At 51.1% G+C, this 121896-nt stretch overlaps 1 protein-coding gene across 2 annotated transcripts; it reads left to right on the forward strand.

Annotated features, from left to right (window-relative positions):
* The first annotated feature begins 19508 nt into the window (after positions 1 to 19508).
* RALY (RALY heterogeneous nuclear ribonucleoprotein) lies at positions 19509 to 121420 on the forward strand. Of its 2 annotated transcripts, XM_056507867.1 has the most exons (10): positions 19564 to 19651; positions 52685 to 52768; positions 103928 to 104192; positions 106645 to 106717; positions 113680 to 113727; positions 114192 to 114349; positions 115005 to 115118; positions 115849 to 115991; positions 119521 to 119569; positions 119795 to 121420. In XM_056507867.1, exons 3-9 carry the CDS (start codon positions 103937 to 103939, stop codon positions 119563 to 119565), a joined length of 837 nt encoding a protein of 278 aa, XP_056363842.1. In that variant the 5' UTR covers positions 19564 to 19651; positions 52685 to 52768; positions 103928 to 103936; the 3' UTR covers positions 119566 to 119569; positions 119795 to 121420. The 2 variants fall into 2 exon arrangements, with proteins under 2 accessions (XP_056363843.1, XP_056363842.1); XM_056507868.1 differs by lacking the exon at positions 52685 to 52768 and having other exon boundaries at positions 19509 to 19651.
* The last annotated feature ends 476 nt before the right edge of the window (positions 121421 to 121896 follow it).

Raw genomic sequence — 121896 nt, forward strand, 5'->3', positions numbered from 1 at the left:
GGGATCTTTGTTTAGGATCTGTGCTTATTTGAGGGGTGTGTTTGGGATCTGTGTTTGGGGATGTGTTTTTGGGATCTGTGTTTATTTGAGGAGTTGTGTTTAGGGATGTGTGTTTGGAGTATCAGTGTTTGGGGATGTGTGTTTGGGGATCTGTGTTTGGGGATCTGTGTTTATTTGGGGGCTGTGTTTGTTTGGGGGCTGTGTTTGTTTGGGGATCTGGGTTTGTTTGGGGATCTGGGTTTATTTGGGGGCTGTGTTTATTTGGGGGCTGTGTTTCTTTTGGGATCTGGGTTTATTTGGGGGCTGTGTTTGTTTGGGGGCTGTGTTTGTTTGGGGATCTGGGTTTGTTTGGGGATCTGTGTTTATTTGGGGGCTGTGTTTGTTTGGGGGCTGTGTTTGTTTGGGGATCTGGGTTTGTTTGGGGATCTGGGTTTATTTGGGGGCTGTGTTTATTTGGGGGCTGTGTTTCTTTTGGGATCTGGGTTTATTTGGGGGCTGTGCTTGCACCTGAGCCCAGCAGGGAATTGCCCCACTCCCCTGGAAGCTGTGGGCAGTGAGTGGCAGTGGAAAGCCCTCTCTGCCCAGCTGAGCCTCTGTGGAGCTCAGGCAGGGCTGGAGAGCTCAGCACACCCCGAGGGAGCCTTTCCCCAGCTGGGGCTGTGTGCAGACATCCTCACTCTGCATCCCTGCCCTGCTCCTCCCCAGCCTGCCAGGTGAAGGCACATGGAAGGGGCTCCTCATTCCCTGACAAAGCTCATCCCACAGACTTTCAACCTAACTGCTCTCTTTGCTCCTTTCATGTCTCCTCTTTGTTTGGTGAGTGCACTAATGCAAGCCCCAAATAAGCATCTGCACTCATAAGACATGAACAAATAGGGAAAGGATAATAACATCCAAAGGTTTTACAGGAGAGGTTAAAAAGGGAGCCAGACTGCAGAGACTGCTCAGTAGTGGTTTGCTTGACTGATGTTCCAAAGGCAAAAGACAAAAAAATCCTTAGAAAATACCTCTGAGCAGTGATTGCTTTCTCAGAAAGCCTCACAATTAGGCATGAAAGGAGTCCTTCCAGGCTTCTCAGATGCATTAAAGATGTTATTATGAAATAATTAGGCTGCATGGAATAATCTGAGATCCACTCTGTCCCTTGCCTCCCCATCTGCTGAGGTGTCTGTGCAGAGCTGATGTAAAAGGCCTTGGCAGCCCTCAGGCCATCCAGATGATCCTGGCTCTGGCTAAACTGCTCAGGGAAGGTGAAATGAGCCTTAACAACACAGGGTAAGGCACAGTGCAGCCCTGCCAGGGTCTGTCTGACCCCTCAGGGCACCAGAGCTGCCCCTTGCCCCAGGGACTCTCACTGCAGTGCCAGGTGAGTGCTGGCCAGCATCCCTGAGCTTCTGCAGGGCCATGTGGGGGTTACTGTGGGTGGATGGTTGTCAGGACAGACTCAGCAGCTTTCTATATTTTGGTTTTGAAGTTTGTAGTTTATTATTAGGGCATGGGTGTATGAGGGAGAGAGTGTAAGAGAGAGAGCAGAGCATGGAGAGTAAAGAGGAAGAGAGAATATAAGAGAGAAATTTCCTGTTTACAATACAATAAGTATTCTTCCATGATGAATATTCTAATTTCCAATAACCAGTCTAATACAATATACTAATTTCCTAATATTTGCATGCAACTTATAGGAATCACTAAATTACCATGTTTTATGGCTTTCTTATCTATAACTCTTATATTCAGACCTTTCCTGCCATACTTGGAACTGGATGTCTGTTGGTTCTTTGGTATTTGTGGCATTTGGCATAATCTAAATGAAGGAAGAGGCCCTAAACTTTCACATGGCTGTTTTCAGCCTCAAAGTTGAAAATTGCTAACATCTCTATTTCACTTACAGTTTCAGAACTTTTTGCTAGGCACTCATATTCATCAGATTTTTCTATTTCCTTCCCAACAGAGCAAGGCTGATTTCACTCTGAAATCCATCCAGCAGCTGACTGGATTCTTCTCCAATTCATCTTTGCCACATTTACTCTGCTGCTGAGAATGGGAAGCCAGTGTTTCCTCAAGCAAATGTTGGGTGTGACTGTGTGTTCCTGGGAAGCTAAAAAAGAAAGATTTAGCAGCTCAAAACCCCACAGTGGTGTCAGTGCTGGATTGGAGGAGTTTATCAGAGCAAGTCTTTGCTTTTCCTTCCTTGCTGGAAGCTCCATGGACCTCCTGCCTGTGTCTTCATGAAGAGGCACAGCCTGTGCAATCCTTCCTCCTGTCCCCATGTCTGCTCAGCTTGTAAATCCCACACAGCCCAGCCACAGCTCTGTAAATGTTCATTGGCCAAAGCTGCCCTTCACAGCTGTCAAAATTACTGAACTTACAGAAGCCCCATAAAACCATTAATTATGATTTTGGAACTAACAATTAATGTAATTTGACTGCCTGAGAAAGATCCAGGTAGGGCACAGTCCTGCTTGGTCCAGAAGGTGAGGGGCAGCTCTGTTGATCCCATGGAGTCTGAGCTCTGGAATTACAATTTTTCTTAAACCACCAGCCTGTGACAACCTCACTTTCTTCTCTCTCCTCCCAGCCCAATGTCAGTTTGCTCCCAGGATGTTTTTATTCTTATCCATATGCTGCTATCCCAAGATTTAGCCTAAATTTCCCCCTTTCAGTCAAAATCCAAGGAAGCACTGAGGGATCTGGCAGATGGAGTTCCTAATCCACTATCCATCACCTTTGAGAAATTGTGGCAGCCAGGTTCAGTTCCTGATGACTGGGGGGAAAAAAATAAATTTTAAAAAACCAGAAAGTGGAAGATCTGGAGAGCTGCAAACAAGGCAGGCTCCTCAGGTACCAGTGAGGTATCCAAGCACAACTTCTGTGTGCTTGAGGAAGAAATTCTGAGTTGCTTCCTCTGCTCTCCAATGTTCTGCAGCTCCAGCTGCAGGGGATGATCCTCCCCCAGTGCATTCCCATTAAGAGCAGTGGTGCAGAACTGGGGTCCCTGCACGGGGTTTTCACCCTCACAAGCTCAGTGGGCTGAGTTAAAAACAGGCTTTGACACGAAGGGTTTGGCTTGAGGGGAAAAGCAGAGAGGTTTCTTGCTGGGATTTGCTGCTGTCACAGACCAAAGGAGATGTGCAGGTTCCCTGATCTGATATTTTCTTTCATTCCCTGAACTCGGCTGAACTCTGTGTATTGTCAAGCATTTCTTTTGTAAATGTGTGGATTAATTAGCTGCAGGACTTAATAGATGTCCTGAGACAAACACTCCCTGCCTTCTGATGCTGCCTTTACTGTGAAGTCTGTTTGGCAGGAGGTTTCAGGAACACTTGCCTGGTGACTCTGATGCACAGCCTGAATTCCCATTTACCCCTCTGGAAAATGATCCCACCCTGGCAGGGTGTGGGCTGTGTGTGAGCTCCTTTGAAAGGAAACTTCATCCCCTGAGAAGATCTTCAGTCTTTGGGGCAGGCCTGGGGGATCTAAACGAGGTCCAGCCTCCTCAAGGCAGTGGGGATGCTCCCAAGCCTTGGGATGGGAGCTCCAGGGAGCTGCTCAGAGCTGCAGGGCTCTGGGTGGTGGTAACTCCTCTGGGGCTGATCTGGGCACCTGCTGCACCATCCTGTCTGACAAACCAGGTCCTGGAGGGACATCACCCTTTGTCTTCTCTTTAACCCTGCAGAGGTCCAAGCACAGGGCAGAGAAGCAGCTCAAAGCCCTTCCCATGCTGGAATGGGGTGGGACTGAGGACCAGGCACCCCCTGGCAGACCCTGCTGGGTTCCTTGGGACAGAGACAGTGGTGAGGGGCTCTCACTGCTCCATTTGGGTTCTCCTGCTCCCTGTGGGAAGTGTCACAAGGCCTGGGAGGGTGGCAGGATGTCACTGGAGCCCCAGCTGCAGGGACTGATGTCCAGCCTCTGCCACTCCTCATCCCAAGGTCCCAGATCACCAAGGGACCATTTCAGCATCAGTCATTCAAGAAAGCCTGCTGTTAGTTTGGATGAGGAGAATTAGTTTCATCATCAAAAAGGCAAGAAACCTTCCTCTTTTTCCTCTCTCTGCTTTTTTTCTCTTTTTTAATTTTTTTTTTTTAATGAAAGCTGCAAGTCTGAAACAAAGAATAAAATCCACAGGGGTACCCCTAAACCCTCAGAACTTGTGGATTTTATCCAGGCTTGAACATTTTGTGTTTTGAGTTAAAGGTTTCAATCCAGCTCCTGGTGGAAGTGCTCCCATCACAACTGGCACTAACTGGCTCCTTGGCAGCAGCTCCTTGGGAAGCTGAGCAGAGAGTTCCACCCCCAGGGAAGCCCCAGCAGCTCCTGGGAAGGTGGGGAAGCAGGTCCTGGTGCTTTGCCTCTGCCAGGGAGCACCAGCCAGAGCTTTCCAGGCCTGCCAGAAATTCCCTAAATCTCGTTTGTGACAGCAGCATCCCCCTGAAGGATTAACTGAGCTGTGAGAGAAGCAAAGGAAGGTGAAGGAAAGGCTGCAGCTGCATCCCCCAGGGCTCATGCAGCAGAGAGGAGCCAAAACCTGCAGGGCTGGATGTCCAGAATGCCAAGGGATCCCAGCCCTGCCCACACAAAGAATATTCATGGGGAGAAAACCACCAGGTCAGGCTCCCCTGGAGCTGGAGGAAGGGGAATTGCACCTGGGAGGTGGCTCTGTGGTGACTCCATCCATCAATATTAATAATAACACATAGAGCTGGGGCTTGCATATTATCTCCCAACAAGCAGGAGCCAGACACTGGGTTCCATGTAATTTAATTTCAATTAGTGCACTGGAGCTTTTTAAAGAATGGACTATATATTCTTCTGCACTTACTCGCAGACTATTAAGCACAACACAGAAAAATTTTTATGTAAATGAGAATTATCTTATTGGCTTTAGTATCTTTCTCCCTTTCCCTTCCCCAGGTAATTGGGTAGGAAGGTGCTGGGGGGAAGAAAAGCAGGTGATGGGAAATGAGAATAATGAAACCTCTGCAGCATTGCCTCCTGTTAGATGCAGGAGCCCAAAATATATGTGTGTGTCAGTTTAATTTAATTTGCTGCTAATTAGCTTAAATGGCAGTCTTACCTTCCTGTGCTTTCACTGCATTTCTGTCCAGGCTCTCATTAGGCAGAGGGATAAAGCAGGTGCTTGTTAAAAATACCAGAAGTGCCAATTTACATTACAAAGCTACTCCCAGCACTTGTGGGGAAGGAGCTGAAGTCTGGGGGGAGAGGGGAAGCAGCTCCTGTTTCCACAGGTAATTCCTGGTATTAATGAGATGAGAATTTAGAACACAAGGTGCAGCAGCAGCAGATTCATGGGATTGTTTGGGCTGGAAGGATCTTCAAAGCCCAGCTCATCCCAGCCCTGCCATGGCAGGGACACTTCCCACTGTCCCAGGTGCTCCCAGCCCTGTCCAGCCTGGCCTGGGCACTGCCAGGGATCCAGGGGCAGCCACAGCTGCTCTGGGCACCTCTGCCCACCCTCAGAGTGAAGAATTCCTTCCTGACATCCCATCTAGCCCTGCCCATGGCAGTGGGAAGCCATTCCCCCTCATCCTGGCCTTGCCCAAAGTCCCTCTCCAGCTCCCCTGGGGCCCCTTTAGGCACCACAATTGGATCACCCCAAAGCTTCTCTCCTCCAGGCCAAACAAGGCCAATTCTCTCAGCCTTTCCTCCAAGGAGAGGTGTCCCATCCCTATAAATCCAGTAAAAAAAAACATCAGTGTGTAGCTCTCTCCAAAGCCAGGTGGCCAGCAGGCATCAGAAGAATGCCTGGAGGATTTAGATCTTCACTTCCCACCTATTTCTAACTCATGTGGAGGATAACACCTCTGCAGGGATATGGAAAATAAAAATCATTCAGAAACAAAGATCCCAATTATTTAATTCAGGCCAACAAAGGAAATGAAAAATCAAGGTTTGATTTAAATGAGCCTGGCTGAACCTGGGAGAGAAAGCAGAGGTGGGAAGGAGGCAGCAGGAACTGAAAAGGGCACAGAGAAGGAATGCAGTGTAGGGGAGTGTGCTTTCAAATATTGATATGGAAAAGGTATAAATAGAAACAAGCACATGCTGGTGGAGCTAATAAAGGGCTTGTTTACAAGTGAGCAGAGAGTTCATTAAGAACTGAAGCGAGCACCTGCTCTGAAAATAAGGGAAACACTTAATGAAAGCACAGAGAGGGTGGAGAAAGGGAAAAGTTCAGCACCTCTCATCACTCACCTTCAGCAGCTGTGTGCAGGGTCCCATCCCTGGCAGGGGTCACAGGAGAGCCCAGCCCAGTGCAGAGCAGTGGGGCTGGCACCAGGAGCTCAGCAGCAGAGCACTGCTTCTCACTGCTTAATTCCAGAGAGTATAAAATCCAAGCAAAGAAATCAAATAGCTCAGCTCATTTCATGTTTTCAATACAGCTGCTTCCCAAGTTTTTTTGTTGTTTTGTTTTTTCTCACTTTATGTCTCCAACTGGAAAGAAATACAGGCAGGGAGCAGAGTCTGGAGTCCCTGGCAGATGTTCTGCTCCCACTGTGTCCAGCTCTGTCTTCAGCTCTGCAGGGTGGGCATTAGGCTGTGGTGCCACCAGGTTAAATCCTTCAAGGTTGTCCTGACCAGTCCCTAAGGAGAGATGTGATGAGGCTGTGGGACTCCAGCCCTGGCTGGGGAGGGAGGATGTGGCCAAATAACCTCAGAGAGTCACACAGCATCCCCAGCTGGGAGGAATCCTTGTGCTGGCCCTGCAGAGGACACCCCAGGAATTCCTCCCTGTGCCCTGATAAATGTGGAGGTGAACATGGGAGAAAGAACATCCCTCTCTCTCCTCTGAGCTCTCTCCAGAAGAGCTCTCTGGAGCCTGCCCTCCATCCTGTCTTGGTGGGTGTTTCTCTGGCCTCACATGCATTTTTCTCCTTTTTTTTTGCTTTGTAGGAGTGGGAAAAGACATGTAGGCTGTGTCCTGGTGTCCCCACAGCATCCTTGCTGTGGGAATGGTCTGCCAGGGACTTCCTGCCCCTTCCCAGGCCTGTGACAGCTCTGCAGCACCATTCCAGCACCCCATCACCTCTCCCCTGGAAAACAGGCACTTCTCTGGAGTTTGGTACCAGTGAAACACAAGCATGTTTCCCTGTTGCAGAGAGAAATCTCCTTTTCCCTCTGAACCAGACATCTCTGTCTGGGACAGACCAAGACAATAATTTGCTCCTGCCCAGCCCCTGCCCCAGCTGCAGCTCTGCAGAGGGAGGGAGCCCAGCCTTTGGCCCTGGGGCTGCACTGGCAGCTTGGCAGAGCATCAACACTCCAGCCCAGCTCTCACTGAACAGACTCAGGAGCTCTCTATTTTCTGTTCTTCAGGTTTGGAGTTTGTTATAAGGGTGTGGATGTAAAAAAAAGTGTAGAGCATGGAGAGTAAGAAAGTAAAAGTGGTAAGAGAGCAATTTCCTGTTTACAATACAATAAGTATTCTTCTATAATGAATATTCTAATTTCCATTAACCAATCTAATACAATATACTAATTTCCTAATATTTGCATGCAACCTATAGGAATCACTAAATTACCATGTTTTATGCCTTTCTTATCTGTAACCCTTATCTTCAGACCTTTCCTGCCATACTTGGAACTGGATGTCTGCTGGTTTTTTGGTATTTGTGGCATTTGGTATCATCTAAACAAAAGAAGAGGCCTCAAACCTTCACATGGCTGTTTTCAGCCTCTATGTCAAAAAATGCTAACATCTCTATTTTATCTATTGTTTCAGAGCTACTTGCTAAGCACTCGTGAAATTTTTCTATTTCCTTCCCAACACCTGGGCTTGTGCCTCCCTTCCCCAGTACACCCTGTCTGTGTCCCAGTGCTTCTCTCCTGGGACTCCCAGAGCTGCTGTGGGGAGAGGAGCAGCCCTGCTGGCCCAGCAGGGGCTCACACCAGAGCAATAACTGTGTTCAGTTATTATAAGTGTTCACACACAGGGCTCCTGGTGACATCAATCACCTGTTGTTGGGAAAGATGAAACAGGAAAATCTTACAAATATAAATGCTCAGATTCTGGGAATATAGAAACTGCTCAGCAAAGGGATTTTGCTCAGTTGTTGCCACACTGAGAACTTGGACAGGTTTAAATCTGGTTTATTTTCATGGGCAGCAGTGGAGGGGAAGGTGCTGATCTCCACTTCCAGGTGATGCCAAACGAGGAGATGGGATGAAGCTGTGTCAGGCAGGGTCACAATCTGTCACAATCTGTCACAAGCCATGAGCAGAGGAGGGTGGGCTTGGCTTTCCTGCACATTCCCACCGGGCTGGGTTTGTAGGGCAGATGGAAAGGAGCTCCCTAAGAGCCCTGCTGTGAGGATGAGGAGTAAAGAGCCCATTTGTTCAGTCTGCCAGCATGATCTGATTTCATACTCTGTGTTTAGCAGAGAAGCTGTTTCCCCTTGAGCAGAGTTATGCACTTTGCAGTTCCTTCTTTAAAATGACTTAGTTATACATTTGCTCCATGTTATTTTGAATTCTCTTGAAGATCAAGGACACTACAAAGCCAGCAAGATAAAATTAGCATCAGAGCTGTAGCCTTTGCTTGGTATAAGAAATGCAGATCAGCTTCACTTGCAGTGAATGCTGGAAGGTGAATTTCATTTCTGTCTTCCTCCAGCAGACCCAGTTCTGCCATCCCTGTTTGTTCAGAGTGCCACCACAGCCCCAAAGCTGGCCTGGTACTTCTGCACAGCTGCTGCCAGTGAGAGTATCTGAGCACAAAATCAGACCTCCAACTGATAGGAAGTCACTTGGCTCAAAATCAGTTCTTATCTCCTGCCAGTGGGAGTTTCAGCAGGGAGCAGTCAGGGTTTGTTTGTGCACAGCTCTCCCAGCAGCACAGGCCCAGCACCAATGCTGGGGGAGTCAGAGGCTTTGGAGGGGAGATTGTGCCTGGAGAAGGGCCCAGGGATGACCTAAAGGTGGGAGAAGTGCTCTGAAGTGGGGCTGTGATGGCCCATGGGTTTGGGTGGTGCCCATGCTCGTGGGTTACCTGTTTGTGGGGAAATGCTCTCAGGGGAAAGGTGGGTGTTGGAGGCCACTTCAGCACAGCAGAGAGAAGAACAGACCCTGGAGGAATCCAGACACGTGTTTAAAAGGGAGATGAACACCTCTCACTCCCTTCTCCTCAAGGCAGATTTCTTGGGCAGGTGCTTTTCAGACTTTCATAGAATCTCAGATTGTCTCAAGCTGGAAGGGACCCACAAGGATCAGCAGCTCCCTTCTGCTCTCAGGAATACCCAGAACTAACCAGAGGATCCAGAGCATTGTCCAGCTGCTCCCTGAGCTCTGGCAGGCTCTGCCATTTCCTTGGGGAGCCTGTTCAGAGACCAAACACCCTGTGGGGGAAGGACCTTTCCCCAGTGTCCCACCTGGGCCTCCCCTGACACAGCTTCATCCCATCTCCTCCTCTGGTACCACCTGGGAGAGGAGATCAGCACCTTCCCCTGGAAGCTGAACCAAGCTGAAGCCTGTCCAGGTTCTCAGTGTGGAACAGCTGAGCAAACCCACTGAAAGTACCAGACATCCAAGGAGAGGATCTGCCAGCACCACTTGGGCACAGGGTGACCCTTCCCTGCTTTCAGCTGCAGGGTTGGAGCAGGATGGACCATTAAATCCTGAGCAGAAATTCCAAGTTTAGATTTATTTTTTTTTTTCCTTTGGCCATCATTAGAGCCTTTACCCATCATCTGTAGCCTTCATCCCTCTTCCTCTTGCTGGTGACAGGCCCTGTTATCTCTTTGAAAACAGAGCCAGAACTGACAGCCTTCACAGCACTGGCCCTGTTAGGTCTCACAGATGGAGAATTATCTTCTCAGCCTGGACCAGCAGGTGACTGGAAATGCATCCCCACAATCCAGACCAGAGCTGGATCCTCTGGGCCCCTCAGAGCTGCAGCTCAGGAGCTGGAGCACTGACCCCAGGAGCAAAGGTTTCATTTGAATCTGTCACATCCTAATCTTTTATTCATGGTGGGTCATCCATGGTGACAGTCAAAGCAGGAGGAGGAGAAGGAGGAGAGATCAGAACAGCTACAAAACCACCTGAAGATGCAGATGAGATCTCAGAGGGGACAGTCAGGATTAAGAGACTCGATTTCAAAACTGGCAAATTGCTTTAAATGCTTTATGTTTACACATTCTGCACCCAGAACCTGAGGAACTCTGTATTCCCAGCAAATTAATTCCCCCCAAATAAGGGATGTATTTTCTGTCTCTGTGTTTGCAGGGTTTCAGAACAGCTCTGAGTTTTTGCACAGTATTTGAGATGATTTACTAAGATCTAAGTTGGGCTGTCAGTGAGCATAACTGGGTGTCAGTCTCTTGATCTTCATTGATTTGTATCCATTTATGCCAGCTCAGGATTATTCTTTGAAGAAGAAGGCTCTGAGTACCCAAGCTTTAAAGCCCAAGTTGGTTTAATTTGACTTTTAGGTAAAGAGTTTCATGTTTCCAAAGTAGGATGAACATAAAAACACTTTCACAGGGTGTGCTGATACAAGCTTAAAAGTAGCTGTTTTTCTGGGAATTGTTGTCATTTGTGCTCATGGATTTACAGTGAGCCAGCAGGAAACAAGGCAAACCTGATCCATGTGGAAGCACTGGCAGCATCCCCTCCAGCACAGCAAGCAGGCAGATCTGGGTTTTAAATAGGATCATGTTCACCTTGTGCATGGAACTAAAGGTGGATAAATGCCACAAACATCCCAACCCAGACTCTGTATCCAGATCCTTTTGTTTGTCCCATTGGAGGGGTGAGGCTGATGGGGAATTTAGCTCTGGAACCAACTTCTGCAAAATCTGCAGGAGGTGGGAGGCTGGATCCAGGCTGGTTCCTGTCAGAACACTGAGCCCCCATTCCCAAATCCAGGCTCAGGGAGGATGCTCTGTTGGTGGAGCAGCCCTGCCCTGCCTGGGAGGGCTCCAAGCAGGGAGGATCTGGGACAGGATGAGCTGTCACCACCAGGTCACTGTCCCACACACAGGGAGAGCTGATGGACTGCTCACATTGTAGGGATTTCAAAAATTAGGGATCCTTCAGTTCTTCTGCCAGCTCTTCCATGATTAAAACAAAAGATGAAGGATTATATTTCACCTCTCTAACACTTGTCTAACCCCCCCAAAAGGGTTTGTTGCATCCCCAAGTTACTCTCATAAGAGGCTTCACACTTTTCTGTCTGCTGTTATTTTTACATTTCATTATCTCAGTGTTTCCAGACAAAAATAGTCCCACTCTGGCAAATCACTGGATGTTTTTCCTCTGTTGCAAACAGATTGCTTCCCTGCCCCTCCTCAGCTGCAGCAATACCCCTTTCATTAGATGGATCAGGAGCATCCTGCATCCTCTGTATCAGCTTCCCCCCACATGCTGGGATTGAAGTGGTGGAAATTTCCATGAGTTCTGTTACCTGTCCTAACATAAAATGCAGGCACGTGTGGGTGCATCCCTAGGCTGATTTTCACCTCCTGCTTCCAAGCTGATGTGGAAGCTGTAGGGAAAAGACAAATGGTATTTGCCAGTTAGGTCTACTAATTACAGGACGTGTTTTTGGGAGGAAAAAAAAAATTGTTTTCACTTGCAGTCTTTCCAATCTGTTTTGAATTAGGAGACACTTAGGATTAGAAAGTGTTTTCTCATTAGAACAAATGTCACAGATTTAAAAATCTCTTCATTTAAATTCCTCCTAATGTTCTTTGGCTTGAATGAGTGAGCTCTTAATGTCCGTTTTAATTAAAGCATTTCTGTGGGATTTCTGTCTGGGCACCTAACGACAGCAGGTCTTGGGGAAGCTGATGTGCTCCAGCTAAGAATGGGAACTCCTGGATGGCAACTGCAGCAGAAACTCTCCTTTTGGGGCTTTTTAGGGAAAAGTGCTAAAGGACACACAAATTAAGATCTGCCTAAGAAATGATCCCACGCTTCCAGCAGGCACAGTTTGGGAGGCACTGGTTTGCAAAGGGATTGATCTGTGTTTCCCAAGCACACCACATTGAATTTTTCTCTTTTTGCTGCTGTTCTCCTGCCATCAGCACAGGCTCTGGCAGCCAGAGCTGGGCTTTGTCAGCTTTCCCAGGTAAGAAATCCTTTGAAACACCAGGCTTCACCTGGCAGGTGTCTGTCTGGTGGCACAGGAAGGCAGGAAGGTGCTGTGAAAGAGAAGCATCATTAAAGTACATCCACATCCCTCTCCTGGAGCGTGGCAGAGGCAGTGGGAAGCAGCCTGGTGGGGAATGGATGATCCTGCTCCTCAGTGTTCTTTTCCAGCTGGGACAGTCTCCACCTCTCCCTTTTCCCTGGAGCAGCCTGGGACAGGAGCTGGTCCCTGCCTCTGCCTCACCATGGAACTGCCATCCCAGGGGGACCCAAGAGGAGAAGAGGAGGCCAAGAGCCATCAGATGGCAGGAGCAGCACTTGGACAGCTTCCCTACAGGCAGAGTAGGCACTGAAAAAACAAACCCCAGAGCCAGACCTCACTGATGGAAATCACACAGCTGGGAACCTGCCTGGGCTCAGCCCAGTGCTGCCTGGCTCACTCCTCCCTCCTTCAGTGACAAATAAATCTGGAGACAGCTAATAATGAAAGGCTATTAAGATAAGATTTAGTCTTTATCGTTCTTGTGCTTCCTTCATTTGTCAGGCACTTGAACCAAACAGAGCAAACGTCGATCAGGGAAACGCTGCTGGTGCCCAGCCAGAGGCAATTTATTGGTGTTTGTGCCCAGGCACCATCCAGGGGACAAGGAGCCACCTGGGCAGGTGTGGCCCTGTGTGATTGGTGTCTGTCTTGGGCTGCAGTACAGGATGTGACCAGAAATGTGAATTCTGTCCCCATCTGTTAAACCAGGTGGGGCAGTGACCCTGATCTCCTGGCACATATTATCTGCTAATGGGCCATCTTTAAACCAGCTGGGCAATCATCTTTATCTTTCCCACAGCCCATCCTCCCTCCAGGAAGATATCATCTGCTGCTGGCCCAGTGAGTCCCAGGGCATGACTGATAAAATTCCATCATCCCACTGGGAGATGCTCCAGCCAGGGGAGGAGCCAAGCCTTTCCTACCCAGATAAAAACTGAGATTTTGGACACCAAGGAACCTTCTTTCCACTGGACTCCAGAGGAAAGCCAGACCTTTGCACATCATCCCTGGAGCTTCAGAGGAAACTGCACCTTCTCCAGGAGCACTGCTCCAGCTGAACCACATCTGCCCCTGCAGGAGGATGCAGCCACCATTGAATGGGACTGTGCCAACACCCTGACTGACTGACGGGTGTCAGCTTGGATTCTGACTCTGGCAGGGCTTGGGATTGTTCTGTGTAATACTGCATTGCTATTTTAATGTTCCTAGTAAAAAACTGTTATTCCTATTCCCATATCTTTGCCTGAGAGCCCCTTAATTTCAAAATTATAATAATTTGGAGGGAGTGGGTTTACATTCTCCATTTCAAAGAGAAGCTTCTGCCATTATTGGCAAACACCTGTCCTCCAAACCAGAGTGTCCTTGCTCCTTTCCCTTGGGACACTCATTCCAAGCAGTTACCTTCACTGGGTAGCTCATGAATGATGCCACTGCTGGAGCTGGGCAGCATTCCTGGGCCAAAAACTACACTGACAGACAAAGTGTTGTTTTCAGAAAAAAATCATGGAATTATGAAATGTGTTGCATTGTAAGAGACCAAAATATCAGCTCATTCCAACTCCTCCTTCCACTGTCCCAGGCTGCTCCAAGCCCTGTCCAGCCTGGCCTTGGACTCTTCCAGGGATCCAGAGGCAGCCACAGCTACTCTGGACAGCTCTGTGCCAGAGCTATTTAACCACCACACTTCAGGCAAATTGGTTTCTTTTTCATGACCTTTGGAAGTAATATTCTTTATTTACTCCCCCTTCCCCAACACATTAATTGTTTTTCTGTCTTTTCAGAGAGAATCCTCTTTGTGCTGCCTCCCATTCAGGGCCTGTGAGCTGCTGTGCATCCTGGTGAGGTGCAGGAAGTGCTTAGCAGCAAATCTGTGATTTCCTCAATGTAACAGTAAGAAAAACAAAATAAATTAAGCACAGGTTTTGTTTTCAGCTGCATGTAGTGTTCAGATCCTGTAAGAAAAAGCACCTGGATACACACAGGGCAGTGGGTAAGACCCAAAGGTGCCAGAGCTCCAGGAGAATTTGGACAACAGCTTCAGGCACAGGTGTTGGGTGTCCTGGGCAGGATGATCCTGGGAGCTCCTTCCAGCTCAGGATATTCTGACCCACGATTCTGTGACTCTTGGCAGGAGTTCCTGCAGGCAGGAGACTGAGGGGAAACGTGCAGCCCTTCCTGAGACAATGGCAGTACAGACACAGCCACCTGTGAGGCATCTGCTTTTTGAGATCATGTTCACAGGGTTTTCCCTCCTTTAACATGAAGAGGATGAGCCCCAGCTCCCCCCTTCCAACATCCTTTGATTGCTTTTAGACTGACTTTGAGATGGGGTGGAAAAAGAAATCTGAGAGAGGTGAGTTCCAAGGTCAGCGCTGCTCACCCGGCTCTGTCATCCCACTGAGCTCATAAATTGGTGTTAACACCTCCTGGAAAGAACAACAAATATAAAAGGAGAACCTGGCTCAGATGGGGAAGCAGAGCCATTACTGGGGCAGCCACTGCAGAGCAGGGTCTGGCACGACAGCAAATCCAGCCCAACTCCAATGCCTGTTCAGCCCAGATGTGATCCCAGCTCCTGCTCATCTCCCAGGAGATGGAGATGCAGAAAGCTGCTTTTTTAGGCAACTTATTTTTTTAAACATCACAAAGCACCTGTGTATTCTCCTATTAGAAATCTGCTTTGGCAGAGTGCTCTTTTTTATTTTTTTTTTTTTTTTTTTTTTGCTTGTTCTTTAAACAGCTCCTTAGAATGGGGCTTCGTGGTGTGGAAAGCACAAATTAGTTCAGAGCCTTTCATTTGTACCCCCCACCCCTTCCACTTATGATTCTCTTCAGTGGGATTCACAAAATCTATTATTGCTGCTGTAGAATGGCCACGGTGTGACTTTGGAGAAAATTCTTTCTATGTTGACACTGTTGCTTCATTGTTATTCTTTCTGTGTGAGTGAAACAAAATGAAAAATTCATTAATAACAGAGAAAAAAATAAAAAAAAAAGGAGGAAAAAACCCACTGGTATTTCTCTATCTCCCAGCACAGAAATCAAATATGGAAGATGGAAAACAGGGTGGTGGGAAGGGAAGGGTTAAATGTCTGAAGGATCCAGCCACCCACCATGTCTGGGAACAAAAATGCCAATAAAAAGAATTAAAAGGACCTGTCATCTTCTCAGGGTCCCACTATCAAATTAGGGGTCAGGAAAGGGTCTCACAGGTGGACTCACTTTCTTTGGGATGTTTCAGCAGGCAGTGACCCCTCAGAGGAGCTCTGGGAGCTGCACCATGGCCCCAGGGAGCTCCCAGGCAGGGGCTCTGCTCTCAGGGAATCACAGGACAGATTGTCCTGGGCTGGGAGGGACCCCCAGGATGACCCAGGGCAGCTCCTGTCCCTGCACAGACACCCCAAAATCCCACCCTGAGCATCCCTGAGTGCTGTCCATACACTCCTGGAGCTCTGGCAGCCTCAGGGCTGTTCCCTGGGAGCCTGGGCACTGCCAGCACCTCTGGGGAGAACCTGGTATCCACCCTAAACCCCTCTGACACAGTTCCAGCCATTCCTTGAGTTCTGTCACTGTCACAGCTGCCCCTCAGGAGGAGCTGCAGACCCTCATGGGACCTGAACTCAGTCTCTTCCTCCCCAGCTGAACAAACCAAGTGACCTCAGCACTCCCCATATGGCCCCTCCAGCCTCTCCCAGCCTGGCAGGACCCCACATTCTTCCCTTTCCAGCTGGGCCCCAAGTCCCCCCAGACATCACCTCTAGTCTGGTTTGCCCCAGGCAGGGTGGCAGGGAGGGGACAAAGTGGGGGAATCTGAGCACAGACAGGCTCTGCTGGCAGAGGGACTCTGGGCTCAGCTCCCCATGGATGCTCTGCTGGGCTCCCAGTGCCTCCTTCTGTGCCTCTGCACAGCCCTGTGCTGACTTCTTCCAGCTCTCTGAATTTCCCAGTCTGCAGCCTCAAGCACACCTTTCAGCACTGGAGGGACAGATCCTCTGGGAAGGCACAGCCTGAGGAGCTGGGCCATGCCCTGAGCTCCTCCTCACCACTGACACCTCAGCAAAATTGCTCTGTGTGGTTCCTCAGCCTCAGAGCAGTGTGTGACTCCTCAGGGCAGACCAAGGGACTTGGACCAGCAGATCTTCAGCTCTGCAGGCTGGAGAGGGGTTCCCATCCCCTTTATCCTGGGATTTGCATCTTCTGTGGTTCCTCACGTTCCTCACCTTTCCCAGGTGCTGGGAAAGGCTTTGGTGTGGTCTCCTACATTATCCTGGCATTCCAAATCAGCATCTCACAGCACAGACAGGTGGCTTTGTAAGGGCTGGACGAGACCAGGGAGATTTAGGGATGGTTTGTCTCTACCTGGGTCAGTTACAAGGGGCAAGAACCCTCAGGGCTCTTTCCTGGGACCTGCCCCAATAGCCACAGCAATGAGCTGAGAAATGCACCCTCAAAATGAGGCCCTCAATGTCCCTTCCAACCTGAGCTTGTAGCTCCCCAATCTTTTTCCCAAACCTGCTGCAGGTTTGCTCTGTAGCTGCAGCTTTTTATTCTCATGACAGAAGCTCATGGAGATCAGGTCTTGATCTCCACAATCACCACTACATTATTATCCATCCCAGGAAGGGGACATCACCAAAAATAATCACCTAAGTATTTTTTAAAAATAAAGATGACAAAACATTTCCCAGGATCTCTGCTGAGAAATGTCACAGGGGAAGAAAAGCTCTTTTTGTGATCAAGAGACTGAGCTTCAAAACACCCAAACTGCAATCTCTGTGGGGCACCTTTCTGCAGGGTTATTAATAAGAAATAATTGTTTTAAATGCAGAAAAGTCTGTGTACTTTCTATTCCCTTCCAAAAGCCCTGCATCACTTGTCCTTAATGAATAATGAAAGATGCTTTTGTATTGCTTCCCACCCATAGACTTTCAAGTGATTGTTAAGCAATAATAAATAGGACTCTAAAGAAAATGAGGGCTTGATGAAAACTTAATTCTGGACTAATAAGTGAAGCACCTGCTGTTGCACAAGTTTACAGACATTCCTGGGGCTTTGGTGGGTGGAGAATTTTGGTGAAAGCTCTGAATGTTCCAACTCTGGCAAAATCTCACTAAATGATTCTGAAATGTTGTTGTGTAGCTCCAAGGGAATTCGAATTTGGAAGGAAACTGGGAGATGCCATGCCCAGGACAGGCACTTTGACACCCTGATCACAGCACTGCTGTGATGCCCTGTCTGATCTCACTCTCAGGGGGGATTTGTCATGGAAAGCCAAACCCAAAGTGGACATTGCTCTCCAAGGAGAGAGGGAGAGCAACATCCCAGTTCAGACTGGGGGATTTGGATTTCATGGGAAATAATGTATTCCACCAGGAACCTGATGTGTCTTTCCACCCTGCCAAGGCTGAAGGTGAAAAGGGAGCAACATATTTAACTCTAATGACTTAGTCCCTATTCACAATATCTTTTATGGGAATTGCAATGGAAAAAAATTATTGACAAATTATTTTAAAAATATGCAACTACTCCTTATGAGGACATAGATGTTGTCCTACTAGCAGGTGCTCTACCTTTCCATAGAGCAGAAAATCAGGCAGTGGAATTGCCTAGATCTATAGGTACAGATATTAAAAATGCTGCTAGAAAAGCTTTACTTTCAGTTGAGCCAGGTGGTACCCATGTAAATGCTTATACTGCCATCAGACAAGGTGAATTAGAACCCTGTGGTTCTTTCCTAAATCGATTAACACAATCTGTGGAAACCCTTTCACTAAGGGTGCAGGTGAAAAACTGAAGCTTGGAAGGGAGATCATGGAATTATGGAATGGGTTGGGTTGGAAGAGACCTTAAAGTCCATCTCATTCCACCCCCTGCCATGGCAGGGACACCTTCTGCTATCCCAGGTTGCTCCAAGCCCCAATGTCCAATTGGCCTTGGGCACTGCCAGGGATCCAGGGGCAGCCACAGCTGCTCTGGGCACCTGGGCCAGGGTCTCCCCACACTCAGAGAGGAGAATTTCTGCCTGATATCCCATCCATCCCTGCCCTCTGTCAGCCATGAGTTGCTCAAGAAACATTAAGCTGAAAAAACCAGTTAATGGCTCACATTTGAGTTGGTAGGTACCGAGTTCTTGCCTCCAGCTCACAGCCAGAGAGGTCTTGATGTTGACAGGAGAATTCACATTGCTGAGGGGTTTTTACCCAACCTTCAGAGGTACCTTCTGAGCACCTCAGCACTCCCACCAGTCCCATCAGGAATCAGCACTGTGTCGGGGAGTTTTGTGTAACTGATCACTTAAATACCACTAGAATTCTGTTGGGATCAGTGAGGAAAACTTCAGGGGGATTTTGCCTTGAGTATCAATTAATCCTTTGTGCTGTGGTATTATTCCAGGCATGTAACAGGAATAAATTTATTCACTGAAAGGGCTGTTCAGCCCCAGCACAGGTGCCCAGGGCAATGGGAAAGTGACCATCCCTGCAGGATTTAAAAGCCGTGAGGATGTGACACTTGGGGACATATGTTAGCGGTGGGCTCGGCAGTGCCACGATAACGGCAGGACTCTGATTTATGACTGTGCGATGTGTCATTCCTGCTGGTGAGCTCTCGCCCTTCCTTACCACGCTGTTGAGAGCAGCTACACAAAATGATTCGCATAGATGTGCGCTGAACAGCTGCCGTGAGCTGGAGCGCACACGCTGTGCCGCTCGGAGCGATGCGGCCCGGGCCCCCCACGCCTCCAGCAGCGGTAATTTCGGTCAGGAAACACCACCTTCCCAAGAGAATCGTTTTATTCCCGGTGAGTGCCAGGAGCGGGCGGACACAGACGGAGCAGCCGAGCTGAGCATCGCGCTGTCACCGAGAGTGTCTGGGGATGAGCGGCCGGGCTGGAGCTCCGCGCTGGACCCGCGGCGGCTGCGAACTTCGGCTCCGGCGAGCCGGGTGTAGGCAAAGAGCGAGCGGTGCCGGTGCGAGCGCTGGGAGCGCTGCGGGGCCGGGAACCCCCAACACCGGGACCCCCCGATACCGGGATCCCCGACACCGGGACCCCCGAGCGCAGCCCGGCCCGGCCCGGCCCCGCCGCTCCCTCACGGGGACCCGCGCCCGGAGCAGCCCCGCGCGCCCGGCCCCGCCCGCGCCCGCCCCGCTCTGGACTCTTCCACCGCGCGGGCAGCGGAGCGGGAGGGCCGGGCGGTGCGGGGCGAGCGGCGCTGCCCCGAGCCGAGCTCCAGCGGCGCGGCCCTGCCCGGCACAGCCCCGTCAGGGCGGATCGGTGCGGGCCGCGCAGAGGCAGCAGCGATAGCGGGCGGCGGGCGGCGGGGTGAGCTCTCCGCTGCGAGCCGGTCCCCCCCAGCCTGGAGCCGTGGTACGGTCGGCGGGAAGGAGCCGCGGCGCGGGGCGGTGCGCGGCACTGAGCCGGCGGCTCCCGCGGGCGAGGCGGGACGGGCCGGGCCCTGCGTCCGCACGGCACCGACCTGCCCGGCACCGACCTGCCCGGTGAGTGCTGCCGCCCCTTCCCCCGGCTGCTGCGGGGCCGTCCCGCCAGCCCCAGCTGGGTCCATGCTGGGTCCCCCTGCCATTGACTTAGTGCCGCTTTATTATTACTGTTGTTTTTTTTTTGTTGGGTTTTTTTTTTTTTCCTTTTCAGTCTTCGCTTTCCCCACCGGATTTCTTGCGTGTGGTTAGGTTTTTTCCGCCCCTGATGCAGCTTTTCCCCGTTTGACGGGAAGGGGATTCCCGCGGGATGGGGAAGTGCCGCGCCGGGAAGCGGCTCGGGCCCCGGCGGGGCTGAGCGCTTGGGAGGGATGTCCGCGCTGTGACCGCTCCGTCGTGGGGTACTTCGTGCCTCCTGCACACCGGAGATGTTCGGCCGCTCCGCCAGCGGGGCCTCGGGCGGCCGGGAGCGGCTCCGTAGCGAGAAAACGGGCGGAATATCGGCGCTGAGCCGCGCCGCTCCCGGCGGTCCGTGCCGAGCCCTGCGGCTCCAGCGCGCCGTGCCCGAGCCGCTCTGTCGCGATTGCTGGGGCTGCTGATTGCTGTCGGCAGTTGTATTTGGGAACAGAGAAGTGGTGGAGTCACCATCCTTGGGAGTGTTAAAAACAAGCAGATGTGGCACTCGGCCGTACGGTTTTAGTGGGCATCGGGGGACTTGGTTAGAGGTTGGAACTTGATGATGTTGGAGGTATTTTCCAAGCTTAGCGATCCCACTGATTTGAGGAGCTGTGTGAAACTCCAGAGCAGCTTTGGGGCAGTGGGGTCTGGCAGTGACTTTGGGAGGGACCCGGGGGCTAATTCCCTCTTTGGACAGCCCGGGTGGCTCGGACACAGACTGCTAGGATGGACAGCAGGGTGGGTGGGCACCTTTATTTTCCTGACTTGCTTCTGAGGAGCAGGAGCCCACCTGCAGGAACGACCCATCGCAGCTGTGCTTGCTGCAGTGCTTTAGCACAGAATCCTAGAATTACTTCGGCTGGATTAACACAGCACTGCCAAGCCCACCCCTAAACCACGTCCCCAAGTGCCACATCTACCCCTCTTTTAAATCCCTCCAGGGATGGTGACTCCGCCACCTCAGAGTGCAGTTCTGCCGTGGTTTTGGCACGGGGAAGGGCTGGGAGCCAGGGCTGGGAACAGCCCGCGCTGGTTTGGCTCCGGGGCCTTCCCACACTCCAGCGGCTGCTCAGGCTGTGGGGCAGGCTGGAGTCGGTGGCACCACGGCTGGCTTGAGCTGACCTCCAGGGCCAGAAGAAAAGACCCTTTTATTTCATGTTGTGGCTGTGTTGCCCCCACAGTGAGTCCCGTTTGGTCAGACACTGCTTCCCGAGCTGGCAGGGCCAGCACAAGCCCTTGGCATTTGCCCTGGGCCCGGCGCCCTGGCCGAGCCTGTTTCCTTGGCTGTGTCCCAGCGCTCCGGACTGTCCCTGCTCGTTCTGCCCTGTCCTTTATCCCGCTGTTTGTTGGGATTTGTGCTCTTTGCATTATCCTAAAGGGCAGGAAGGAGCCTGGCTTCCCAGTGAGCTCGGGCTGAGGAGCTGTGCCACGGGCAGAACCTCGGATGTGTGACCCTGTAGCACCTCTGTGTCACCAGTTTTATTGCTTTTGTTCCTGGAAGCCTTTTTGTGACTTGTTTTGGGCCGTGTGTGCAAGGTTCCTTTGGGAGGGGTGGGTGTTCAGACACTCCTCCAGCTCTCTGAGGATTGCTGCTGTTTTACTTCTGTCAGGCTGATATTGGAGATGGATTTCAGAGGAACAGCAGAGCAGAAAGAGGTGTGTCTCTTAAAAACTGCTTTCTTTAGAAATGGCTGATAATAGCAGTGAGTTTAGGGAGGATGTTTTATTTAGGGATTGAAAAGAGAGGATTAAAGCTCTTGACAGAGAACAGTTTATGTGGAGTAAGTGATGGGACTTGATCATTCAGAAAAAGACTCTAACGTGTTCCCATCTCCAAGACAGCTTACAGCTCTCCTTGTCCCAAATCATTCAATAAAAGCAACAAAACTCCTTTTGATTTGACTTCTTTACTGGTGGCTGCATAAGGAGTTTTCAGACCTAGCAGTAAATTTTTATCTGCTCAAAGGAAACAGCCTATAGGTATAAAAATCTGTGATATGCTTAAGGTACTGTGGGTTTATCCAAGGTGTTAATTACAGGCATTGGAAGTAGCTGTGTCTGTCTTGGAGAATTGCAGCTTCTCCTTCCTTGCCCCCTCCCATCAAGTTACTGGCACAGGATTGTGCTCCTGGATTTGCAGAAGCACAAAGTCACTGCTTGTAAAATTACTGAAATAAAAAAGGTTTGCGCAGGGGAGAAGAAACAAGAATCAAATTTTAGGCTCAAATTGTGATTCCAAAACAAGTTGCTCATTCTTCTCACAGCTTGAGGTTTGTGATGAAAAGGTTGAAAATACCTAGCAAGAAAAACAGGCTGGGGAAAAAAAAAAAATCTGGAATAAACTGAACAGAGGAAAATTCAGAATAAACTGTCATCAGAGAGTGTTTATAAACCTGCTGGAGAAAAGGGAGGAAGCAACCATTCAGATCAATAACAAGTTCTTTTTTTATAACTGTAGTGCTTTAATCATATAGTTTAAAAAAAATAATCCTAAATGTGTGCATTTTATACCTGTGCTGGTAGCTGGGGCTAAATCTGCAGAGTTCATGCTGATCTGGGTAATCTGAATCAAGCTGAATAGTAAAGAGGCTCTTAGGAGGATCTGAAACCCAGGAGGCATTTTTCAAACCTGAGTTATGTCACTTTTTTAAGAGGTGCCTCAGGCAATTGCATTTTAAGAAGACAAAGCTTTTGTTTTTGAGCTGGCCTAGAAAAATGCCAAGGATGAATCCAAAGTAAAGGCTTTCAGAAGTTGTCATTTGTGATTAAGTTGATTTTGCTGTTGTGCACAGAAGGCCACTGCCTTCCCCAGCGTGCCCAGAGCTGGGGCTATTTTTATTTTTGCCACCAACCAGTGCTGATGTACCTGTTCAATTCCAGTAATAGTTCCAGGGGGGGTCTCACCTGAAAGTGTTATTTAATGAGAAGGTCGGGTGTTTCCAGCTCCATCTCCAATAGAAAATGAATTGTAGGTGCATTGTAAAAGAATTGAGGTGATACCAGGCAGGCATTGACTTAGATGTGGGTTCTGCAGAATTAACATCTGTCTGTGTCTAGTTTGGTGTTTGAGATGTTGGAAATACCAAAGCCAAGGCTTTGAGCCGTGAGCTGAGGCTGTTTCCTTTCACAGAGACCAGCCTGCCTGCACACAGTGAATCCAGAGCTTTTCTTGGGGCTTCTCGTGTTACCTGCAGCCTAAAACAATCAGAAAGACTATCCTCATGTTGCCAGGCTGTGGGCAAACAAGAGGAGCTGGGGGAATATTGTGCAGGATGTAACAGATGATGCTGGAGCATGGATGTGGAAAAGTCTGCTGCCTGCAATCTGGAGAGCTGTGAGCTCCCAGCGAGGTGCTGCTTGTTAGAGGAAGGTGAAATCCTGCGAGTATTGTAATGACTTCTTGTTCTCAAATAAAATGAGGGCAGGTTTTGTCTGAAAATGTGTCTGAAAGCAGCTCTGGCTGCAGGAGCAGCGCCAGGGCTGTCTCAGCTGGGCAGGAGGTGTCCCTGGAGCCCCCATCCCTGGGAGCAGCTGATTGCTGAGCCCTGGCTAGCCAGGGGAGGGCTATGAGGACAGCCTGAGTCATGCTTTTGGCTCTTGCAGAACACCCAAACAATGCTGTTTGTCCTCTTGGCTTGCCTGGCACAAAGAGCTGTGGGGCTGGATGGGCCAGGGACACCTCTGAGCTGCAGCTCCTGCAGTTCTCACCCTGGCACCTCTGAGCCCTCTTATTTCATTATTTATTTAAAATCAAGCCTTGAGAATGTGTTGCAGATGTGTAGAGCAAGTGGTGCTGGGATCTGAGGCAAGGCCTTTGCAGGGAAGGTCCCCAGTTGATTTCAGGGCTTCTGGGCTTTTCCTTCTCCTCTGCTGCCAGAGCTGCCCTGCAGGATGCCAAGCTCTGTTCCAGGAGCATCCCTGCACCTGCAGCAGAGTATTTCCTTTACTGGACATCCACAGACTTTGCCAGTGATGTTGCACAACTGTCTGTTTTTGTGGGTTTTCTGGATCTTTTTTTAAATTTGTTCCAATAAGATCTAGTTTTAAAATAGAAAACACAGTGCCACGTTGCTAGGGTTTATTTCTACTAAGAGTAAATAAATAATAGATGGGCACCTCTGTGTGAATTCAGTGACTCCCAGGTGGTATCTGCAGCATCACCTCCGTGTGGGGATGGTACCAAACAAAAGGACCTGAGAAATGCCAGGGCTTTATCTGATGCTTTTGCCAGCAGCTTACATTTCAGCAAACACAGCCTGGGAATGAATGAGAGCTCATTTTGGGGTTGCTAGTGCAGGCAGAATGAGAATGGCCGGGTTAAATGTGTGAGTAATAACTGAGGCAGTGCAGCTCTGCCTCCTGCTGGGTCAGGATTCCCCCTGGCTCCTGTGTCCCTTCCCTGGGGGAGAGCATCCTTCCCCTGGGCTCTGCCTGCTGGCACTTCTACAGGAGACAATTTCTGCAAGAGAAGGTGTTGAAAAGGTGGCAATGGACACTCCTTGTGGAATCGTTTTTGTTCTTTTTAATGTGGGAATTCCTGAGTTCAGGATAGGCTGGCAAAGGTCCCAGGGTGGGCAGGAGGTGGTTGCAGGTCTCCCCCACCAAAGCTCTGGATGCCTTTATTAGTCTAAATCTTGTGCTGCCTTCTGTCTTTAGCAAACTTTTTTTGGAAAACTGTCTTGGGAGCATTTGGGAGAGGAGAAGTTCCTTTGGAAGGATGTGGGGAGTGCTGGCCCTGCCAGTTCTGCACAGGCAGCTGCTGCTGTGGCTGCTGTGTCACTGGCAGCTGTCAGTGCCCCCAGTGCCCATGGCTGCCTGTCACCTGGTCTTTGTGACATCCTCTACTCAGGGACTGCAGGGTGACTCTTCTGGCCCTGTGTGAAAAACTGCAGGTGGATGGTGCTCAAACATAATTGTATTTTTTCAAATTTAGAAAAAATCTCTGTGGTTGCTGAGCTGATGGTGCTGCCTGGCCTGAGCTGTGTTCCTGCTGAGGGGCAGCACTGGAGGGGTTTGGGGGTTCAGGGAGAGGTTTGGGGGTTCAGCAGCTCCTGGAGCTGTGCCTGCTGTAAAACAGGTGTTTTTGTTGGTGCTGCAGCAATCTGCAATGCTTGGAGCTCTTAGCAGCTCCCAAAGCTCCTTCTGAAGTTGGTAAAAGCTGTAAGCACAGCAGAAATCCCCTTGAGCTCTTTTAGTACTTTAAACTTAATTTTTGTTGTTTATAATTTTTAACTTCTGTTCCAGAGTGCAGTGCTTATGTTCACACATTTCAACAGGCCAATAAAACCTGGCCTTTCTCTGTGATGGCTCTGAGAGAATCCCAGGATGGTTTGGGTTGGAAGGGACCTTAAAGCTCATCCAGTGGCACCCCTGCCATGGCAGGGGCACCTCCCACTGTCCCAGGCTGCTCCAAGCCCTGTCCAGCCTGGCCTGGGACACTTCAGCGATCCAGGGGCAGCCACAGCTGCTCTGGGAACCTGTGCCAGGGCATCTCCACCCTCACAGGGAAGAATTTCTTCTCAACTTCCCATCCATCCCTGCCCTCTGGCAGTGGGAAGCCATTCCCCTTGTCCTGTCCTTCCATCCCTTGTCCAGAGTCAAGGACCTGGCTGTGAAATTTCTGTTCATGGTGAAGAATCCTCGGTGCAGCTCTCACCCTGCAGCCAGTGTCCCTCCTGTCCCTCTGGGGGCACCTGGGCACCCCCAGGCACAGGTGAGGCTGACACAGACCCCCTCTGGGGAGCTCCCCTGTGCAGGTGATGCTGTGGAGCATCCCCAGGGCTGTGGCTGCTGCCCTGCTGCCCATCCCAGGTGGGGTTTGTGTGTTTGGCTGTGATGAGGAGCTGGTGCTCCCCCAGCCCTGACTCTGCAGCAGGAGCAGCATCTCCAGCGAGGCCACGGCAGCCAGGGTGAGTTTGCTGATAGCTCCTGTGAGCACAGCCACTCCTGGTGGCAGGAGACAGGCAGGGAGGGCTTAGATGATTTAATTAAACTTGTTGTGAGGAAGAAATTAAATTTGGTCCCTTGCCCTGCTCGTGTTACTGGGGAGTGAGCACAGCCTTTCTGAATGGAGCCCTTCCTTGCCTTCTGTTTGCCTTGGAAAAAAGCAATTTCTCTGTCAGCTTTTAGCCTGGCTCTTGTCCCCCACTGCTTGTTTATCTTCAGCAGCTCCCCAAATCTGCAGCTTTGAAGATGGGCCTAAACATTGATCATCTCTTACAGTCCTTCATCTCTGTTCTGCCAGCAGACATTAGGAAAGATATTTTAAATTACCTTTTCCCCCAAATGAATGGGCTTTGTGTATGGGCTGGGAGAATTAAAGCTCTTCCAGCCAAACTATAAATCAGCTGCTCTCATGTTTTTGCCCAGTTCTCCTGGATTCATCTTCCAGCCCAGTCTATAGAGCAGGGATTCCAGGAAAGATAAAAGCCAAAGTGCAACTTAATTTCGAGGCAGGATCTACCAGTGTTCCCTTTGGGGAGCAGGATTCTGTTTGAAAATGACTTTTTCTCCCCTTATTGCAGCAGTGGGATCTTTTTTCTTGCTGCTCCCTAGGGAAGGGCTGGGGGGCTCCATGTTCAGACAGTGGGATGCAGAGATGAGCTGATGTCTGACACTGGCAGCTGCTGGCAGGGAAGTTTGGAAAAGAAACTTTGGATCTCTTCCTTTGCCATTTGAGCACTGAGATCTGGGAAAATAAGTACTTGCTAAGAGCAGAACATTTATTCTGTGTCAAACAGGCAGCAGACAGCAGAGGTGGTTAATTCAGCATGGAAAAGCCCAGAGCTAGAGCTGAACAGGCAGGGAGGTTTAATCCATCATTTGGAGCAGGTTTCTGATGCTCCTTTATGCAGACACAGTTTTTTGTGGTGGTGGTGTTAACACTTTATTGGGAGCAGGTCACACCAGCCTCTCTCCCAAGCAGAGATGGAAGGGAGCAGGTTATTTAGATGCACAATCACCCTTATCCCTGGTGCATGTCCCAAAATACTGGTGAGAGGAGGTCCTGGAGGGCTTGGGCTGAGGAGTTTGGTTCAGTGAAGGGGGATGCAGCAGCTTGAGCTGTGTGTGTTCTTGATCCAGGCTGGGTTCATTCATTGCTTTTATTATCATTTATCATATCACAGAGTCACAGACTGGTTTGGGTTGGAGGGGACCTCAAGGCTCATCTCACTCCAGTTTCCTTCTGCAGTTCAGTTTGCAGATTCCATATCCCCATCCCCTGATGCTCTCTGCCTTTTCCACTCCTCATTTGCAAGAGGGGGGAAAACAGTGTGACCTCAGAGTTAACAGATTGTAGCCTTATATGTAGCATAAACATCTATATTTTATGGTTTGTGAGGCATTGGTGCAGGGGATTCTGGCTCAGCAAGTCAGAGGCTTTTGCCACTCAGTGATGTGAGTAATTCATGGCTCACCCCAAGTCTGCACAGCTGGGTTTCCAAACTACAGCATGTTGGAGTAAATATTGCATATTTACACAAAGCCTTTTCTTTCCAAGTCCCCAAAAAGAGGAAGAACCACTTTTACAGGCTGAGGAGGTGCCATATCCTGGGGCAAAATGCAGCTGGGGAAAGCAGCCCAGCAATCTTATAAATACAGTGAATTTTCAATTCTTTCCTGGGTTGTAACAGGAGGGGAGCATTCTGAGCATCTCCACAACCTGCAGTGATGTGAAAGAGAGAGCTTTGTGCAATGGTGGCTAACACCCTGCAGATAACTGAGTTTTTGTTAAAATGAAGTGGTTTTGGAAGTTGTTGCCTTTGGAAGTAGCTGCCCTCAGCCCATGCTGGAATTGGTACTAACATGAGAAACAAACAGGCTGATGCTGCTGAGGTGCAGGGAGCCAGGACATGTGCTGCTAGTGGCTGCTCTATAAATTTCCAGATTAAATTCTATTTTGTTTTCCTTTCCCTGAAGCTTGTCAACTTATTTTACTCTGAGTCGTGAGCAAGAGGAATCACCAGCTGATAAAATTGCTGCAAACCAATTAATTTGATTAGAAATATTAAATACTCTTAGCTAGAAGGGACCCACAAGGATCAAGTCCAGCTCCTGGGCACTCCAGCTATCCCACCACAATTCCTGAGAGCATTGTCCAGGCATCCCTTGAGCTGCTGTGATCACTTCTTGAATTCTTGTTCATCCCTTGAATTTTGCTTGTTCAAAGTTATCTAGTGAGAATAAAGGCAAATAGGAGGTATTGATAAAACTTCCCACTCACTAGAGCTGCTTTTTGCTCCCACCCTGGGAAAAAAAAAAATCACCAAATCTGAGAAATCTGTGCTGACATTTGCCCCTGCAGCAGGGTGGTGTGTGAAGCTGTGGGCTTGGTGAGGAGCAGTGTGGCTCTGGCACTGATGCTCTAAATATATAACAGGTAGGAGGGCTTGTGACTTGGCCTGACCTTGGGCAGGGAGCTGGGCACAAAGCCAGGGCTCAGCTCCCACTTGTGCTGTGTGATGTTTGCTGTGCTGCAGATCCCTGCTGGCCATTCCCACCCCATTCCTGGGGCTTTGCCCTGTCACAGCTGATGTTCTCGGAGGGCCTGGGCTCTGGGGAATGCCTGGCACGTGGCATTTCTCTCATAGCAGCCATTTCTGCCAGGCTTAGTGCTGGGCTGAGGAGCTGGCCCTGCTCTGAGCACCCTCCTTGGCAAACCTGCACCTGTTTATTGCTGCACAGGCTGATTTCCCCACCTTTGTGTCTGAGTTCAGCTCTGGGAGGTGACAGACACCTGAAATTACAGATTCACTGAGGTTAGAAAAGACCAGCACCTCTGCCATGTCCCCAGGTGCCACATCCATGTGGCTTTTGAACACTTCCAGTGTTGCCTGCCCCATGCCTGACCACTCTTTGAGTGAAGAGATTTTCCCCAGTATCCAATCTAAGCTTCCCCTGGCACAGCTTCAGGCAGTGTCATCCTGTGACCTGTTCCCTGAGAGAAGAGCCTGAGCCCAGCTGTCCTGATGGCCTTGGACTTGTCCCCCAGGTCACCTGGGTGCTGCAGGAGCCTGCAGCTCATGTCAGGTGGAGAGGTTTTGCAGCAGTGCTGTGGCTGTCCCCTGATTCAGCAGCCCCAGGGCTCTGTCCCTGTGCTGGTGGCATTAATCACCCTGTGAGGGTCCCTGGGGATGGATGTCAGTGCTTCACACTCCTGAGGTTATAGGGCTGTCAAAACCTGGGTCCCAGTCCTGAAAATACAGAATTGTGCAGTGGTTTGGTTAATGATGATCCCATTCCACCCCCTACTATGGGCAGGGACACCTTCCACTCTCCCAGCTTGCTCCAATCCCTGTCCAGCCTGCCTTGGACACCAATCCTGGGAAGAGTATTTAAACAAAACAAGATGGACAGTGCAGCTCCCCAGTCCCACGTGAATTGTGGTGCAGCTCCTGTGCACAGCTGCCTTTTGTTCCTGCACATTCCCGGGCAAAGCAGGTGGTGTTTAATTTTTTTCTGCATTAAAAAAAAAAAAATAATTCTGTGGCGTGCTGTGCGAGGCCACTCACATCTGTGCACTCTATGTAGGTCAGATGTGTAGTTGCTTCTTTACCAAGACTAAAGTTGACAGCGTTTCCTTGCTGCAGCCAGCGAGGGAGGATCACAAAATTCACATGCTGCCTCCGTGGGAAATGTCCTTAGCTGTGTGTGTGCAGGTGGAGTCTGCCTTCCTGGAGTGCTCCAGGTTGGTGACAATGAGCTTTATTGGTGAAAGATTTATTGGAGCTGCGTGTCCAGGCTTGATTCAGTGTCATATCAGCTTAGCCTTGCAGCTGGAAATGCTAAATGCTTCCCTGCCCTGCTTCCAGCAGCTGCCACTGAAAGCCTGTTCCCTAAGCTCTGCAGCCCCTGTTTCTCTTGCTGGATTTCTTCACATGCAAATGCCTCTCCCTCCCCTTCCCTCCCCCCAGCCAATCCTGTTCTGGGATTCCTTGACCTCTTTTGACTCTGGCAGTGGTGGAGGAGAAAATGAGTTGGAAACAGGCAACCTGTCACGCCCAGGAGCAAGTTAGGGACGTGATCTTACACCTTTTAGAGCAGTGGGGAGTCTCCCCTTGCTCATGGCCACAGCCTCAGATCCAGGTTTGTGTGCTCTGATCCCCTGAGTCTGATCCCAGCCTGTGGAACAGGAGACCCAAACCAGTCTGGCTGGTTTGTACACGTTGGGAGTTCCTTCTGTCTTCAGTCCTGAGGTTCTGTGGGTGATGTAGGAATTTTCTTTTTCACACAAGAGGCTTTTTTTTTTGGAGGGAGAGCTTGAAAACGGGTCCCTGAACATCCATTAAAAACAGATAAACAGAGGACCTAAGGTTTATTTAAATCTGAAGAAGGAACTGGCTTTGCTGCCCACATTACTTTTCCTTAGCTGAGATGGCCACAACTGGAGCAGTGGCAGAGGGGAATCAGATCAAGATGAAGATGGATATGTGGATATCCTTATGCAACCCAGCAGTGCAGGATGGAAGATATTTCCAGTATTAAAATTGTTCTGCCTGCTCCACAAGTCTTACCAAGAAATATTTGAACTGAAAGAAGGGCTCCACCTGCCACCTCCTCCTCTGAAAATGAGCAACACCTGCAGCAGAGGATTCAGCAAAGGAAGGAGTGTCTGCAAGCACTGAAGCAGCTGGATGAGCACCCAGGAGCTCTGACAGTGGCAATGAGAAGCTCCTGGTGACTGCAGCAGTGAATGGTGTAGCTTGTGACTGACCCATGGATTTGGGAGCATTGCTCCTGGCTTGGAGTAGGCTTCCAGTGTGAGGAAATGGACCCTGGAGTTCACAGAGTGGCACAAAATTTCATAGAGTGCTGGAGCACTTGAAGGGAAATTGGAATAACTGAAAATTGTTTGTCCTACAGGAATTCCAGCTGCAGTCCTGCTCAGGGTGTGAATGAGTGTGAGGACATCCCAGTGCAGCTCTCTGCTGCAGGGACCACCTTGCTGATTGCTCTGCTGCTGTGTGCAGCCACAGATCCAGGGATGAGGCGTTTCCCATGGCTGCTCCTTCCCTTCTTCCTAAACAAGATGAAGAGTGCCTTGTTAGGGAAGCTCCAGAGTGCAGCCAGTCTCTTCAGCTCCTGCTGATCAACTGAAACCAAGGGGGAACTCATGAAATCCCTATTGCCACAAGACATTTGTTTTGACCTTTAACAGGAGAATGTGCTGGTGAGTCAGGAGTCCCACCAGGAGACCTGGGCTTGTTGTGGGTGGGAGGTGGAGAGGGGACTGTGGGGGTTTAAAGTGGAGGCAAAGAGCAGAGCAAGGGGTGAATTTGCTGTGCTCTGGGTTCTGGTGAGCTCACAAGTGACCCCCTCAACTTTTGGGGTCTCTCAGCTGTTCTGGTTGTGAAGCAAACAGAGATATTTGAGTATTTTGCAGTTTTCTCCTGACTTGTTTTTAAAAGCAGGGTGTAAACTCCTCTTTTTTAGAGATGAAAAAAGGGAGGGAGGGAGGAAGGATCCTGTGCCATTCTTTGCACTCACAGCAGAAGTGAAATGACTGCTTTGGCCAAAACAATAAATCTCAAACATTTCCATGGCAGAAAGTCCCTCTGGGAAGGGTTTGGAGGTTTAAAAGGAGAGTGAGCCTGGCTGAGCCTCCCAGCAGCTCATCAAGGCCTTTGCCCATTTGATGTCAGCTCAGGTGGGAGAAGCCTGGCTAAGGCTGAGTTCAGTGCTTTGAGGAGGTTTTCCTGCTGAAAGTTCAGAGGTGAAGAGGATTTTGCATTCAGCAGGACCTCTGTCCGTGCAGAAGTGGTTTTGTGAAGGACTGACTGTTGGGGCTTTCTCCTGGCAAAGACCTTGAAGGTCTCAGTAGCCACATACACAAAGCTCAGCTGTTTGGAAGGTGCAGACACTTTGGGGACATCTCTCCTTGGCTCTGGTGAGTGTCCCTGGGGCATTCTGTAGCTCCAGTGCTCCAGAGGAGCACATGCAGCAGCTCATGCTGGGACCAGTGCTGTGGTGGTGGTGGCACCATCCTGCCCTGGGCATCCAAGAGGGATGTTTGTGTCACAGCTGGAGGCAGCAGCTCTCAGTTGGAGTTTTGGGATGGGTTTGCTCCCAGCTGCCTGCTTGTTCTCTCCCTCCTTGGAACTGGAATGGAGTCAGTCCTCTGCCTGAGCTGCTGGAGTGATTTTTGTGACAACTCAGGAGGATCAGCACGGGCCACAGGGGTCCTGGGATTGTCAGAAATCTGCTAAACTCTGACCCTGCCACCACCCTGTGTGCCTCCAGTCCCTGTCTAAGAGGAATTTATTAACCATCTGCAGTGATTTCTGTCTGGCTGCTCCTTGTGCAAGGCAGGGTGATCTGGGGGGTTGAGGTGGGGCTGCATTCCACACCTGCCTGCCCAAGGAGGCTCCACATGGAGCCTTGTCCATCCCTGCTGCTGGATCAGTAGCAAACCCCCTGCCCAGAGTCCAGGAGGCCCTGCAGGGTCTCCAGCACTCCACACAGGTTGTCCCCATTACCTTATAGTGTTAAAAAGGAGTGGGAGTCTCTGGTGCTCAGTTAAGTGCTGCCTGTCCCTCTGCTGCCACCAAGGCTGTGCTTTGATTTGCCTCCATGCACACAAGGATTGTTTTGATCTTAGATCACCTGGGAATGCCACAGAAGCTGGGAATCCTGCATCCCCTGCTTGCTCCAGTTTATTAAAATCCCCCATCCATAAACAATAACTCTTCAAAGCTGTGTGCTGCAGTGCTGGGTCATGTATAAAACATGATCCTGCCAAAACCAGCCTGCTCCTCTGGGGGCAGCTCAGATCTGGCCATCCTTGAAGTCATGCTCAGAACAAGGTGTCTCCTGCTTGTTCAGCAGAGCTTGAGACTCCTTTAAATAAAAATGTGACACTGGATTTTGTCAGTGGGATCTGATTTGTCCCTTGGAATGGGAATTATTTCCTGACTGATGTCAGCAGTGCCTCTGGGATGGTGGGATTTAGCTGCAGATTAGCATGAGTTGCTTGGTTTAAAGGAAGGCAGAAAACATGCCAGCCCAAGCAGTTTGACCAAACTTACATTTATCTGTTGCAGGGACAGTGGGGAACTCCTGTGGCCCTGTGTGGCTCCCTCTGCCCCTTGGAAAGGGGCTCAGGAGATGGCAGAGATCACTTTTTGTGTCCCTTTTGGGAAGAAATGTGCTGGTTTCATGGTGGCTGAGTGGTGGGAACTGGGGAGGGCTCAGGAGTCTGATGTGTTTAATAAAGACTGGGCATGGCACTCAGTGCCAGGGTTCACTTGAGGAGGAGGTGTTGGGTCATGGGCTGGATCTCAAAGGTCTTTTCCAACCTGCTTCATTTGGGCTGGGACATCTGGACTGTCCCATCACTTCTGGGACATCTGGACTGTCCCATCACTTCTGGGACATCACTTCTGCACATTTCCCTTGGGTGGAATTGCTGCTATTTCAAGGTAATAATCTGGCACAAATGCTCAAATGTAGAACCAAACCCCATTCCTGCTTGTGGTACTCACTGGGCAAAATATCTTTCAATGAACTTTTGCTGTCCATATGTCTTCCATTCTTGGTGGGTTTTTGTTACCCTTTTCTGTGCCAAGATAAATATCCCCAAATGAGCGGTCTCATGATTTCAAATTCTCTATTATTTTTTGAGTGTTGTGCTTTTCTTTTCTCTCTACCTTTTGCTGCCTGGCCTCCTCCAGGGATGTTGTTTTCAAGATTTATTCTGCAAGATTTATTCTTGCAGCTATTTCAGCAGGATGGCCAGCTGCAGGCATAGGAGAAAAAAAAAAAAAAAAACCAACTTAAAAGCCTCAGGATTTTCATGTTGCTTGACCTCAAAAACCCAAATAATAAACAAAGAAAAAACCTTGGAAAGTGGTGGGAGTGGTGACCTTGTAGTGCATGTCTGGACAACTTGTGCTGCATTTTCAGGTTCCTGATGGTATCTTTAAAATGCACCTTTGCCTCTGATGAAGGTATGGGAGTTTTCTCTTATTTTTTTAAAATTATATCCTGATTTAGGCCCCAAAAGCCAGTGAAATTCTTGGGGCTCCTTAAGGCTCTCCTGTTGTGTTTTTAATTCCTGTGTGCTCATTCATTTTATTGGGAAGATTTTCTTCACTGTGTGGCTTTTCCATTCCAGAACAGTTTTGGGGCTGATGAGCTGAGCTTGGCTTGCTGATGTTCTGGTCCAAGTGGGGAGTAATTCTGGTTTCACTACAGCTGTTTTGATACACAATAATAGAAGAATGGGGCTTTGACAGGGCAGGAGTGTTGGCAGACAGCACACCTGGACCACACAGCTCAAAAGAAACCTTGACCTCATGAAGTAACCTTAGACTTTATTATTCCTGACAAAAAAAAAAAAAAAATCAGATTTCACCTATTCTTTGTGTTCTGCAGACTTGTCCAGAGGTTTCCCTGCAGGGATTTAGACTGTGTATTTCAGGAATGGGGCACAGGCCTTGGTGTGTGGGGCTGTCCCCACTCAGAGGGGATGTGCCTGGGCATCCCAGGCTGTGGGTCAGCTCTGCCCAGGGCTTTGTGCAGGATCCTGCTGCTCCAGGAGCTGTTTGTCCCTCTGAGCTTTAATGGGCTCATCCTGCTGCTGTTGGACCAGCAGAGCCAAAGGCACTTCCTAAGCCTTTATTTCCAGGATTATCTAATTCCTTGTTTTGTATGCACTGCAAGTGTGTGTGAGTCCCTCTGCTGCACAGCTATTGAAGCTTTTGGAGAGTCTCCCTAGTTTACTAATTCTTGGATGGGATTCTAGCTGTCCATGGAAAATCTGAGCATTTGTGCCAAGGCAGGGCAGACAGGCCCCAGGTCCAGGCTCAGGCATTCTGCATTCCCTCTGGGAAGCCTCATTCCTGAAAGGCAGCACCAGCCAAGCCTCTTGGGTTTGATAATCTGGTTTTCAGGAGCTTCCACTTCCCCTGGGCATCCTGGGTGTTTTCCATAGTGAGGAGGGCCCACCCTCAGAAAGCAGCTTTCTGATGAGCAGAGTCCCTGGAATGTGAAATCCAAGAATTAAATCCCCCCACACTCAGATATTTCTGCTGCCCAGCCAGGACAGCTCTGCTCACAGCCCTGTCCCTTCTGCTCCTGTGTAATGCTGAAAATCCAGAGCTATTTTTGCATCTTCAATTAATTAAGGAAGGATGGTTGATTATTTTCTAAATACCATCTTTAGGAAGAAGAGACTTCAGTGAAACTTCATTTCCCTGGCTGCCTTTGTCCTGTGGTTGATAATTATTTTTAAACTGCCCGTCATGTTGTGAGCAGGGTTGTTGTAGAGTTTTTTTTGCAGTTGTCAAAATGTCAGTTCTAATGAAAATCTCCACAGACACGCCATACCTAAGTGATTTAAGCCTTTAGGCTAAACAGGCTGCTGGTAAAATGCTGCTCATTTTCAGATGAGTCAGAAAGGTTTGTATGTGTCTTTTTTTTAATATATTTTTGTTTGGTTGGAATGTCTTCATCAAAATTGGTTGTTGAAGGTTTTTTTTCCCCCCTTTTTAAAGGCTAAGCAGATGCCTGTCAGCTCCCCCCAGAGCTGCTTGGAATTCAGCATCTCACACAGCAGTCACATTTGGGAAAAGGGAAGTTCCTGTGTAATAACATTAATTGAAAATTAATAGTAGATTAAATTAATACATAATTAGAAAACACTAATGCTCCCTGTGAACAAAGGCTGATTCCTACAGGAGCCATATGAACTGAAGAGGGAAAGTGTATGATGCTTTCCCTGGGCCCTGTCTATTCCAGCCTGCAGATCATTAAAGCAATTATAATTTCACAGAGGTTTGATCTGGAATTGATTTCTTTGTGATAATTCAATTTGGAGCCTTGCTTCCTCCGGGGGGAGCAGAGACAGAGGATGAAGTGTGTAATTCCTGAGCCTTGTCCTCAGGCTGGAGAGGCTGGAGCCCACCCAGGGAGGGACCTGGATGGAGCCTGGGACCTCTTAGAGCCTGATTGGATCATTAACAGCAGCTTGCTTTGGGTGGGAGGTGCACAGGGATGGATGTCCCTGCATCCTTGAGCTGTGCCAGGGCATGTTTAGGCTGGAGATCAAGGAAAGGTTCTTGCCCAGAGCTCCAGGAGTGTATGGACAGCACTCAGGGATGCTCAGGGTGGGTTCTTGGGGTGTCTGTGCAGGGCCAGCAGCTGCCCTGGGTGATCCTGAGGGTCCCTCCCAGCCCAGGATGTTCAGAATTCTGTGTTTATCAGATCCCAGCTCCCAAACCCATAACCTCCTCCTTCCTCTCCCAGCTCAGTGCTGGTGCCAAGCAGAGCATCCCTGTGAGTTCCTGGAGCTGCTGTCCTTACCCAGCCCAAATTCCAGAACCTCAGCTGCCTCATACCCAGCCAGCCAGGGTTCAGCTCTGAAACTACAATCTTCCAATTTTCTTTGTCTTTAACCAGTTTGAAAAGCAGCTGGGCACTTCAGATCCCCTCAGTGTAACACACTGTGCCTTATCAGGGGCAAGGAAGCAGCAAGGCAACAAACACCCAGCCAGGAGCATCACCTGGGATTCCCTGATTCTCTGATCCCTGCTGGGAGTGGATCCCTGGAATCTTTGCCCATCTGCTTCACAGCCTGTGGTGAAAAATTCTTGGGGGTGCTCTGCCACATGAGCCTGACTTGGTGTTTCCAGCCTGTCATCCCATCACCACAAAGCCTCCATCACCTTGGCTCTAAAAACCTTTTATCATAGCTGATAAATACAAGGCCTTTGGTCCTGATGAACTTGGAATCCTGGAATGGTTTGGGTTGGAAGGGACCCCAAAGCCCATCCCATCTCTGATACCTTCCACCATCCCAGGCTGCTCCAAGCCCCATCCAACCTGGATTTGGGCACTGCCAGGGATGGAGCAGCCACAGCTGCCAGGGAAGAATTCCCTGCTACTATCCCATCTAACCCTGCCCTGGGCCATTCCCTGCTGGCCATGGAGGAGCTTTGGGGGATGCAGGAATGTGCTGTCCTGCTCTTTCACTCAGGGCACAGCAGGAAATTTGTTGCTGCCAGGCTCTGAGGGGCTTGTGAAGGCTCTTTTTGAGTAGCCAGCCCTGGGTGTTGTGAAAAAACGGAGAGAGATGAGGAGGAGGAGGAAGAGAGGAAAGAGAATGATGCACAGGACAGCAAAATATGCAGAGGCAAAGCAGATCCAAGGCAGCAGGGAAAATTGGGACCTCATGAAAAATAATGATAAAGTTTGCTGAGCTCCATCCCTCCCCTCCCAATTAGGCTGTATTAGTAGCTTGTGGGAAGCACCACATCCTGCTGAAACTAATAGAGGCAGAAAGAGCTATTCCTTGGTGAATTTGCTTTCTTCTTGGCCCAACACAACATTTAACTTTTATTTTTGTAGCTTTGTGCACCAACCCCCTCCATTTCCCTAATCTCTGAGGCTGTGTGTTTGGGAATCCTGGAGGAACAGCTACTCAGGCTGGGGTTTTGTTTCTAATTCTGTTTGTGTGAATTGTGACTTCAGCTGCTCCTCTGTTCCAGGGCTTCAGAAAAAACCAATAAATGGAACCTGTTCAGAAGGGAGTGAAATTGAGAGACTTCTAGCTTTAATTGCATTCATTAGGCTTGTTTATGATAATAAGGGAATGTTAGGGAAAGATGAGTTTTAAAAAGTCCATTATTTCAGTCAAAGGTAGGAAAGTTTCATGGCTATTCCATAACACTTCTCAGTAGTTAGTGCTTATTGAATGAGTGCATTTATTTTGATATCTCTGTATTTAGTGAGGGGGTCAAAAATTCATCTTAGCCCTGCAGTTGTACCTTGGGCTGGTTTGGGTTGGAGGGAACTTGCAGCCCATCCCACTGCAGCCCTGCCATGGGCAGGGACCCCTCTGGCAGGGCTCTGTGCTCACTGCTGGGGACACAGAGCAGCGACAGCCCAGTGATGCTTCATGGGCTGGGGGTCCCCACTGCAGCTCCTGGGGGACACAAGATGTTCCCAGGGTTAGTGGGGAGCCCTAAGAGGGGATCTCAAGCCCTGGCATTAGGGGTTGCCACTGCTCCCCTTTTCCAGAGGAAGGGATGTGATGCCTCAGGGGCTCTGTGGCTCTCCACACCTCCCTGAGGATGCAGCCAGGGTGGGTCAGGCTCTGCTCCCAGGGAATGAGTGACAGGACAAGAGGAAATGCCCTCGAGCTCTGCCAGGGAATATTTAGATTGGATATGAGGGAAAAATTCTTCCCTGAACAGATTGTCAAGTGTTGGAACAGCTGCCCAGGGCAGTGTGGAGTCACCATCCTTGGAGGGGTTTAAAATCCATGAGGATGTGGCACTTGGGGACGTGGCTTAGCGTGGCCTTGAAGCTGATGACCTGGGAGGTCTTTGCCAGCCTAAATCTCTCAGTGACCCTTTGGCTGTGACCCTGCCTCCTTGCCATGCTTGGGGTGTCCCACCCAACCTGGCTGGACCTGCAGTGAGGAATTTGGGGCTGCTTGGCCTCCAATACAGAGGGGAACCTTTAAAGTCACCTCACCAGGATTCCTTTGAGGGCATCTCCCAGTGAGCAGTGCCCTGAGCTGCTGCTGGTGCCAGGTGTGATGGGCAGCCCCCCACTGCTGCCTGTGGAGAGCTGGGGATTTGTCTGTAAGAAATCCTAAATGCTTCAGGGTGTGACATCTTGACAAGAACATCTGACAGCTCCAAGCAGTGCTCACAGAATAAAAACAAATTTGGAGAATTTGGTGCTTTCCACTGCACTGAGGGGGTTTGCAGTGCCATTCACATAGCTGGGGATGTCAGTAAAGTGACACATAAAATGGGGTTATTTTGCTGCTTATTTTGTTGATTTGAAATACTAATTTAAAAAAAAATCAAACTTTTTTATTTTGCTTTAACATTTCTCATTAGAAAAGAAGCCCTCAAACTGTACATTTGCTTTCAGGAAAAGGGAGAGTTTTGTTGAGGATTCTTTCACTTTTGTACAACCCCAGGTGCTGAGGTTGCTGCTCATGTGGGTGCTGTGGCTTGAGCTTTCTCTCATCACTATTTTTCATTCTTAAAGTGAAAAGGGGCAGAGCAGGATTATTTTTTTCACAGAATCCCAGACTGGTTTGAGTGGACAGGACTTAAAGCTCATCCAGGGTCACATTCCACTGCCCCAGGCTGCTCCAAGCCCCATCCAGCCTGGCTTTTCTTTCTGCAGATTAAATGTGTCCAGAAAAGGAATTTTGGTCAGCTGCAGGTCCACTGCTGGAGTTAATGTGGTACCTGGGCAGTGGTGGCTCTGTGGCTGCCCCTGCTTGGGCACAAAGTTATTAAACATTGAGTTAATAAGTTACTAATAGCACAGAGTTATTGAACTTTGTGACCTGAGCAGGTTCCAGGTGGGTTGGAAGGAGGGAAAGGGTGTCTGGATATTTTTTTCCTTCATGAGCAGTGGACACACAGAGGCTGGGCTGCAAACACCAGGCTGCTCTCTCCTGTTTCCACCCCCAGAAAGGATGAAAATGCATCCCAAAGGGTCACACCTGCTCTGACAGCTCATTTTTCACCTGGCACCAAGATGAATCTGTGTGATAACAAGCTCCACTATACTAGAAAAACGTTGCTTAAAGCAGCTGGGTCAAGTTGTGCTAATTGGCTCTGACCTCACTAATTCAGGACCCCAATTAATTCCCTGTGTTTTGAGGGCACAGCCCAGCTCTGGGTGTAAGAGCAGCTGGATGCTGGGCAAGGACTTTGGGACCAGAATAAATGATGGTGGTTTTGTACCTAGAGCTGCCTGTGGCAAACCTGCTCTTCATGAAAGGCACAGTGTTGGTGACTGAAATGAGAATTTGGGAAGGCTGTTTGCACAGATGTTGGGATCCTGGCACTCTCAGCAGGCATTAACTGGGACTGGACCCTCCCCAGCTCAGCAATGGGATGAGCCCAAGCACTGTCTGGAGCTATTCCAGATTTTTCACCCTAGAAAATCACTGTGAAAAGAAGTCATGGTTGCTTAGAGGTTCTGATGGTGCAGAGGGATTCACATTTGCAAGGACCAGTCCTGGCAGGTGGAATCCCCAGACTCCTCATGGAATTTCAAGCCTGGAGGCACCACAGCTGCAATATCCTGGAGCTGCAGCTGAGCCATGTGCACACAGGTTCTTTCAGTGCTTCCTTCAAGCCCTGTTGGGCACCTGGCTCCAAACCTTCCTCCAGTGCTGCACCCAGCACTTGGGGTCAGCTGCCAGCAGTTTGTCCTTCCCTGCTGCAGCCACAGGATTTATTTCTTGCCTGGAGAACACTGCTTTTGACCTGAGGCCTTGGAGAAGGCTCCCAAATTTGAGTGATGGAGTTAAAATCACAGGTGTGTAGTTGAATAGAAGTGTGTGATTTCACATGGTGAGGGGTTTGGAATTTGGGGTTTTTAGAATATAGTAATAGGTGTGGGACAAGATGGAGGATTTTGGGTGGTGTCTCCTTTCAGTGTTCTTCCTTTTCATGGTTTCAGGCTGTAGTTTCTGGTTGCACAGTTAGTGCTGCACTGCAGGTCACAGGAGTCTGGTTATTGGGTCAAAAGTGTAAATAATACAGGTGTTAATCTCTATTGGACTATTTAACTTAAAGAAATCTTGTAACTAACTAAGTTCACCTCCATTTTGCTGGCTTTTAGCTGGTGGCTAGAAGTGTTGCTGAATTCTGTACTCTAGATAAGATTTAATAAACAACCAACCCCAACCACTAGAAAATTCACTTCCTTCATGTTCTTTAATCTGAGTGAAGGCAGAAGAAAATGAAGACAAGACACTAATTAAGTGGAAGTTACTAGGAGGTGCTGGGGCTGTTCCAGGCAAAGGAAGGAGCTCAGGACCTGGGTTAGATCTTTCCCAGTGGAACACTTAAGGTGCAGATTCAGCCCAGGGCAGCTGTGCAGCCCTGTGTACATCTGATAGCAGGGCTGGCTGTTCACTTACCACTAAATAACTCTGTGGCTGGGGGCCATTTCTGGCTTCTTGCTTCATTTCCCCATCTGTAAAAATAGTCTAATGGAAAAAAAAAAATCAGGCTCAGGTCTCTCAGGAGAGGGTTTTCTTGCTGCTTCCCTGAATGTTTTGTGCTGGTGGTGTTCTCCTGCAGGGGGCAGAGAGCTCTCAGCCCATTTCAGGTGCCTGGTGCAGTGCTGTGCCAGCAGCTGTCCCTGCAGGAAATGCCAGGGAGCTTTCCAGATAACCACAGGGTGAGTCCAGATCTGCTCCTCAATGTGCCACAAGATGCTTTTCTGCCCTGGGGTGAATTAAAAGGACTTTGGGTTCAGTGTCCCCCCCAGCTGGAGTGTAAAAGCACCTGGTTGTATCCTGGATGGGGCTCAGAGCAGCCTGTTCTGGTGGGTGCAATCCCTGCCCATGGCAGGGGAGCTGGAATGCCAGAGTCTTTGAATTCCCTTCCACTCCAAACCATTCCCTGGTTTCTCTGTGTAGCAGTTTCTCTTTTAGCCCAGGTGATTTTCTGTCTGGGCTGGCTCGTGCCCCTGTGGAAAGCAGCCTGGGTCACCTCTCAGCTGGTGTTTTCTAGGATAAACAACCCAAAAAGAGCAACCAGCTTGCTTGACCCTGCTGCTCCCCAGCTGGTGGGGCTGGGTCTGAGTCCTGTGGGTCAGCTCTCCCATCTGCCAGCCTGGCCTGCTGCAAAAGCCTTCTGGTCCATTGGGATTTCTCCCAGTGACTTCCTCTGTGTCCAGGACATGAATGGCTCATTCCTGTGTCCAGGCCACAGTGGTGCCCTGGGGACATCCCATCTCCTGGTCCCAGCTGGGTGTCTGGGGCACCAGTGCAGCATCAGGGGCTGCAGCATCAGCCTCCTGATTGTGCTGCTTGAATATCTCTGCAGGAGAAGAAAACACTGCTAGGAACATTTTCCATGTGGTTTTGCCTGATTTCTGCCTTTCAGCCATGCAAAATCAGCCTGATGTTGAGCACACCTTGTGGAGGTCCAGAACTGGAGATGTCATTTGTTCCAGGTTATCAGGCAGCTCTGGAAGCTCCAGGGGAATCTCTCCTGTCTCATGTAACCCCACCCAAGCAGGACTTTTCCCACCATGTGAAATAACACAGTGAATTTGTAATTACACAAATCTAATTAAGGGCTGGATGTGTAACAACTGTGCCTAATCATAATGATGCACCCCCAATCCATTACAGAAAAGGAATTGCTTGTGTACAGCAAACCCCTGCTGAGAGCAGAGTGAGCATCCCCCCTCTGGAGCTGGAGCTGTGGGGTTGTCCCTGGATGTCCCTGGATGTCCCTGGCCATGGGCAGTCTCCTGTGGCTGTGTTGGGATCACTGGTTCATTTGGAGGAGGCTCTCAGGAGGTGCCTGTGATGATGAGGATGTGGAACTGGTCAGAGCTCTGAGGTACCATGACCAAGGTGGCTGCTGGACTGGGATTTATGGGTTTTGTGTCAAAGCTCAGCAATGGCAGAGCAGCAGCAGCACCTTCCCTTCAGTTTCAGACCAGCTCTGCCTCATCTGATGTGCACTCAGAGGCCAAAGCAGCACAAAAAATAAATTATCCTACACTGGGGATCTTTAGTTCTGTGGCTCTCAGCATGTGCTGATGGGTAAAACTTGGATGCTCTTTTCCCATGAGGTAGCTCTGCCATCAGCCTTGAAACTCAAGTCTCTGCTTATCCCAGAGCTCCAGCAGCATTCCTGTCAGAAGGATGTGGTTCCTTACAGCTGGAGTAGACCTTAATCCATGCACTGGAGTGCAGATTGCAGGGATCAGCTGCACTCACAAGTCTGGACTTTTCTATTCATATTTTTGCAGTACTTAGTGCTGAAATCACTCTTGCAGAAGAAACTGGGATGTTATCCTTTCTTTACCTTGGAAGTTTGTCCTGCAGTGTGAAGGCTGTGCCAAAGTTCTGTCAGCTCTGCAAGAATTTGGATATCAGAGGGGAGCCAAACATGGGACAGAGGGAATGATAACACGGCAGTGAGGTTAAATAGACAGATAATTGATTGTTTTCAGTTCTGGTTCGGGTGTAAATCCATTGTGGTTAATGGAGGAAGGCAAATTGAATTCAGCAGTCCTGTGTGGGAGGCTCAGCCTGGCACATTGCCAGTGCCAGAGGCTCCTTGTGGTGTTCCCTGGTGTCCCTGGGGTTTTTTTATGCCAGGTGAGAGGAGCTGAGCTCTGACAGCTCCAGTCATGGAACAGGGTGCCCAGAGCAGCTGTGGCTGCCCCTGGATCCCTGAAGTGTCCAAGGCCAGGCTGGAGCAACCTGGGGTAGTGGAAGGTGTCCCTGCCATGGCAGGGGTTGGAAAGAGATTGTCCTAAATGTCCCTCCCCACCCACACCATTCAGGGATTCTGTGATGATTCTGTTTGGAGCATCCCTGCCACTGCCAGCTGTGAAGTTGCTGCCACTGCTTTTGGTGGTGGAAACTTTCCATGGAGCTCTGGCCCTTTGGGATGCAAGGTGTGTCCAGGTGTGCTGGGAGCACTGTGGGCAGCCCAGTCCTGCTCCAGGTGTGGGACATCTCCCACTGGTAAAGGCTGCTGGAGACATTTCCACCTTGGTGCTGCTGACTCTTCACAAGTTTGTTCACAAACCTTATAAATCTGTGTCCTGGTTTGCAGGACAGGAGTCTGCCAATAAAGCAGAAGCTTCTCATTGAAATGGAGAATGTAAACCCCCTTCCTTCAAATTATTATTATTATAATTTTGTAATTTAGGGGCTCTCAGGCAAAGATATGGGAATAGGAATAACAGTTTTTTACTAGGAACATTAAAATAGAAATACAGTATTACAAAGAACAATCCCAAACCCTGCCAGAGTCAGAATCCAAGCTGACACCCGTCAGTCAGTCAGGGTGTTGGCACAGTCCCATTCAATGGTGGCTGCATCCTCCTGCAGGGGCAGATGTGGTTCAGCTGGAGCAGTGCTCCTGGAGAAGGTGCAGTTTCCTCTGAAGCTCCAGGGATGATGTGGAAAGGTCTGGCTTTCCTCTGGAATGCAGTGGGAAGAAGGTCCCTTGGTGTCCAAAATCTCAGTTTTTATCTGGGTAGGAAAGGCTTGGCTCCTCCCCTGGCTGGAGCATCTCCCAGTGGGATGATGGAATTTTATCAGTCATGCCCTGGGACTCAATGGGCCAGCAGCAGATGATATCTTCCTGGAGGGAGGATGGGCTGTGGGAAAGATAAAGATGATTGCCCAGCTGGTTTAAAGATGGCCCATTAGCAGATAATATGTGCCAGGAGATCAGGGTCACTGCCCCAGCTGGTTTAACAGATGGGGACAGAATTCACATTTCTGGTCACATCCTGTATTGCAGCCCAAGACAAGCTGGATCCTGACTCCCTGGGGTGGTGGTGAGAGCCTTCACCATCCTTCCTTTGCCTTGTCCCTCTGCTCCTGCACATCACCCAGCTAAAAATAATGTTAGCAAGGTGTGAGGCTGCTGGGCAGGGGACAGGGACACTCTCACCCTGTGTGTGCAGGAAACCAGACTCCCCCAGCTGCAGCAGCCTGTCTGTCACACAGGCAGCAAGTGCTGCGGGCTGGGCTCTCTCTGGGTGCTCACTGGCTACAGAAATAACCAGCTCTGTTAATGCCTCTTGCTAGCCTTGACTTTTTGGTTTGTCTCTGTATTTTTAGCCTCAGGACACTGTGTCCCCAAGGCTGGAGAGGACCTGTGCTGTCTCATACCTTTGCCAGCTCTGGCCCTTCCCTGCTCCTGATTTAGCAGAGGGGAGGGGGCAGTGCTGCTGCTCCCACTGGCTCTGGTGCAGCCAGGGACCTGGCATGGAGCATCCCTTTGTCCAGGAGTTTATTCGTGGTTCTGATGGATCAGGTGGTTGTTCAGTGTGGAGAAATGAGGCTCAGGGGGACCCTCTGGCTCCCTCCAGCTCCCTGGCAGCAGGGTGCAGGTGGGTTGGTCTCTGCTCCCAGGTGAAAAGGATGAGAGGAAACAGCCTCAGGTTGTGCAAGGGGAGGTTGAGCTTGGAGATTAGGGAAAATATCTCCCCAGAGTGGTCCAGCCCTGGAGCACACTGCCAAGGGCAGTGGTGGAGTCGCCATTCCTGGAGGTGTTCAAAAAACATGGGTATGGCTTAGGGTTTCTGGTGGGCTTGGCCTTGTTGGACTTACCTTAGAGATCCTTTTCAGCTTCAGTGATTCTGTGATTCCAGGTGAAGGAAAAAAACCCCACACTTGATTCCATTCAGCACATTGCACTATTTCCTTGTGTTTCACTGAGAGGGGGACAAGTTTGGGAGTTTATTCTCTCTTTATTTAGAAGTACAGAATGATTTAGCACAATGCAAAATTAAATGTCGCTTGGAATAAAGGCTCAAATGTTCCTCTGTATGCCAAGTGCTGGGACAAGCACATGATTCATGATGTGGTACTTCAGTCATGTCCAATCCACTTTTGCATCCTTCTCTACTTGTGCAGCAGAGCCCACCTTGGATTATCCTATCCTGGGTTTGGAGCCTCCTGAGCATCTTCCCCCTGCTCCTTGTCACTGAAGGGGTTGGCTTGAGGGCTGAGCTCCTCTCTGCTGGAGTCAGTCAGTCAGGGGTCTCTGAATTCTTCAGAGAGAAATCAGAGTGCAGGGATTCAATAAGTTTTAAATTGAGTTCTAAGGCTTTTTTTAGTAAGTGAAAGGTTTCAAATGCCACAGTAGCAGTGAGTGTTCTAGTGAAGGTTGAAACACACTGATATCTTCAATAGAGGCTCCAGGCCTGCAGTTGTATACAGTGCTTAGACATAATAGAATTGTAGTAAGAATATTGCTTACATTTCTTAGGTAGAACAAGATAGATTGTATGTGTAGTTCTGTATGTAACCTGGTGTGCTAAGAAACCAGAATTCTAATAGGTTAAGGAGTGGTGATCTGAGTTTGCATCTTAGCTTGTTGGAAAAATCCTATTTAAGAGTTTGTGTTGGGAGAGTTGGTGCTTTTAGCCATTGTTGCTTTTAGCCACTTGCCTTTTGCCTTTTGCCTTTCTGCTTTGTTGCCATTGCTTGTCTGTGTGCTGTTGAGACTTCTGTGCTTTGTAATAAATAACCTTTTTAACCATTAGCTGCTTTGCTTATTTAAGATAACCCAACAAAGTAGGAGCCTATAGAGCTCTGGAGATCCAGAGAACCCCCTCACCTGTGCATAGCCTGTGCTCCCTGTGTGTGCTCTGGGGGGCTGTGCTGGGTCCAGGCTGGCTCTGGGCTGTGCTGGGTCCAGGCTGGCTCTGGGCTCTGGGCTGTGGCTGTTCTGGGTCCAGGCTGGCTCTGGGCTCTGGGCTCTGGCTGTGCTGGGTCCAGGCTGGCTCTGGGCTCTGGCTGTGCTGGGTCCAGGCTGGCTCTGGGCTCTGGGCTCTGGCTGTGCTGGGTCCAGGCTGGCTCTGGGCTCTGGGCTGTGGCTGTGCTGGGTCCAGGCTGGCTCTGGGGGGCTGTGCTGGGTCCAGGCTGGCTCTGGGCTCTGGGCTGTGGCTGTGCTGGGTCCAGGCTGGCTCTGGGGGGCTGTGCTGGATCCAGGCTGGCTCTGGGCTCTGGGGGGCTGTGCTGGGTCCAGGCTGGCTCTGGGGGGCTGTGCTGGGTCCAGGCTGGCTCTGGGGGGCTGTGCTGGGTCCAGGCTGGCTCTGGGCTCTGGCTGTGCTGGGTCCAGGCTGGCTCTGGGCTCTGGGCTGTGGCTGTGCTGGATCCAGGCTGGCTCTGGGCTGTGGCCGTGCTGGATCCAGGCTGGCTCTGGGGGGCTGTGCTGGGTCCAGGCTGGCTCTGGGCTCTGGCTGTGCTGGGTCCAGGCTGGCTCTGGGCTCTGGCTGTGCTGGGTCCAGGCTGGCTCTGGGTCTGGAGCACAGAGGTGCAGCTGGGCAGTGGCACAGGTGTGCTCAGCACTGTGCTGGATCCCTGCTCCCTGCAGTGTGAGCTGGGCTGGGACTGTCCCTGCTGCCAGCTGTGCTGCCAGCTGTGCCAGAGCTCTGCTGTTGCTGCCCTGCTGGCTGTGTCCCCGTGGGATGGCATCATCTGTCCCCAGGGAGAGCCATGCCAGGGCACAGGCTGCTGGGAGCTCTCAGCATTCCCTGCTCCTGGCAGGCTGTGGAGCCCCAGTTTTGGCTCTCCAAGGGGTCCCAAGGTGTGCTGGACCAGGGCTGTCCCTGCACTGCAGTCCCCACCTTGCAGGGGCATGGTGGGGTGTGACACCTCAGGGTGGCAGAGGGGAACTATTTGGTCAGAGAGATAAAAGGAAAACAGAGCAGAGGCTGGTGCAGGTTTCACTCACCCTGAGCAGGCCCAGCTGCCCCTCAGGGCTCTGGGGGGATGGAGCTGCTGGCTGCTTCTGTTCTGGGAAATTTTGACAGTTTGAGCCTCCCTTCTTGTCCTCTGCCAAGAGAGGGTGGTGTGGGAGTAGCAGAGTTATAAACCCCAGGATGGCCTGGATTGGAAAAGGCCTTAAAGCCCATCCAGTGCCACCCCTCCCATGGCAGGGACACCTTCCACTGTCCCAAACTGCTCCAAACCCTGTCCAGCCTGGCCCTGGACACTGCCAGGGATGCAGGGCCAGCCACAGCTGAGCTCAGGATTGTGCTGTTATCCCACTGCACACCAGGCTGGGAGAAGGCAGCAAGTGCTGCACAAGGTTTAGCAGATCTTCACTAAAGCAGAGCTATGCACAGATTTTTGGGGGGCAGCCATACAGTTCCTTACAGAGGCTGCTGCTGGATTTTCCTGGGCATTATTTGCTGCCCTCCCTGTGCAACTGGTGCTCCCAACCTCATAATTCCCTGTCCGAGTGCTGAGCTGAACAGCTGAGAGATTTTGCATTTTTTTAATGGCTCTCTACTGTGCCTGAATTAATGGAAAAATGAACTGAAACCAAGATGAAGGTATTGAAGGGAGAGGATGACAAATTGGCTTTGGAGCATGGCAGCAACGAGCACTGTCAGGGGTTCATGCACTGACCTTTATCTAAACAGAACTGTGTGTAACAGATAAGAATATTTAACAATAATTAATGTCACATCAGTGCCGAGAACAAAATGACTACATCAAATGGGCAAGAAATCCACTGCAAATTACTCAAAAGAGAAATGTCAGCTCCTCCATATCTGCAACCTGCCTCGTGCTGATGGGGCTGCAATGAGCTGGGAGGGCAGGCGAGGAGAGGAGCTATTAAAAATGATTTAGGGACTGGGTGATGTGTGCAGGAATGGAAACAGCAGCAGCTCTGCTGGACCAGAGTCGTGTACAATCAAACACCAAACTGAGCTGGTAATTGGGTGTGGGAGCAGTGTGTACAGACCAATTATCCCAGTGCTGAATTCTGACAGGCTGCTCAGGCCTTTCCTTTTTCTTCTCCTTTCTCCTCCTTTCTCCTCCTTTCTCCTCCCTTTCTTCCTTTCCTTTCCTTTCCTTTCCTTTCCTTTCCTTTCCTTTCCTTTCCTTTCCTTTCCTTTCCTTTCCTTTCCTTTCCTTTCCTTTCCTTTCCTTTCCTTTCCTTTCCTTTCCTTTCCTTTCCTTTCCTTTCCTTTCCTTTCCTTTCCTTTCCTTTCCTTTCCTTTCCTTTCCTTTCCTTTCCTTTCCTTTCCTTTCCTTTCCTTTCCTTTCCTTTCCTTTCCTTTCCTTTCCTTTCCTTTTTCTCACTGAGCCCCCCTTGATGTTTTATGGACAGGAAAAGCCTGCTGCAGAGCATCCCTGGTTTGGGTTGGAAGAGACCTCAAAGCTCTTCAGGGACACCTTCCACCAGCTCAGGTTGCCCCAAGCCCTGTCCAGCCTGGCCTTGGACATTTCCAAGGATGGGGCAGCCACAGCTGCTCTGGGCAGCCTGTTCCACTCAACCTGCTCAGCCCAGGCATTGTGAGAATATTGGGAATATTCAGCTAATGCACAAGTCTGGTAAAAAGCTTAACCATGTTACAGTTTTATTCTGACCAGACCTTTGTGCCCATTCTAATGAATTGTTTCCTCACCATAAATTAATTTACCTGCGTGGCCATGTCTGGGAAGTGTTATATCCTCAGTGGGTAGAGCACAGAGCTGGAGCCCAAGGTCACAAAAGGAGCCTGGGGAGGAGCCAGGAGCTGCTCCTGAATCCCTTGAAGTTTTGGCTGGTACAGTAAAGGCCAGTGCTGTCACCCAGCCACAGTCCTGCTGCCCACTAATTAGTTTTGTTGTCAGCATTTTGCCAGTGCAAGGAGGCAGCCAGGTGCCTCTGGGCTAGCCAGGGTGTGAAAAATGGCTTTCCAGCTGGCCTGGTGACCTGACAGCAGGAGAGAATTCTCAGGCAGAAGGTGGAGATGTCAAGATACAAAATTAGGGAGGATGGGGAGCTGTGTCTGCCCCTTGAAATGAAACAGGAGAAGCTGTCCCTGCTCTCATGCTGGCCTGGGATGTGGTTTAGGGTTTCCTGTGTCACAGAAGATGCTCCTGTTTGCCTCAGGCCAGGCACATCTTGCTCCCAGCACAGCTCCTGCAGCAGCACAGCTCTCAGCAGAGCCAGCTCTCCCTGAGCAGCATCCTGGCCCAAAAGCTGGCTCAGGACAAGGGTCTGATGTGCTCAGTGGCCAAAGAAACCCAGCCCAAGAAGTGATACTTGAAGGATCTAAGCAGCCTGCCCATGGCAGGGAATTGGAACAAGATGATCTTCAAGGTCCCTTCCAAGCCAAACCACACTGGGATTTGGAATTCTGTGAGTATGGACCCATAAAAATAGGGTATTTAAACCTCAGTTAAGGCTGAAGCCAAGCTGAGGTATTGCTTACAGTGGAAGGCTGTGAATTTGCATCAAACAGGAGCAGGGTTTGGCAAAACAGGCAGTTAATTAAAGTGCATCAATTAAACCAAGTTCCTCCTTGTTTGTCTCCCATGAGAGGAGGTGCAGGAAAGGTACTTGTTAGAAAAGAGATTTAAATAAATCCAGGGTGCTGCAGATAACATCTGGAGAAGCACAAAGGGCAGAGACCTCTGCTCTGGTGTCTCTTTTCCAGGAGGAACACTTCAGCTGAGCCACTCTGCCTTTGGTGTGAAGTCATGGTTTGGTTTCTCCAGGACTCCTGCCAGTCCCTCCCAGTGTCTCCCAGTGCTCAGGGGTTCACCCCCTGTTTTGAGGCAGATCCAAGCTCCCACCTCCCATGGAAAGCTGGAGAAGTTCTCAGTGTGGAGGGACACAGCTGAGGATTCTGGTTTGGGGCTTGTTCAGAAGGAAATCCTCAGCTGTGGGAGCTGTTTGGGGCAGGCTTGAGCCAACTCAGCTGCCTTGAATCCCATGCAGCTCAAAAGATGAACTCCAGGTTTCCCTTTCCTTAGAATATAACACATCCATAAGCTCCCCTTGCTCTTTGCCTCTGCTCCCTGCAGGTCTGAAAGCCCCTCTATGGAAGTGATTTATCCCATTGCTCCTCTGAGGGAAAGCAGAATCCCTGTCCCCCTGCCTCAGCTCCCAGGGCAGACATCAGCACCTTGATGTCACTTGTTCAGGGCTGGGAGTGGCTGGAGCTGTGCCAGGGAGGTTCAGGTTGGATATCACGGCAGCTCTGGTCACCTGAACCTTGGCTGTGCTGGTGATTTTCCCCTCTCCATCCTCAGCACCAGCCCTGCCCCACAGCTCAGGGACCATTTCAGGGGCCATGCTCTTCCTTTGAAACCCCTTGGCTTCCCTGAGATGCCATTTCAAAAGTCAATTCTGCAGAGAAGTTTGAGGTGAGAGAGCCCAAAGGGATCAGGAGTTTTGAAGCTGCACCAGCTGATTGTCTCAGACCTGCTGCTGCTGTCAGCCCCTTCCATGCACATCCAGAGCTGGTGCCATCTCACACCTGCTCCACACTTGTTTTTAAATGGCACATCATTATGATAGGCACTGCAAAGATGGATCTTTATCCCCAATTAAATGGCATCTTGTGTCTTTTCATTTCCTGCCCCACTTGAGGAGCAAATCCCTGGAGAGCAAGCTCTCTAATGAAGCAGGAGGTGCCTGCTAAATTAAAGGTTTGCTAGAAGAAAATCAGTGCTGCTTGCTGGTGGTTCTTGTGTGTGGTGCCTGGGAGTGTTCCAGGTGAGTGGAAGTGCTGCTGTCAGGATCCCAGGTCAGATGTGAGACATTCCTTGTGGGAATCTCTGCATCTCTGCTGCTCAGAGATGTCTGCATCCCACCCAGCACTGGCCTTCACTTGGACTTTCCCCTTCCCCAGCTGATCCTGGGCAGTGGGACAGCCCTGCCCCATGTGTCCATCCTGCAGGGCTCAGAATTTTGGGAATCCCCAGAAAACCCCATCTGTGTGCAGGTCCCTCTGCCCTCAGCAGCCAGCAATGGGAACTGTGGCTTTTGGGAAGTGAGGAGGTGTTTTTGGGGAATGAGGAGGGGTGCAGGTGTGGCTGGGGTGACACTGGCTGTGCTCTGAGCCTGGTGGCACCCAGGACACCTCACTGCAGCCCCACAGCTGTGCTGGGCAGCTTTGCTGCTCCATCCAGGTTTAGCCCAGTGTGTGGAGGAGTCCTGGCTTTTTAGGGTCTGTGATATATCTTAGTGTCTGCACTGTCTCATCCCTTCTCCCCCCCTCCCTCTCCCTGGGTTTGCCATCCAGCCCTGTGATTTATTGCCCTTCAGTGGGTTTCCTTTGCTCCTGGAGAACTTGTGTTTGATTTTTATGCCTGTTATCACTCAGGGAGAGAAGGGAAAGGCTTGGGGAGCCTGGGGTGGGAATAAACCAGCACATTTTAGTGCAGTTACTGTGTTCAAGTGATGCTGTGCTTTGGCAGAGCTCTTACCTCCATTCTCCTTCACTTTTGCATTGTGGGTTGGAGTGATTCTACAAAAATCATGGGATGGGGCACTCAGTGGATCAGCTCCAGCCTTGCAAGGGCTGGGCTCAGCTGCTTTTGCTGCCTGAATTCCACAGGACTTGCACAGTAAAAGGGAATTCAGTGTAAGAGCAGGGAATGGCCTTAAACCAAAGTAGGGTAGATTTAGATGAGAGATCAGGAAGAAGTTTTTTTTCTGAGAGAGTGGCCAGCCCCTGGCACAGGTGCCCAGAGGAGCTGTGGCTGCCCCTGGATCCCTGGCAGTGCCCAAGGCCAGGCTGGACACTTGGAGCAGCCTGGGACAGTGGAAGGTGACCTTTTTTCAGCTCCTTTGATGAGGTTTTTCTATGGCGCCTCTTTTCTGCTTCCGCTCCAGATTATCAGTCAACCTCTTAGACCTCACCCAGGTCTAGTTTAACATCCTTGGGGGCACAAAGAGCTGAGCATACATGCTCTGCACCCTTCCCTGTGAGGAGCATCCCTGTCTGGACCAGTCCCACTGTGCCAGGATCTTCTGCCAGTGGGTGCTGAGGGTGACCCAGCCAAAAAATGCCTTAAACAGCCCTGCATTTCCACTCCTGAATCCTGTTCATGTCCCCACCTGGCACATCTCTCATGCTGAGCAGGTCAGCCAGGTATCTCAGCCATGGCAGGGAAAGGAAAGCACCTTCATTTAAAGTTCCAGGAGGATCTCAGGACACAGAGGAACTGACTTAGAGCAGAACATTTTAATTCCTTCAAGGAATAGTTTCAAGTTGGCCTAGCCCAAAGTAAAATCTTCAGTTTCAAAAGCACATTTTCCAAATACTAAATAAATCAATGAACTAAACTATGAAAAAGTTTTACTGTGGGATATTTCACTTTGAAGAAACTCTGTTTTTTCCCTGAGCCATCACGACCAAAAGTTCCTGCCTGCCTCTATCCTTGTCCTCTGTGAGCTTTAACCTGATGGAGGAGTTTTTGTGAGATTTTTGGTGCCTGGGCCAGCCAGAACCACCCCCCAGTGCCCAGCCCTGGGAACACAACCACCTCTGTCTGCTGCACTTGCAGCTCTAAGCAGCTCAGGGTCTTAGCTCAGAAAGTCCCAGCTCTGATCCTTGCAGGCAGCAGCAGCTTTGCTCTCCAGCACTGCTCACCCTCCCAGAAGTGGTGGATTATCTGCTTACCCTCCCTCCATGTCCTGCTTCCTGCAGGGTGAAGAGGCACAGAGAGGAGCTGAGGCTGCTCCCGCTCGGGGACGGGGACAGTGACACAGCCCAAGTGCCCAGGCGGCCCCGGTGAGTGTCTGAGTGTCTGTCTGTCTGTCTGTGTATCTGTCTGTGTGTCTGTGCTCTGTCTGTGTGTCTGTATGTCTGTGCTCTGTGTGTCTGTCTGTGTGTCTGTGTGTGTGTGTGTCTGTCTGTCTGTGCTCTGTTGTCTGTGTGTCTGTATGTCTGTGTGTGTGTGTGTGTGTGTGTCTCTGTGTGTCTATCTATGTGTGTCTGTGTGTCTGTCTCTGTCTGTGTCTCTGTCTGTGTTCTGTCTGTGTCTCTGTCTGTGTTCTGTCTGTGTCTGTGTTCTATCTGTGTGTCTGTGTTGTGTCTCTGTCTGAGTTCTGTCTGTGTCTCTATTGTGTTTGTGTGTCTGTGTTCTGTGTCTCTGTGTATCTGTGTCTGTGTATCTGTGTGTCTCTTTGTCTGTGTGTCTGTGTTCTGTCTGTATTCTGTCTGTGTATCTGTGTCTGTGTTCTGTCTGTGTGTCTGTGTGTGTGTCTGTGTTCTGTCTGTGTGTCTGTGTTCTGTCTGTGTGTCTGTGTCTGTGTTCTGTCTGTGTGTCTGCGTCTGTGTTCTGTCTGTGTATCTGTGTCTGTGTGTCTGTGTTCTGTCTGTATTCTGTCTGTGTATCTGTGTCTGTATTCTGTCTGTGTATCTGTGTTCTGTCTGTGTATCTGTGTCTGTGTTCTGTCTGTGTATCTGTGTCTGTGTTCTGTCTGTATTCTGTCTGTGTGTCTGTCTGTGTTCTGTCTGTGTGTCTATTTGCCTGTGTGTCTGTGCTGTCTGTGTATCTGTGTCTGTCTGTGTATCTGTGTGTGTCTGTGTGTCTGTGTCTGTATCTCTGTCTGTGTATCTGTGTCTGTGTATCTGTGTCTGTGTTCTGTCTGTGTATCTGTGTGTGTCTGTGTATCTGTGTCTGTGTTCTGTCTGTGTGTCTGTGTGTCTGTGTCTGTGTCTGTCTGTGCTCTGGGATGTGCACTGCTGGGAGGGATCCCTGGGATGCCCAGCTGGGGCTCAGCAGTGGCATTTGGGGCAGCCCTGCCCTGGCAGCAGATGGGCTGTGCAGGTACCTTGGCCCTGGGTGAGGGTTGTCCCTTGGATCCTGCTGGAGAGGTGATTCTCCCTCAGCCTGGCCTGGTGGGACTGTTCAGGGACTCAGAGCTTGATGGATTTGCTGAGGATCTGCCCCTGTCCCCAGTGCTGCTGCTGCTGGAGTTGGGATCACTTCAACCCCAGGCAGGTGCCCTGGAGGTGATTGAGAAAACTCTGGATGTGCCAAGGTGGTGTTGGGTCAGAGGCTGGGCTCAGAGATCTCAAAGGTCTTTCCCCAGCCTAATTCTGTTTTTCTTTGACTCTGTGGCTTGTTCTGAGCACAGCTTTGGGCATGTCTGTTTTAGGTTCATTGCCTGTGGTGCTGCTGAAAGTTCTGTTTGCAGTTTGTATGGTGGGGGTGGATGTGAGTGTGCCCTGGGAGCAGCCTGGAGGTGAAGTGAGCTGCTGGCTCTGCTGAGCACATCCCAGAGCCAGGGGGTGCTGGGCACTGGGGAATGCTGTGCTGGGGCAGGCAAGGGGCACAGCTGGTGTGTGCCAGGGTTTGGTCACTCTGCTGCTTCTCTGACAGGGGCACACAGCAGCTCTGGCACTGGGGGAGGAAACATTTCCCTGTTGGGGCTGTGCTTGGCAGTGCTTGGGTCAGGACAGAGGAGTTCCCCATCCCCAAAGTGTCCTCAGGAGTTTTAGGGAGTTTAACATCCCCCAGAGGCAGCTTGGCCAGTGGGGCTGAGCTGAAATCACCTCTGTGCAGCAGAGGTTCTCTGGGGGGATGGGAAGGGATTTAGGGATCAGCTGCAGTGGCAGCATGACCTGGGAAATGCTGGGCTGGGAATGGCTGTGGCTGTTGGGAATTGCTGTGCTTCCTGAGCCAGGGGTCAGGCAGGGCTGGGAGGGCTCTGCCTGCTCCTGGGAGTTTCCTTCTGGTAGGAATGGACCAGCAGAACTTCAGGGGAGTAAAACCTGGAGTTTGCTTCAGCAGAGGTGAAGGTTTCAGGGTGTCCTTGTTCTGTGCTCAGCTCATGGCAGGAGGATGCTGCAGTCTAGTTTTCAGCTGTGGATTTTCTCTTCTGATTCCTGGGCAGATGGATGAAAGCAGAAATTACAGATAACAGAGTGGGTAAGGCAGGGACACCTTCACTATCCCAGGGTGCTCCAAGCCCCATCCAGCCTGGCCTGGGACATTCCCAGGGATTCTCAGTTTCCAGCAGGATTTGCAGAAATTGTGTTTTAATTGGTGTCACAGTCTGAGTTCTCCTTTGGATATTACATAGAAGAGAGAAAAAATAAACATGATCAGATTTTTAAAACTTTTTACCACAGAGGTGGGAGCTCTGCTGCTGTGTGATGGACCCCCAGAGATACCACATACAGTAAATAAGGATCTTATTTGGAAATCTAACCCAGGAAACTCCAAATAACAGCAGGGAAAAGATTCACCTGAACTTCTCCAAATCAAAATGAGGCAGTTGAGGGGGAAAGGGAACTTGGGTTTGATCAGATTTGTCTATAACCAGTTTCTGTTCCAGCTGCCCATGGTGGTAGTGAGGATATTTTGACACAAAATAGGATAGGTTGAACAAATTACCTGACTAAAAATCCTTTTCTGCATGACTACTGTATCCCTAATTCCATAGACCAGGATTTAACTCAGCAAATGAAATTGTGGTATTTAGCAGCATTGAAGAAATACAAGAAGACATTTTTACTAAGAACACTGCCAGATATTTTTCCAAGTTTTGTTTTGGCTGTTGGCATATTCAGCAGAGTTTTGGAGAATGGACCCTTCTTTTTGTACAAGGTATTTACTGTAAGTGGAGGGAATTGTCTTTTATCCAGGAAGTTCTTCCCTTTCTCAGGACTCCTGAGCCCCTGAGCACTGCTGGCTGATTATTTGCTCTTTCATTTTCCATTTCTCCCTGTGGTTACTGGTGCACACAGAATAAAGGCAGATTCCAGAAGGAGCTGTTCCTTGGGAGGTATTTCAGTGGGGAAATATCTGTCATTCAGGCACTTAGAGAAGAACACAGAGAGTGACTGAAGAACAAGCAAAGCTGAAAATGCCCATTATTCCAGGAATTCAGGGAAAGTGTTGGAAATTGCTGTTATTGAGTCCATCCTTACAGGGCTGGGAGTGCCCGTAATGAGAGGAGCATCCTTAGATGGCTCAGCAGAACCAGAAAGGCTGAAATTTCCTGGTGTCTCAGAAAAGCCCAGGGTGCAGGGGGCCAGCAGGGCTGTGAGCACAGATAAATAAATCCAGGCTCTAATCACCTGCTCAGGTTGGCAGCTGGGGCAGCCCTGTCTGGCCAGGATTAGGGGGCACTGGGGGCCCTTTAAGCCACCATCTGTGGTGACCTTCTTAGCACCCTGTGGCCAAGGAAGGAAGGGATGTAACTGCTTCTTAATTTAGAGAGCCCCAGGTCAGGAGGAGGTTGCAGAGCTGGAACCTGGTGGGGGCAGGAGCTGGGAAGGGCTGCAGTGCCCAGGCAGAGGAGCTGGGGCTAAAAAAGCCACACTCAGGGCTGAGCTCCCCTCTGTGCCCCCTCTGCCAGGGATGGGGTGGGAACTCATCCAGAGGCTCCACAGGAGCTGGGAGCCATCAGAAACCAGGCTGTGGAGGGCACAGTGCTCTGTGCCTGGGCTCACCTGGCCCTTTAAATCAGCAAGGGAAGTGCCTGAAGCTCTCAGCTCTGCCAGGGCAATAGAGAGGTGCCAGTGATGCAGGACAGTGTGAGAGTGGAAGCTTGTGTGGCTCAGCTGGAGTCTGGGAAGAGTCCTGGGTGTTATTTAAGGGCTGTAAGGCTGACCAGAAAATCAGCAGAATCATGATTGATCCTCAACCACCAGGTCCCACAGCAAACACGATCCAGTGCCTTGCACCACACCTGCTTTGGGATGTGAAACTGGAGAAACCACAGAAAATAAAACCTTCCTCAGGCAGTGATTCATCTCCAGAGCTGAGCTGCTTTTCTGTGATCAACACAAATGTTGCATTCTTTTAAGAGCTGAGCAAGTGATTCTTAATGAACACTCAGAGTTCTGCAAATCTTGATCTTACTGAAATATGATGTTGATTTAAATTATCTGACTGGGGGGGGTTTTGTTTTTCTTTTTTCATTTCTGGGCTTCATTTTCTAAATCATCTGTGTCTCAGAACCTCTCAGGACTTGGAGGTTAATTCAGATTAAGGTAGTGCATGAATGGAAAATATAAAATCTTTTCCCAAACACCAGACAGATGATGGCACAAGTTCCTTCTTCTGCTGTGGCTGTGCTCAAACTTTGGGTGAAAATACTGGCAGAATTTCCTTTTGTGGCTGCATTCCTCAGTTCTGGAGCTGGAATGTGAGTCAGAAAGGAGGGAGTCAAGGGGGTGTCTTAAAATGAAAGCACAGAAATAGATCTCCCTGCCCATCTTTTCTCAGCTTCCCCTTACAAGGCTGCCCTGACATGTGCTGGATGGGATATGATGTCTCTGGCCTTGGCACATGCATCAAACAGGACATGTGAGCATGGATTTTAGGGGTTTTTTAAGAAGACAAATAAGGCTTAGCAAGAAATGCAGAAAAAATAAACAGTGAGGTGGCCACAGTCCTTCACTATAGGAATCCAGTGCTGAGATTTGCTTCCAGCTCAGCCTGAACTGGAGATTTCAGGAAACAAGCCCAAAAGTTGCTTATTTTGCCATTTCATCATCAGATGTGCTGCTGACCTTTCCCTTTTGCAGTGACAGAAGATGTGGTGGAGCCTGGAGAGGCTGGGCTGTGCCCTCCAGAGTGTGGGGATGGTTCCACACCCCTGAGCTTGGGGTGAACTGTCTCAGGGGTGGTGGGGGGTGTTTTTTTCTGTTAAAATCTTTCCTTTTAGACAGATAGTGGGGCTGAGCTGGGGATGTGCTGGAGCTTGGAGGGTCCCCAGCTTTCCCCTGGTGGTTGAACTGTGTGGAGATTCCCAGGGATGGGCATGGAGCTCCAGGACAGCACTCCAGGGATGCTCAGGGTGGGATTTTGGGGTGTCTGTGCAGGAACTGGAGCTGCCCTGGAGGATCCAGCTCAGGATATTCTGTGATTCTTTGGGACAAACACATGGGCTGTTCCTGCCCCTTCCCAGGAGGCAGACACAGTCTCTTGCCTGTTTTTCCTGTGGCACTGGGGAAAATCCTTGGAATCAAACCTTGTTTCATTCCCCCACCTCTTTCCCTGCAAGCCTGGGTTTGCTGTGCTGTGGGGAACCAGGACATCTGCACCCTGTTCACCTCCTCAGAGAATCTTGGAATCATTACAGCTGGAAAGGGTCTCCAAGCCCAGCCCTAAACCCAGCACTCTCCATGTCCCCAAGTGCCACATCCACGTGTTTTCTGGATAGTTCCATGGATGGTGGCTCCACCACTCCACTGGGCAGCTTCTTCCAGTGCCTGACCACCCTTCCAATGAAGAAATGTTCCCCAATATCCAATCTGAATCCCCCCAGCACTGCTTGAGGCCATTTCCTCTTGTCCTGTCCCTTTTTCCCTGGGAGCAGAACCCAGAGTTGTGGAGAGCCAGAAGAAATTCTCCCTTTATTCCTCTTTTCATATCCCACCTTCCTGAGCCTGTAGGAATGGGGTGCACTGAACCATCCTTGGCTTCCCCCAGTTCTGCTCCAAAGCCAAGGAGAAGTTTGTCAGGGCAGGCAGAGGTTTGTGGGCCACTGAGCTTTCTCTGATGTGAATTATCCATCATTTCTTGCCCTACTTTCCCTTCCTGCCTTCCCTGCCTGCTCAGGGTCTGCTGGGACTCAGGAAAGTCCTTGTGCTGCTTCTGGGCTGGGTGGCTCAGCCCCACAGAGATGTTCTGGATCTGTTCCTTGTCCCTCTCTGCTTGTCACTGCCTGTGCCTTGATCTTCCTTGTACCCCTCCTGCTGCATTCTTCTTTTTTTTGTTTTGTTTTTTTCCCCTTTTTCTTGTCATAGTTTTGAATGCCTTTATTATTCCTTTTTCCCTCCTCTGGCAGAGGTGTCTCTGCTTATAATCTTCTTAGCACTGAGGCAGCCTGTTCATTTCAAAGAAAGCTGCTTTAAAGGCAGGTGTGAGCCAGACTTGGCCAATTCTTTCTTTTCCCCTGTGGCTTGAAGGGCCTGAAAATATTCCTGTAATCATTTCACAGAATCCCAGAACAGTTTGGGTTGGAAGGGAGCTTAAAGCTCCTCTCCTTCCACCCCTGCTGTGGGCAGGGACACCTTCCACTGTCCCAGGTTGTCAGGAAAATAAATCCACAAACACCAGAGGTTTATGTCCAAAAGGAGGCAGAGGAGTCCTTTTTTCTTTGTTTGAGTAAAGGGAGAGGCCATGGGGCATTCATTCCCCTGGGATCTCTCAGATTTTTGGAGGACACAGCCTCCTTTCTATCCTGTTTTCCCAACTGCATTTCCCTCTCTCTTTCCCCTTGGCTGAGGTACTTGAGAGGCACAGACTGCCCAGAACACCTGATACCTGACATTCCCCTCTAATGTAAAACCCTCCCTTTTCATTTTTAATTCTTACAGAATTCATAGTTTTCCCCATTGCTTTCATCTTTCAATATCCAATTTCATTTACCAGCAAACCTACAGTTTGTTTGTAAAGGCAGATCTCTTTTTTCCATTCATCAGTCAGTGAACCCATCCCATTGTTTATCTCTCAGAGCTCTTACCTGCCAGCAGACCCACAGCTTGAGACATTCCTCTCAGGATGATGCAGGGAATGAGCCCCATGCAGCTCTTGGGTCACAGATGGGGTTCAGGCAGGTTCTGCTCCCCCTGCCCAGTGAGCTGCCTGAGCTGTTCCCTCTCCACCCAGCCCTTCTCCATCCCATGGCCCTGCTGTGTTCAGCAGCTCCAGGGTCCAGGCTCAGCCCAGGAGGGAAGCAGGGTGTCCCTGTGCACTCACCCTGGGAATCCCAGCCCTGATGGCCCCTGGAGCCAGCAGGGGTGTGGGTGTTGTCACAGCCCAGGGGTCTCCTCAGACCTGAGATCAGCTCAGGAGGACATGCTGGGTCTGGGACCCAGTTCTTTCTGATGAGAGACTGCAGGAGGCTGTTCTTAGAGATTTTCATTGTTGTTTATTATTTCTTATCTCAGGAATGCTTTGTCCAGCTAACAGTGATCTGTCTGGCCAGACATCCAGGGCAGAATCTGCCTGGCAGAGGCAGGACTTATCTTTTATACCCTAAATTACACACTAGATATTTATAATAACTTCCCAATACAATACAACTTTGTTAAACTGTCCAGCTCTGTCCCCATCCAATCTGAGAGTGCCAGCATGTCACCCAGCATGGATGACACAGAGGAGAAGGAGGAAGAGGAATCCACACCCCCAATTCTCCATCTTGGCCACGTGTCCCTTATCACAAACATCCCCAAAAGTCTATTTATCTACATTCTAACAGTCTAATTTGCACTCTATTTGTGCAGCTTGTATTTCTTCTCTCAATGTTGGTAAATTGTTCCAAGGAGCTAAATCCAGGATGCTCCCACCCCACTGGGGGATCCCTGCAGGGAGCCTGGGGGTGCATTGGGGGGTCCTGGGGGCAGCCAGCCCTGGAACAGTCCCAGGGAGCTGCCAGTGCCCCCCTGCAGCAGCACAGCTGGGGCTCCATCCCCTGCTGCATTGAGCCTACAGAACCAAGGAGGGAAGTTTGCTGTGCCAGCTCCTCCTCCTGCAGGAGGCTGCTTTTCTCCTCCTGCTTCTCAGAGTCTGGAAATGCATCTGTGCTGTTTACCTGACCCTCCCCTGTGGTCACAGCCTTCACAGCCCCTGCTTGGCTCCTACACTTCCCAAGCCTCTTCCCTGCCTGGCTCCTCTCATCCTTCCAGGGGCACCCATGCTTTATGCCTTGGTTATGCCTCCCTTCCTTTTAATTAATTTTTCACAGTGCTTTGCTTGTCCCTGTTGCCCTTTTTGATTTAATTTATTGCTCACTAGCCATCACAACACCTGGGCAAGCTGTAATTTATCTCTTCTGTGTCCCTTGCCCCTCCTCTGTCCTCTCCCATTATTGATTCCTCCAGTTTGATTCCACCCTGCACTTGCCAGCATCATCTCCCACCCTTCCCTCCCAGTCAGAATTGCTTGGATGAGTGAGGAAACTGTGGGAGGAAAGAGGGAATAAATGACTTTTCTTGTCTTTTAGCTGCCCTGTGGCTGCCACAGCCCAGCTCCCCAGAGCTCAGAGAGGGAACCCCTGCTTTGCTCCACGGCTGTGAGGAATTGAGAGCTTTTATTTGCCACCATAAATGGTCCCTGCCATTACCACAATGGCTTTGGAAAGCACATTACTGCAGATATTCATCTTATTTTGTCATCTGGGGCCATGTGATTTGCAAGCTGAGCCCAAAAGTGGGAAAGGGCTCAGAGGATGGGATGTTAAAAACACAGAGGATGAGTGTTAAAAACACACAGCAAGGCAAGATCAGGAGCTATTACCTGCTCCCCTGTGGAACAGGCACAAAACACAGCAGGCTGAGGCTCAAAAGAGTGGCTGTCTACCTAGTTCCCTGTTCCTGCTAAAAAATACTTTGGTTAGAGCTGTGCTCATATATGGGATTTGCATTTTCATGGGATCTTGTGCAGCTGAGCTGGTTCTGTCTGGTGGAGGAGCAGGGTGTGTGAAGGGTGAGGCTGGAACTGGCTCTGGCAGTGGATGTGGTTGGATATATCTTATTCTTTGGATATTGGGAAAAGGTTCTTCTCCCATAGGGAATGGGCACAGCCCTGAGGCTGCCAGAGCTCCAGGACAGCACTCAGGGATTCTCAGGGTGGATTTTGGGGTGTCTGTGCAGGAGCAGGAGCTGCCCTAGGTGATCCTGGGGGTCCCTCCCAGCCCAGGATATTCCCTGATTCTGTCATTCCAGCTCCTGACTCCAGACATCAGACTGGTAATCCCTTGGGTGTAACAGCCCTGGGATCTTGTCACCATATGGAAAATGAGGAAGTACAAGAGGCACTGCATGGTCCTGGAGAGCTTAGAAGATCTCAGAGGAGCCAAGGGAGCATCACTGGTTTAACTGGTGGTTGGCTGTAAATACCTGTAATTCCACAGTGAGGTTTTGGCATGGTTAGATCTGGTTAGAGGATAAAATGTGGGAGCTGTAGGGTTGTCATTGCCCATGGCCTGGAGGAGCTGGCTGCTGCACTCAGCAGAGGTGTGTGAGAAACATGGGAATCATTCCATTGATTTATTCTATTATCTCTCTTTTATTCTTTTCTCTTCCTCATTCCCCCTGTTTCCCATTCTCTCTTCAGCTGAGTTTGGCACTGCAGGTGGGATCACCCTCTAACTCCTGAAGGTAGGTCAGTCAGTTCCCTGATGCTGACAGGGAAGTCTGTGGGTGTCTGTGAGGTTCTGACCCTTTTTCCAAATTAAGAAGCTCTCCTTGTCCATCTACAACAATTTTTATCAATGCCTGAGCAGAGGAGCTCCTTCTCCCTCTGTCTCCAGGCACAGAAATATCCTTTTTTCATGCAGGAGCAGCCCCCATTCTATCCATCCTGACCTTACCCTACTTTTTACAAAGGTTTGGGCTGGCAGAAGGGGGAAAGGCTTTAAGCTTAAGGAGGGCAGGGTTGGATGGGATACTGGGGAGAAATTCTTCCCTGTGAGGGTGGAGATGCCCTGGCACAGGTGCCCAGAGCAGCTGTGGCTGCCCCTGGATCCCTGGCAGTGCCCAGGCCAGGCTGGACAGGGCTGGGAGCAGCCTGGGACAGTGGGAGGTGTCCCTGCCATGGCAGGGGTGGCCCTGGATGGGCTTTAAGGTCCCTCCCACCCAAACCCTTCAAGCAGTCCATGGCAGAGCAGTTTGCAGCACTTTGGGAGGATTTGTTTCTCTGCTGTCAAAGGAAACCTTTAAAGCAGCTGGAGACCTTTTGGGGTCAGTTTGAGATTCAAAGTGAGACTCCAGCTTGAGCAAACTCAGAAACTGGAGAGGAAAGCTGTGCTTTAGTGATGGACTACAAAGAGGGGATCCTGCTCTGTGTTTGGGAAGATTCTGTGGAGACAGTAAGTGACAGACAAGGATGTGTTTGGATCTGTTTGGATAATTCATCTTCTATTGGGAATTTGGAGAAACACCCAGGCCCCTCCATGTGGTGATTGATTCAATCCATCTGCCTTCCCCTGGGAATGACACCTCTTCCCCTCCCCATGGGCTCCCTGCAAACAGGGAGCTATAAATAAACACCAATATCTCTGTTTGCAGGGGGTGGAAAGCTGCACTGGAGCTTTGCCTTTGTACTTGTGAACAAAAATGGGCAGGTGAGGGATGCTCCAGGCAAAGCCAGGCAGAAATTGGGAACACACATAGGTGCTGCTTTGTGGCACATGAAATCTGCAGAACTGTAAAATCAGTTGTTGTTATTTGTAATTTGAGGAAAAAGTATGGAAGGGATGGAGAGTTTTTGATCTGGACCCAGGCAGGTCTTTCAGTGAACTTTTTCTTTCTCATGCTCACAAGCAGAGGATAAATGCTTTATTTATTTATTTGGTTGGTTTATAGTCCTGGAGGGACTGGCAGCAGGGGTGCACTGGGAGGGGTGGAGGGAGCTGCTCTTGCCCTTCCTGGCTGGGGGAAGTCTGAGACCAATCTGCAAGGAGATTTGGGGGAAAACCTTCTTGTAGGGCCCTGGTGGTGCCTCTGGTGTCCTGGCAGGAATTGAGGGCTGGACATGGTGTGCCAGTGTTAACTGGAGCTGCTGTGAGCAGTGTCAAACTTGGCTGAATTTTGGCTGCAGGACTCTGTGGAGAAGGAATTCCCATAAATACAGGTACAGCTCATGGGCACACTCAGTGTGGGAAATGTGTGCAGGGAAGGGAACAGGGCTGGGAAAGGAGAGAAGGAGGCTCAGGAGGGACCTTGTGGCTCTGCAGAACTCCCTGACAGGAGGGGACAGATGGGGGGGTCAGGCTCTGGGAACAGGGAATAACAGCACAAGAGGAAATGGCCTTAGTTGCATCAGAGGAGGTTTAGATTGGATATTGGGAAAACTTGAAAAAACTCCTTGAAAGGCTGGTCAGGCATTGGAACAGGGCAGGGGTGGGAATGTCCTTAGGGTTTTGGGCTGATGGTTGGACTCAGGGATCTTAAAAGGCTTTTCCAATAATTCTGTGGTTCCATGAGCCTGGAGGATGAGTCCATCACCCTGCTCAGAGCCAGCTGCAGAGCTCCTGGTGCTCAGTTCTGTCGCTACAGGGCAGTTCTTTCTGAGAGACCAGCCCCACAGAATGGTTCCCTGAGCTTTTCTCTGCAGTGATGCCATTTCCTGCTCCTGAGCACTTTCCTCAGAGCTGCCTCCTTGCTGAGCTGTGAGCTAGAGATCAGGAACTCCATCCCAGAGCCACGTGGCTGGAAAATCCATCACCATCTCTTACCAACACGGATGGAATCTCAGCAGAAAACTCATCCCCAGGAGGGAGAGAAAACCCAGCCCAGGAGGGAGAGAAAACCCAGCTCAGGAGGGAGAGAAAACCCAGCCCAGGAGGGACAGAAACCCAGCCCAGGAGGGAAAGGAAACCCAGCCCAGGAGGGACAGAAACCCAGCTCAGGAGGGAAAGGAAACCCAGTCCAGGAGGGACAGAAACCCAGCTCAGGAGGGAGAGAAAACCCAGCCCAGGAGGGAGAGAAAACCCAGCCCAGGAGGGAGAGAAAACCCAGCCCAGGAGGGAGAGAAAACCCAGCTCAGGAGGGGAAGAAAATCCAGCCCAGGAGGGACAGAAACCCAGCTCAGGAGGGGAAGAAAATCCAGCCCAGGAGGGACAGAGAACCCAGCCCAGGAGGGACAGAAACCCAGCCCAGGAGGAGCACAGAGCACAGACCCCAGCCCAGGAGGGGCTCTGCCAGCTGCTCTCTGCTCCCTCTGAACTCCAGTGCTGCATGCAGGGAGGGATGTCCAGCTCTGGACCCAGCTGGTCTCAGCTCCTCCTGCTCTCTGGTGGGGTGTCCCCTGCTTTGGGGCCAGCACAGCACTGCTTGGAAGGAGAAGTTTCATAATGTCTGCACTGGGAGCCATTCCTGAGGGAGGATGGGGAGTGGAGATGGAGCTCTGGGGTCTCTCTGGAGCTTTCTTGTCTCCAGGTGAGCACCCCCAGCATTCCCAGCCTGTCTTGGAGCATCTCTGTGGCCTCCTTGCCCCTTGTCCCATCAGCTCCACTTCCCTCTTGCCCTGGCCCCAGGGCTGGAGGCAGCTCTGCAGGTGGGGTCTCACCTGAGCAGGGAGAGGAGAATCCCCTCCCTTGGGGTGGTGAGGAGCTGCCATTGCCTCAGACCACTTCTGGTGGGCTCAGTGGGACCTCCTCACCTGTGAACCTCCCCTGCCCCTCAGTGTGTCTGCCTCTCCTCATTTCACTTGCAGAGCTGTTCCCACAGTGCCTGCAATAGTCCCTGGGGCTGTTTGTGCTTCTGTGCCTTCCTCCTCTGCATCTCAGTGTGCACTCAGTGCCAGGGCTGCTGTGCTGCTGCAGAGGAGCTCTTCCCAAACTGGGATAACATCCCCCTGCATTCAGCTGACTTGCATTTCCTCCTTTTCCTTGGTGTTAATCCCAAACTTGCAGAATCACCAGGTATTAGGATTTGATAGAGATGCTGCTCTTTGTGTGAGGAGCCAGCTGATGGAAGCCTTAATGCTGCAGGTGTGAGCTGCCAATCCCTCTGAAGGCAGGCTGCATTAGCACTCTGCTATCTGAAATATCCCTCCTGATGGCAGGAAGAGCCCTCCAGGGAGAGCTGGGAAAGCAGAGTGCAGCACTGCCCTGCTGGACATCCTGGGACCTGGATCTTGCTGTGAAAGGAGAGGAGAGCAGCATCCCCCTGCCCAAAATGTCAGGCTGCAAGGGAGGAGGGACAGGGCTGAGGGTTTGGGCTGTGTCTGCAGGACTGGGGACACTCAGGTGCTCAGTCCCTGCTCCTCCATCACCTTCCCCATCCCTCCATACCCATCCTCTCCCTTCCCTGTGTGAGACTTCCCTGTGAGATGTGGGGTCCTGGACCTCCCCAGGCTCAGGAATCCCTGGCTCAGGGATCTCCTATCCTGGGTGTCTGAAGTGTGGCTTGGGCTGCTAACTACACCACTGGTATTTTAGTACCAAAACCCTGCTGTCTGTTGGGCACCACTTCTGTTTTCCAGTTCTAGGAACAACCTAGAACAGTAGCTGGTAAAAAAAAAAGAAATAATTTATAAAATGAAACTGTTGTGGTAAAGGTGGACATCAACATTTTCAGAAAATCCTTTTCCCCTTTTTGCACTGTAGTTCTCCACAGTGACCAGGCTGGTGTGGTGGGAGCAGGCTGGGCAGAGCAGGCAGAGCTGGATAAATATGGAATATCTCCTATGAAGTAACTTGGTGATTCCCAATTAATACCCTAATTGCTCTTTTTTTTAATTATTGACTCCAGAATTACCAAGCTGAGTTGCAAATGCTGTGAAATACAAAAAGGAAGGAAGGACTTTTTATTGACATTTCAGAATTACAAATTATGTTTGTTGTGAAAAAACGAGAGACCATCTGTTTAATTGGTCATAGGCTGCAATTTGTGAGCACTTAGGTAAGAAAAATACAGCTATCTAGGGGATCATTAAAGATCCCTTTCCTCTGAGTCAGCAAAGCTCAGAGCTGGGGAGAAAGCAGATCTATATTCCATAAAATTCAGAGTAACAAGGAGCTCTGTCCAAGGGATTGCTCTTGGCAGGGAGAGAGGTGCTGGCTGGGGTGGGAGGGACAGAGAGCAACAGAAGGTTTGAAAAAGCAGAGGGTGTGCTGGCTGAGGTGGCTTGATCCTATTCCACAGTTCCCTCTGGGTCAGAGGAAATTCCTGGCTGCAAACAGAAAATAAAATTTGGGATTCTTCTAATGGTTTTTAGCTCACTGAGGGTAGATTTAGATGGGATATGGGGAGGGAATTGCTCCCTGTGAGGGTGGCACAGGGTGCCCAGAGCAGCTGTGATTGCCCCTGGATCCCTGGAAATGTCCAAGGCCAGGCTGGACAGGGCTTGGGGAGAATGTGATGCCAGTGTCATTCCCAAAAACCCTTGGAAAAACAGCCCTGGGAGCTTGCTGCTGCAGGCAGATTTGTTAACACCAGTACTTGGGAGTGAAGCCTGAACTCCAGGTGGCAGAATTACAGATCACCATTTGCTCTTCCTGCATGAGTCAGGGCTTGGCACAGGATTTTTTGTGGAGAAGGAGATGGGGTTTGTGTGGTGCCATCATTTCCCATCAGAGAGGGGGAGAAGGGGTGGGTGGCAGAGCAGGACAAGGATGGGTGGCACTGAGCAGGCAGGGAGAGCTGTGCAGGATGGATGGAGACCTGCATCTCGTGGCTGCTGTACCCCCTGAGAGCCCCTGTGTGATGGGATTGTGTCTGCCACCCCTGTCCCCTCTGTCACATCTCCTGTGCTGGCTGGGACACCCTCATGCTCACCTGGAGGTCACAGCAGGACAGACCAAACCCACCCCAAGCTTTGCAGCCCCCTGGGCTTTGAAGGGTTTAGAACTGCACAAGGCAAGGTGGTGTTGGAGCAGGGAAAAAATGACAGAATCTGGAATGGGTTGGGTTGGAAGGACCTTAATGATCACCCAGTGCCACCCCTGCCATGGCAGGGACACCTTCACTGTCCAGGCTGCTCCAAGCTCCATCCAGCCTGGCTTGGGCACTGCCAGGGATGCAGGACAGCCACAGCTGCTCTGGGCTCTGTAGGAAAGTCCAAATTCCAGCCCTCCCTTTGCCCTGCAGCATGGGCAGGGTGGGGGAGGCCAGCAGGAGAGGAGAGCTGCTCCTGCTCTGCACCTGCAAAAGCTGTTGCAGCTTGTGGAGCCATTTCCCTCTCTGGAATCCCCATTTTCCTGCTCCTTGAGGGGCTCCTGAGCTGCTCTGCCCCTGAGCCAGGGCACTGTTAACCCTTCACCCTCTGCAGCCCTGCAGACAGCACAAGCAGTCTCCCCTGGGCTGAGATTGAGTTCAGCAACTGTAAGTCCCTCCTATGATTTTTTTTCCCCCTTTTCTGTTTGTTTTACCTAGATCTAATCAGTGCTACAAAGGGCAAAGCAGCAGTTTTATTTATTTATCACAGGGAGCAGCACAGCAAACAGTCCAGCACTTGGCTGTTTGCTGGCCAATGCTCTCAATAATCAGAATTTTTTAGGTTCTTTGCAGGGAAGTCCTGTGGAGTGGGGATACATCAATAATGCCATGATCACAGAATTTGATGGGAAAGCCACCTGTTACAGATTTCATAGCTCTCCACAGCAGTAACATTGGGGATTTCATTCTACAGAAGAAAAATTAAAAGGGTGAGTTTTAATTCAAGTTTTTTAGGTTAAAAATTATTTCCTCTTAGAATCAAAGAATAACAGAGTGGTTTGGTTTGAGAGAGACCTCAAAAATCATGGAACCATGGAATATTTGGGCTGGAAGGGACCTTCAAGCTCATCCTGTCCCTGCTGGGGACAGGGACACCTTCCACTGTCTCAGGTTGCTCCAAGCCCCAGCCAGGCTGGCTTTGGACACTTCCAGGGATGGGACAATTGTCATAGAAGGTTTTTCATTTTGGAGTTGTCATGCTTCTAATAAGAAGAATGAGAAACAGTAAATTGTAACTTAGAGTTTTAATCTAAGAAAAGGAGGTGACACATTTTTCTGTGAGCTTTGTGATTTCATGGCAAACCCTTTTTCCTCCTTTTCCAGCACTGTCAGGGGGTATTTTCTGAGAGAAGAGAGCAGAGCCCCACTCCCTGCTGCAGGCACTCTGTCCCTCTCCCAGAGACCTGAGAATTCCCTTCCAGCCTCTGTTTTTCAGGTCTCTTTTCCCAGCTTGTGCTGCTTCCTCAAGGGCAATATTTGTTTCCAACCCTGCCAGACCAGTGTGGGCTGCTGGAGATAAGGGTGACAAATTGGTGCCCAAAGAATAAAATAAACTTGGATCCCTGAATAAACCTGGGTGCTTGGATGCCATATCCAGCCTTTCCTGGGGTGAAACACAACCAGGGCTCAGCACTGGGCAGGTCACAGCTCAAGATGCTGGAAATGTTTGCCTTGCTTCCCTGACAGGGATGGTTCATCCTGTCCCCTCCATCCTCAGTGCCAAAAAGCTTCCTGCTCACTCCCAGTTTTCACCTCCTAATTAGCAGTAATTGCTTGATCTCTGAGCTGGAGTTTCCCTGGACCCCAGGTGTGAGTTTTCCTGTCTCTGTGGCAGGATGTGGTGCCCAAATCCTGCATCTCTGGCAGCTCCAGCCCCAGGCAGGGATCAGCAGGAGCATTCCCAGGCACAGGACAAAGGGATGGATCCCACTGCTGCCAGCAGTGCCTCTGGAAAGGCTGGATCTCCCCAGGACCTGCTGCCCCCTGGTTCAAGGAGCCAAACAGAGCCTTGCCCTTGTCCAGAGAAAGGCTCCTCAAGCCTCTCAGTGTGAGCTGGGCTTTTCCAGCAGGGAGTTACTGGGTGTGAGCTGTGTCCTCTCTGCTCAGGGCTGGCTTTGGGGTTTTCCCAGCAGGATTCAGGAGCAGCCTCAGTTTCCCCCAGGCTGGCACCCTGAGGTGTCCCTGGCACATCCCCTTGTCACACCTGTGGAAAAGGAGCTGCAGGCTGGGCTGGGGCTCTGGCAGTGGAGGAGCAGCCCCAGCCATGCAGCTCCCCATGGATCCACCTGCCCAGGGTGCTGTTCCCAGCCAGCAGCACTCTCAGGGTGCAGCACACAAATATTTGCTCAGCCCTGAAGCACTTGGCAGCCTGCAGGTAAATACTGTTGGAGCAGTGACTCCATTAATGCATTCCCAGGGATGTGGACATGTCTGCCACCAGCACAGGAGAGTCCTGGGCTGGGAGAGCAGCCTGTGCCCCACCAGCTCAGGGCTGGGCTCCCAGTTCCACCCAGAGCCACGTGCAGTCCCTCAGTGGGTGCTGGGTGTCCTTGGGGATCAGGCAGAATCCATCCTCCTCCTTCAGCTTCTGAGAAACAACCTGGATGTCACCCCTGGAGTGGTCTGCAGAGGAGAGAACCCCAAGATCCCAAATGATTTCAGCTGGGGCTCCCTGGGAGTGCAGAGCCACTCACCTGTGGCAGCCCTGGTGCTGCCAGGACATCCCTGGTGCAGGGTGGCACCCATGTAAGTGTCTCAGGGCTGGGTATCCAGGAGAATTCCTTCATGGAGAGGCTTGTCAAGCACAGCAGGGGCTGCCAGAGTGGTGGAGTCCCCATTCCTGGAGGGGCTGGGGAGGTGTGTGGCTGTGGCACTTGGGGACACAATTAGGACGTGGTGCTGGCTGCATGGTTGGACCCAGAGGTCTCAGGGGCTTCTCCCACAAAGACTCCATGGCCTGACCTCAGTGGGTGCCTGACAGAGCTGCAGCTGGGGACAGGCAGAGCTGCTGGTGAGAGAAGCCCAGGACAGGGCTGCCATCCAGGGAGGACCCAAATTCCAGGGAGGCTGGCACCCCTGCAGCTCCCAGATGGGTGCAGGGCTCTGTGAGCAGCTGCTGTCAGTAAAGAGTGTGGATGAGCCCCATTAACACTGCCTCACAGTGCACTGGGTGGCATTGTTCACTGTGCTTAAAAACCAGAACCAGGCCAGTTGCCAGAATATATTCTCTGGGTGTGAAGTGCAGGAAATAATAGAGCTGGGGGCTGGAGCTGGTGTTCAGAGCAGTGTAAAAAAAGCAGAGCTGTATCTGAAGGAACAAGTCAGAGGTTTCAGCTGGTGCTGCAGTTAGACACAGACAGGCAGGGTCTCCTGCAGCTGCTTCTGCACAGAGGGGTGGGCTGTGCATGGATTCCCAAACCTGCTCCCAGGAGCATCCCAGGGCAGGCTGGCCTGTGCCAGCAGGGCAGGGTTAACCTGCTGCCCCTGCCCAGGGGCATCCCTGGGGGTGGGTTTCCTTCAGGAGGAGGTGTTGGGGTCAGCCCATCTCTGTGTTCCACCATCGTTTGTGCCTCCTGGTGTCACTCCCAGCCCAGCCCAGCACAGCCTGGGAACCTGAGCATGATTAAAGTGTCTCTTTCAGACAGAAATGCAGTTAAGATGTCACCAGTCAGACTCCCCTGCCCCCCTTGTCACTCCTGCCACTGGTTAATAATTTCCCTGCTATAATTTGTGTCCTTTATCTCATTTGAATTGCTTGGGCTTCAGCTTGCAGCCCTTTATTCCTGTTCTGTCTTTACCCTTTTGATTAAAGAGCCCTTTGGAATCTGGTATTGTCTGCAGATGAAGGTTCTTACACACAGTAATCACATCACCTTCCCATATCCCTTTTGATAAGCTAAACAGAACAAAGTCTTTAATTTTCCCTTTGTCAAGCATTTTGTTCCAGCCCTGAATCACCTTTGGGGCAGCTTGCTGTACTTCATATTTTAATCTGTAGAATTTCAGTCTTGAATGGAGCATCTCAGTTTGCAAACCAGAAGTGCAGGAGTCCTGCCAAGCCCAGGGTTTAGAGTCTGACCTGTGGATCTCACCCTCCACAGAGCCCCTGTGGATGCTCATCAGGCAGGAAGCCCCAAAGGCTTCCCAAGGGATTTGGGATCTCTGCCCTGGGACAGGCTGAGGGGGCTGGGGCTGCTCACCTGGAGAGGAGAAGGATCCAGGAGAGCTCAGAGTCATTTCCAGTGCTTAGAGGGGCTCCAGGAGAGCTGGAGAGGGGACAAGGGATGGAGGGACAGGACACAGGGAATGGCTTCACACTGACAGGGGGATATTGGGCAGGAATTGTTCCCTGGGAGGGTGGGCAGGCCCTGGGAATGGCCAGAGCAGCTGTGGCTGCCCCTGGATCCCTGCAGTGCCCAAGGGCAGGGCTTGGAGCAGCTGGGACAGTGAAGTGTCCCTGCCTGTGTCAGGGGTGGCACTGGGTGAGCTTCAAGGTTCCTCCAACCCAAACCATTCTGGGATTCTCTCTGTGATCTACCCCACAGCCACAGCCCTGAGAGCAGGAGTGGGACATGTCTGATCTGGTGCCTCCCAGGCTCTCCAGACCTGTCCCCTTAACCCCCTTAACCCCTTCTGGCCAGGCCAGCTCGGGGTCAGGACAAAGACAAGCACACTCAGCCTTCCCTGCATCTGAAGTTGGTTTTTCCTGGTGCCTTCCTGACACAACTCCCTGCACTGAGGGCTCCTCCAGCTCTGCTTGGGCATTTTGCTTTCTGATCCCCCTGTCAGGGCATGCAGAGGAGAAAAAGAGACACCTGAGGGGCTCAGTTTTGTCAAACTTGGCTGGAATTCCCACCACAGCTGCTGGCCACTGCTGGGCTCTGCAGGTGAAGGACCCAGGGCAGTGAAGTGCAGGAGGCAGCTCTCCCCAGAGCAGATGGAAATCTGAACTCAGAGAAGCTGAAACCATTGAGGATCAAGTTCCTTCATCAAGATTCCTGTCACTGTCTCAGAGCCATTCCAGCCCTGGTGCATCCTCATTTCTTTGCAGCAAGCCTTGCAGTCGACCCAAAGAGGGGTTATATTTGCATAGTCTTCACTTTCTTTTATCACTCTCATGTTTTTTGAAAGCTTGGGTATCTGAAGCACTTAGCTCTGCCTTGAGTGTCTCATTAAATTGCAGAACCCAGCTTTTCTAGGCTCCCTTAATTAAGCACTTGATTGAAAGTCTAAATCTGAAGGCTTGGGTATTGACTGCAGCCTTGCTAAGCTGAGGTGATCTGCTCAGTGGAGTTACAGCTTGCCCAGCCCATTTCTGAATGTCCTTCCCCCTGCTCTCCCCAGCAATCCCAGATTGCTGCAAGCCCTGTGTTCCCACTGCCTTGGCTGGAAAGTCTGAGATTTATTTTGGCTCTTGAGCTCTGCTGTCACTGGAGCTTGCAGCTGCAGTTGTTGGTTAATAAAACCTGCCTGGCCATTTAGCAGGCAGCAGCTCATGACCAGCACAGATTTTGTCTTGGATGCACGAGTAGCCTGTTGTTTTTTGTCATTTCATTTTTTAATTTTACAGACTATTTCATGTATTTGCTTAACAGGGAGCCTCCCTTCAGATGCCAACGTGTTTTTCTTGTCAGCAATTTAAACTCCAGTGTTTTCATCTATCTGGCATGGAGGTGTTCAGGGCCAGCCAGGTTTCCAGGGGAGAGTCAGCACCCTGTGTGTCCCACATGGGTTTTGCCATGTGTTGCTTTTCCATCAAGAAAACCAGCAAGGCAGGAGAGCAGAGGACAGGAGGTCTGAGAGGTCCCTGCTCTTTGCTGCCTTGTGGGAAGGAGGCAAAGAACATTCCCAAAATGAGCTGTCCCAGGCCAAGCAGGGGATGGATCAGCAGGGGATGGATCAGAGGGATGGATCAGAGGGGGGATGGATCAGCAGGGGATGGATCAGCAGGGATGGATCAGCAGGGGTTGAAACTGCGGTGATGGATCAGCAGGGATGGATCAGCAGGGGATGGATCCCCAGGGGTATGGATCAGCAGGGGATGGATCACCAGGGATGGATCAGCAGGGATGGATCCCCAGGGATGGATCAGCAGGGATGGATCACCAGGGATGGATCACCAGGGGATGGATCACCAGGGATGGATCAGCAGGGGATGGATCAGCAGGGATGGATCAGCAGGGATGGATCAGCAGGGATGGATCACCAGGGGATGGATCAGCAGGGATGGATCACCAGGGATGGATCATCCCCAGGGATGGATCAGCAGGGATGGATCACCAGGGATGGATCACCAGGGATGGATCAGCAGGGATGGATCACCAGGGATGGATCAGCAGGGATGGATCCCCAGGGATGGATCAGCAGGGGATGGATCACCAGGGGATGGATCAGCAGGGGATGGATCAGCAGGGGATGGATCAGCAGGGATGGATCACCAGGGGATGGATCACCAGGGATGGATCAGCAGGGGATGGATCAGCAGGGATGGATCACCAGGGGATGGATCAGCAGGGATGGATCAGCAGGGGATGGATCAGCAGGGATGGATCAGCAGGGATGGATCCCCAGGGGATCGATCAGCAGGGATGGATCACCAGGGATGGATCACCAGGGGATGGATCACCAGGGATGGATCAGCAGGGATGGATCACCAGGGATGGATCACCAGGGATGGATCAGAGGGATGGATCAGCAGGGAGGGATGGATCAGCAGGGATGGATCACCAGGGATGGATCAGCAGGGGATGGATCAGCAGGGGATGGATCACCAGGGGGGATGGATCAGCAGGGATGGATCAGCAGGGATGGATCAGCAGGGGATGGATCAGCAGGGGATGGATCAGCAGGGATGGATCACCAGGGGATGGATCAGCAGGGGATGGATCAGCAGGGGATGGATCACCAGGGGATGGATCACCAGGGGATGGATCAGCAGGGATGGATCCCCCGGGATGGATCCCCAGGGATGGATCACCAGGGATGGATCAGCAGGGATGGATCACCAGGGGATGGATCACCAGGGATAGATCAGCAGGGATGGATCAGCAGGGATGGATCAGCAGGGATGGATCAGCAGGGATGGATCACCAGGGGATGGATCACCAGGGATAGATCAGCAGGGATGGATCACCAGGGATGGATCAGCAGGGATGGATCCCCAGGGATGGATCCCCAGGGATGGATCAGCAGGGATGGATCAGCAGGGATGGATCACCAGGGGATGGATCACCAGGGGATGGATCACCAGGGATAGATCAGCAGGGATGGATCAGCAGGGGATGGATCACCAGGGATGGCAGCAGGAATCCCTGAGGAGCCACCAGAGCCCAGGCTGAGCTGCTCACCCTGCTGGGCACTTGCTGCTGACCCTGTCTCCCCCTCTGTTTGGAAAGGAATTAATTTCTGGGGTTTGTTTTTCCACTCTCATCATTCCTTACTTCAAATTGCCTCCCACAACTGGTTTATTCCAGCTGCTCCAATACCTGCTCTGGGTCCTGCATCCCCTGTCTCCCATCCCTGGACACTTCTCCTCTCTGCTCTTGTTCCCTCCCCAGATCACAGCAGAGGGACTCTCCTTGGTGCCCATTTCATCTCTGCAGAGGGGCACTCAGGCTAGGCTGTCATTTAATTGAATTTTCTTCTGGAGCTGGAAGTGCAATAATCCTAAAGTTTAGCTTTGCTCTGAGTCACAGCCTTTGTGATCTGTGAAGGGTTTTCTTTATTAGTTGCTTGGTCTAATCAGCATCTCTTGTTGCTGTCTTTGCTGCTGAGGAATATTCCTGACTTGTTTGGGGTTGGAGGATTGCTGGGACCCCACAGCTGCTCTCAGAGCTCCCTGTCTGTGTCTGTGCATTGGCAGGGAGGCTCAGGAGTGGGTTTGGAGGGGAGCAAAGTTCCTGCTCCCTGCAAAAGTGGCCTTTTCATTTTGTGAAGGAAACAGACACTTTCTGTCCTTCACCCCATCCCAGAAGGGCAGGTTCCAAGGTACAAATCTGCACAGAAGTGAGGCCAAAATAAAAAAGGCAGCCCTGAGCAGCTCCTGCTGTGGGTTTGCTGTTCCCTTGCTGACTGTGTAAAACCCTGTCCTGGGCAGGCTGGCAGTGCCCTGTGGTCACAAGCAGCTCAGGAATGAGCAGGGACTGCCTGGGCTCCATTTCTAGGTGGCTCTAGGGGTTAAATACCTGCCTGGGGCTGTGGCTGGGTGCAGATCCTGCTGGGAGCTGGCCTGGTGGTGCAGGAGCCCTGTGCTGCAGCACCAGGGGCTGGTTGGGTTAATTTTCTGTTAATTAACATGGTTATTTACATAGCAGGTTAATAGGGATGCTCCTCACCCCACTGGGGAGCAGCTGGGGGGCTCAGGGAGTTGGAAGGGGACAGCTGAGCCCAGGGATGTTCCAGGCTGTGAGGGATTGTGGAATAGCAGGAAAAGCTGGGGGAAGAAGGAAGGAGGTGATGTTTGGGGTGATGGTGTTTGTCCTCCCAAGTCTCTGTTAGGGTGAAGGAGCCTCAGGATGCTCTGGAAGTGCCCAAGGCCAGTTTTGGAGAATCCTGGTCTGGGGGAGGGTCCCTGCCCATGGCAGGGGGTGGGACAAGATGAGCTTTAATGTCCTTTTCAACCCAAACCATTCCAGGAATCTGTAATGATTCTGAAACCTGCCTGCCCATGGGAAGTGTGGGGTGGATTCCTTGTTTTGCCTTGCTTGCATGCACAGTTTTTGCTTTCCCCATTAAAGTGTTTTTATCCCAACCTGCTTTCCTCATTTTTACCCTCCCAGGGGAAGCAAGGGAGCAGCTCTGTGGGGCTGAGTTGCCAGCTGGGGTTATACCACAGGGTGAAATTAAGAAGAAAGTGGCTTGGGCTGAACAGAGGGGTGGGACAGAGATGAATTCAGAGCAGCCAGATCTGGGGATCATTGAACACAGTTACTGATGTGCAGAGCTGGTTTCAGTTCAGTGCTGACCACCCACAGCCACAGTGTGTTCAAAGTGGCAGCAGCCAAACCCCCTCCAGACCAGCTGCTGGTGAAAATCCCTCTGGAAATCCTGGTGCAAACATGCAGAAGTTGCCATCTTGTGGAAGCTGGGAGTTTCCAGTGCCGCTGCTTTGGGGTGGTTTTGATTTTCCATGGCTTGATTTTCAAGACCATGTTGGACAAGGCTTGGAGCATCCTGCTCTGGTGAAGGTGTCTCTGCCCCTGACAGAAAGGCTAAAACAAGATGGTCATCTTGTATGATTTTTGAGGAAATATGGGGATTTTTTGACACAGGGTTAGCAGAAGCTCTCAGCAGAAATGGTTTTGGGGCAGTCCTGCAGTGCTGATGGTCCCCACCATAGCTGGAACCTCTGAAGCTCTGCAGGCTGAGGGAGAAATGAATTGTCTTTTTGGTCATTGCAGACATGTAGCTGTGCAGCCAGGCCTGGCTGTGCAGGATTTCAGGGGGATGATTGATGAGGGGAAGGCTGGGAGGGGCTGTTGGTAAATTGGGATAATCCCCCTTTGCCACCCTGACTGCTGGGCAGATTCAGCACCTCCAAACTGGGCAGGATCCCGATTTTTCCACAGGCAGTGTCTTTCCTTTTGCTTTGCACGGCTCCAGGTGAGCTTTGCTTGGATCTGGAGGAGGCTCTGCCCAGCTGGACCTGCTCAAGCAACAGCTCTCTGCAGGTGGGTGTCCTCTGGGGGCATCCAAAATCAGTGGGAAAGCCTGAATCACACAGACTTGTCCCTCCTTCAGGGAAGGACAGCCATTCTATTTTTCTCTTTTGGACTGAAAAGAGAAGTTAAGGTTGGTTCCTTTCTAAGCTCCCTGTCAGCACAGTGTGGTGGGCAGGGGAGGATGCTCACTGTGGGTGATGCCTTCAGACCACAGCTCTCAGCTTTTTGGAATATAAACTGAGGAGGGCATTCAGTAAAGGCTGCATTCCTCCCTCCTGCCTTCCCTGTTAGAAAAATTGAACCCAAATCCCTCTGTATCCTGCACAGAGCCCCTGGCCTTATATTTGAACCAGGAGCTGGTCCAGCAAAACACTTCAGCTGGAGGGGTGTCCTGTTGCATCTAATTGGGCTGCTCCTGGGCTCAGGTTTAACAAATAATTAATGAGCACCAGCACCAGGGTACTGAGCACTTCCACAACTGCCCCTTGTTGTGGAGCAGAGGATTCCACATGGATGGACCCTGGTGACCAGACTGGAGGGAGTGGCTGGAGCTGTGTCAGGGGATTTGTGTTGGAGATCAGGAAAGGTTCTTGCCCAGAGGTGCTGGCAGTGCCCAGGCTCCCCAGGAAATGGTTCTTGGGGTGTCTGTGCAGGGCCAGGAGCTGCCCTGGGTGATCCTGGGGGTCCCTCCAGCTCAGGATATTCCATGTTTTTCCCTGTGATTCCCTTCTGCAGCTGTGCTGGCTCACAGAGAATTCCTTGAGAACCCTCCACTTCATGGGCTCCAACCTTCCCTCCAAGGGCAAAGATAAAGCTGCCTTGAATGGAAAATCCAGAAAATCATAAATCTGGGAATTCACTCTGCCAAGGAGAGGACCAAGCATGACTTGAGCCCATATCTTATTTCCTGTTGAGTCCAGGGCTGTGTTTTATTGTGGAAGTTGCAGGAGCTGACATGCTGGGAAGTTTTGAAGAATGGATTTCCTGATTTTTAGTGCATCCTGCTGGGCAAGGAATGAATTTAGAACTGCCATGGTGCTTTGGATCAGATGTGTTCTGTGCCAGAGCAGCACCTGAACTTGGGAATGGTTGAATCAAAGACCATGTCTGTGGTGTAGAAAAGGGCCCAGGTCTCTCAAGGCTTGGCACCAGCATTTCCCAGGCTTTTCCTGCCTCTCTTTTAAAAATTTAAATTATTCCTGAGAGCAAAAAGATGAGATGAATGAGCTATATTGCAAAAGCTGTTTGGAATAGTTCAGTGTTTATAGTTCTGGGTTGGAAGGACATGAAAACCCATCTCACTCCAGCCAGGGACAGGGACAGGGACACCTTCCACTCCTCCAGGCTGCTCCAAGCCCTATCAACCCTGCCCTTAAGCACTTCCAGGGATGAGAATGTTTCTCAGCTATGTTTCTTCACTTCCTCTATGAAATTATTTGATATATTCAGTATTACCCTGCACACACTGTCCCCTGTCCACAGAGACAGGGATGCATCTCTGGACTGCCCTGGGCCAGCACTTTGGATGTTCTGTGGTTGGTGGTGCCAGAGGTTTGGCAGATGGAATTTTGGGGAGCTGACAGCTGTGTCACAGCAGCCACCCAGGAGCAGCTTGGGTCTGTCCATGGCACCTTTGCAGACATCTGGGATGGCCTGGCTGACACAGATCGTGGCTGTGTGTCTGTGCTGTGTGTCTGTGTGTCAGTGCTGTCCCACATCCCACTGCAGAAATCTCTCTGCTGACCTGTGGGAGTCCAGGCAGGATCCCATACTCAGGAACAGCTCCTTGTATCCACATTTCACTGAACATCTCTGCCTGCAAAACCCCCTGGATGGTTTGACAGGTCATGGGGAGGTGCTCCCTGTGCAGGACATTTATCTCTTTTCTTCTGTAAGGATCACCAGAATCTGTGTTTTCAGGCAGAAAGGAAAAGCTGCTCCCCAGAGCTCTCAGCTGGGGCATTCAGCCTCTTCTCTGAGTAAGCAAAATCCCAGATATTCAAACACAGGCAGCCTATGGAGAGTCTGGGAAATGCAGAACAAAAGCCTCTTTGCACTCCCAATAAATTGGTCCCATAGGAATTTTGCTTTGAAATTCTAATTGACCCGGGGAAGAAAATTATTTCATGGACTTTGAACTCATTAAAAAACTTCATCATTCATCCACAGTTTATTCCTGACACTTAATCAAAAGCAATGTAATGATCTTTCTAACAAGCATAAAGTGGTGTTGTTGGGAATGTGTCTGCTCCCCAGTACACAGCACTTTGTAGGAGTGGAAGGTGTTTATTGGCTTTTTTTATTACAGTTACCAAGTGCCTCTCAGGAGTTTCAGAAGTTTCCAGAGCTAGGAGCAATTGTTTTGGCATCTTTTAATCACAGATTTTCAAGGATTTGGGGAATTCTGTCTCTTGTGGAATTTCATATCTTTTAAACCTTCTTTTATACAAATGAAAAATAAAACAATGATTAAGAAAATCTAGAAGATATTTTTAAAACTCAAACTTGAGTGACCATTTTAAATCAAATTTGAGTGCACAGATGTTAAATTACAGGGCATGGACAACACACCAGCAACCCCTCCAGAGGTGTCAGAAAGCACCTGGAAGTTCAAGGAAGGATTTTCTGTTGTAGCACCTTGAATCCTCAGCATCTTCAGAGAGAGAGTTGTTTTCACTCAGGAGGGTTCTCAGTGAGATAAAATCTGGAGGAAAAAATCACATTTCCTACTCAAACTTGGCAGATTTACAAGATCTTGTTTTTAAGTGCTCTCTAAGTGAGGGGTTCTCTTCTGGAACAAGTGGTGTCAGACTTAGCCAAGGTCATGGTTGTGGAGTACCCTGGGTTTTGGAGAAGTGTAATTCCTCCAGTCAAACTCCCAGGACATGTTTCACCCCAGATCACAATAATCTGCTACCCCTGAGATCACAAGATGTTCTGGAGAAGGTGCTTAAGATACAGACCTGTGGTTTTCACTCACCCTGAAAATCAAAGGGTTTATAAATGGTTTGGAAGTTTGTAAATCCTGCCATTTCCATGGAAATTTCTTACTGAGCATTGTCACCTCCTACAGGATGAGTGAAACCCAGTAAAGTCATCCTGCTGTTTCCTTAGGGACCAATCCTGCTGCACTGAAGTTAATTATTAATTATAGTTAATTGTCTGCTGTAAAAGCAGGGCAGAACCTGGAGCTCCAGCTTGGGTAGGTTTTGGTCTCAATTCCTGCACTTTCTCACAGAGCTGTGCCAGTTTTACAGGCTGAGCTCTGGGTGGATGTCCATGAGTGTGGAGTGTGAGTGGTCCTGGGGAGGGGCTGGGACCTGGATTTCTGCTGTGCTGGGCTGGAATGTTTTCTGCAGCTCTTTTCTAAAAAGGGTTGTGCTCCTGTCAGTCTTACCCAGGAGGCTCTTCAGGGCTTTCCTAGAGCTGTTCTCAGGCACTCATTTTATGGGACTTGCTGTAATTTACACCTGAGGTGCTGAGCATGAGCAGCTCCTGGGTTTGCCAGCAGCAGCTTTGGAACACACACACTGTCCCAGGCTCATCCTCCTGTCCCAGGGTGATGGCCAAGGATGTCAAGGACAGCAAGAAGGGCTTTTTCAAGTTAGTAACAGAAGGAGAAGTAGAGATGAGAAAAAAAAGAGGTGGTGCCTGGAAACCCCCCCAGACCCAGAGACTCCCAGCACCTGTGAGCCAGTGCAGGTGTGGAGTCATGGACACACCCTGGGTGTGGGTTCCAGCAGCACCTCACCACCAGTGAGAGCCCCAAATCCCCCAGGATCCCCAGCCTGTGCCCTGGGGAGCAGCCAGTGCACCCCAGAGGGTCCTGGGGTCCAGAGGAGGGACAGGAGGATGGGGAAGGGCTGGAGGGGAAACCCTGTGAGGAGGGAGGAAACTGAGGTCACAGTCTGCAGCTTCCATGTGAGCAAGAGAAGAGCAAGACTGTGATTTCTGATTTCTGCTCTGTGACAGTGACAGGAGGCAGGGCATGGCTGGAGCTGTGCCAGGGGGGGTTAGAGCTCCAGGAGCATTTGGACAGCGCTGCCAGGGATGCTCAGGGTGGGATTTTGGGGTGTCTGTGCCCCACTCCATGATCCTTGTGTCCTTTCCAGCTCAGGACACTCTGGGTTCTGGGATTTTTGGAGCCATCTGTTGGGTTCCCTCCATGGGACAGCTCTGGATCTCCACTGGCACTGCCCTGGAGGTGCTCCCAGTGCCTGTCCCTGGAGGCTGTGGGGTCCCTGATGGACACACTGCACTGGGGAGCTCAGGACAGACATCTGGGTTGATTCCTGACACCTTTAAAATCAAATAAAAGCATTAAAGGCTCTGCTTGCCTCTAATCCTCAAGCTGGAGTGCACGTGCAGATGTGAGCCTGGAAACCAGGTCAGGAAACAGAAAATGACACATTTAAAGAAAAGAAAGTGTGTAAATCTCATAAAGTTTCCTTCCCCTTCCCCTCTCTGTAAATCCTGCCCGTGCTGGGAAGCAGCAGGGCTCCCTTCCAGTGTCTGAGCTGCTCAAAGTGATGGAAATCCCTCAGTGGCAAATCCTAAAATGATTGGGGCAGGGGGGTGTGAGTGGCTGCAGATCCACATCTGTGGGGTCAGGAGGCAGCAGGGTTTGTTCTGCCTGGCAGGGGGTGAGGGATGGATGATAGATGGATGATGGATGGATGGATGGATGGATGGATGGATGATGGATGATGGATGGATGGATGGATGATGGATGGATGATGGGTGGATGATGGATGGATGGATGGATGGATGGATGATGGATGGATGGATGGATGGATAGATGGATGGATGGATGATGGATGGATGGATGATGGATGGATGGATGGATGGATGGACGATGGATGGATGATGGGTGGATGATGGATGGATGGATGGATGGGATGGATGGATAGATGGTGGATGGATAGATGGATGGATGGATGATGGATGGATGGATGATGGATGGATAGATGGATGGATGATGGATGGATGGATGGATGATGGATGGATAGATGGATGGATGATGGATGGATGGATGATGGATGGATGGATGGATGATGGATGGATGATGGGTGGATGGATGACGGATGGATGGATGAATGGATGGATGGATGGATGATGGGTGGATGATGGATGGATGATGGATGGATGGATGATGGATGGATGATGGATGATGGATGGATGATGGATGGATGGATGATGGATGGATGGATGATGGATGGATGATGGATGGATGGATGATGGATGGATGGATGATGGATGGATGGATGATGGATGGATGATGGGTGGATGGATGATGGATGGATGGATGATGGATGGATGGACAGATGGATGGATGGATGATGGATGGATGGATGGATGGATGATGGATGGATGGATAGATGGATGATGGATGGATGGATGATGGATGGATGGATAGATGGATGATGGATGGATGATGGGTGGATGGATGGATGATGGATGGATGATGGGTGGATGAATGGATGGATGGATGGATGATGGGTGGATGATGGATGGATGGATGATGGATGGATGATGGATGGATGATGGATGGATGATGGGTGGATGGATGGATGATGGATGGATGGATGATGGATGGATGATGGGTGGATGGATGGATGATTGATGGATGGATGATGGATGATGGATGGATGGATGGATGATGGATGATGGATGGATGGATGGATGGATGGATGGATGGATGATGGATGGATGGATGATGGATGGATGATGGATGGATGGATGATGGATGGATGATGGATGGATGATGGATGGATGGATGGATGGATGGATGATGGATGGATGGATAGGCCTTGGGAAGGTGTTTTCTCCTGGACACAAAGAGGGCTGACCTGAGGGTGGGATGTGCTTTGCTGTCCCTTAGACACTGATGCCTGGCTTTGTGTTGTATTTCTTGTCTGGGTGTCTTTACCCAGACAAATTAATTCATTTGGGGCTTTGTGGGAGTGTGAGGTCGAGCAGAGGAGCTGTGAAGAGAGCAGGGCACAGATGAGCTCTGGACCAGCTTCAGGCTGGTGTTGGCTGTTCCCAGCAGCAGATCCCCATCTGAGCCCTGCCAGCTCTCACCCAGGGGAAGATTGTCCCCACAAAACCAGCTGGGTCCCTTTCAAAACTCCCTTTGTCTGATCCCATTCATCCTGGATGAAACCCCAGCCCAGTCACATTTCCTCTAAAGCATTTCTCATACACACTCATCCCACTGCAGAGCAGCATCATTATCCCTGTGTGGCTGGGCACAAAACCCTCAGATAGATTTTGAACATCTGACATTTTTCCAAGAATAAACAGTAGGAGAGTTGGAAAATGTTTGCAAACTTCTCCTTCCCACTTCCTAATCTCCTGGGAGCAAGCAGAAGATAATCAGTCCTTTCAGATGTTAATGAAATGTTGTGTTTTGATAGAAAAAGGTAACAAACATTTCTGTCCCCAGCTGATGCTGTGACTTTGTCCTTTCATTCTGCAGCACAGTCATGTTGTCCCTTTCATCTTGTTGAGAAGTTTGTCCTTTTGTCACAGTGGGTGGGTGGAGTGGCTGAACTGCTTTCAGCAGGAGGTTATAAAGTTTATTCTGATCTTTCCAGAGCCAGGTGAGTCCATAGTGGAGGTGCCCAAGGGAGGGGTGGTGTGGAGGGAGCAGCACAGCTCTGGCTGGGACACTGAGACCTGTCCTCTCCTCATGCCTCATTTGCCATCTTGGCCTCATGTCCCTTATTCTGGCTCCCAAAATCACCTTAGTCAGTGACCAGCAATAAACTGGAGTGTGAAAACTTGAAATTCAAACTGTTCAGAGGAAGCATTGCTGGACATGTTCATCTGCCTCCTCAGCAGTGAGCAGAGAGGAAACTGGATTTATTGTAATTTTATCATCATTTCCATGTGGGTGTGGCTCCTGGGGACTTGGCAGTGCTGGGGCAGCATTTGGGCTCAGTGATCTCAGAGGAATTTTCCAAGCCAAATGGTTCCATCATTAGGTTGGATGCAGGCAGGTGCTGGTGGCTCTGCATTCCAAAGTGGAGCACCTGGGCTGTTCCCATGGCTTCAGGTTGCAGGAGTCAAAGCAAGCCCTTGGAGAGATAGATCTGGGCTGCTCTGGGATCATTAAGCATTATTTTGTTATTACTGCTGCTGCTTGTCTGGTTCCTGTGGCTGCTGCAGGGTGGGAATGAGCAGCAGGTGGTACCTGCAGGTTGGGTGTGCTGCCCATGGGAACAGCCACAGGCTCTGCCAAAATCCCAGGCACCCTCCCAGTGCTTTCCCAGCCCCTAAGGGATGTGGTGTGCAGGTGTCACCCCACTGCAGGACAGTGACCTCAGCCTGTGGCCCTGCAGGGACAGAGCACAGAGGGACAGCCCCAGATCCCCAGGGGGCAGGGGCTGAGCCAGGTCTGGGTCTCATGGATCTCAGGTCAGTGCTTTATTCATGTCATTCCACTGAGCATGAATCAAACCATGCAATCCCAGAGTGGTTTGGGTGGGAAGGGACCTTAAAGCCCATTTCATTCCACCCCTGCCATGGCAGGGACACTTCACTGTCCCAGGGTGCCCCAAGCTCCATCCAGCCCTGGCCTGGGCACTGCCAGGGATCCTCTGGGCACCTGTGCCAGCCCTGCCCACCCTCCCAGGAACATCTAACACTCCACATAAATCTCTTTCAGTTTAAACCTGCTCCCCTGTGCCCTGTCACTCTCTGCCTCTGCAAAAAGTTGCTCACTGGAAATGGCTCTGAGCTCTCCCTGGAGTCTCTCTTCTCTTCTCTTCTCTTCTCTTCTCTTCTCTTCTCTTCTCTTCTCTTCTCTTCTCTTCTCTTCTCTTCTCTTCTCTTCTCTTCTCTTCTCTTCTCTTCTCTTCTCCCTCTCCCTCTCCCTCTCCCTCTCCCTCTCCCTCTCCCTCTCCCTCTCCCTCTCCCTCTCCCTCTCCCTCTCCCTCTCCCTCTCCCTCTCCCTCTCCTCTCCTCTCCTCTCCTCTCCTCTCCTCTCCTCTCCTCTCCTCTCCTCTCCTCTCCTCTCCTCTCCTCTCCTCTCCTCTCCTCTCCTCTCCTCTCCCCCCCAGCTCTCCCAGCCTGGCTCAGAGCAGGGGGCTCCATCTCTTTTGCTCTCTGCACCCCCTGCAGCAGCTCCATGTCCTTGTCCCCTGGGCCTGGCCCCAGTGGGGTCTCACAGGGCAGAGACCCCCATCTGCAGCCCTTGGGTGTCACTCAGTGCTTGAGGCTGTTTTGGCATTGGAAGAGTTTTGTCCAGGAATCTGGCTGGGATCCTGGGGAGGTCTGAGGCAGTTTTTGGAAGCAGGATCCTTTAATCCAGCAGTAAGCAGTGCATGCCTGCTGCAGGTGCTGTCTCACCCATCAGACAGAGATCCCCTCACTGCTTATTTACCTCTGTCAGAGCTTATGAAAGAAAAATAAATGCTGTGGGATTAGTTCCCTAATGAATAGACCTGTGTGTGCATGCATGTAGTGCATCATCTTACAAGTCCATCTCAGTAGTTTTTAGGCCTGAGAATGAAAGTTATAATGAGGAAAATATTGATTTCCCATAAAAGGGCTTTAATCAAATGCCCTGACACCCCAAGGGGGACAGAGCTCTGCTACAACACCAAATTGCACTTCATACACCATCTATTTCTCAACCACTGTATAAATGAGGCTGCCCAGTGGATGGATGAGAGCTCCCAGGTACCATTCATCAGGAGCAGGGAGAGCTGAGGAGAGCCAGAGCTGCTGGGGGCTGTGGGCACAGCCTGTCCCTGCCCTAGGCAGCCCTGCAGCCAGGTGAGCTCTGATACAGGTGCTTGCTCAGGACTTCACAATCCTGATGGTCCTGTGTGTCCCCAAGTGAGGGAATTTGTTTATTCCTCTCCCTGGAGCCTTCTCCAGGTGAACCCCAGCTCCAAGCAGAGGGGCTGCAGCCCTCAGAGCATCTCTGTGCTCTCCTCTGGGCCCTCTCCAGCAACTCCACATCCTTCTGGTGGTAAGGACCCCAAAACCTTGAATTAAAAACCCCTCAGGGTCTGGGGTTTGCTCTGTGCCAGCACAGGGGCAGAAGGAAATTCTCTGCTGCTCACATCAGCAAACTTGAAAGGAGCTTCAAGGTGTTGACCCTGAGGTTCACACACTCCTCTTGAGGAAAATAACAGAGCAATGGAGACTGGATGAAAGCTTTGCCTTCAGGAGCCAGTTCAGGCATTTCTGGGAGCCAGTCAGTCTCAGCAACTTGCATGATTAGCTTCAGTTTTCGTTGCTTCCATATTTCCTCCCCACCATCCTCTTCTGCCTCACCTCACCCTGCAGTTGGGAAGTTCTTTATTTATGTTTTGGCTTAAATCAAATCCCCTTGGCTGTGGAGCAGGGAGCCAGGAAATATCAGCAGCAGGGAATCAGTATTCTGGAGTGCACTGCATTGCTTCCTGAGTGTTATTTATCCACCCTGGCCAGGGCAGGCTGTGCAGAGTCTGTCCTGCCAGCAGCATCCTCCCAGCCCAGCATTCCCTCCAAAGGCAGCTGGGTGCCAGCCTTCTTCAGGAGTTATCTGCACCACTGTGGATTTGATTAGAGCAGTTTGTCCTTCCCTGCCACACATAATTCCTGTGATGATGGCTCATTTTTCTTGGCTGTAAGTGGGATTGCAGCTCACACATCAGGTGTCTGGCTCTCCCCACTGATGGATTGTGCTCCCTGCTCCACCAGAAACACTCCCTGCACCCAGTGCTCTGTAAATCTCACCCACAGCCAGTCTGGGCAGTGCTCTGAGGCTCAGTGTCCTGCTTATTCCTCTCTGAACCTCCAGCTTTTCTGTGCTCAGGCTGGGTGGGCTGAGCCCTGCTCCAGGCAGGATCAGTGGGCACAGCCTGGGCACACAGAGGGGCACCAAAGTCACCCCAGAGCCACCAGCAACTGCTGTGAGGCAGCCAGAGGCTGCTTGGAAAGAGGGAGAATCACAGAACTGTTCAGGACTTTGGGAAAGCCTCTGAGACCAGGGAGTGCAGCCATTCCAGCACTGACCCACATCCCCAGGGATCCCCTCCAGGGATGGGGACTCCACCACAGCCCTGGGCAGCCTGTCCACCCTTTCAGTGGTGAAATTTTCCCTCATCTCAAACCAAAATTCTCCCTGGCCAGCCTGAGGCTGTTTCCTCTCCTCCTGTCCCTGTTCCTGTTCCCAGAGCCTGACCCCCCATCTGTCCCCTCCTGTCAGGGAGCTGTGCAGAGCCACAAGGTCCCTCCTGAGCCTCCTTTTCTCCAAGCTCAGCCCCTTCCCAGCCCCTCCAGACCCTTCCCCAGCTCTGTTCCCTTCCCTGGACACTCTCCAGCCCCTCAGTGTGTTTGTGATGAGGGGCCCAGAACTGATCTGAGGATTGGAGTAAAGAGAGGTGAGCAGTGCCCTGGTCCTGCTGGCCACACTGTGCCTGATAAATCAGTGACAAGCCCAGAAATAAATCCAAAATTTAAAAAAAAATCAAAAATAAAATCCACCTCCAAAATTAGGGCATGAAGGAGAACCATACCAGGAGCACTCTAGGGTGTGATTACAGTGATTATTGATTTTTCAGTGCTGGAATGAGCCTCAGAGCAGATGAGGAAATCCAGCCCCTCTGTGCAAGGCACAGGGCAAGTGACCTGAGGGACAGACAGGCTGCAGACACCTCAGGACCATGGTCAGGCTGCTGGGGGGAAACCCCCGTGGGGCATCCTTGCTTCCCACATTCTCAGCTTAATGGGTGGGATTTTGGAATTTAACTGAGGCACCAGTAACTACTGAATTCCATTTAGAGTCCTGATCTGCCTTAATTTAACTTTGCTCAGGGGTTTTGAAGTCTGAGTAGGTTAACAGGTTTGATACTGCAGTTGATGCCCTCTGGTGTGGCCCTGGTTTTGTTATGGTTTATGGCATTGCAGGGGAGGCTGAACCACATAAAAAAGTGTGTCAGAATTTGCACTCACACTGTCAACCATCCACAAGTGTCACAAGGTTAATTACAGAGTCCCAAACCCTTCTGACTTCCTTCCCTTCAGATGTTGTGTTTACTCTTGGGGTGGATTTTATGAGCAGAAATAATGTGGGACTCCAGAATAATGTGTGACTGCAGCTCTGCTCTGTTCTCTGAGAGAAAATTCACATCCAGAATGGCTTTTTGCCTGGCCATTGCACCTCCCCTCCTCCTCCTGGGACCCTGGCAGGAGTGACCAGGTGGGGACACCCTGGCACAGCTGTGGCTGCTCCATCCCTGGCAGTGCCCAAGGAGGGGCTGCACAGGGCTTGGGGCACCCTGGGATGGTGGAAAGTGTCCCTGCCATGGCAGGGGTGGCACTGGGTGAGCTTTAGGGTCCATCCAACCCAAAGCAGTCTGTGATAAGGGAAGTGTAAGCAGAGCAGCTGCCTCCAGCCTGTCCCAGCAGTGAGACACAGGGATCTCCCTGAGTCCTTCTGGGTGTCTGGTGCATCTGGAGCTGGGTCTGCAAACCCACAGAGAGGGTGAAGGGCCTGGAAGGGCCACAGAGGAGTGGCTGAGGGCACTGGGCTTGTCCAAAAGAAGAGTCTGGGGGGCTGCAGCTCCTCCCCAGGGCAGCTCTGATCTCTGTGACAGTGACAGGAGCCAGGGCATGGCTGAGCTGTGTCAGAGGGGTTTAGGGTACCAGGAAAGGTTCTGCCCAGAGGTGCTGGCAGTGCCCAGGCTCCCCAGGGAACAGCCCCGAGGCTGCCAGAGCTCCAGGACAGCACTCAGGGATGCTCAGGGTGGATTTTGGGGTGTCTGTGCAGGAACAGGAGCTGCCCTGGGTCATCCTGGGGGCCCAGCTCAGGATATTCTGTGATTTTCTCTGCAGAAATTCTCTGGTGTTACAGAATTACCTGGGATGCACGAGTCAGCAGGGACTGAGGGTGGAGAAAACCTGGAAGGGCCAGCACAGGAAGGAGCCTGCCCTGGGAATTACTCCTGCAGGAATTGCATTCATGGCCAAGGAGAAACCTGCAGAAAGAGCCTGGGGAGCTTTTATCCAGGTGTCTGGGAGCTGCTAGGCAAAGCCAGCATCCTGCAGCTCTGCAGCACACCCACCCCTCTGCCTGGGACAGTGGAGAGGGAAGAACATTCCAGACCTGTAAACTCCTCTTTGGGAAGCCTCCAAGAGCTCTTCCCACCCCTTCCTTCTCACAGGCTCAGTGAAATTCTGGTTTAAGCAGGGCTGGGTGCTGCCAGTCAGTGTGGGAAGAGCAGAGCCCTGCCAGGGCAGGGATGGAGAGAAAACAAGGAGGGAGCCAGCAGGGTGCTGCCAGTGCTGGCCTAAAACACTGCCCACGTCTGGGAAAATAAAATTTCTGCACTTTACTCCTCCTGCAAGTGCTTCACAGGGACTTCTTGGGAATAGTGCTCAGCCTACCCCAAAACAGAGTTTTTAGTCAATGGAAATGTGCTTCCCAGCTCTGCTCCAGCAGTGCTTTATTCCCTGTGTTCATAAACCCTCTGCCCTCACCACCCCCTTCACTCTCCTCACTTGTAAAGATGCTTTTTGTCTGCACTGTGTAAAATATACTTTGATGCTTCCACATGGGATGGGCCATCCATTTTACTGGGCAAATCACCTCCCCTCACAATAAAAAATTCCCACCTCCCTGTGGGAGAAAATCCTCACTCCATTCATTTTTAAATATTCCTTGTAAATTAAGACCTTGGTATTTTCTGAAGCCCCTCACTTCCCTGCCTCATCATTTATAAACCTCTAATCCCTTTAATCTCTCTAGTCAGGAGGTGCCAGGCAGCAGGGAGCTTGTAAAGGTGTGGAAATCTCCCCAAATTCCTTCTCTGCCTGGCCCCTTCCCCTGCCAGAGGGGGAGCAGGAAGGGCACTGCCCAGGGGGTGGGATGATGATTTCATAAGCTCAAAGCTGCTTAAGAAGAAAGGGAATCTCTTACTAAACCCTTTCCCACCTTCTGGGAGTTTTTCCTTTCTCCACCAGGTTCTCTGGCACCAGCACAGAGCCAGGATGGTGCTGGAGTCACAAACTCCACCTGAGGAGCTCAAGGTGGCCAAACTTGAGCTTGGCTGGAGATTTTCCACCTGTACCTGTTTAATGCTTGAGTTTGCCCATGTCCTCCATTGCATTTCCCAGAGGCTGTAACTGGTGATTTACACAGAGTGAGTATTCAGAAACTCAGAGTGAATATTCAGAGATTCAGTGCAATTTCCAGAGAAGTACTAATTCTGAAGAGCAGAAATGAAATGTGATGGTGGCAGGAATTGTGTGGCTTATCCATGGAGCTTCTGCAGAATTCCACTCAGTCCTCTGGCTTGACAGCATTAGGTTCATAAAACCATGGAATTATTTGTGTTGGAAGGAACTTAGAGCCCATCTCATTCCAAACTCTGCCATGAACAGGGACATCTTCCACTGTCCCAGGTTACTCCAACCTGGCCTTGGACACTTCAGGGATCCAGGGGCAGCCACAGCTGCTCTGGGCACATTGAATGGAAAATAGGTCCTGAACATCCTTTAAATGGAGGAACTTGCAGTTTAACAGCCAGAGGCACATTCTTGGATATTTTAGGTGAAGAGTTAGAACTGCACAAGCTTTAGCAAGGCTGGAGCCCCTGCTCCTGCCAGGATGTCCTGGTGCTCACAGAGGGAGAGCTCTGCATGTGGAACTGGAGGGAGACAGCAGCCTGTGCATGAACTGTCATGGGTGTGATAAATGGCTGAATAAATTTATTAGGTTAAATTATCCCTTAATCTGACCACCTGTATAAATCAGTCTGAATACCACCTGTACAAATCAGGCCCTGGGTCTGCCCTGAATTCCACATTAAAGGAACATGTCAGAGGTAGCAGGTCAGGTTTTTTAGGAAGATTATCTGCCTTGCTTTAAAGCAGCAGAGGATCTGTCAGGGCAAGAGCCTCTCAGGCTGATTACCCCCAGTGTTAAGTGTTTGTACCTGTTTATAATCTGATTTTGGCCCCATCCTCCAGCTGCTGGGTGTTGTCATGGCTCTGTTATGCAGCCAGGTCTCAGAGTAGATGTTCAGATCCAGAGTTGAAACACATGCCCCAAGTCAAACATCCTAAAGAAATCTAAGTTTATCAACAGCTCTTTATAAAGCAAATTTGGGATCTTGCTGTGAACTGTCCCTATTGAGGGACAAGATGTGTATTGGGTATGTGGGGGGTGGCACTAATGACAGATTTCACTGCCACCATTCCCATTTACAGGCTGCTCTCCAGGTGATTCACAGCCTCCAGCAAACCTTCCTGGCTTCATCTTGAGCCCAGAAAACCACTCACTGGACTGTGGCATGGGGAGGTTAAAGATGAGAGTGAAAGAAAGAATTGTTCCCATTTTCCCATGTCAGGAGTTCTCATCTCCTTCATGCAGAGCCCTCCCAGTTGGGAATGTCCTGGACTGGCAGCAGTGACAGAGCCTGTGAGCCACAGAGAGGGAATTCAGTAACTCTGGAGGAGGTGACTGCAGGGATGATCCCCCTCTCTGCTCAGGGCAGGGAGACAAGCACAACTCTTAGTTCTTCCCTCACCCTCTTCACTAGTTGGGTTTTCAACCAAAAAAAAGGAGCATTTTTCAAATAAACACTGTTTTTATTTATTCTGCCACGTCTGAGGGGTTAAGGGTGAGTTTGGCAGTGCTGGGATAACAGCTGGACTCTGATCTTAGAGGATATTCCAACCCAAAATAATCCTAAATTCTGCAGTGTTTGGGGTACATTTGCTGTTCTCCACTGCAGAGGCACTGTGGGAGTTGTGGCTGCCAAAATCCAAATGAGTTTCACAAAATCCTCTGGTGCCAGGAGAAAGTTCTGGTCACCAGTGGGTTCCCAGTGCAGCCATTCAGTGGGTACCAAGTGCTGCCATTACAGACCCCACCTGCAAAGAACCAAACTGCTGTCACTGGTTTAACTAAACAAAAACCATGTGGATGGAGTGGGGTTAGGAAAACCCTTCAAAATTGAACTTTCTTCATTTTTCTCTCTAGTGTTGGCAGTGTGCAGCAGTGGGGTCCTAAGCAATAACCAAGAGGTGCTGGCAGGCTCAGACTCTTGCATAAAATAGAAATGCATAAAATAGAATAAAATAAAATAGAATAAAATAAAATAGACATTATAAAACCCCCAGAACCAGTGTGACCAGGAGTGCCAAAGGCTGTGGGTGCATCAGGGGGGTGATTCCATGGCATAGTGGGAGATGAAGGAAAGGCTGAAATCCCACTCCTGAGTTCCATAAAGCAGTTTAAATTCCCCATTGAACTTCCTCAGCCTCAGCCCATCCCCAGCCAGGGCTGGGCCCTGTGTTGTGTGCAGGAGCAGGGGGCACAGTTCACAGCAGCTCATTTAGCACTTGCAGATGAGCTCTCAGCACAGGAAATGAGTTTGGGTTGGCTGCTCAGGGTTTGTCCACGAGGGTCAGTCACAGATTCCCTGGGGGTTCATCATCCATCACACTGGAACAAGCCCTGGGCATCTGAGAGCTGAGGCTGAGCCTTCAGCACATGGAAAACACTCAGGAGCAGGAGGTCTGCATTCCTGGGGGATGGAAATAACAGAGGCAAGCTCATCCAGGCAGGGCAGGGGGAACTCAAGGTTATGAAAATGAAATCATTCTTCTGCTGCTGCTTTCCCAATGACTGCTGCTGTTAAAGTGAGTAATTGTGGAGCAGCCCTGTCCAGACAGATCTGTCCCTGCTCCCAGCTCTTTGTGACAGCCAGAGATGCTCTGCACAGCCAGGAAAGCAAACAGAGCTGGAAGTCACAGTGGCCTGGGTGAGCCCAAGGGGTCTGTGCACCAGTGCTGGCAGGCACAGAGCTGATAACAGCTCAGGTTTGACTGGGTTACACAGGAGAAAATAGGGTTAACTGCACAAATTCTGCCTTCTTCATGTGAGGGTGAATGAAGGAGGATCAGCTTTAGGGCTTGAGGGTGTCAGGCACACACAGGGCTGTTCTTTGTCACCTCTGCTGCTGTCACAGGCAGGGCTGGGTGTTGTCCTGACGCTGCTCTGGTCCATCCTGCAGCCCCACAGCTGCAGGGCCACATCCCTGCTCTGCTCTGGCTCCCCCAGGACACCTCAGGGCTCTGGGGGAAGCTTGTCCCACAGGTTCTGTTGCCTGGAAAAGCAAGGTTTGCCATATGAGTGCTGCCTCCCCCAGGCCCAGCAGCTGAAAGCCAAAGAGGAAATGTCCATGGGCAGAGGAGGCTGAGTGATGGGGGCCAAGTTGCCACTGAATGTGATCTAATTGATTTTATCAGCTGTTGTGTAACCAGAATCTCTCCAGTGTCCCCTGGCATGGGATGTGTGCCCTTCCCCAGTGGCACTGGGAGGGGCTGGGATGTCACCCCCACCCTGGGCAGGCTTAGAGAAAGGATCTGCAGAGACCTGGAGAGCTTCTGCCTTCCTGCCAGGACTCAGGGGCAGCAGTGCTTGGGGCTGGTGTGAGTGGGAGCAGGAGAGCCTGCCTGGTGTGGGGAATCTGCTCAGCATCCCATGGGAAGGGCAGAGCTGAGCATGAGGAGTTGCAGGGTCCCTGCCCTGGTTAGGAATTCTGGCTTGGCCAGGATGATCTGTGGAGAGCCACCTCCATCCCAGACAGAGCCAGTACTGTGTGCAGCACCAGCTGCTCTCCCAGCAAACTCTCCACACTCCTCATCATCATCACCAGGAGCAGCTGATGGGGAACACTCCCAGTGCTCCATCCCTCAGCTCCTGCAGCCACATCTGCTGCCTGGAAGGGCTGACCTGGAACAGAGACTGGGCAGAGCAAAAGGAATAAAACAGGAATTTATTAAAAGGAAATAGGTATTTATTGAAAGGATCCAGCTTGGGCAGTGCAAGAGCCCAAATCAAATCCAGGATGGATCCTGGCCACGAGTTTTTACACTTTTATAAGTTTGGGTTCATTTCACACTGGGGTCAATTGTCCAAGCACAGCCCCAGGCTATGAAGTCTCAGCCCCCTGGCCTGCCCCTTCCCTCAGCCATTGTTTATGATTTTTGGGGACTGGTTGTCCTTGATTCTCCAGCTGGGAAGGGATTGTTTTGTCTGCCCTGTGAAGAGAACTCACCAACACCCATCATGAAGTGTCAGAGGTACACACCAAGCAGCAGAGATGCTGAAGAACATAAAAGCTAAAACCCAAAGCATCACATCTCCCCAAAGTGAGCCCAGGGCTCGGCTGACACTGGTAAAGCCCCATGGCCCTGCTCCCTGGGCCTGGGCTGTGATAAGGACCCAGGAATGGCCCAGCCCCTGGGAGGACATTTCTGCAGCTCTTTGTTCAGGGATTCAGAGGGTTCCTGATGACTGGAATGGCAACTCCTCACACATGACAGATGAGGTGCTGCTGGAGGGATTTGTCACTGCTTCACTCCCCTACAGCAAGAAGGGCTCATAAGTCACAGCTGACAAATCTGCTGATGACTTTTAAACTTCATTTACAGGAAGGGATGACCATAATCAACAAACAAGGATGGGCTGCTAATCTTGCTGCTTTATTTAGAGGGGGTCTGTGTCTTCAGCTCCTTCTGTGGGAGCTGAGTGCTGTCCCAGGAGGGGCTGAAAGCAGCATCAGCAGTGCCAGCCCTGCCCCATCACCCTGGCAGCACAAGGGGAGAGCAGCAGATGAGGTTTGATCTCAGCTTAGGCCCAGAGCCCAATGTGGAGGGAGATGCCCAGACCTGCAGTCCCTAGGGGAGCACAGCACCCTCTGCAAAGCCAGGCTTTAGTCCTTGCACCCTTGGAGAGCCAAAGGCCACTAGACTGGGAGCAGGATTGTTAATTTTCAGGAAGAAGAGGCCTTGCAGTAGTTGGTCCCTCGAGCAGCCCAGTCCCTGTCCCCCCTGAGATGCTTTCCCTGCAGAGAAGGTCCCTCCCCAGTCTCTGGGGAGGTGGCACTTAGACAACCAAACTCAGCAAATCCAACCAGAAATGAAGTGAGAGCCACATCCCAGAGACTGGTGTCTTAATAGTTCATGTCACTCTGCATATTGGAAGTGCCTGAAATAATTGTGATAGACAATTAGCTGGTAATTAACTCAGGAGGAAGGAGAGTGGCAAAACCCTCAGCTGGTCAAGGTTCTCAGTGAGGCTCCCTGAGCTCCTCATACCGTGTTCTGCCCCCTGCCACGAGCCTGTTGGATCCCAGAAATCTGGGAATTTTTGTGCTTTCTGGCACTGACCCCCAGGAGAACACTGCTTTTCACCTGAGGCTTTGGAGAAGCTTCCAAATTTGAGTGATGGAGTTAAAATCACAGGTGTGTAGTTAAATAGAAATGTGTGATTTCACATGGTGAGGGGTTTGGAATTTGGGGATTTAGAATATAGTGATAGGTGTGGGACAAGATGGAGGTTTTGGGAGTTGTCTCTCCTTTTTGTTCCTTATTCTTCTTCATGGTTTCAGGCAGTTTTTGGTTGGACAGTTAGTGCTGCACTGAAGGTCACAGGAGTTTGGTTATTGAGTTAAAAGTATAAATAATACAGGTGTTAGCTCTTTATTGGACTGTTTAGCTTTAAAAGACCTTGTAACTAGCTGGATTCAGCTCCTTTTGCTCACTTTTAGCTGGTAGCTAGAAGTGTTACAGAACTCTCTGTACTTTAGATAAGATTTAATAAACTGAGCCCAAACATGAGAAATTCCTCTCCTTTGTGTTTTAATCCTGACTCTGAGTGAAAGCAGAAGAAAATGAAGACAGGTCACTAATTGGGTGTGCAGCTATCCCATGACAGGAGCTGTGATTTTGGTGGTGCCTGTGTCAGTCCCTCAGGTTTTCCATGCTGATGTAAGACACCAGTGGAGCTCAAGAAGGGGATTCCATCAGAGCAGCTCATCTTTAGGAGCTGGGTGGCCCTGGAGGGGTTACATTAAATTAACTGGCAGCATGAAATGGGGGATTTCCTGGAGCCCAGGTTTCCCTGTGGTTACAGATCCATCCCCATGTCCTTCCCACAGGAACCTGCATCCTGGAAAGGGGGATGTGGCCTGGGAGAGCTCCTGGACACGGCCAGGGGGGTTTGTGTGAGGAGCAGAGAGCCCTGGCTCAGGGGATGCTGACAGCAGCAGCAAAGACAGTTCATCACCAGCTAAGAAACTTCCCAAAAACTTCCCTTGGCTTTCCCCATAAATAAATAAATCATTTGCTGTTAAAACAACAATTGACTGGTGGGGGGGGGTTCATTAAGGAACTGTGTGAGTGGGAGAGGGGAGATGGAAATGTGTTTTTCTGTTAGGCTGGGAATGATAAAGAATTAAAGAATAATTCTCAAGAAATTAGTCATGGCCAGCCATTAATGAGCATCTCAGTAACACACTAATGAGCTGCTTCAGCTGCCTGTGAAAAGGGCCTTTAATTAGATTAGTGCATGTAGCATTGTCCAGTGCCTGGTAGGTAATCATCAGGTTTTGCACTGCTGGGATTACAGATGACATTCTATTTAATTGCTGTTTCCTTTTCATTTTCTTTCTCTTTTTTATTTTTTTTTCTTTTGAAGATTCTTTCTCCGTAGAAATTTGTTTCTATACTCAAACAGAACCTAAATGTTGTCCATGGAATTCTGCATCTGAAAGGGCTGCCAGGCTGGGCTTATCTGATTCAATTGACCTTTAAAATTTATTTTGCTACTGTCAGAAAGAATGTTGGTCTGTTCATGAGAGATTTCTGAGATGATTGGAAGCAGAGACTCCTGAAAACTCCACTTGTTGCATATTCTGCAATCAAAGGATGCTCCTGTTTGTGGAGGGAGGGCTTCTAGGAGAAAAGTGCCTTAATTTTCATGGAGAAAATGCTTTCAAAGAAAAACTTCAGCCTGGAGATGGTGGCTGCCCCATCCCTGGGAATATTCAAGGCCAGGTTGGATGGGGCTTGGAGCAGCCTGGGGTGGTGGAAAGTGTCCCTGCCATGGCAGGGGATGGAATAAATCAATATTTAAAGGTCCCTTCCAACCCAAACCATTCCATGATTCTGTGACAGTCACCAGAGGGGATGAGCAGCTCTGGGGGGAGCAGAGAGTTGTGCAGCATTTGGGGGAGCCCCAGACTGTGGAGACAAAGCAGAGTGAGGAGCAGGGGCTGCTTGGACAGCTCTCAGTGCCCAGCTCTAGGTCATCCTTTATCACTCTTGTTAGGAAGGATTTAATGCTCTAATGAATAGATTTTTAAGCTCCTACAGGCATAAATAATATATAGGACAGATGGTAACAAGCCACAGCTATAAACTGAGTGCTGACCTGATAGACTTTGTGACTGTTGTACCTTTAACAGCTGATTAAATACTTATTTAAACAGCTATTGATTATTTATGGCTCTGTTAGGAGGATTTCAGAAATTTAAACCACAGCCAGCTTTTCAAAGGATTGGCAGGATTTCTGCAGTTTGAAGTGACTTGTTTTAATTAAAAATTAAAAACGAAGGCTCTTTGCAGAGAGCTGAAGGAAGGCTGGGGAGGGCCAGGAGTGAAGCCCAGGTTTGTGGGACATCACTGCAGAGAGGAGGGTTAAAGGAGCTGCCTTGGCAGGGGCAGCAGCTCAGGTGACACCAGCCCAGGTGCTGGAGCAGCTCCAGGACAATCCCAGTGCAGATCCCCGTGCGTCAGCAGGGCAGGATCAGGGCTGGAGCTTCCCCTCCTGCAGAGCCACATCTGGGACAGCCTGGATTAGTGCTGAGCTCCTGCAGGACTGTCCTGCTGTGCTGTTTGGAGGGCAGGTGTCTGCTAATAAAGGAGCTTCTTTTTGAAATGCAGAATGTAAACCCACTCCCTCCAAATTATTATAATTCTGAAATTAAGGGGCTCTCAGGCAAAGATATGGGAATAGGAATAACAGTTCTTTACTAGGAAAATTAAAATAGAAATGCAGTATTACACAGAACAATCCCAACCCTGCCAGAGTCAGAATCCAAGCTGACACCCGTCAGTCAGTCAGGGTGTTGGCACAGTCCCATTCAATGGTGGCTGCATCCTCCTGCAGGGGCAGATGTGGTTCAGCTGGAGCAGTGCTCCTGGAGAAGGTGCAGTTTCCTCTGAAGCTCCAGGGATGATGTGCAAAGGTCTGGCTTTCCTCTGGAATCCAGTGGAAAGAAGGTTCCTTGGTGTCCCAAATGTCAGTTTTTATCTGGGTAGGAAAGGCTTGGCTCCTCCCCTGGCTGGAGCATCTCCCAGTGGGATGATGGAATTTTATCAGTCATGCCCTGGGACTCAATGGGCCAGCAGCAGATGATATCTTCCTGGAGGGAGGATGGGCTGTGGGAAAGAGAAAGATGATTGCCCAGCTGGTTTAAAGAGGGCCCATTAGCAGATAATATGTACCAGGAGATCAGGGTCACTGCCCCACCTGGTTCAACAGATGGGGACAGAATTCACATTTCTGGTCACATCCTGTGCTGCAGCCCAAGACAGCTGCTCAGCCAGACCTGGCCCTTTGCTCTGCCCTGCTGTTCTCAGACCAGGTGTGGGATGGTGCAGCCTCCCCCTGAGCAGGGTGGGGAGCAGCTCCCCCATCACCCACCCCATAAACTGAGTGGGGTCAGGTTATAAACAGGGGTGGCTGCCCCAGTCCCTGGGGAGATCCAGGTGTGTGCAGAGGCAGGAATGTCTGGGAATGTCTGAGTGCAGAGGGATCACAGCCTCTGTCCCTGGGGAGAGGGGACAGCCCAGGGTGGCACTCAGGGACCCCAGGACCTGCCTGGAAGGACCCTCCCTTCCTGGGATGTGCTTGGTTCCCTTTACAGGGGGAACAGGGTTTGCAAAGGGACCCCACAGCTTCACTCTGGCTCCTGCTGAGCTCATCTCCAGCTTTCCATCCCTCCTGCTCTCAGCACAGCAAACATTCCCCCAAAGACAGCCCTGGGCTGCAGAACCAGTCTAATAATTGTGGTGTCTTTGTCTACCCCCTTTTTTAATAACATCCCAGTCCTTCAACACTCATGTTTGAGAGGATTGAAGCTGTTTTCCCCAGAAAACCCAGGCACTGGTTTCCTCCCAGTTTATTCTGTTTATTGGAGCTCCCAGCAGTGAGCAGGATCTTCCTGCTCTCCATGGGAGGGGCTGAGCCCTCCAGGTTTGTGTGCAGGACTTGCTGGGGACTCAGGAGTTATTGCAAAGAGAGCAGGGTTTGTGCTGGTTATTAAACCAACACTTCTGAGCTCGGCTCTCCTGCTTGGGGACTGGCTGGGAAATTACTCAGAGCTCTCCAGGGAGGAATGATTGGCTCAGGAGGTGGCAGAGGCTTCCCAGGGCTTGTGCAGCTCTGTGCTGCCCATGGAGCTGGGCAGGGCAATCCCTGAGTCACAGCTGGCTGTGCTTCTTTTCAAAACTGAATTTCTTCAGCTTAAAGGAAAAAAAAAAAAAAAAAAAAAAAAGAAAAAACAACAACAAACAGGAGCAGGTTGGCCAGAGCAGCTGTGGCTGCCCCTGGATCCCTGGAAGTGCCCAAAAGCTCATCCAGTGGTTTAAAACCATTCCCTTATGTCCTGCCACAACAGACCTCAGCCACTCCCAGCAAATTCAGGATGGAGATTCCTGAGCACTGACCATGGTCAGGATGGAGATTCCCTGAGCACTGACCATGTGCAGGATGGAGATTCCCTGAGCACTGACCATGGTCAGGATGGAGATTCCCTGAGCACTGACCATGTGCAGGATGGAGATTCCCTGAGCACTGACCATGTGCAGGATGGAGATTCCCTGGGCACTGACCATGTGCAGGATGGAGATTCCCTGGGCACTGACCTTGTGCAGGATGGAGATTCCCTGGGCACTGACCATGTGCAGGATGGAGATTCCTGAGCACTGACCTTGTGCAGGATGGAGATTCCCTGAGCACTGACCATGGTCAGGATGGAGATTCCCTGGGCACTGACCTTGTGCAGGATGGAGATTCCCTGGGCACTGACCTTGTGCAGGATGGAGATTCCCTGAGCACTGACCATGGTCAGGATAGAGATTCCCTGGGCACTGACCATGGTCAGGATGGAGATTCCCTGAGCACTGACCATGTGCAGGATGGAGATTCCCTGGGCACTGACCATGGTCAGGATGGAGATTCCCTGAGCACTGACCATGTGCAGGATGGAGATTCCCTGGGCACTGACCATGGTCAGGATGGAGATTCCCTGGGCACTGACTTGTGCAGGATGGAGATTCCCTGGGCACTGACCATGTGCAGGATGGAGATTCCCTGGGCACTGACCATGGTCAGGATGGAGATTCCCTGGGCACTGACCTTGTGCAGGATGGAGATTCCCTGAGCACTGACCTTGTGCAGGATGGAGATTCCCTGAGCACTGACCATGTGCAGGATGGAGATTCCCTGGGCACTGACTTGTGCAGGATGGAGATTCCCTGAGCACTGACCTTGTGCAGGATGGAGATTCCCTGAGCACTGACCATGGTCAGGATGGAGATTCCCTGAGCACTGACCATGTGCAGGATGGAGATTCCTGAGCACTGACCATGGTCAGGATGGAGATTCCCTGAGCACTGACCATGTGCAGGATGGAGATTCCCTGGGCACTGACCATGGTCAGGATGGAGATTCCCTGAGCACTGACCTTGTGCAGGATGGAGATTTCCTGGGCACTGACCTTGTGCAGGATGGAGATTCCCTGGGCACTGACCATGTGCAGGATGGAGATTCCCTGGGCACTGACCTTGTGCAGGATGGAGATTCCCTGAGCACTGACCATGGTCAGGATGGAGATTCCCTGGGCACTGACCATGTGCAGGATGGAGATTCCCTGGGCACTGACCATGTGCAGGATGGAGATTCCCTGGGCACTCTCCACCCTGGAGCAGCCTCCAGCTGGGCTTGGTGCAGATACTCAGGATTTCTGTGAAATGAATCCTTGAGGCTTAAGCTTGGACCCAGAGTGACCAAAGAGAAAAATCCTCAGTTTCTCCCCATTTGCACCAGTTTCCTTTGGGAGACTCTTCCAGGTGGCACTGCAAAAATAAGTTGAAATAGAGAGCATTAAACAAGGGCTGATGTAGGGGTGGAAGTTGGAGCACCTCTTGGCAAAGGTTGAGAATTCACTTAGATTCCTTTTAAAGTCCTGTCCTTTGGCTGTTTTTCCCAGTGTTTTTAGGAAAATTCTGCCTGCCAGGAATTGGTTTTAAAGTAATAAAACAAAAGTCTCTGGCTCTTTTAATCTGTAAGTGTGAAAGGGAAAATACAATGAGCCAGACTCAGACAAAGTCTAACTTTTTATGGATTTAACAGGAAGATTATTTCCAGCCTTGGTGGCAGGTTAATGGAGTTGCAGGGGTTGGAGCCAGAGGAGATTTATTGTGGAGCCACATCCTCAGAGAGTCCCAGAGCTGCCAGGGGTCTCCAGTGCTGCTGAAATGAAAGGGATGGTGTGTGCAGCCCTGTGCTCCCAGCTGGGCACAGAGCCATCGCTGGGGGTTGTTCCAGCACCCTGTGGCTCCTGGCTCAGGCTGCAAACACCCTCAGTGTGGGGATGGGCAGTCCCCTCCTGTGCCCTGTCCTGGACTGGAGTTGCAGCTGCTGGGGTTTGGAGCAGTGCTGGTGAGCCCTGTCTGTGTGAGCACCCTTGGGCAGGAGCAGATCCCATCCCAAGGGACTGGGAGCTCAGAAGGGAAAACATCCATCCCCTGAGGAGCCAAAATTGGCTCTCCTGGCCAAGGGTGAGTGGCTGTGATGATGTTCTCCCCTCTAACAGAGGAGAGAGGAGCAGCCAGAGATTTTGTGTCCTGTGTGGCTTGGATGCACCCCCAGAATATTGTGGCTGTTGTGGCTTTTGTTGTGGCAGGCTCAGCCTGCCAGGGCAGGAGGGTAGGAAAGAGAACTCTGTGTTTTAGGGCTCAGCAAAGCTGGAACTTCCCCCAGTGCCTGGGGCAGGCTGGGCAGGGGCAGCAGAGCCTGCCAGGGCCTGGGGACCAGGGAACAGGGTCCAGGGCTGCACAGTGGCAGCTGCCCCTGTCCCACCTTGGACAGGCTGTTGACACTTGGTTTTGGAGCCCAGAGAGCCCCAAAGGCAGGCAGCAGCAGGGAAGGGGCTGGGAGCAGCAGACAGGACACCAGGCAGCCCCTGTGCCAGGCTTGGGGACCTGCTGTGGGCACCCTGGTGGTGTTGCCCTTGGGAGTGGGAGCTGTGGCTGCTGCTGGAAGGGGAAGCACAAATCACCTTGCAGAGCCCCCAGGGAAATCCCACACCCTGCTGGGATCCCAGAGCTTCCCTCTGTGTCTGGGAGGTGGGAATGAAGCTGGTCTCTCTGGACAGCTGTGGCTTTTCTGGAGTTTGAGCAGACAGGCCACAGTACCTTGGATTTCACACAGTTTGCAGCCCTGTCCCTCCTGCTCAGAGGGCAGATGGGTTCCCAGTGGCACAAAGAGGATCCTGCCTTGCAGGAGGGGAAGGGGGCTGGAGTGGCTCCCAGCTGCTGTTTTGTGATTTCTGAGCTAACAGTGACACCTCCTGTTCACACAGTCCAGCTCTAAACCCAGCGTGCAGGCAGGGCAGGGAGCACATGGGCTGATCACTGCTTAAATCTTTATTTATATCCAGAACTCCCAAATCCCCTTCCAGGTGCAAGTGTGGCCTCCCAGGGACAAACCCATCCCTGTGCGTGGTGACGGCTGGGCTGGGAGGTGCTGGCAAGGCAAAAAGAGTTCTTTGAATTCTGATTTAGCACAGAAAGGTAAAAGCTTTGGTATGACAGCATTAAAGCTTTTACTTAGTGTTGTATTTTAACTATAGGAGAGCATGGAAAGGATAATGCACCAAAGTTCTTTGTGTAATGGAGGAGCAAAAAAGAGAGCCTTTATTTAAAGAAACACTACATTTATTTAGGGTAGTTCATGGCAGCAAGCATAGACATGATCTGATTGGTGCAGGGGAGGTGACAGCCCTGGTCTCAAATCTCACACACCCTGCAGGTGCATAATCCTTGTTATGATTCCTTGTCCTTGAGCAGCCTGAGAAAAAGCTGCTTTCTTGGCTCCCAGCAGTATCCTAAGGACAGCTTAGATGCAAAATGGATTTAAATCTTGATTTCTCCCTTAGAAGAACCTCAGAATCACAGAATACCCTGAGTTGGAAGCATCATTAAAGTTGAACTGCTGGTCCTGCACAGAACCAGTCAGGTGTCAGCCTGATCAGTTAATTTCTAGCAAGAATTTAGGATTGATTGTGCCAGTGGTCTCCTAACACCCAGGGGCTCTTAGAGATGAGATCTGTTGAAATGGAAATCTGTGATCAGTTGAAATTGAAATCTGTGACCAGTTGGAAATCTGTGACAGTTGAAATGTAAATCTGACTAGTTGAAATGAAAATCTGTGACTAGTTGAAACTGAAATCTGTGACTAGTTGAAATGTAAATCTGACCAGTTGAAATTGAAATCTGTGACTAGTTGAGATGGAAATCTGACCAGTTGAAATGGAAATCTGTGACTAGTTGAAATGTAAATCTGACCAGTTGAAATGGAAATTTGTGACTAGTTGAAATGGAAATCTGTGACTATTGGAAATTGAAATCTGTGACCAGTTGAAATGGAAATCTGACTAGTTGAAATGAAAATCTGTGACTAGTTGAAACTGAAATCTGTGACTAGTTGAAATCTGTGACTAATTGAAACTGAAATCTGTGACCAGTTAAAATGGAAATCTGACCAGTTGAAATGGAAATCTGTGACTAGTTGAAATGTAAATCTGACCAGTTGAAATGGAAATTTGTGACTAGTTGAAATGAAAATCTGGGACCAGTTGAAATGGAAATCTGACCAGTTGAAATGGAAATCTGTGACTAGTTGAAATGGAAATCTGACCAGTTGAAATGGAAATTTGTGACTAGTTGAAATGTAAATCTGACCAGTTGAAATTTAAACCTGTGACTAGTTGAAATGGAAATCTGCCCAGTTGAAACTGAAATCTGTGACTAGTTGAAATGTAAATCTGACCCGTTGAAATGGAAATCTGTGACTAGTTGAAATGGAAATCTGCCCAGTTGAAATTGAAATCTGTGACTAGTTGAAATGGAAATCTGCCCAGTTGAAATGGAGGAGCTGCTTCCTCCACTGAGGGACCTCTCCCCCACCCACCCCTCTGTGACCCTTGCACACCCCCTGACCCCCCTGTCCTTGCAGGCAGCCAAGATGTCCCTGAAGGTGCAGACGAGCAACATCACCAACAAGAATGACCCCAAGTCCATCAACTCGCGGGTGTTCATCGGCAACCTGAACACGGCGCTGGTGAAGAAGTCCGACGTGGAGACCATCTTCTCCAAGTACGGCCGCGTGCTGGGCTGCTCGGTGCACAAGGGCTACGCCTTCGTGCAGTACTCCAACGAGCGGCACGCGCGCGCCGCCGTGCTGGGCGAGAACGGCCGCGTGCTGGCCGGCCAGACCCTGGGTGAGTGCTGCCCCTGCCTCTCCTGGCAGCTCCAGCTCCGCATCAGCACTGCAGGGAAACTGAACCGCTGTGCTGGTTTAAAAGGCGGCTGTCTGCCCAATAAAGGCAGGAGCTTCTCTTTGAAAAAACCCGCTCCCTCCGAATTATTATCATTTTGGAGTTAAGGGGCTCTCAAGCAAAGATATGGGAATAGGAATAACAGCTCTTTACTAGGAAAATTAAAATAGAAATGCAGTATTACAAAGAACAATCCCAACCCCTGCCAGAGTCAGAATCCAAGCTGACACCCGTCAGTCAGTCAGGGTGTTGGCACAGTCCCATTCAATGGTGGCTGCATCCTCCTGCAGGGGCAGATGTGGTTCAGCTGGAGCAGTGCTCCTGGAGAAGGTGCAGTTTCCTCTGAAGCTCCAGGGATGATGTGGAAAGGTCTGGCTTTCCTCTGGGATCCAGTGGAAAGAAGGTTGTCTTGGTGTCCAAATGTCAGTTTTTATCTGGGTAGGAAAGGCTTGGCTGGGAATGGCAGGGTGGAGGGGGGAAGGCAGCAAGGAAAGAGGATCTGATGGCTCTGATGGGAATGTGCCTCTGGGAATGGCAGGGTGGAGGGAGAAGGCAGCAAGGAAAGAGGATCTGATGGCTCTGATGGGAATGTGCCTCCAGAACAGCACCTGGTGCAATGGCTGAGCCAACCACACCACACCACACCACTTGTGTTTTTCAAGCTCAGAAAGAGGCCAAGCTCCAGCTTCAGCAGGAATAAGGTCTCTTGACAGACCCTAAAAGGCACCAAGGAATTGCACATCAAGGCCCTGGGCAATGGGACTGTGTCCATGCTCCTCCAGAGCTGTGTCCTGTGTGTGCAGCCTGTGCTCAGCTCATCCCAGCAGCACTGCCTTCCTGTGCTCCTGAAGATGATTTTCCTAATTAATACCTAAATCAGCAGAATGTTCCTTTGAACCACTTTGTGGGCTCTTTATTTTAATGGTGTGTGGACTTACCTGTCCACGTTTCCTCATAAAGTCCCTTCATAAAGAATGAAAAACCCAAAAGTTTTAAGTGGTGCTAAAAGCTGGTTTGATGCCCCTAAGGTGCAGGTAGCAGAAAGCAAGACAGGATTGAAGAGATTCCTCCCTGTGACAGTGCTGAGGCCTGGCACAGAGAAGCTGTGGCTGCTCCTGGATCCCTGGGAATGTCCCAGGCCAGGCTGGATGGGGCTGGAGCACCCTGGGATGGTGGGAGGAGTCCTGCCATGGCAGAATGAGATGGGCTTTCAGGGAAGGTTTCTTCCAGCACAAACCATTTTGGGATCTTTTATTCCCACCACCTCTCTGGTCCATCCCAGTGCCCCAGTGGGTGGGACACTCAGCCCCTGGTTCTCTGTAGGGCACCAGGTCCCTCAGGGCAGGTCAGGACAGAGCCCTGAGCACCAGCAGGTTCAGGAGGTGCACTTGTGATGAGGAGTCTCCTGAAGCCACCCAGCCTTTTCCAGAAGCACAGATGTGGCTCCTCCAAGCTCCTGGAGATCACTGGCCTCACACCAGCTGATGGAGAGGGTTCTTATCAACCCCATGGATTCAGCAGCTGGTCCTTCACTCCCTCACCTTCCACTGCTTGGATTTTTTAAATATGAGGGTTGTTTTTTTTTACATAAATACTCCTTTCTCTTTATTCCTGCCATGTCTGAGGGCCATGTTTTCGTGGTGGGCTTGGCAGTGCTGGTCCACATGAGGAAATCCTGTCTTGTTCAACTCAGACTGACATGCCCAGAGGTGTGACATCTCTTCACACACACAGAACCTGAAGAACCAACAGGGTTTAGGGCTGACTGGAGAAGGCAGCAGGGCATTTGCCAGCATTCACCTCTCTGAGTTCTGCCTCCACACCCAGTGTTGGATTGCCAGGCTCTTGGCAGCTCCATGAAATTGGCTGGGTCACTATTCTCACATCAAAAGCATGTTTTGGCACCATGGCCAGGGAGTGACATTTCCTCAGGGGATTAGAGGAGCTCCTTCTCCCCTCCCCTGGCAGAAGATGCAGGCTGCAGGCAGAGTTAACACAGCCAGTGCCCAGCTGGCTCCTGCCCAGCATTCCTTGTTATTCCCAGAGGATCAAGGGGTGGATGGTCAGCAGTCAGCAGGTTTGGATTCTGCCTTTCACACTGAATTCTCCCAGGAAAGCTGTCCTGGATCTGTGTGTGTGTGTGAGGGCCATGTGCAGGGTGCTGGCTGCTCAGGGAATGGTGAGTGGCCCTGGAAAGGAAGAGGAAGAGGTTTGCCAAGTGCAAGGGTTTATTCACTTTGCTGTGCAGCCCCAGATGTGCCAGAAGCAGCTGGGGATGGGGGGGAGCTGGTTTCCCTGGGGCAGGGCTGTGTGCACCCACCCCAGCTCCCTGCCAGGTGCAGGTGAGGGTGGCTGGGGATGTGCCATGTCACAGCTGCTTGTCCCTTCCTTGCAGACATCAACATGGCTGGGGAGCCCAAACCCAACAGACCCAAAGGGCTGAAGAGAGCAGCCTCTGCCTTGTACAGGTAGGTGTTCACACAACAGGTGAGGTCTCTGGATGGTGTTTGCCCTCCAAGCACTGCCCTGAGCTCCCTGAGCCTGCCCCCAGCAGCCTGGGCACTGCTGCACATCCAGAGCTTCTCCTTCCCTTGGCAGTGCCAGCCACAAGGTGTTTGGGGAGGTTTTGGGGAGGTTTTGGTCCCACCTGTGCAGGTGTTGGAGGAGGGTGGGCAGTACCTGCTTCAACCACACCACAGGAGGGGTAGCAAGAGGGGCAGGAGTGGGCACAGAGGTGCTGGCTGTGGGGGAAAAACAGGGAACAGGGATAATTTAGGGAAAGAGAAGAATGATTGTTGAAGGGAGAGAAGAAGAGAAGAAAGTGGGAAGCCCTTGGAGGTGAACCAAGGAGGTGGCTGGGGAAATCCCAAGGGAGCCTGTTCTGAGGAGCACAGCCCAGGGATCCAGAGAACAGGTGGGACATGGAGAGGTCTGGGGCACATGGAATGTGTTACAGATGTCACTGAACCCTCAGCTCGAGAGAATTTATCATTATTTCCACAAGAGGTGAAGATTTTAATTTAAGCTCAAGACTCTGGAGTCAGGGGAATGTGGGAGAAACTCATTAAGTTCTTGCTTCTGGATGCAGAAGGGGAAACTTGAAAAGGTGTGTCAGGAGTGCCCTGCAGCTTCAGGAACCCAAAACCAAATAACAAAGTCCCCAAATGTGTTTTATTTATAAATTGTCATCATTTTGCTGCCAGTCTCGTGGTGAGGAGACTGAGGGGCTGAGTCAGGAGTTGGAAGGTGTGAAGTTGGGAGGAAAAGACTAAAATCAGTATTGGGGTTATAAGTGGGTGTAGCAAAAGGGGAAATCATAAGAGAACTGGAGATTTTTCCAGAAAAAGAAGAAAAAAGTGGGAGGGGTGAAGAGAGCCCTGTGATTCAGGCTCAGCCATGTGGTTGTGCACTGGTGTGGTGTGGAATGGCAAATCCTGGTTAGAAAGAGCAGCTGTGGCACAGCCAGAGCCCCAGCAGCCTCCCCCCACCCTCAGGGCATCCTGGGTTCCTTCCAGAGCCTCTCAGCCCAGCTCCTCCCACCCTGGGCCCCTTTGGCTCTCACAGGACGTGGCTCTCTGGATTCCCAGGGGATGCCACTTGAGGGGAAGGAGGTGGGAGCAGAGGTGACACAAATCCTGCTGCTCACGTGGGGCTGGGCCATAGCACACATCAGCTCCTTCCATACATCTTGCACTAACGAGCTTTTCATTTACTGCTCAGCCCTGCCTGCAGCACTAATCCCTTCCTCTGGAATGACCAATATTTCAGACTTCCAGACTGCTGAGAGAGATGTTTGCTCCCTCCCACAAATATGGATATGCTAAAATATGGGCCAGAGAACTGCACTGCTCCGAGCTCCAGCAGTATTTCATCCCAGACTGGCTGTCAGATTAAAACTTTGCCATCTGGACTGGCAGAACTTATGATATCTCCTGGAAAACAGGGATCCCTGGTTTGCAGTGAGCTGTGGTTACAGCTTCCCAAACCACCATCAATTTCTCTAAATGTTAGACTTGGAGAGTCACAGCACTGTAATTTATAGAAGTGCTGTGTTAAACACAGCAGAGGATTTTTCCAAAGCCTGGGTTTTGCTTTGCATGGGAGGGTCGAGGGAAAGGCAAGGCAAGGGAAATTCCATTTCCAGCATACAGGAAGCAGCAGGTGTGACATTTTTACCTATCCACCAGCCCAGGTGGGTGTCCAAGTTTATCAGAAATCCTTGGGAATGTAGCCCCCCCATCCACCTCCAGCCAGGCTCATGCACCAGCAGTTCTCAGGTGTCTCCACATGAGGCATCTTCACTTCTTGCAGAGCCTTGCTGCCACCCCTGCTCTCCTCCACCCTTGGGTCTCTGGCCTCCCTCCTTCCCTCTGGCACTTCCCAGAGCATCCCTTGCACAGGGAATGTCCCTGGCTGCCCCTGCCTGGCACCCTGGCCACCTCCACAGGCTGTGACCCTGTGCCCACTGCCTCTCCAAATTTGCCTTCTGGCATTTTTTTTTTTTTTTTTTTTTTTTCCTGCACAGCAAATGTCTGGACAGGATGTCCTGGGGTATCTGGGGCCATGTTCAGGTTGATGGCAGCACTCTCACCTTGCTGTCAGCTGGCTGGGAAGGGAAGGTGGCTCTGCCAGTGCCACTCTGGGGTTTGGAGACACAAATCTCTGCCCTGCCCTGCAGAGCTGGGGCTAGAGCTGCTCCCTGGCCAAAGGGACAGAGAGGACAACCCGAGCAAGAGCTGCTGGGTGGTCCCAGGAGGGGTCTCTGAAGTGGTGAGAGGGACAAACCACTGCTGGCTGATTGTCACAGCCAATGAATACTGGCATCCATCCCCTGCTACACCCAAAGCTGGTGTCAGCCCATCCCCAAACATCCCTCCCAGGCCCTGGTGCTGGAGCAGTGACATCCCAGTGCCAAACCCACATGGACAGGGCTGAGAGCAGCCCTGGGACAGAGGGGGAGGTGAGCAGTGATTTCCCAGCCTACAGCAGCCCCAGCACTTTGTGAATGCCAGGCTTCATCCCACATGCCTTTATTTCCCACTGCCTGGGAGGGGGAGGAGGAGGAAGGAGTCTCACACAGCTCCAGAAGATCACTGTTTGATCAGGGCCACATTTTCCAGCAGGTGTTCTGTGCCTGCTGAAGTAATGCCATGGCAGAAGGGAGGGAGCTGAGCTCACCCTGGCACTCAGGATCAGCAGTATCAGGCAGTAATTAAAGCACAGATGCTCAAATGCACCTTTGCTGTTCAGGTCCAGGCTCAGAAATGGCTCAAATGCAATGGGAGGCAGCACATGGAAACAATCTCCCCTTAGTTATGAACAGTTGCATTGAACCTGAGGCAGTAGAAATGTTGTTTGATTGCTAAAGGCCAGCAAAGCAGAGGCAATGCATCAGGAGGTGGAAGCAGGGTGTTCTTGAAGCCTTCCTGCTTTCCAGCCTCTCACTCTGCTTTATTCTGCAGGGCTGCAGTGTCACCAGCTGACTGAATACAGCAAAAACTATTCCTGTACAAAGACAGGAGCTGCCAGGTCACTGAGGAATGATCCCTCAGTCTGAGGATGCTTTATCCTATGAGCAGTGGAATTTTCAGGGTAAATCACCCATGCTAAGGCACTCCCTTTTGCCAGCTTTTTTCCTGGACTGCTTCTGGAAGACCTGCCCTGTGCTCAAAGCCTGATTCCAGGGATGCTGCTAAAACCATCCAGGCCCTGCCTCCCTGGTATCATCTGGCTGGTGTGTCACAGCAGGGTCATGCAGCCCAGGCTGCCCCAAATCCCTCCCTGCAGCCCCCTGCCTGCCTTGAGGGCTGCCCCATGGCCAGCAGGAATCAAAGTAGCACTGCAGAGCCTGGGTTTGTGCTTTGGGAGGTCAGGACCAGCTCCCTGGAATAATTATGCCCCTAATTCGGTGGAAGTGTCTCCCATCCCATAAAGGTTCAGGGCCAGGGCAGGAGAACTCCTCACTTTGCACCCAGAGATGCTCAGGAGCCCCTGCCCTGCAGTCCAGGCAGTGACCTCCTCACTGCCTCTGGGAATGCCCTGCAGAGCTGCCAGGAGTGATTCCCACCAGGAAAACACAGGGCAATAACCTTGACAGGGTTCATTGGCCACTTCATCCAGCAGATTGACTCATCTGGGAAGAGCTTAGAGCTTTGGGCCTCTCCATCCTTCTCAGCTCTTCTCCAGCCTTTTCCAGGTGGCATCTACAGATTTTTGAGGCTGAGCTTCATCCTGTTGGTGCTGGAGCCAAGCCCAGGAGCAGGACAGAGGTGCCCAAATGCCTCAGGGCAGGGTCAGTGCTGGAGAAGGAGATGCCCACCCCATTCAGGGCTGCATTCCTGTTCCCAGGTGCCAGACTGGGCCCAGGACAGTGCTGGGCAGCAGCAGGGCAGTGCTGTGTGCAGGGGCTGGAGCTGCAGCTCCTCTCCATCCCCATGGCCCCATGGAGCACTGATCCCAGAGCTGTGTCCATGTGCTGATCCCACAGCTGTGCCATGCACTGATCCCACAGCTGTGCCATGCACTGACCCCATGGACTGACTCCACAGCTGTGCCTTGCACTGATCCCATGCACTGATCCCATGCACTGATCCCACAGCTGTGTCCATGTGCTGATCCCATGCACTGACCCCATGGACTGACCCCACAGCTGTGCCTTGCACTGATCCCATGTACTGATCCCATGTACTGATCCCACAGCTGTGCCCCTGCACTGACCTCACAGCTATGCCTTGCACTGACCCCATGGACTGACCCCACAGCTGTGTCCATGCACTGATCCCATGCACTGATCCCACAGCTGTGCCCCTGCACTGACCCCACAGCTGTGCCAGGGAGCAAGGGCTTGGAGGAGAGGCTGGCTCAGACCAGGAGTGTGAATTGGGATCAGGAGAAAGGAATTTGAGTGTCTCAGAATTTTGCCAAACACCCCCAAGTTGGTGTTGTTCATGAACAAATGTTCAAAGCTGCCTCGTGGGCCATAACCCAGGGAGCTTCCCAGCAAGAGCAGCTCCTGGTGGAGGGAGTTTGTGCTCTGCTTGATCCCACCCAGAGCCCTGGGGCATGGGGAGATACCACTGTCCTCTCTCTGGGACTGGGGACAGCACTGGCTCTGCTGGAGAGAGCCAGAAACACTTCACCACAGCCTGGCAGGATTGAAAATATTACAAAATTGCAGCAATTTCATTTGAGTTGCATCTGAGGAGGGGGGGGGAAAATTGAAGAGGGAGAGTCTGACATAGAAGCATCCTAGTTCAATTTTCCTTTCAAATGGCTTCCTATTTTGATGGTATTTTTTATTTATTGGATTCAAACAGACCTGGAGTCAAACATTCTCAGTGATCAAAGTGAATTGGCAAGCTGGGGGGGGAGCTATTTTCTTGGACAGTTTTTATATCTGCAGGTTAGAATAAAAATCCAGTTACCCATCATGAAAAGCTCCATGGAAGTGCCTCATTCCATGCTCTCCATCCCCTCAGTCCCACAGCAGCTGCCCTGGGAGGAGCTGCCTTTCCTTTTCAATCCAGAAGAGAGAATAAATAAACACAGACCATCCCTGGGCTGGGAGAGAGGCTGTGGGATATTCCTGTCTCCTCTGAGCCCAGCACAAATGCTGGCTACAACTGGGGTCAGAAGGGGAGGGCACCTGAGAAGAATCTGGAATTCATCTGTCAAGAATGGCTCTTTTCCAGCATGCAGTGGGGTCTGGGAGGGTTGTGGTGATGACGCCTCCCCAGCAGACTCCTTGCTCAGCAGTGAGACCCTGCACTGCCCATCCCATCCTCAGCCAGCTGGGAGTGCCACAGGCAGCATTGCTCAGGAATAAAGCCCAGCCGCATGGAACATCCTCACTGAGGTCCCCATGGCAGAGCAGCACTCGGGCCCTTGTCCTTAACCCTGGCACCAGCTCCTTTGTCCCACAGCACCTCTGGTGTCTCCAGCCATCCACAGGTGTTCAGGTCCCCCCTAGGCACAGGCTGGGTCATCTGGGGAACCCAAGGAGTTTGGAAAAATCATCTTTTGGAAGGCAGCCAGTTACTGAAACTAACCACTGGCTGGGAAGCTCAGTGCCAGAACAGGCAGGACAGACCTCTTGGGTCCAGCCTGGAATCCCAGGCTTCCCACCCAGCCACACATTGTTCTTGCCACTTCTGTCAAAGGTGCAGGACCCCAAATTAACTCCCAGCTACCCACGAGGTGCTCATCCTTCCCTGTCCCAGCTCCTCCTGGCTCAGCCCTTCCCTGTGCCCCATCCATCTCATTCTTTTCAGCCACTCCAGCAGGCAGGACAGCCTTTGCTTTCTGGGGCTGCATGGATTCTGTCTGTGCAGAGCAGCATCATGTCTGACTGAGGCAGTAACAGAGCCCAGCACTCCAGGGAACAGGGCTGTGTTCAGCTGGGGATCCCAGCGTGTCAAACCAGCTGCAGCCAGGGGAAAGTGTTCCTGGCTGTTCACAGTGCTCCTACTTGGGGCTAAAATGCAGCTCAAGCTTAAAATGGGACATGGTCATTGTCTGTGGGAGTGCAGGGAACCTCCCTGGCTCCTCTGGGGATGCAAGAAACCCCCTGGCAGACCCCTCTGAGATCCCTGAGTGATGCCCAGGAGCCTCAGGGGCTGGATTTAGCTCCTTGGGAAAATCTACCAACACTGAGGGAAGAGATGCAAACGCTGAAGATAAGTGTAAATTAGAGTGTTAGGGTGTAGAATACGTAGGCTTTTGGATTGTTTATATTAAGGGCCATGTGGCCAATATGGAGGATTTTGGGTGTGGTGGGTTTCTTCCTCCTTCTCCATGTCATCCACATTGGGGTTGCATCCTGGGAACCACAGATTGGATGGGGAAAGAACTGGACATTGTAATGAGACTGCATGGCATTGGGAAGTGAATATGAAAGATGTAGTTTAGGGTATAAAAGATATGGCTCTGCCTCCCCAGAGGGAACTTTTGTTATGGTCACCTTGTAGAGTGGACCTGTGTCAGCCTGGCTGGGACACTTTGTAGATAAGATAAAATAAATAGCCTTGAAACAGCAGAAGGTGTCATCTCGAGCAGTTTCTTGCTGGTGACTTCAAGAAAACCCTGAATCCTAAACCACCTGCGTGTCCTTTCTGAGGAAGTCTCACGCTTAAAGAGACCCTCAGACAGTGACAGTTGTCTGGCTGCGGGGAGAGAGGTTTAAATCAATAAATATCCCCCTAAATATCCCCTTTGTCCCAACTTTTCTCCTCCTTGAGATAAGCAGGTTATCACCCCTCAGCCAGCATCACCCTCCAGAGCCTTCATCCCCTCCACTCACCTCCCTGCCCAGCCCCGCTCCGCAGAGTCCCTCAGCACGGATCACTTTATTTATCCGTGATGCCCTGGGGGCGCTCAGGGAGGGAATAACCATGAATTACCAGCACTAATTAACCCGTGACTGTCTCTGCAGTGGCTACGACTTCGACTATGACTATTACAGAGACGATTTCTACGACAGGTGAGGCGCCGCGCCGAGGGGCCTGCGGGGCGGGGGTGGGTGCCTGAGGGGAGGCGGCGATGGCGGCGGGAGCGCTGCGGGGTCGGGCTGGCAGCCTGAGGGGTCGGGCTGGTGCCTGAGGGGTCGGGCTGGGTGCCTGAGGGGAGGCGGCGATGGCGGCGGCAGCGCTGTGGGGTCGGGCTGGGTGCCTGAGGGAGGCGGCGATGGCGGCGGCAGCGCTGAGGGGTCGGGCTGGTGCCTGAGGGGTCGGGCTGGTGCCTGAGGGGTCGGACTGGGTGCCTGAGGGGAGGCGGCGATGGCAGCGGGAGCGCTGCGGGGTCGGGCTGGTGCCTGAGGGGTCGGGCTGGGTGCCTGAGGGGAGGCGGCGATGGCGGCGGCAGCGCTGCGGGCGGGGGTGGGTTCCTGAGGGGTCGGGCTGGCAGCTCCAGCTTCCCTTCCCTTCCCCTGCCCTGCCTTCCCCTCAGGATCTTCGAGTACCGGGGCCGGGTGTCGCCGGTGCCGCGGGTGGTGCCGGTGAAGCGGCCGCGCGTCACCATCCCGCTGGTGCGGCGCGTCAAGGCCTCGCTGCCCGTCAAGCTGTTCGCCAGGTCGGCCGCCATCAACAGCTCGGCCAAGATCAAGTGTGAGTGTGGGCCTGGGGAGACCGTGAAAAAACGAGCTTCACTTTCCTGGTTGTTGTAAATGAGAAAGGAAGTCATTGTGTTTAGCAAAGTTTCGATTGGTTTGTTTTATATAGTTTTTTTAATATAGTTTTTTCTTATCACTCTTAATTTGGGCTTCCATTTCTACAGACAGTCCATGCTGGTAGCTGGTATATCAGTAGCAGGTGTCTTAACTGGGTGTTATCCAACCAAGCAGGCAGCTCACTTACTACAAAGACACTTTATCAGCTTATGTTACTGCTAAAGAAAACTACACCTTAAAAACCATTTCAACACCACACATACATGGTATCCACCCTAATATCTGTGAAAAGCCAATACCATAATATGTATTTATAACATCCCAAAAAAACTCAGGAAGAGCTGGGAGCAGCAGCCTGGCTGCAGGGTGTGCCTGGGGAAGGTGCAGGTTCAGCCTGAGCTTCCATAGCCTGCCTGCACACAGCACCCACAGGCTCTTGGGGAGCAGCCCCCCAGATTCCCAGCAAGTTCCCAGCCTGGGATTCCTCTGTGGTTTTCCTGCCTGCTCTGGGAGGTGCTCTGAGGCAGGCACAGGGTGGGGCTGCTCTGCAGGGCACTGAGTGATTTCCTTTCTTCCTTCCTTCCTCCCCCAAGTGAAGAGCAGCGAGCTGCAGACAATCAAAACTGAGCTGGCACAGATCAAATCCAACATTGATGCTCTCCTGGGCCGGCTGGAGCAGATTGCTGAGGAGCAGAAGCTGTCTGCAGGTCAGTGGGGTGCAGGGATGCCTCAGGGCTGGCCTTGGGCATCACAGCTTCCTCCAGGCTCTGACAGGGAAGTGTCAAACCCCAGGTTCCAGGGCAGAATCACCCAGGCCAAAATTACACACCAGAGTTCCTGAAATTGTGGAGTTGGGGTTGAAAACGATGAGATTTTCTGTTGTCATATAGTTTGTATTTTTTTAGTTTGCTTTTTTTTGTTCTACTGTTCTATTTTACTCTATCATATCCCATCATATTGTCTGTTCTATTCTATTCTATTCTATTCTATTCTATTCTATTCTATTCTATTCTATTCTATTCTATTCTATTCTATTCTATTCTATTCTATTCTATTCTATTCTACTTCTATTCTATTCTATTCTATTCTATTCTATTCTATTCTATTCTATTCTATTCTATTCTATTCTATTCTATTCTATTCTATTCCAATTCTTTCCCTATTCTATTCTATCCTATCTCTGTCTTATCCTATCCCTATCCAGCCCCATCCCTGTCCCTGTCCCTGTCCTCCTGGCTCCCAGCATCCTGCTGGGGATGTAGAACCTCCCCTGCCCTCCCCACCATCTCCCAGGCTGCCTGCTGGAAACCAGCAGAGCTGCCCACTGCAGGCAGCGTTTCCATCAGGATTCTTTCCCCGGCCCTGGTGTGGGGGCTCTGTGGGCCAGGGCTCAGGCTGTGGCCCCATTCCCAGCCCTGAGGCTGCTGTTCCCTGCAGAGGCCAGGAAGAAGGAGAGCAGCAAGAGCGAGGTGTCCCAGGAGGACACGGCCTCCGAGGCCGAGGCCGCCGCCGAGGAGCCGCTCAACGGGGACGAGGGCGAGGAGGAGGGGCTGGCACGGGAGGAGTGCGAAGATGAACTGGTAAGAGAGCTTGGCTACTGCATCCCAGTGCTGGGCCACAGTGTCACTGGAACTTGCCCAAATCCCCAGGAAAAGTCATTTTTCCTTCCTCTAAAGAACCTGCTGTGTTTAAATCTGATTGTTCCTCACAGCTTGTTCTGAGCAGCTCTGCTGCCTGCAGAAGCACTGCCCATGCAAACTCGTGTGGAGGTGCTGAAGAAACATGGTTGGCTCTTGAAATGCAGCCATTTATCCTTGATTTCATAGCTAGGAGTGGTTTGCTCCCTACGGATTCTTAGATAGATTTAAACACACAGCAAGGACAGGCTGTGGTAGGTAGGACATCCACAGAGTCACAGAAGGGTTTGGATTGGAAGGAACCTTTGAGAACTTTTCATTCCACCCCCTGCCATGGGCAGGGACACCTTCCACTGTCCCAGGCTGCTCCCAGCCCTGTCCAACCTGACACTTGGACACTTCCAGGGATCCAAGGGCAGCCACAGCTTCTCTGGGCACCCTGTGCCAGGGCCTGCCCACTCTCACAGGGAGGAATTCCTTCCCAATATTCCTTCTATCCCTGCCCTCTGGCAGTGGGAAGCCATTCCTCTTGTCCTCCATCCCTTGTCCAAACTCCCTCTCCAGAGCCTCTTGTCCCATGGCTCAAGCCAAGGTCTGATCCCAGCCACGTGTGGGGCACACATCAGCCCCACTGCTCCTAGTCCTGCCCCAAACAAGGGTGTTCCTGGTGAGCCCAGTGACAAATGTGTGCATTTGGATGGGAGCCCAGTGTTTGGGTACAGAACAAGTCATTCCAGGCACTGTGGTAGCTCTGGCAGCACTGTCATTTATCCCAAACCAAAGCTTTGCTGAGGACAGGATCAGCTCCAGATCCAGGCTGAGGGCAACAGGGCTGAGGGTAGAAGGACATGGCCTGCCCTGAGTGGCCCCTGGAACAGCCCCACCCCAGCACTGGTGGCAGCAGAAGTGAGGATGAAGCTCAGCATCCCTTTCCTCTCCCTCACTCCCCATCCCTGGGGTGACCACACTGCACAACCACAGCACTTCCCAAGGCCTTAAGTGCTCCAGCTCTGACCACTGCCAGCTGGTTTGTGTTTGTTTCCTGCTCTGCCCTGCTTGAGCCATGCTGGGTGAGGGCTCTGAACAGGCTCCCTCAGCTCTGGGGCCTCGTGGCTGGAGTCTGTCAGTCCTGCTGGAGGGGAGGCATCCCCAGGCAATGGGAGAAGGAAGGCACAAGCTCTGTGTCAGGAAAAGGAAGGCCAGGTTTCAATTACATCAGAGCAAACAGATGGTAGAAATTAGGGGGGAACTTGCTGATGTTAATGATGATAAAGCAGCACATAGCCTGTCAACAAAAAAATGCACTTCTCTGTCTTTGCTGGGGTAAGAAAACAGTGGAGAGACATCTGCTGGCAGTGGTTTGGGAAGAGCTGGTCCTCATTAAGAGGAGAAGATAAAGGTGACTGTTTCAGCTCACATCTCCTCTCACATTTCTGTAACTGCCTGGTCCTGGTGTGGCATCAAGACCAGAATATTGCACTGCCAGCCTCAGTCAGGCTCCCAGGTGCTCTGGATGGTCAGGGCAGTGTGTGCAGGTCTGTGCAGGGACCAGAGCTCACAGCACTGAGCACTTCTGAACTCCCCCAGCTCCTGGGAGTGACTCCTTCATCCCACACCCAGTGTGGCTGTCACCACCTGCTGTCCATGGACATGGCACCCACATGGGTCCCTAAAATCCCTTTGGCTCTGAGGGGCAGGGGAGTGGCAGGAGAAGAGCCAGAGATCAGTCAGAGCTGAGGGAGTTCATTGAGTTCTGAACCATGGAAATATTGAGCAAGTGCAGCTGGATTGGTGGTTAGTACTGTTTACTACACTTAATATGGAATACAAAGATTGCCTTAAATGTCACTTGTGCAAAAAATGTCACCTGCCAGCCCATCCATGCCTGGTGTCAGCTGAGGGGTGTCTTGAGGGATGGCCCTGCACAAGGGGAGATCCCTGCACACAGAAGCTGCTCTGGAGGGAAAGCTAAAGAGATCCTGATGTGTTCAGGTATTTACACAGTGGTTGGTTTGCAGTCAGATTTTCTTCTGCTTTCATGCAGTTTTGGTCATTTATCTGCATCCAGACAGTTTTTGGGGCTGGTGCTGGGTGACCACTGAAAGTCCAACACCATAGGAGTCCAGGTCTCCTTGGCCTCCAGAGACATCTCAGGTGGGATTTTACCAAGGAGACCCCTGAACAGCCCAAAATCTGCTCTCTTCAGTTCAGAGATTTTGATCCTGCTGGTGGTGTTGCTCACTTCTCTGGGTATACTCAGGTTCACAGTGCCATGGGCTCTGCAGCCAAGGCTTCTCTCCACCTTCACATCCCTGACCAGCTGTTCTTGGCCATCAGGAGCCAGAACAATGCCTCCCCTGCTCAGCTGGGTCAGAACTTACTCTTGATGCTCTCCAAAAGTCTCCTGTTCCTTGCTGCAGCCCTGCTCCTTCCCCCCAGATGCCAGGGGGCTGGAGGTCCCCCCAGGGGATGCCTGCCATGGTGTCACCCACGCTGGGCTGGCCCTGATCCTCCCCCACAGCTCTCAGCTGGCTCACAGCCTGTTCCAAGGCACATCCCACTGCAGCTGGGCTCTGCCTTGCCCACAGCAAAGCCACCTCCCCTGGCTCTCAGGGAGCCCTTTTGGAGCCCCTCATGTCCCCTGCACACAACTCCTGGATCCACTTCCCTGCCTGAGATACCCTGTGCAGGAGGTTAAACACTGCTGAGCACATTCCCTGTGATGCTGCTCTGCACAGCAGCTCCAGGAGGAAATCCCACTGAGAGCCAGAAAGGCTGGAAAAGACTTCCAAGAATCAAGTCAGTCCAAGCACATGCCATGCTTCCCAAACCCCTGCATGGGGAGCAGTTCAGCACCATTGTTGTGGCCTTTGAGTGATGGATGGGTGTTGCCATTCTGGAGAATGAGTTCTGCTGCAAACTGGGACCAGTTCTGTGCTCAGCAGCAGAATCAGGACACTGATTTGCCTTCATGGACTGCTGCACCTTGGAGCACTGGGCAGTTCCAGGGAACAGGAAACAGGGTGAGAGGAAATGGCCTCAGACTGTGCCAGGGGAGGTTTAGGTTGCAGATCTTTCACTGAGAAGGGTGGTCAGGCATTGGAACAGCTGCCCAGGAAAGTGAACATGGAGGTGCTAGGTTAATGGTTGGACTTGCTGATCTTTGGAAGTCTCTTTCAATTGAAATGATTCTGTGATTCTATTACTTCCAAGCTCTGGAGAGAATTACACACCCCTACCTGTTTGGTTGAGCCATTTCAGAATAAGGGGCCAGAGGAAATTTGTGGTTTTGCCAGAAAGCAGAGCCCTGGCCCCTGGTGTCCATTCCAGGTGTGTTTTGTAGTTCCTCCATCACACTGCTGGCACTGCTCTCCCACAGCAGCTGGTGAGCACAGGGAGGTGTCCCAGTGTCCCAGGCAGGGCAGGAGGGGCACAGGGTGATTGACTGTTTGTGGTTCCCTTTTCCCTGCAGGAGAACAGCCATTACACAGCCGTGGAGGATGCCAGGCTACAGTAACCAGGTACAGCTCCTGTGCTGCTGATGGAGCCAAAGCTCTCCTGCTGTGCCTCTTGGGCCTGGGGGGTTGCTGCTTCAGGAGAGGCTCTTTTCCACTGATCCTCTGTGTTTTACTAGCATGGAGCTTGGCTGCTCAGCTGGGTCGTGGCCAGCCCTTCACCCCCTTTCCTGAGTGACAAATCTCTGGGGTTCAAGGACAGTGCTGTAGCTCCCCCTTCTCTCCTTGCAGCTATGAGCAACAGTGTGAGGAAAGCACGAGGCTAAACCCTGTCCTGGCACGTTGAGCAAGACAAGCTGAATGGAAGTGCTGCTGTCATCTCTACCTGGCATTCAAAGGAGAAACATGGCCCAACATCCTCCATCCATCTGTAAAGCAAAGGCAAAGAAAACTCATCCTCCCAGCAGATCCCCACCACCCCTGCCATGGATTTGGAGCTCTGCAGCCAGCAGAGGAGGCAGGAGCCAGACCTGCAGAGCCCAGAGCACCACAGAGACCAGGAGAGCAGGTGTGTCCCCAGGGGAGCCAGAGGTGTTCTAGAGCTGCTTGCAGGAGAGCAGAGAGAACTCAGCCCAGCCCAGTAAAGACATTTTTCCTGTGCAAGGTGAGAGCCAGAGCATTTCCTAACTGAGGGGAAAGTGGTGTCTCAGTCTGGACAGTTTGTGTTCTTGTGCTGAAGATCCTGTTGAGTCAGAGGCTGTGGGGTGAGCTGTCCTCCAGCACGGCCACCTCCTGTCACCTCTTGTGCCCCATGAGCTGCTGTGTGTCATGGTCACTCCCAGTGGAAAGGAGTTGGTGCTGGAGCTGCTGCTGTGCTCTGGGAAGCTGCTTTGAGAGGGAAGGAGAGAGGAAGCTGCAGGAAAGCAAGTGATCCCAAGCAGGAGGGAGCAAGCAAACGTCACCCTCGGTGGTTTGGTGTCCTCATTCTCCACCGTGTCAGGGCTGAGCAAGCCTCTGCAGAGTGAGGGGGGAAAGGTGTGGATGAGACCCTTTCCTTGGACCAGCTGCTCCCTGGAAGGGATGTGGAGCACCCACCTGCAGCCTGGAGCCAGAGACATCAGCCCTTCCCTGCTGCCCAGGCAGGACACGGCCAGAGCCACTCCTGCTGCTGCCTGAGCTCCATCGCAGGGGCTGGGACAGGAGCACCCCAGCACCGTGCATGTGCCTGTGCCAGCACCTCCCCTGCCCCAGGGCCCTGCTGGGAGCACTGGGCTCCTCGGAGGCCCCTCTCCTCCTCCTTTCTCCTTCCTGGGCTCGTCCCGTTCTCCCGGGCTGGGCGGGACTGAAACTCACGCAGCACTTTATTCAGACCTGGTGTGTCCTGCCCGTCCCTTCCCCTCCAGAACACACACACACCCACACACACACACACAGAACACACACACACATCCACACAAACACACACCCACACCCACACACACATATCAGTGCTTGGAACCCAGAGCAGTGTCCACACCTTCCCCTGCCTGGCCAATCCCTCCCACACAACACCTGTGTGGTCCTGAGTGCTCCAACCTCATCCACAGCATCTCTTGGAAAGGTGAAAGGAAAACAGCTCCAGGGGTGACACTTGCCTGTCCCTGGTGCCACCCTGGAGCAGGCATGGCTCTTGAAGCACAAAGTTTTCTTTGCATTTCTCAGTTTGGGCTGCTCGAGGAGGGGTTGGAGCAGCGCCGTGCTTGCCCCGCCCTCGCCCGGTTCCTGTGCAAGGTCTGCACTGAGCTGTCCCCAGCTGTTCTCCAGGCCTGGAGAGATGAGCTGCAGCTTTGGCTGTGAGCTGACTGTGCTGCTGCTGGTTGGGAGAGAGGTGACCTTGTACATACAATCCTGTATAATAAAAGAAAGAAAGAAATCTAATTTGCCTCCCTTTTTTCTCCGTGCCCTACACACACACGTGTTCTGTTCCAGACATCGTTTCCAAGCCTCAGCTCTGCCCACAGGATTTACTGTCCCTTGCCCAAGGTATATCCCAGTGGGCTGAGCAGAACATCTGTGTTCACAGGGGTTCTGGGATTCTCCCCTGGAGACTTGGGAACTTCCCTGATGCAGGAGAGCAGGGGCCAAATCCAGGCCTTTAATCTCTGGACTTTGCACTGGTCCAGCTCATAACAGGCTGGAAAAATCTGGCTGCTTTGCCAGTTTGCACAAGCCAGCAGTGCTGAAATCTGCTCCTTAAGCGCAGTGTTGCTCTGGTTGGCACCAGAGTGGTGTCAGGAGGGAACAGTGACCAGTGGGAGAATTCCAGAATCCAAGAATGATTTGGGTTGGAAAGATGATCTCCTTAAAGATCCTGGGGACACCTTCCACTGGACCAGGTTTCTCCAAGGCCCGTC

This window comes from Oenanthe melanoleuca, chromosome 20, assembly GCF_029582105.1.
Source record: "Oenanthe melanoleuca isolate GR-GAL-2019-014 chromosome 20, OMel1.0, whole genome shotgun sequence".
Lineage (NCBI taxonomy): Eukaryota > Metazoa > Chordata > Aves > Passeriformes > Muscicapidae > Oenanthe > Oenanthe melanoleuca.

Coding starts and splice junctions, on each gene's coding strand:
- RALY (XM_056507868.1), top strand. CDS start 103,937: ATGTCCCTGAAGGTGCAGACGAGCAACATCACCAACAAGAATGACCCC. Junction 104,193..106,644: donor GCTGGCCGGCCAGACCCTGG/GTGAGTGCTGCC, acceptor CCTTCCTTGCAG/ACATCAACATGGCTGGGGAG. Junction 115,119..115,848: donor GGAGCAGAAGCTGTCTGCAG/GTCAGTGGGGTG, acceptor TGTTCCCTGCAG/AGGCCAGGAAGAAGGAGAGC.